Source organism: Tiliqua scincoides, chromosome 2 (assembly GCF_035046505.1).
Source record: "Tiliqua scincoides isolate rTilSci1 chromosome 2, rTilSci1.hap2, whole genome shotgun sequence".
Taxonomy (NCBI): Eukaryota; Metazoa; Chordata; class Lepidosauria; order Squamata; family Scincidae; genus Tiliqua; species Tiliqua scincoides.
Genome location: NC_089822.1, coordinates 248,654,798 through 248,767,728, shown reverse-complemented (window position 1 = coordinate 248,767,728; position 112,931 = coordinate 248,654,798). Strand labels below are relative to the sequence as shown.

At 48.0% G+C, this 112,931-nt stretch overlaps 2 protein-coding genes and 4 pseudogenes across 2 annotated transcripts; all 6 read right to left on the bottom strand.

Annotated features, from left to right (window-relative positions):
• Positions 1–4,342: 4,342 nt before the first annotated feature.
• LOC136643288 (5S ribosomal RNA) lies at positions 4,343–4,461 on the bottom strand (annotated as a pseudogene).
• A 20,331-nt stretch (positions 4,462–24,792) lies between these two features.
• Positions 24,793–68,038, bottom strand: LOC136641862 (gamma-aminobutyric acid type B receptor subunit 1-like). The gene is given in 19 exon segments (XM_066617947.1): positions 24,793–27,052; positions 28,701–28,844; positions 30,382–30,510; positions 32,404–32,531; positions 32,721–32,814; positions 36,449–36,556; positions 38,917–39,033; positions 40,337–40,469; positions 41,815–41,965; positions 42,737–42,814; positions 43,207–43,270; positions 44,756–44,998; positions 48,557–48,580; positions 48,582–48,749; positions 50,415–50,480; positions 57,025–57,126; positions 61,457–61,627; positions 62,122–62,256; positions 67,760–68,038. Coding segments are annotated over 19 exon segments (2,538 nt in total). The 5' UTR covers positions 67,997–68,038; the 3' UTR covers positions 24,793–26,806.
• Positions 68,020–101,942, bottom strand: LOC136638987 (gamma-aminobutyric acid type B receptor subunit 1-like). The gene is made up of 5 exons (XM_066613012.1): positions 101,864–101,942; positions 85,635–85,838; positions 83,533–83,721; positions 79,992–79,999; positions 68,020–68,241 (listed from the first exon to the last, which is right to left on the bottom strand). The coding sequence occupies exons 1-5, from the start codon at positions 101,940–101,942 to the stop codon at positions 68,020–68,022; spliced, it is 702 nt and encodes a 233-aa protein (XP_066469109.1).
• Positions 80,948–81,067, bottom strand: LOC136643362 (5S ribosomal RNA; annotated as a pseudogene).
• LOC136642408 (5S ribosomal RNA) lies at positions 82,549–82,668 on the bottom strand (annotated as a pseudogene).
• LOC136642869 (5S ribosomal RNA) lies at positions 85,990–86,106 on the bottom strand (annotated as a pseudogene).
• Positions 101,943–112,931: the final 10,989 nt, after the last annotated feature.

Below are 112,931 nucleotides of genomic sequence, written 5' to 3'. Positions count from 1 at the left end.
GGAAGCCCTCGTCCCACAGCTAACACAAGAGGTCAGACACTTGCCCCCATGCTGAGAGAAGTTGTCGGGCGAGCGCAGGCTCCAGCAAGTCTCTGGAGCAGGGGTCTCCAAACCCTGGCCCAGGTGCCAGATGCAGCCTGCAGCAAGCCTCTTTTTGGCCTGTGGCCAATCTTTTGTCCCCTGAAAGCCTCTGGCCTGCTGAACTGAACATGACCAGAACTGTGCTCTGATAGTGTCTGGGGGGTGTTCTGAGGGCCAGAGAGGTTGAATGAATGAGCCCATTCGTTCATTTATTCACTCATCTAAGTTCCATCTCAAATTTATTTATTTAAATTTTATATTTAGATTTTTCCCAGCCCTCCACACTACACCAGATATTTGATGCTGCCCCCTGACCAAAAAGTTTGGAGACCCCTGATCTAGAGGGCCAGAGGCTCATTGGAGACTAGGGGCTCCTTGCAGGCTGGATTGGAAGTCCCCGGGGTTTGGGCACCCCGCCATAGACCATGTGTGAAACCAGTTTCAGCCTTTTGTCTGGCCTGGAAGTCCCTAACTGCACATCTGCACACAGTTCAATCTTCCGGGTACTCTGGAATGACTGTAATGTTTTGGCTGAACAGTCCTTGAACCTCATTTCTAGGGAGAGTCTAGCAAATGTCTACGCACACAAACTATATGCAAGGTCTCTAGCAGTCTTAGGAGCACAGGACCCTTGTTAATAACAAAATATTTTTTTCTAGATCAGGAGTGTCAAACATAAGGTGCACAGGCCGAATGCAGTCCCCAGAAGCAATTTATCTGTTGCCCCCCTGTTTTATTGGGCTCTCATATCTTGCAAATACAAATAAGATTTGCACATTTTCTTGTCTGTAATTTGCAGCAGAACAGTTTCAATATGAGAACAAAGTGCTTATTTCTGACCATCAACTCCTAGACCCATTTCTGCCCAGTCCGCAGGTGTACACATTTGATCCTTGTTGCATATATGAAACGTTGGGCAGAAATAGCTTAATGATGTTACTTGCACCTTAATGATATCATTTCTGGTCCTCAGCAGGCACCATGAATGCTCCCTTCAGTCCTCTATGAAATGAATTTGATGTCCTATTTCAGATCTCCTTTTTGGTCTGGTAAAGCTATGTGGGTTGCGATAGATTGTCATTTTAAAAAGTGGGTCCCAATGCTAAGAAGTTTGGGAAGCACCGCTGTTCTCCTTGCACAACCCTGTCCATTTTTGAATGCACACTCCCCTCAACTGAATGCAGTATTGTTGCCATGACCTGGGAGAGTTGTAGTGGTGTCAAAGTGCTGTGGGAGGAAGGAAAATGTCTGGGAGGATTGGCCTGGTATGTGATGCAGGAAAGAGGAAGGAGGTGGGCTCCCAAGAGCAGGTGAGTCCATCAGAACATGTAGCAATTATTTTATCAAGCAGCTCTACAGAGTCAGCAGCTGTTTGTGTGAGAAGCTATTCATTGTTTAATCTGCTTTTTCTTATCTACAAAAGAGACTGGCTGTGCTTTTAAGTATTTATTGAACGTAGTAAATGCCTCTTGCAGCCATATTGAGACGGGTTTTCCTTGAACTAATTCCAAGCAATTGAAAGCAGCATCAGAGGAAACAGAAATGTGTTCTTCCCTCTCTCCTTTGGAATTTCTCTGTACTGCTCTTCAGTATGCTGCTGAGAAAGTAAAAGGGCTCCCCTTTTGAATGGAAGAGTTCACGCACTGCAGATTTTTGTCAAAGAATGCACATTTAACAATGATGGATGTTTTCCAACCACTTGTAAAGAACCAAAAGTAGGGTTCCTCCCCCCCCATGGGAAACCCCATGCCATTCATTTTCCTTCACCTGTGGCAGTAAGTGAATAGGAGTTATTGGGTTTGCCTAAGGGTAGAATTACATTGTCAACTAATACAATGGCTACTTAAAACCTAGTGTAGCAGCAGTTTGCCATTCAGCTACAATGACTAGATCTTCACATGGGCTCAGTTTGCCTATGGCCAGTGTTGTGTGGAAGTTGAGCTGTCAATTGGGAAGATTTTAAACCACTTGATAGTTTGATAATATTTGCCTAACACTTTCAGGAGTATGATCATGTTATCATAAACCAATTTTGTGAGCAGTAGTGTATTAGCTCTCAGTGAGTTTCTGTTCTGCTACTAGACCAGTGCTACAGTACTCTGTGGTTGTGTCATTTGGTGTCTGATTCAGACTCTGTTCCTCTTTCACTGCCTGTTCATAACCTTAAATACAAGGACCATAGTTGTCTTCTGCAATGCCATAGTGTAGTGGGCAATAAAAACATAAGCTGACTAAGGCTGTGATCTCAACACAGTCCGAAGGACTCTTTGCATCAAGGAGGACTGCTTCTGTTGTTGTTTGGGTCGAAGTGCTAATTCCTTCTTGCCTGCTGAACTTAAAAATGAAATGCAGTATAGTGGAGGGTTTGTTGGCAGCCTTCAGTCTTGGGAGACTATGGTATCACGCTCTGAATGGTGGTTCTGGAACAGCATCTAGTGTGACTGAAAAGGCCAATTTGGGAGTGACAATCCCTTCCACACTGAGAGCAAGTGTAGTCTGTCCCTGGTCTGTCTCCCTGGCTATGGGCCTTCCTTCTTTGCCCCAGTCTGTTAGCCAAGTGTCTCTTCAAACTGGAGAGGCCATGCTGCACAGCCTGCCTCCAAGCGGACCGCTCAGAGGCCAAGGTTTCCCATCTGTTGAGGTCCATTCCTAAGGCCTTCAGATCCCTCTTGCAGATATCCTTGTAACGCACCTGTAGTCTACCTGTAGGGCACTTTCCCTGCACTCATTCTCCATAGAGGAGATCCTTTGGGATCCGACCATTGCTTATCCTCATGACCGAGCCAGCGTAGGTGTCTCTGCATGGAGGGTTATACAAGTTCAATCAGGATAGAACAAGAGTCCTATCCTGATTGAGTCCTAATAGAAACATACCCACACAGTTCTTGTCTATACAGTCATGCGCTGCTTAACGACAAGGGTCAGGACCACGATCCCTGTCATCAAGCAGGTCTTGATGCAATCCAGTCCTTCTGCATGGAAGGGGATGCACTGCTCCTGCCCTCTGAAGAGTCATCTGAGCTTCCTAGAAGCAGCGGATCTTTGCTCACTGCCTCTGCAGAGCTCAGACTGATGGAAATTGCATCTCTTACAACTTCCTGTTTCACAGAGGAAACCGGAAATCGCGCAAGAGATGCGATTTCCCTCAATATGAGCCTTGCAGAGGCAGCACGTGGACGTGCGCTGCCTCTGTGAGGCTCAGACAACCCTCCGGAAGGGAGAGAAGCAGAGCTGGAGTGTGTTGCCCTGACGACTATGTAACCACACATGGTTGTTGGTTATGTGATCCCGCTATTAGCCAGTTGGTCGCAAAGTGGTGCACACCTATAATTACAAGATAGGGAAAACCACTAAATAGACACTTGGTTCCTGCTAACCAGGGATTTGATACCTGAGGATTCACTTGTCTGTGGGAAGCAAGATTGCAAACTGTGTCCACGGACTGTTCTCGGCTATCCATGGGATTCAAAAGGTCATCCTGGTACTTGCAGCCATTCTGAAGCTATTCGCAGGTGCCATTTGAAGGTTTTAGCTGCATTCTGAAGCTCTCTGCTGGCATTCTGAATACAACACAGACCTTCAAAATGATGCCCACGAGTAGCATGGGCCCTTTTAAAATAGCCATGGGGTGCTTCAAAATGCCAGCGGAGGGCAGCCTAATGTTCATGGTTGAAGCGAACAGTGGTTGTCTTCACCACAGTCCAGACAAATCCCGATTAGCTGCTTGCAAAAGAATGTTGAAGGATTGCTTCCCCAGAGCGGAATGGTCATTCTCCCCTTATCTGCAGAGGTAAATGGGTTATATTTCCTTATTTGTTAACCTTCAACTGGAACCAAGTTTGTGCATAAAAGTGCTAACTGGAATATCTTGTTCTTAGTCTGGATGACTTGCAAGATTTTTTCCCCCCTGTTCCAGTTTCTCTAGGCAGGGTGTTTTCACATCCACAATCAAGAGTTTCAGGCTTCAGTCATGTATGTGCCCCATAAAATTACGGACTTTCAGCTGCATCCAAACAAAAAGCTTATCTCTTTAAAACCTGTCCTGGCAAAAGAAAATGTGTGCTTTGTTTGGAGCACTTGTTTTGTAAAGATATACAAGATAAGGACAATCTTGTTCCTGGAAAAACTGGATTCCATGACCAGGTAAGATGGTAGGGGTGGTTGTGTCTGGTGTGTAAGATAGGTTTACAGCCCAGTCTCACTGAACACTTCTTAGTAAAATAACGGTTGGCAACCTTCAGTCTCGGAAGACTATGGTAAAAGCCTACAGCACCTGGTATTCCCAGGCAGTCTCCCATCCAAGTACTAACCAGGCCTGTCCCTGCTTAGCTTCCGCGATCAGATGAGATCGGGCATGTGCAGGGTAACAGTGCTGCCAAAATAAATAACACCATTTTCAAACACCTCTATTGGTGTACTTCCTGCAGTTGTTTTTGTTGCAATTGTAGGAGGAAGTGCTTAAAACCCACCCTGTAGTTACTAGAAATCCTTGGCCATCACCGACTGCTCTGTTCCTGAGATTTCTCCAGCCATTGCCCCCACACTTCCAAGCCTGTCTGCTCAGCCTCAGTTTCAGAAGCAAATGAGCTTTATGAGAATGTACAGTGTCACTGAAGTAGGCATGTACTCCCTGCCTGTGTTGATAGGATGAATTGGGCAGTGCTGCCTCTTGAAAACCTCATTTGGGCTTCAGTCCTGTTTGGAAATACAAAGGACAAAAAAGAGGAGCATTTTGGCTGCTGTCTAGGGGGGTGTCTTTACACACCAAGAGTGAATGCTTCCTACTTCCTTGCAGCAGAGAAGATGCTCCTACAGAACTCCCAGAGGGCTGCTTTCATAAGTCCTAGATGGAGTCAAGTAACTTCTTGCATTTGACCATAGGCCGCGACAATGCAACATGCACCTTTCACATAAGGAACAGGTGTGAATGATTAACTTCAACATATTCAGTTCAGCCTCCTGCTTCCCACATTAGTCACCCAGATGCTCCAGGATGCCAACAAGCAAGTCTTGAAGGGAATCCTCCTCTTCGGTTGTTTCCTGGCATCTAGTATCCAAAGGTATAGAAGATTCTACATGTACCGGATAGCTGCACCTGTTCTCTGTGAGTTAAACACTTTTAAAGCTGTTTCTCTATTGGTGCGTTAGCTAAAAGAAGCACCAAAAACCAAAGAATTTTTGAAGGGAAGCTTGCAGTAATATACCAGCTGTAATTCTTTTCCCAGCTGCCTTTTAAAATGTCATGTGACAAATCCCCAGATCCTGTTTATAACAGGAGAGCTCTAAGAAACACTGGGAGTCCTATGAAGCAGGTGTTGAGGGAGAATCTCAAACAGGCATTTCTAGTGATCATGACCTTTGTCCACCAAAGACTTTTGAAGATTATAAGTTTTCCGTATTCCGTTTGCTGTGTTTGAAGAAATGATCTGTTGCCAGCAAAGGTTGTCATGATGATGCAGTTTATCACAAACTCTTGATTGACTGAATTGGGGAGGTAAGGTTGTGTTGTTAGGTCAGATCAAGGTTTAGCTGGTCCACTCTGAAGGCCTTAGGAGTGGACCTCAACAAGTGGGAAACCCTGGCCTCAGAGCGGCCCGCTTGGAGGCAGGCTGTGCAGCATGACCTTTCCCAGTTTGAAGAGACACTTGGCCAACAGTCTGAGGCTAAGAGGCAAAGAAGGAAGGCCCTTAGCCAGGGAGACAGACAGGGACAGACTGCACTTGCTCCCAGTGTGGAAGGGATTGTCACTCCCGAATTGGCCTTTTCAGCCACACTAGACGCTGTTCCAGAACCACCATTCAGAACGCGATACCATAGTCTTTCGAGACTGAAGGTTGCCTACTATATGCAGTTTCTGAAAGGGGGCAACAAGCTGTACCTTGAGTGCCCAGAAGCAGGACTCTGAGGCCTGCAGTGCCATCCCAGTGTGTCCTCCACATCTATACATCTTCCTGAAGCTTAATTGACATGGATAATTCATGTACATCTATGGAGACAGCAAAGCTGCTTCAATGCTTTCCCTTCACATGGGATAAAAGTGAGCATCAATGTAAATGGCTTTTTGAAAGGAGTTAAATAAATTCATAGCTATACTTCAAGACTTGTAAAGAGTTTGCAGTTCATGAGAGATTCCTGGCACACCCCACTCCTTCAAGCAATGGCTTTGTGATGGAAAACACAGTGGCTTGACTTGTGGAGCAGGTCCCTCTTGCTCTCCTCCTCCAACTCTATTTGAAGCAAGTTAAGATCACAAGCCAGGCAGGAGGGATTTACCCCCAGGCCAGGGGCTTCCTATTGATAAGGAAAAAAAGCCCTTGTGCTGGGTTGGGAAGCCTTCAGTTGTCCTGCTCCAGATCAAGCAGAAGCCAAGGTAAGCTGACAACATGAAGGATGGGAGGAGGGCTGGATTGGGGTGTGTGTGTGTGTGTGTCAGTATCTTCATGCTGCTGAGATACCAGTGGCCTGGGAGCTGTTATTGTTTGTTGGCAACCTTCAGTCTCGAAAGACTATGGTATTGCGCTCTGAATGGTGGTTCTGGAACAGTGTCTAGTGTGGCTGAACAGGCCAATCCGGGAGTGACAATCCCTTCCACACTGGGAGCAAGTGCAGTCTGTCCCTGGTCTGTCTCCCTGGCTATGGGCCTTCCTTCTTTGCCTCTTTGCCTCAGTCTGTTGGGCAAGTGTCTCTTCAAACTGGGAAAGGCCATGCTGCACAGCCTGCCTCCAAGCGGGCCGCTCAGAGGCCAGGGTTTCCCACCTGTTGAGGTCCACTCCTAAGGCCTTCAGATCCCTCTTGCAGATGTCCTTGTATCGCAGCTGTGGTCTACCTGTAGGGCGCTTTCCTTGCACAAGTTCTCCATAGAGGAGATCCTTTGGGATCCGGCCATCACCCATTCTCACGACATGACCAAGCCAACGCAGGCGTCTCTGTTTCAGCAGTGCATACATGCTAGGGATTCCAGCTCGTTCCAGGACTGTATTGTCTGGAACTTTGTCCTGCCAGGTGATGCCTCACAACCAAACCCATGATTGCTTCCATTGAAGTGGAGGAAGAGGAGCCACTGCCACCAGCCCAGTCCACTCAGCTAGGTGCAATCTGTGCCACTGTCCAGAGGGAGAAGGCAGGTAGCAGATGTGGCTCCTACTTACCATTGCCGCTTGCTTAGCGGTTGGTTGTGTGTTGCTGTTTTACCACCGAGACCTTGAGATCTCCTCCTGAGGACAATCGCCTCTTTTGCACTCAGGAACGCTGAACGGTTGACACTGTAGTAGTACAGGGCCAGGACAGCCAGGAACTGGTTTAAAATCTCTTGTGAAAGTAACCCAAGGGTTGTTAAATAGGAAAGCTTGCACACTGCTGGCAAAAGTTGGCTATTGTTTTCTAGTGCACTGAAGCTATAATGCCAGCAGGTGGCAGCCTTGCTTAGTTATTCCTGCTGTCTGGGGTAATGCATGGGGGGTAATGATGATAGCTGGAAAGGTACCTCTGCAGAGAGAGGGGAGACCACTGTGTGTGAGAGAAAAAGGAGTCTGGACCCCAGAAAGGAATGATCTTTTCTGAGCAGTGGTTTAGAGGGATCTGAAGGCCTTAGGAGTGGACCTCAACAGGTGGGAAACCCTGGCCTCTGAGCGGCCTGCTTGGAGGCAGGCTGTGCAGCATGGCCTTTCCCAGTTTGAAGAGACACTTGGCCAACAGTCTGAGGCTAAGAGGCAAAGAAGGAAGGCCCATAGCCAGGGAGACAGACCAGGGACAGACTGTACTTGCTCCCAGTGTGGAAGGGATTGGCCTTTTCAGCCACACTAGACGCTGTTCCAGAACCACCTTTCAGAGCGCGATACCAGAGTCTTTCGAGACTGAAGGTTGCCAACAACTAACCGGTTTAGAGGGAGACAAGATGAAAAGATCAGGCCTCTGGTACTTTTTGGAGTTGCAGAAAAGGGGGGAGTTTTGAAAGTTTGTCACTTAGCAGGGAGAAAAGCTGCACCTTCTGACCTTGGCAGCTATTAAAAGTCAAGGAATCTAGTGGTGTGGATGCCCGAAAGGGGGCTTATCACTGCAAAGACCAAAGTGAGGAGGAGTCCTGGCGTTCCACCTCCTTGCCCCTTCACCTCTGTGTTTGCTCCAAAATCCGGCAACGGCAGTACAGATCCGGTTCTGTTGGCTCTGGGAGGCACAGGCTGGTTGGACAAGTCAGACTAGGATGGGGATCAGCTCAGGTGGCAGCAATCAGAGAGCCATCCTGGGCTAAGCTGCTGTCACAGATACTAGGCTTGGTCCCTCCCCTCTAAAGTGGCTACAGCTAGCAGGGGGTGTAGGGGATGGACACTGGCGTAGCTAATGATCATGTAGCCTGGGGCCAAGCTCAAAATGTTGCCCTGGAAGTGATGTCACAACCAGAAGTGATGTCATGCCTAGGCTTTTAAAAAAATGAAAATTGGGAGGAACCCACCTCCTCCCTCCCCCCCCCAGCAGTTTGCCACCCACTTGCCCTGCTGCCTTCCCCCAGTTAGTGGCATAGCTAAGGCATCGATCTGCTACCTGGGGGTCAAAGAAGATTTGTAGCCCCCCCCCAGACAAAATCAAATTTAATTAAGTAAATAATTAAAAAGTGTGCCCCTGATTGGTTCAAGACACTGTCATGATAACATGTCGTTGCAACATGTCAATAACATAATAACATGTCATTGGCTCTCAGAACAATCAGGCTCATAGGTCAGTTTTGAGTTAAGAAAATTCACTTTGGTCCATAAGGCAGTTGTTTTCATTTTCTGGTTAATTGGCCATAACTTTTGATAGAATGCAGATATTCCGGTGCAGTTTGTTGCCTAGCATTCTATATTAAATTACCTTTCCAGTGATATATAACATGATGGTATTATTCATACATGCCAAGATTTTCACAATTTTGGTCATTTGTGTCGAGCTCAGCTTGTTGCCCCCCTAAAGCTTGATGCCAGGTGCAACTGCTACCCCCTTAGCTACGCCACTGGGAGTCGATATGGGGAGCAGCTGTAATTCAATGATAAGAGTCCATGCTTGGCATGTCAAAGGGCCCAGGTTCAATCCCAGGCATCCCATAGGGGGCTGGGAAAATCCCTGAAACCCTGGAGAGCTGAGGCCAGCTAGCATAAACAAGTATCAAGCTTGACGGGCCAATTCACTGATACAATGTAGCTTCATATATTTTCAGCTTTCATTTTGAAACATGCAAGTCTCTAGGCCTTTTAGTCACCAAGGTACAAGGCAGTGTCCTACCCAATTGTTTAGTAAGTAAACTTGCCATTTTATGATAGTGGTCTGACCAGTGAGTACAAAGGTCCTGGGATGCTTGCCAGACTCTTGGTCTCTTGCAGCACCTGATCAATTTGGAGAACTATTTAATATTAGTAGTATAAATCAATAAAAATAGCTTTTGCTGTTAGATAATCTCGGTTTCCCACAGACTTGCTGTGACCCCTCCAATACACTCTCAGCCAAGACTGGCCCAAGACCTGACGCCATGCCAAATGCTGCCCGCCCCCCAACCCAAGGATGTGCCAGCCTCTGATCCTCCTGGTCTCCAATATTCTAGTTTAGCTTTCCTCTTCCTCTCTTCCCCCTCTTCCTTTTCAAAATTACCAGGTAAGGAGGGGGGCAGGATTTGGCATGCCACTTCAGGTGCCAGGAGACCTTGGTCTTACTCTTCACGTACATCTAGAAAACATGTCCCAGTATAAAGGCTCGCACATTCACACATACCCAATTGACTGCTAATTTGCCAACTTCCTTGATTTGAACTCACAGGGCAGTTTTGCTTGGAGATCCTGCTTTGAAATCTCTGGGGCTGGAGAAAATCCAGTGAGCTCTAGTTCCAGTCCTTTGCTGATCTCCCCATAGAGTTCATTCTCCCCATATACTTCCAACCCCCAATGCATTCCATTAATCTACTTGATCAAGGCTGTGATGTGCATCTCTCGAAAATTATAGTGTTTGGGAGGAAGACTTGTGTTGCACTGCAGCCCAGCTACAGGCATGTGGTGTTTGATTGTACTTCCACCTTGAATGAATGGCTTTCTTATGCAAGGCAGAACAAGTGCTCCTGTTTGTGCCTGAGGTAAATGTGCACAACCACAACTGCCCAAGGCCTTCCTCAGGCACAAACAGGAGCACTTGTTCTGCCTTGCATAAGAAATAAGTTAATTTCCCATTAACTGGGAAAGAGGAGGTTGCCTGAAAGAGCCTCTGTGGTCAGAGGGACAATATCCATACATTGCAATGGATGTTGGGGTGAAAAGGAGGCACGTTGAGAAAGGGTTAAGCTGCTGGTAGCCTCTGGCAGGGAATGTGGTGGCACCGGCTTGGTCACCCCTGCCTCGCCCCACAGCAGGTGGAGCCCTGAGGTGGGGTGTGACCCAGAAATACATTCTCTCCAGGGGGCAGATTCCAGTGGCAGGGCGTGGCTATGAGCAAAGGGAAACTGGAGACAGGTGATTACTGTGGAGGAGAGCCAGAAACAGGTCAGCGCGCTCTGGCATGACAAAAGTGAACCCGGTATGCAACCAGCATGACACAGAGCTGGATACACAGCTTCCTTCTAAGATCAGGTGAGACTTCAGAAGGGAGTGGGGGAGAGATCCTAGGGGCTGCATAGGCCCAGTGTGTCCAACGACAACTGCATGAGCTGGACAGGAGAAAGGGGCTGGCAAAGGTGGTGAAATCTAGGTGTCCTTAAAAGTGGTGCCTGCTGGCTTTCTTGGGTGGGAGCAGAAGATTGGCGGGAGCTAATGAAAGTGATCATTGCTTGGCCCACAGATGACTGAAAGTGAGTCCCCTGTTGGTTCAGAAGTCAGTGAAACGTGCTAACAGTGCACTTATAGGCATGCAGGTATGAGCGTGGGCGTGTAGGCAAATGGATGTGTGATGATGATTGGTGGCGTTCGAAAGCCTTCATAGTACTGAGTGAAGGTGGAATGTGGTTGACAAATGCCAAGAACTCTCATTGTGAAAAATGCGCGTGCTTCCTGGCCGCAGCAAACCTTTGAAGGTGATTCCTGCCTTAAAATGAGACAGGATCCCCATGGGGATTTCAGGGGATAGCTGTATTCCACTTTGAAGGTCTAACAGTTTCTTAAAATATCAAAATTAAGTTGTGACCAGTCTTGGGTGTGCTTGGAAATAGAGAGTCTGCTGCCTTGGTCAGCCGTGAAACATGTTGGGTGAGCTTGGGCTAATCATTCCCTGTCAGCCGAATCAACTTCACAGGGTTGTTGTGAAGAAAAGGCAATATATACATACAAAAAGAAAAAATCTAACACGGCACATTCTGACCCATGCCAGATGGTGGTGATTCAATGGTGACAAAAATGCACTCTTCATGTGCTCAGGGGCGCACTTCCATATATGCGCCTTGCTTCACATGTCCTGGGGTACTGTAACCGATTGACAAATATTGTCTGAAAAATAGGGCAAGCCTTGGTGAATTCTGGTCCGAGGGCAAATTTCTAGTTTCTGTCCCTCTGTTTCAGCAGTTTAATTGTGATCCAGGAAACAGTGCAGATTCCTGAATCACAGTGTCATTTTCTGGCTGTGACAAGTCAGTTGGTGCTGTTGCCTAAGGAATGCAAGGAGAAAGGAGTGGAACTTTGCCTAAGAAATGCACATGATACAAAGAAGACATGTTACATGTTGGCAACCTTCAGTCTCGAAAGACTATGGTATCGCGCTCTGAATGGTGGCACAGCGTCTAGTGTGGCTGAAAAGGCCAATTCGGGAGTGACAATCCCTTCCACACTGGGAGCAAGTGCAGTCTGTCCCTGGTCTGTCTCCCTGGCTATGGGCCTTCCTTCTTTGCCTCTTAGCCTCAGTCTGTTGGGCAAGTGTCTCTTCAAACTGGGAAAGGCCATGCTGCACAGCCTGCCTCTTAGCCAGACGCTCAGAGGCCAGGGTTTCCCACTTGTTGAGGTCCACTCCTAAGGCCTTCAGATCCCTTTTGCAGATGTCCTTGTATCATGGGGGCTATCCCTTTAAAAACCTGATGCTGCCTTGCTGGTCTAAGAACGTGTATATTGCTTTGTGGGCAGGAGATCATAGATTCAGCTTCTAGACAAAGCCATGCACCTGGGAAAGAGGGACCACCACTGCAACACTTTTTGTGGAGAGGAGCTGAGGCTCATGTTTGTTAGAATACTTACCCTCACACTGAAGGTCTCAGGTTCAATCCCTAAGATTCCCAGTTAGTGCTTTAAAAAGTCCCTTGCCTGAAAGAGTCAAACCAGAGCTGCTGCCAGTTAGTATAGATCAGTGGTTCCCAATGGTTTTTCCACTTGCGTACCCCTTGGCAGCCCTTTTCCATAAATTGTACCCCTCATATTAGCAGAATGTTTGTAATTAATATAGTTGCTGTTCTTTCAAATTTATGTTCTCAGCTACTGATCCTTATCTGGTAATACATGAATTGACCAGAAACTAGCAGTTCCTGGGGGTTTAGCAGCCAGTTAGCTGCCTTCCTTCCTATCTTGCTAGGCCTACAAGGCATTCTAATACAGACCTGCCTTTTTCCGCCATTATTCAATTCTTTTTCAACTACCCCTAAAAGTCCTGGCAAGTACCCCTGGGGATACACATACACCAGGTTGGGAACCACTGGTATAGACCAGGGGTGCCCAAACCCCGGCCCTGGGGCCACATGCGGCCCTTGAGGCCTCTCAATGCGGCCCTCAGGAAGCCCCCAGTCTCCAATGAGCCTCTGGCCCTCCAGAGATTTGTTGGAGCCCGAACTGGCCCAACGCAACTGCTCGCAGCGTGAGGGTGACTGTTTGACCTCTCACATGAGCTGTGGGATGTGGGCTCCCTCCACTTCTTGCTGTTTCACGTCTGTGATGCAGTAGCGGCAGCAAAGGAAAGGCTGGCCTTGCTTTGTGCAAGGCCTTTTATAGGCCCTGAGCTACTGCGAGACCTTCATTCATTCATATAAGTTCGTCTTTAATATATTCATTTATGTAAACTTATGTAAATTTATTCAAATTTTAAATGTAAATGAATTCTTTTTTTCCCCGGCCCCAGACACAGTGTCAGAGAGCTGATGTGGCCCTCCTGCCAAAAACCTTGGACACCCCTGGTATAGACTATACTGACCAAAATGGGCCAATGCCCTAATAAAACAGTTTCCTATGGAAAGAGGAAAGAGCTAAAGAGCCAGAGGTGTCCTGAAGAGGCAATCTACTTTTCAGCTTAAGTTGAACAGCAGCTTCCCTCTTCAGCAGCTATAGAGGAAACTAAATCACTCCTTGACTACGTGCCCAGTTCTCTCTCATGTGTAGCTTGGATCAAACTTTGTTTGATCCAAGCTACAGAAAAAAAATGCAGGAGCAGATTTAGAAGAAGCCTTTGAGCTCCCAAAGAAGGGGAAGAAAATGTGCTAGTCCACAAAGAACAAGACAACCAGAGTAGTGACCCTTAGTACAACAAAGTGTCAAAATCCCTGGGTTCCATTTGTATGTCCTTATGCTGTGCTTGCTCCACACAGAACCCCATTTGATGCTGTGGAGCAATAGAGGTGGACGCTCCCACTGTCCCAAGGACAGTCCCTGCTTTGCTTTTAAAATCAGTGTAGGAGAGGCAATTGCAAAGTATAGGTTGTGCTTAGTTATCCACTGAGGTTCCGTTCCAGAACCCCCAGTGGATTTTAAAAAATCAGTGGATACATCCTATGCCCCATAGTTTAGAAACAAATCCCATTTAGCAAAGTGGAATTTACTTCTGAGTAAACAGGGATCAGACCAGGCTACCTCTGGGGAGGGGCTGCAGTTTCTAGTTTTGTATGCAAAGAGTCCCAATTTCAAGTCCCAGCCTGAAGCTCTGGAGAACCTCTTCCAGTTGGACCAATGGTCTGTTTAGTATAAAGCACTTTCTTATATACATATATATTTTTAATTGAAAGGAACAGTTGTGGTTAGTTGCTGCCATGGGTCCCCTTGGCAGAAAGGTTGGGAATGAATGAATGAATGAGTGAATGAATGAATGGTTATTCCATACTCAATTGCAGCTTTGAAAGCCAGTGTCAGATGGGTGATAACAGAGAAAGAAAATTTACAGCAGGTAGAGAAGAGCATCCAGAAACATGTGGAAATGCGGGGGGAACCGGGGGATGGGATGGGACCGAAGTGATGATCCTTGATGTGAGAAGAGGTCTTCCCCCCCTTCTAAATCAAAACACAACCCCCACCAAAATATCTTAACACTTTGACTGCCAGTATGTTAGTGGATAGGGCTAGCCTTGGATGAAAGACACCTAAAGTAAGAAGCCCTGCCCTACCCCAGCTGTGAAGCTCACTGGGTGACCTCCTCCTCCTTCATAGTGCCACTTTTCAACAAAAAGGTTCACAAAGTGGTTCACATGGCAGCAGAAATGGAGAAGACAAACAAGTGTTCTTGGTCCCAAAGGGCATCACCGTCTATAAAGAACCACCACAGAAACACCAGCAGCAGTCTCTGGAAGGGATGCTGTCTTGGATCAAACAGTTCTCACCTTCAATGAGAGTGGTGGTTATTATCGACTCACCATCAAGGTGGTCGATAATAACTTTTTAAAAAGTTTGTTGATACTAATTTATTTACTAAATTTTTACCACACTTTTATCTTCCCGAAGAGCATTCAAAGTGGCCTGTACTATCCTGTGCAAAACAGGATGCCAATGACATGCAGGGCACAATCCCAACCTTGTGTTGGGCTGGCACGAGTCCTTTGCGCCGGCCCAGTGGTGTCGCAAAAAGTGCCATAAAGCACTTTCATGCCACCAGTCAAGGGGGAAGGCTAGTGCATGTCTCTGCACCTCCAGAGGCCAACTCGAGGGCCAAAATGCTGCTGGACTGGTAAGGCTGAGCTGGTCGAGTCAGGCCAGCACAGGGGTCTGGGGTAGTGGGCGGAGGGTGGGAAGGAGGCATTTTGGGGCTGGGGGAGGGTGGGCGGTGGGAGGGCCATGAATGAGTGGGGGGTGGGGCCAGGATCCAGCATGTGTGCCAATCCTAATCCAGCTCCTGGGCAGCCTAGAGAAGCTCCGGGCTGCTCGGATCTGCAACACCTCTTTTGGTGGCACAGATCCAAGTAGCCCCATTGGGGCTGCTGGGGCGTTACCCAGGGTAAGGGGAAGGAATTCCCCTTGCCCTGGGCTAAGCCACAGCCGGCCCCAACCCCACGTTGGATACAGGGCAGGCCAGCTGACCTCCCTGTGCCAGCGCGAGTTAGGATTGGGCTGACACTCAGGCTGTCGCTTTTTGTGAAGAATAGACCCTGTTTTCAGGTTCTGGAACCTGGTCAATCATTTTGGCCTTTGATTCATGACTGGTTAAAATGTTGGTCATGTGAGTTGTTTGCATTGACGTTCTTCAGGGTTTATCTCCTTCTGCGGTTAGAATTCAGAGTGGGTGAATGGGTGCATCTTGATACACTTGTCAAAAGAACCTCCTGTGATTGTGTGGGCTTGTCTGATGGGGTGAGTTGGGGTGGGATGTGTGGTTGGCAGAAACTGTGTGTGTGTGTGTATTTGAGAGTGAGAGAGAGAACAGGGCTGCCAACTTTCTTTTTATCAGTATCAGGCTGGACTGCTACTGTCTTGAACAGTAGCTTGCTTTGCTGACATTGACAGGTGATAATGCTTATCTCCTGGAGAAAAGCTGCTTGCTGATTTTCTGCTGATGTAAAAGGCAAAGGGTTTATTTTTTTTTTTTTAATTGTTTTGGTCCTACTCAGTTAGCGGGCTTGTCAAATGTCTGTTCACTTGTGAGAGAGTTCTAATTTTAAGTGGTAGAGCAAAACACGCCTGGGTAGAACAGGCTTCCTGCATCCCAAACATCCTTAAGCGATTGTTAATGCTGAAACAGCAGAGTGCGTGAGAGAGTTTCTGGTGAGTAGACAGGGTGTTTTAATTGAACTTTTGCTAAGCTGGACTGATCTGGGCTGTAGTTGTGGATGGGCAGGATTTAAGTATACTTGCTGGATATATATAGTTTCCAGAAGCATCAAAGGGGAGGGAAAAATCTTCCTGCTGGGGGGATGAAATATGGGGAGTGAGAAGCAAACAGATTTGAATCCCTTAATTGACAATGAATATAAAAATTGGTTAAATCCTTTGGGCTCAGAAACAATTTGTAAAAAAGACGAGGCATTTCCTTGCAGACATTTATTTCTACCCACGGGGCCTCTTACAAGGATCCTTTGAACCCAGAATGACCCTATAAAACAGAGCAGGGGTGCCCAAACCCTGGCCCAGGGGCCACTTGTTGCCCTCAGGGGCTCCCAATCAGGCCCTTGGGGAGCCTCCAGTCTCCAATGAGCCTCTGGCCCTCCAGAGACTTGCTGGAGCCCATGCTGGCCTGATGTAACTGCTTTCAGCATGAAGACAACTGTTCAACCTCTCACCTGAGTTGTGGGACGAGGGCTCCCTCCACTACTTGCTGTTTCATGTCTGTGATGCAGCAGCAGAAGAGAAGGAAAGGCTAGCCTTGCTTTGTGCAAGGCCTTTTATAGGCCTTGAGCTACTACGAGACCTTCATTCATTCATATAAGTTCCATCTCTAATAAATTCATCTATGTAAATTTATTCAAATTTTAAATGTAAATTAATTCTTCCCCCCCGGCCCCCGACACAGTGTCAGAGAGATGATGTGGCCCTCCTGCCAAAAAGTTTGGACACCCCTGCCTTAGAGTCTAGTTTTGTTTTGCTAGTTTCAAAATTGTTGTTCAGTTGTTAAGTCGTGTCCAGCTCTCTTTGTGACCCCATGGACCACAGCACGCCAGGCCCCCCGTCTACCGCGAACTTCCGGAGTGTGTCCAAATTCATGTTCTTTGCCTCTGTGACACTATCTAACCATCTCATCCTCTGCCGTCCCCTTCTCCTTTTGCCTTCCGTTTTTCCCAGCATCAGGGTTTTTTCTAAAATTTCAAAATTGTTATTTTGCAAAGGTTTATTGCAGGTTTGTTCCTTTTCCTTTTTAATTTTAATTTATCTCTCTGAGGGCACAATCCTGACCAACTTCCCAGCACTGGCATAGCTGTGCCAGTGGGGCATGTACTGCATCCTGTAGTTGGGGGACAGTCATAGAGGCATCCTCAAGGTATGGCAATGTTTGTTCCCTTACCCACATGCTGCATTGCCCTTATGTCGGTGCTGGAAAGTGGGTTAGGATTGCGCCCTGAGTTGTTTTTAACCACTGCATAAAGCCAGGCCATTTGTAATCCAGTTTATATAGTTCTAGTTTAAAAGTGGTTTTTCTTCCTTGTCTGACAGCACTCTTGACTCTGTGACTTTAAACAGCACAGCATTTGTGTGCAAAGCCTTTAGCAGTTATGCAGTTTTCGTGACGTCCATGCAAATCCTCCTTTGGACAACGAAGATATGCAACGTGGATCTATATTTAAGACTTGCACACTTCTCTTGTATAAGTTTTATCTTCAAACGTTAACAAAACAGAACACCCAGTAGTTCAGGACTGGGTGTTGTAATGTCAAATCTGTTCTCAATCATGAATCATGAGCTGGGTGATGAACACTTTCCCTGAACAGGAGTTCTGAGTGGGGAGAGAAAGTTTGCTTTCAGTAGTTTCAATATTCTAGTTAACTATAATCACCTGGCAGGACAAAGTTCCAAACAACACAGTCCTGGAACGTGCTGGAATCCCTAGCATGTATGCACTGCTGAAACAGAGACGCCTGTGTTGGCTCGGTCATGTTGTGAGAATGGATGATGGCCGAATCCCAAAGGATCTCCTCTATGGAGAACTCATGCAGGGAAAGCACCCTACAGGTAGACCACAGCTGCGGTACAAGGACTTCTGCAAGAGGGATCTGAAGGCCTTAGGAGTGGATCTCAACAGGTGGGAAACCCTGGCCTCTGAGCGGCCCGCTTGGAGGCAGGCTGTGCAGCATGGCCTTTCCCAGTTGGAAGAGACACTTGGCCAACAGCCTGAGGCTAAGAGGCAAAGAAGGAAGGCCCACAGCCAGGGAGACAGACCAGGGACAGGCTGCACTTGCTCCCAGTGTGGAAGGGATTGTCACTCCCGAATTGGCCTTTTCAGCCACACTAGACGCTGTTCCAGAACCACCATTCAGAGCGCGATACCAGAGTCTTTCGTGACTGAAGGTTGCCAACAGAGATGATCTTACTCTTTGTTTAGTACTTTGGTCACATTTGTAGTAAAGTTGGGAAATCAGGTACTCGATGAAAGAGATAATGATGTCTTTTCAGTTTTCCTGTGCAATTTTTCCCTACCAAACTGAGGGTGAGGCGTCAGGGGCTTTACAGTTGTGGCTCCACTCTGCTTGTGTTTGCCAACTCTAAATGAAATTATTCCTGGAGATTCCCTCCCCCCCAAACATGACATAGTGTTTTAAAGTCATGGAAGCTTTGTTTAAAATCTCTAGGTTTACTGTCAGTAACCACCTGGAGATTTCAGGATTTGCAACCCAGTGGAATTTACTCCCTGAAGAGGCCCTACAGTCCTGTCAGCTTCCAACACAACTCCTTTCTGAAAAGGAAGATCTTATGTATTAAAATGTGACTAATCATCAAGATAAAATGGTTACAGGTCCTAGTATCAGGCTGGCTAGAAAGGCTATGGCTTGAGATGAAGAAACATGGCCTTAACTCAGTTATTTTCAACCTTTTCGTCTCATGGCACACTGACAAGGTACTAAAACTGTCAAGGCACACCATCGGTTTTTGACAATTGACAGGGCACACTATGCTGTTGGTGGGGGGCTCACATCCGCCAATAGCCCTACTAGTAAATGACCCTCCCCTAAATTTGTGTGGCACACCTGCAGACCATTCATGCCATACCAGTGTGCCATGACACAGTGGTTGAAAATGGCTATCTTAACTGCAGGTGAAGTTTGGGTTAAAGCAGTGGTTCCCAAACTTATTAGCACCAGGACTCACTTTTTGAAATGACACTGACCCATCCAGGTTTACCAGCCTTAAAGGAAATCTAGAAAGTAATATTTATTTATTTATTTGTAGTATTAAACAGAAAAAGACCCTCAAACACTTATATCTCTGTATTTACACACCTCTTTGCAGGGCAGTTAGCTGCTTTGCAAACTGCAGGAGATGAGCTCGTTGCAGGGTAGTTAGCAGGTACAGGATCTGATTTCTGAACAAGGCTAGATTGAGGCAGTTACAGGTGGGACCTTAGTAACTGATTTGTATCCACTGATTTGACTCACCACTGCTAAGGAGGTCCACCTTTAAAATGCCTTGTAACAAGGAAAAAAACCAACAAAATCCCATTTCCTACCCTCGTGCTGTTAAATAATTATAATTTCATTCCATTAGATTCTGTTATTCAACCCTTCTAGTGGCTGAATGCAGCATAGCATCTTTACTAATGCATTCTGGGGCAACAATGGAGGAGCAGGAAACCTGGAAGTGGGTCTTTAAAGCTGTTTTCCCACTTATTTGATATCCGCTGATTTTTTAATCCACTGGGGGTTCCGTGGATAAGGAGGCATGACCTGTACCTAAACTTTCCGTCACCCTTTGGTGACCCACAAAAACCAGGTTGCAACCCACCAGTGGGTCCCGACCTACAGTTTGGGAACAACTGGTTTAAAGGATAGGATGGGGTGGATGCATTGGTAGTGAATGCCCAGTGCCATCCACAGGCCTGAGGATCAGACCAGCAACGGGACCAAGCTGGGATCACAAATGAAAGACATTGGTGGAGTTGGGTTGAGGAGACATGGGCAGCTCTGAATCCCCGTTCTGAGAACAAGTCTGAGTTGATGCGACACAGGAGAGGGAGACCTCCTCCATCGCCCATTCAGTGTAATTTTTGAGCTGATGTGCACACATACCATGCAACTGTAGAATCTGTGTTGGGGAGGGGGGTGGAGCCAGTGCCTGCTGCCTGTGTGTTCTGTCAACACGGATACGACTGATACCAGGGGCTACAGGATTTGGGAATGAAACACCTGGTGGTGAGTTCAGACTGCTTGGCTGGCATCATATCTGACAGAAGAGAGGCCGGTGGTTTTGATCCACTGACAACACCATGCTCAGCAGGTAATAGTGTGTGCGCATGAAAGTGCATTCTGCTGAATGCGACTGGAAGCTGATATGGTTTGTATCCCTCCCCTCCCACACTTCAGTTGGATACCTTATCTTGGTATCTCCAGATGGTGGGACACCTCCCTTCTTACTCCACTTGTGAAAAATGGTTCTCTGTACCATTTATGTTATTGTGCTGCCTGCCCCTTATCGTCCAGGGTAAATATTTAGTCTCTCTCTCTCTCTCCCTCCCAGAAATGTCAACACAGGCTGAGGGGTGATGCTACCTGCGGACACTGAACCTGTTGGCTTTTTGTTCCTTGGTCTCTGGGCCCAGCACTGATGTCAGTGAAGCGATGGCCCACTTTAACGTTGGCTTCCAGCCCGAGCCTGCAGGTGGCCAACAGTCAGAGGAGGCAGCCAGCGCTGAGCCCAGCTCCCTTGACTGTGACATCTGCTTCACCCCCTTTGACCGACTCTTCAAGCAGCCCAAGAAGCTGAGCTGCGGCCACGTCTTCTGCCTGGAGTGCCTGGCGCACATCAACGTCTCTTCCGAGGATGTCAACGCCATCGCCTGCCCGGTCTGCCGGGCCTTAACTAACCTGCCTCCTCGCAAGGGGCTGCCCGGCCTTCCTACCCCCAGTGACCTACTGGAGCAAGCCTCGCCAGTGCCCGTCCCTCCTGGCTCGGTTCGTTTTGACCGGCGTCGGGGTTTGCTGTACCTGCCTGGTGGGGGCAAGGGTGGCATCCGAATTGGGTCCAAGCCGGAAGCCAACACAGCTGGCCTGAGTGTTGATGTGGGGAGGCCGGCACCACGAGGACCAGGCCAAGTACTGAGGTTCTCTGGCTGGCCCTTCTATGTGGCTCTAGCAGTAGCCCTGCTGGTTACAGTTGCCTTAATTATCTGTGGCATTTATATCTTTCTGATGCCGTCCATGTACTTGTCATATGGGGGGCATTCCCATGGAAGCAACACCTCTGGCTCCCTGGGAAACTATTCCTCCACACAGCACTCCACAGTAGGCCCCAAGAGAGAAGGCAGTGGGGGTTCACCCACCCGTTAGTCTTCCATTGATTGTGACTGTACCAATTTTGTAGCCTCCGGCTGCCCAGGAACTGCTGGCCTCATTTCCCCACAGGACTGTGAGAGTGGAGGGCAAGTTGAACCCAGCAATCTGACTAAATCCACTTGGTGGACAGAGGCAACTGCACTAGCACTTTACTGCTGAGTTGCCGCGTGGGCTGTGTACGAAGTTCCCTCCGCAGACATATGGGTGCACCACGAAGCCTAAATACGATAACTTGGATTCATTAATCTATGTAGAAGTGCATCTGAGAAAACCACCCTTTCCATCTTTCCAGTGCAGTAGGAAAGTTCATCTTTCCTTTCCAGTAGGAAAGGGCTTCTTTCCTCCAGTCCAGTGCATCTTTCCTTTCCAGTGCATCTTTCCTTTCCGGTCCAGTGCGTCTTTCCTTTTCAGTAGGAAAGGACTTCTAGCTCACTCTAGGGCCTGGCTTGGTCTATACAAGAAGCAGAAAGAGGTGGAAGAGATCCTGAGCCAGGAGAAAGGGCTGTACTACGAGCCATGGGGGCCAGATTTTCCAAAGTTACCCTGAGTAAAGAGGAAAAGCAGTAAAAACAGCATAGCAGACAGCAGGCTACATTTCCCTGATGGGTGTGGAGCAGTGCCAGGTTCTGCCCCCTGTCCCATGGCTCCTGTGTGCACATACACACAACATTCTCCTCTCATTGGAAGGGTCTGAAGCAGCCAGTGACAGTTCCCCTTTACCTTTCCCAGGTAAAGAGGAAGGGAAGTAGTCACTGGCTGCTCTGTACTCTTCCAGTGGGTGGAGGAAGTTGTGTGAGCAAGCCACAAGAGCTATGGGGGGGTGGGGGAGAACCTGGCACTGCTCCACACTCATCAGGGAGATGTAGCCTGCTGTCTGCTGTGCTGTTTTTCCTGCTCTCTGAGTGATATCTGGACAAGGCAAAAGGAAGCAGCTACTGTCTACTTGGCGCTGAGCAAGGAAATATCTAGCAGCCAGCACAGTGCTGATGGAGCCAAGTCACCCTATTCTCCTCTCCTGCTTCCCTTGGAGGTGTCTATGTTATCATAGGGGAAACCCAGCTGCAGGTGGGAAGAGCATGGAAAGCACCACCTGCTTGGTTGAGCAAGTTGTGCTGTTGCGGTCTGCTTCAGTTGGGGGGGCCTTCAAGGGTCAGCTGGACAGGTCTTTGGTCAGCCCCCAGTGTGTCCACCCTTGACACTGACTCTGGGTGTCTTCTAGCTTTCAGGATGCTTGATACATGGGAGAGCACATGTGAGTGTAAACCGAAGGGGTGAAATTTCCCTGGCTTTGTTCGCATGTACAAGGATGGGCACTTAAGAACATAAGCTTGTGTGCCTTCAGATCAATGGAACAATGGCCAACACTTACTGATTCTTGTGCTTGTAGTTATTGACCAGGTTTATACTTTGTTTTCTTGACAGCCACTCAGTTGTGTGGCAGGCAGAAATTCAAATGGCAAAGCTTTTCTTAACATAGGGAAGCACTAATGGAGATATTATCTGTTGAATTTCTACCTGTCAGGTGGTTGTTAAAGGCAGATCTCTGCTAAGGGGGAAAATGTGATTACCCAACTGACGAGCCAGGACAATCTGGTTTGGTCTAGGAGTTTATGACTCCAAACTTGAGGTAGAAGTGTTCTTGCACTAGAGTTGCCAACTGGTGAGTAGTAACACAGGCCTGGCTTACTTCTGGGCCTTAAGCAGAAATCACCAGGGGAAGTGAAAGGCACAGAAATGAACATTATTGATTTGTGACTCATGTACATCAAGCCCCTGTAAAAAGGGTACAACTGCAGGGGCCAGTTTGAAAAAGTTGGCAGCCCTCCAGATCTCCTGCCTGTTCAATTATTTTCAATGTATGTTGTCTGGTAGGCAGTTCCCATCTTGGTTGTCCCTCTACATTTAAAGTGCACCTTCAGAAAGAGGCCTTCTTCTCTAATCATGCACGTGATCCAAAAATCTCCAAGGCCACATTCCCAGATGTTCCTTGAAAACCATCATCTCATTGCTGCTTGTCTGCATGGAGGTCAGCCCTGACTGCAAAAGGCATCTCTCCATGGCTGGCATTTTGGACGCTTGATTTGTGATGGAGGGGCTAGAACTGTGAAAGGCAAACGTCCTAGGGGTGTGCCCCCTAAAAACATCAACCATGCTTTCTGAGCCTGATTTTCCATGTTTTTGTCGTTAATCGCATAACCATTAAAAGAACAAAATGCGGGCCCAGCGCCCCAGAAACCCACTGAAGACTTGTGCTGGACTGGTGGTATATTTTTCTCTCCTTATGGTTTTCTGAGAGCAGATCAAACTGTTTCCCACTGATTTAGAACTCTTGGAATAAATTCCCAAATACGAGAAGCTTACTGCTGCCAATGAAGACACCCACCCCCAATTTCTTATTTTTTTCTTTTTATACCCCCCCCCCCCATCTTTCCCCCAAATGAATATTTTTCTAGTACATTACTACATTTAAAAAAAAAATTAAATTTCCCAAAATCTCAATTGAATTGTGGGGGGAAAAAACCCATCAAAACCTTCAGGAATGTTTTGGATTAAAAAGAAAGAGGGCACTTTGAGAGAGCTGGATTAGGAATAATCCAGTGCGAGATATCAATAGGTTCCTCAATGGGTGTATATGCATTGTTGAACAGTATACAAGAATATATGGGTAGAGGGAGAATGGGCAGAATGAGACACAGAGAGCTATTTATGTGAGGGGGAACAGAAACATTAAGAAAGGGGAGGGATGGGACAGGGATGGCCAAGGTCTCCAGGTTGTCACCCAAGCACAACTCTTGCTACATTGCAACTGCAAACTCTTTTGGGTCCATGTATTTTTTCAGTTCCACCTCAGTCCTTTGTTCTCTCTCAACTAGGGTGGTGCAGGGGATGCACCAGGTGACACCATTGGGGTGTTTGTGACCCCAAAATGACACAACCCGTTACATTCACTTCTATGGAGCTCAGCTGCCTTTGCTGCAAGAGGCTATGCCCCCCCCCCCTTGTGCCACACCTACATGTTCTGAGAAGATCAGTGCAGAGCTCACAGGGTAAGAGCACACAGTGCTGCCTGACCACAGTGCACGGAATCTTGTGAGGGAAGGCTTGGGTGCCCTGTTCCTTTTAGACACACCTCAGCTGAATTGAAGTGGCATGTGCAGCCTGCCCAGGGCATGTGTTGAGATGGAACTTGGCAGTTGCAGACAGCCGAGAGAGGAGAAAGAGGTAGCAACCTGAGCAGACACTGTGCACAGGCAGAGGTCCGTGGGGAGTGACACCATGAGTTACCACATTGGGTGATACCAACCCTAGAGATGCTACTGCTCCTTGACGCCTGTTCTGCTATCACTGAAGAACTGGGATTGGTACAATGGTTGGCAACCTTCAGTCTCGAAAGACTATGGTATAAGCCTACAGCACCCGGTATTCCCAGGCGGTCTCCCATCCAAGTACTAACCAGGCCTGACCCTGCTTAGCTTCCAAGATCAGACGAGATCGGGCATGTGCAGCGTATCAACAGCACTGCTAAGAGTGGCTCTTAGTAACTAACTTAGTAAGTGGTACAAGGAAAGGGCATGATGAAAAACATGTACTTCACAGAAGACGCCAGAGACCAGGTCTCATGTTGTATCATTTTACTGGAGAACATCTGTATGCTGGATGGGGAAGTCTAGCAGGCATCTGGGCTCTAACTCCCCCCCCCCTTCCACCAACCTGGGCAGTACCCATTACTCCCCAAATCGGATGGATAATAAAGTGCTCAAAAGGGGAAGGTGTGGAAAGGAACTGGCTCTGACCTGTGGATGCAACTGCATACACACAAACACACTAATGTGACAGCCCCAGGAATTAGGTGGAAGGTAGCTGCTGGGCCCTCTTCCCTAATGTTCCTTCTGTGCTTGTCATGCTGTGTCTGAACTGGGGCTCCAGGTCGCTACATTCCTCGAGGGACAAATGGCCCCAGTCCATCCCAGGAGAGGCAGACTTCTACGCAAGAACACCTGGGGCAATAATACTGAAGAAACAACCGTATATCTTACTGGATGTGTCTCTGCCCACCTCACAGTTGCAGGAATGATGCCTGTCTAAGCATTTTCTTGCAACGGAGCTGGCACGGGGATTCCTTCCCAGAAGCACCATATCTGAAAGTCAGCAGCTTGGTTGTGGCTTCCCTTGTTACTCCCATAGTACCCTGTATGCCTGTATGAAAGCTCCACATTTACTCACTGTACCCTGCAGGTGAGAACGTATTGCAGGCTCTGCTATTGCCCTGTAAACCATCAGAATGTAAGAAGAGCCCAGCTGGATGAGACCAAAGGTCACGTGTCCAGTGCCCACAAGTAGGACATGAAGATATGAGCCCTTCCCCGAGCACATGGCATTCAACTGCCTCTGAACATGAAGGCTCCACATAGTCAACAAGACACTCTTTCATGGATTTGTTTAACCCATTTTTGCCTGGCTCGCAGGTGGACACGTTTGGTCCCTGTTGCTTATATGCAACATTGGGCAGAAATGGCTCGATCCCCTGTTCAAGCCATTTGCTCTAACAGCCATTGCCACATCCCATCGGAAGTGAATTCCATTTTGTACTTAATTAAGCCAAACTGTGGTTCAGCCTCACCTCTATCATTTCTGTGCGTCACTGTTCAAACATTACATGCAAATTAACTAGCAATAGATGCATATTATACCCTGACTGTACAGAGGTTTTGGGAGGGCTCCACATGTGGCCTGGTTCCAATGACTACTGGCAAGAAAGAGGTGAGCAGCGAGTTGTACTTCCGGTTACACGCAAGCAACCACAATCAGCCCGGCTTTGGTTGCATAAGTACAACTCCATCCACTAGTCTTAACTGCAAATCACTGTTTGGGGAGGGGAGGATTTAACATGTCACAGTCTTGCTCCGTTATGCAAAAGTGCTCAGGGTCAGTTGGGCACCACAGCCTGACTGTACTGGCTGGGTCCAAGAGGAACTGGATCCCACGTGACTGGTGCTGGAAGACGGCACCTGAGCTGCGATGCCCAACTGTTTCTGACAACTGAGCTGCAGCCAGGAACTGCAGGTTGGTTGGACATGACAAGAAAAGATGGATTTGTGAATGTCAGCATGACAGGAAGTAGCTCTATATGACAGTCCAAGGGTACACCAAATTGCCATAGCTTTGCATGATACCTTGGACTGTAAGGGGCACAGTAGGAGAAACCCCAAGAGGCAATGTTCCTCTTTGTGATATATTTTCTCTCACACAGACTCTCTCTCTCACACACAACCTTAAGCTTTCTGCCGGGTGACACATTTTTATAACTGCTGCCCCTTCCAGACAGGAAGGCTTGAAATTAGTGAGGGGTGCATGTGTGTCGGGAATGGAGGGGAGAGGTTCCTGTCATCCACTACTTCTAAAATAAGTCTCCATAAAGTTGGCACCTGGATTCCAGGTACCAATGGCAGGCAGGTGGACGAACACAAAGATATTTTACAAAGACCAGAGATATGATTTCTTTTTCTAAAAAACCCTCCCCAGCCAGCTGTACAAGTCCCTGCCCACCAGCTTTGTAAGCCTCTGCCCACCCCACCCTGGCACCACCTACGGGCACCACGCCCTCCCCCGCAGCGGTGCTTGTGAAGCCTGTCACTTGTAGAGCAGGTGGACGCGGCTCCCGTCACAATTGTTGCGCCCCAGCTTGTCGGCCTGCTCAGCCACGAGGCAGCGAACGAGAGGCAGGCTCGGCTGGTAGAGGTTGGGCCCGGTGGCCGCCGAGGCCGAGGCCGAGTTGTTGAAGTGGTTGTCGGCTGCGCAGTTGGAGGAGCGCCGTCGGGAACGCAGCTGCTGTCGTTCCTTGAGCTGTTGCTGAAGCTCCGAGACACGCTCTTCCTTCTGCAGAGGTACAGAGATGGAAGGGCAGAGGTGTGAAGCGGATGTGGGAAATTCTCACCACAGCTTGAAGGGGGTGGAGAGGGAAGTGTAGATCCAAATGATGTGAAGGGGCATCCCTTCATTGGCACCGACCTACAATGCTTTCTGCAAGCCACTGATCAATTCATTATGGGGCCAACAACATGCTTCAGGGGTTGATAAGCCCTTCCCCCCCATATGTTTCCCTGGCAACTCTGGCAAAAGTAACACAAGATGTCATGTCATAATGTTCAGCTTTTCCCAACCCAGTTCATTGGCTGCTCCTTGGAAGGTAATGAAGAAATGTTACCAGGGAGATGTGTGCGTGGGGGGGAGTATTCATCAGTGACAGCCATGACACTTCCCCCCCCCCCCCCAATGGCTAGTTAAGCCCCAGGTGGTCACCTTTCTCTCCGCCTCAACCTACTATTCATAATAGGTGGCTAATGGTACTGGCAGTCCTCAGAGAGCTGTTATAAAGATTCCTGAGGTAATATATGCAAAGCACTGAACACTCCAGGAACAGCCCTACAAATACGAATTCCCTCATTTAAAAAAATTCCCTCAATTCCCTCATTTAAAAAACAAAACGAATAGAGCAAAATGCGCCCTTATTCAATCCTAGCCACTGTATATACAGTCAGTTCTCTTCACATGGGAACGATGGTGTTCGGTTCCAGGAGATCCTCTTTGCCACACACCATCCACGAGGGGTAGAAGTGCCACCCATCTCTTGTTATATGCAACTTTATTCTCATTATCCACTCATACTGTGCTGGTCCACTCAGGGTGAGGTGGGGCTTGGAGCACCTATGAGAAGGCAGACAGGGCCCAGAGAGGTTGTGGGAGGAGGACAGGGGCCTTATCACGAGCAGAGGCCAGCACTGGCACCACGCAGTGGGGAGAGGAAGAGACACTTATACAGGATACAGGTGATGGGGAGGGGCACTGCAGTAATCGCGTCCAGCCAATTATACTCTTTGTTCTTTAGAAAGTTCTTTGGACTGGGTCAATTTTCCGCATCAAAAAGGCAGTGGTCTTTGCCGTGGAGAAACGTCAGGCACATCTGTGTCCGCTTCCAGACTTGCCCCACCATCTTGGGGACTCCAGCGGAACCTTCACAATTCTGGTGATGATGAGAGGTCTCTGGAAGACTACCTGAGGGCTGCTCTGGGGCTGGGGCAAGCTCAGGGAAGGAGCTAAGAGGTGGAGGAGGAGGATGGGTGAAGCGACCCCCTCCCTGCTGCAGAACTCGGAGGTCTCGTCCTTGGTCCAGCAACCTTCAATGAGTTGAGGGATAGCCAGCATGTAGGAAGAAGCATCAGTGGTTGGAGATGTTGATGAGCCCTGGCTATCAAAAGCCCCACAGACTTCCAGTTAAGATTCAAGTTCATAAAGTTCGCAGGGCGTATGGCGAAGAGGGTCCCTGGAACATAACCTCATTTTTCCCAAAGACTCAATGATTCAGTATTGGCAAATTTGATATCCACAAGGTTTTCCAGGAATCTAACTCTAGCGGATAACGAGAACTGACTAAATGTACACATATTAGTTTGAGAGGAAAAAAGGACAACTCAAATTTATAGGAAATGGAATGGACTTCAGGGGCATCTGCATATTCCACTCTCACCTCAGCTATGATCTTCTCCAGTTCACGGTTCTCCTTTTCCAGCATCCGTGATTTTTCTTCCTCATTGTTGTTGGTCGATGAGCCAGTCTTCATCGTATCCTGTTGCTCCGACTGCCACTCGCCCCGTGTGATGAGACGCCGCATCTGAAACGACAGCCCGGTGCTGCGTTATACAGCTACAGGGAAAAGCCTGAGACTGACAGCCAGAAGGCAAAATTCACAACTCCTGCTGGGTGCGTTATGCAATGGAATGCTATCCTTTGGTGGTATCCCACAAGGATTGCCAAAAAGTGACATCAGTGCTCCAGTCCTCAGCCATGCCTTCACATTCAATTGATCAATTGTCAGAGAAACCAATTTACAGCCCAGCCTTCTGCAAGTTCACTTGGAAACGAGCCTCTAGTTCAACGGGACTTATTGCAAGCAGCAATTATTGAACTATGGGCAGAAAGGTAGGGGGAACTTTAATGACATCTACAAATCCCCCCCCTTTTAGCCAAATTGAGCTCTACCTGTAGCCTTCTAAAGGCATGAAGCTACAGGGCTTATCAAAATAGGTAGCAGGCAGAGCCCTTTGGGCACAGTATAATTTGAGTCCTGCAAGGACGTGTGCCCAGGACTGCAGCCTTTGGATGTCTTAAGGAACAAAGCAGAAACTGCCCTCTAATATTACTCTTGCACAAGCTTCACTTCTACAAGGATAGCAGGAGAATTCTTCCAATGCTATGAGGAGGGGAGAGCAGTTTTACAGCAGGAAGGTGAGGTCTGCACGATGGCAAAGTCTTCTCCAACCTTCTGAAATGTTTTCTGTGCTTGTGGGTGCATGCATCCTGACAAGGAAAAGAACTCATATGTGCAAAAGCCATTGCCCATATGCCAGCTCTCTAGTATGCCCTAGTCCTGTGTTTCTCAACCAGTGGTGTGGGTATCACCAGTGGTACTCGAGATGGTGTCTGGTGGTACTTGCTGGACCCCTGGACACCTGCCGCCCAGCAGCGAGACCAAGAATGCAACACAACAAACAGCGGAAGAGGCTCAGCTTGGTGAGCAGAGCTCCAAAGCATGTTCTTCCATGCTCAGAAAAGCCCTCTTGTCTGCCCTGATCCTCCTATCCATGTTCATTGCATTGCCTCTGGCCTCCCAACCCAGGAATGATTGGTGATGATGTCATTTCCAGTTACTTTCGGTGGTACTTCAAATAGATGAACCATGTGAAGTGGAGGACAAATGTTGAGAAACACTGCTCTAGTCTAGTGTGACCAAGTACAAGAACTCAGTGCCGATGAAGGGCCAGGTCTACTGTCTGTCAAGATGGCTTCTCTCACGAGCGTCCAGCTAGTCATACCCAGCAGCGCCTACATTTGCAGGGACAGAAAGCTGCTGTAATGTTTTAGGATAGCACTCTCTTCCCCCTCTCTGCCCCCCCCCCCTGTCCTGCTTCCTTTTCCAATCCAGGGAGTGAAAAGAGAGGGAGGGACAGTGGTGGTAAGAAGGCAGACAGATTCAGTTGGCCTCATGGAAGGGCCGGTCTTGCCTTAGGAGCTAAAGACTTAGCTTGTCCTTTTTTGTAAATGAAAGCAGAAATTCCTGGGACTCTGGTAAGATATGCTGGATACCATGGTGGATGCCAGCTGCTGGCAAGGCACGACATGATCACAGCCAGGGCACCCCCACTCGTTACCTTGGGCACGAAGAGCACGACCAGGGTGATGTAGGAGGAGAAGACGATGGCAAGCGAGGCAAAGGCAAAGGCTGCATCCTGCTGACTGTTAAGGATCATGGTGACGGGGGCAGTGATGAGACACAGCACCTGCAACAAGGAGAGATGCAGACGGATCAGGGGGCTCGCAGGAGCCCAGAAATTACCTTCCACAAAGATCCATCAGGGAGGAGGGTGGGTGATGCTATGCGCTGAAAATTCAGACAGTGCTTTATAGTCCCCCCAGGCCTGGTAAGCTCTGATCAGAAAACCACACTTATCTCCTACAAGCTTAACAAGTAAAGCTCACAAAAGCAGGCTGTGATCACTGCAGGGTAGCACACACTGTGAACCCAAGCTAAAAGAGTAGCCGGCCTAAGGCTACACGGAGGTCACAACTGATTTGAACCCAGGTAAGAAGAGAACGTGAGACCTGCTGGACCAGAGCAAAGACCTATCTAGTCCAGCATCCTGTTTCTCACAGTGGCCAAGCAGATGCTTCCTGGAAGCTCACATGCGGGGCAAAAGGGCAACAGCCCTCCTTTGCTGCCAGACCCCAGCAACTGGCATTCAGAAGCATATCTCCCTTGAGCAAAAAGTTTGGGGGTGGGTTTGGCAGCAGTGGCAGCTGCTGAATTCGTGCCTCGTTCTCAGACCCAAACCCACGGCCCCGCACCACTGATTTCACTAGCACGTGTCCGAGTAGATCCCTCTGTGCTGTGGAGGCTTACCCCCGGGTAAGGGAACAAATGTTCTCTTGCCCAGAGAAGACCTCCATCACTGCTACCCCCTCCCCCCACAAGGGGAAGCAGTAGCATCTTGGCATTGCTGCATCAGTGGAGGGGGGCAAAGGGAAACCATCGGATTGGGCTGTTGATGTAGCAGCCAGATACTAATTAGATTATAGCATATATACATTTTAATTATATGCTGTGTGAAGACGTACAGGTGTGCGCCACTGAACTACGGGTATACGTTCTCTGTTCCCCGTTGTTATGCGATTAGGTTATTAAGTGAACATTCAGTCAAATCTATTGCCTTTGTTGTGCAAACAGACACTCCCTGCGAGACACTACCTGGCCACACAGGCTACTCGAGACTGATTGCCTCTTCTGCACATTAAGAGCCTCTCTGTTGTGTAAACAGACACTCTGCTGCAGGCTATGGGAGTCCTGGCTGCCTCTTTACGAGCATTGTTGTAGTGCTTTGACCACTGTCATATATGCAATCTGTCATTAAGCAAATGGTTGTTAAGTGGTGCACACCTGTACTTCCTTCTTGTCCTGAATCTTCTGCCAATCCACTTCATTAGATGATCTCGAGTTCTGGTCTTATGGAAGATGGAGGAACACTCCATTGGTCACAGTGTGCCTCCTCTTATATTATTATTATTATTATTATTATTATTATTATTATTATTATTATTATTAACAGTATTTATATACCACTTTTCAACTAAAAGTTCACAAAGCGGTTTACAGAGAAAAATCAAATGACTAATGGCTCCTTGTCCCAAAAGGGCTCACAATCTAAAAAGATGCAAAAGAATACCAGCAGACAGCCACTCGAACAGACACTGCTGGGGTGAGATGGACCAAACAGGCCTCACTAAGACAGAATCAGTGTCACCATAATGCTGAGGCTGGACATTGGAGCACAAAGTGTACCTCTACAACCCAGGTTGCCAGCAGGACACAGCAGCAGTTGAACTTAAGAGCATATTCACACACGGGTTTTGGATGGAGACCAAATACATCAGGAAGTATCAACCAGAACACATGACACGTTCCCTGCACTGATCATTGCATTCCATTCCAACCACAGGAAGTGCCCTTTAGGGTCAATTATGGTTCCGTACATCTGGGCAAAACCTTGGGCAAAACTTTCTCCCTGGAGGTCCTGAGACCATCACCACAGTCCTTCTTTAATTGCATGCTGCCTAGCAGAATACGAGAGACTCTCAAGCCAATCATTTGGTCTGAACATTGGGGAGTACCCACTCACAGCAACATTGTAGATTGCCATGCCCACAGCTCGGTGGTCATTGATCTTCTCCGTGGAGACCCCCTTGGTCTCATAGGCGAGAAAGATGCCCAGAAGTAGAAGCAGCCCCTTGAAGCCATAGAAGATACCTGTGGGGAGGGAAAGAAGTGGGTGAAAGTGCTCAGATCTACTACTGCTTGGAGTAAGCACCACCAATGACATCTTTCCTCCTTTTTCCACTCCAGGTTATTTGGGATGGGAGAACAGGACTACTGGACGGGGGGACAGAGGAGTTGGACAAAGTCAGACTCCCCATTAGTTTTTCTAGAGAGGCTCACCCAGCCAAGTGTTTATCTTGTTAGAACTGCAATGCTCCAGCTGGGGTAGGATCAACACGTCAATGTCGCTCTTGGGTTCCTCTTTGGTGAATTCCTTCAGGGGAGACAGGATAAAGACACAGGAAAGCTCATGGACCAGACAGCATCATTGCCAAGGAGAATTTAATAAGTGACGCAGATAACAAAAATGAACCTCAGTTAACAATAAGTCACTGTACCGAGAACTTTTTTTTTTTTAATGGAACATTATAAAGGCCAAAGTACATGTGATAGCAATAGACTCATATCTTTTAACTTGGGTGTGCCCCAAGTAAATGTAAAGCACCGGGTAAGGATGTGATTCTGGGTCCAACCCTATCCAAGATTCCAGCACTGAGGCAGCCAAGCCAAGGGGCTGTGCACTGCATCCTGCAGTGGGGAGGGGGCAGTCACGGAGGCCTCCTCAAGGTTAGGGAACGTATTTTCCCTTACCTCAGGGCTGCACTGCAGTTGCATTGGTGCTGGAAAATTGGATAGGATTGAGCCCTGAATGTGCAAAAGGAGCATGTAGGCAAGTGCGTGTTTGAGTGTGCCTCTGCCTGCCATCATCTCCCCCCCCCCCCAGAGTTGTTTCACCCCCAGGAGGTATTAGAGATGCTTCACAAAGTCTGAAAAATGCTGGGCTCCTCTGAGTTTCACTCAATATATCTTGTGGCTTAAGGACTAAAACAGATGTGATGCAAGAACTACAGTCACCTGCCCAGGTGACTCTGCTGTTCCCTGTCTGATGCGGAGCAAACTGGGCAGGAAGTGAAGCCTCCCAAGCCAAGCCTCATACAGTCACTTTTGGGAGCTTGATAACCCAGAAGTTTGGCAATGACACGATGACGTCATCGCTGAACGTCTGACCTCTTTGCCTGAAAAGGTTGCCAACGCCTGCTTTAAGGAATGCTTAGAAATGTGATTCTGTGAGGGGGACCCTCAGAACTACAGTTCCCAAGCCTACAGTTCTGAGGCTCAGAACTACAGTTCCCAAGGACGTCTGGGATAGGGGAATGGGCCTCCAGACACTTGCACTACAGACATGCTCAAAACTCAAGTAGCAGAATCACACAGCTCTACTCAGTCTATTAATCCTGTACTGAAGATCACATTTCAAGCAGGAGGCCGAGAAGTTGGAAAGATTCTGGAGAAAAGATACTAGGAAGAGAAAAGGTCAAGATGACAAATTGATTGGTGGAGGGAGGCAGAGGGGGACTTGGAAAATGACAGCTCAATCTTTAAAATGGTAAGTATGAAACCCTGTCACATCATATTATAGAATTTGGTTATCAGGAAGCACCAGCAATTGACAGACGGGGGTTAATTATACAGGCCAACACACATTTTGCTTCCTTAAACATTACACCAATTCCTGGACATATTTGGGGTGCTGATTCCAAAAATGGCATCCGTTTTGCACCATCACGTCTAGTTTTGGAGACACGGCATAGCCTCTTCAGTGAATGGTTCAAGCAGCTTCCTCATGAGGAAGCCTACACTATGGGTTCCTCATGAGGAAGCTGCTTGAACCATTCACTAATGAGGCTATACTATATCTCCAAAACTAGACGTGATGGGGCAAAACGGATGCCATTTTTGGAATCGGCACCCCAAATTCATATCAAACCGCCATAAAGTTTGGGAGAAACTTTTCTGACTCTCAATTTTGTAGGCCTGTGTTATTGGTGAGAATGCTTCGAAGACTCTTGTGGGTTATTAGCCCTAAGCACAGCGGACAATGATTATGGTGAAGTATACACCCCGAAAGTCAACAACCATTTGTTAGCTACTAAGCTAACAGTGTGGCAACTTTCACCAACAGACCATGCATTTGGTCATCGACTCTTCCACACTTTAAACAGAGATGCCCCACAAAGTCTGAAAAACACCGGACTCCTGTGGGTTTCACTCAATATATCTTATTGCTTAAGGGGCATTTGGGGCATTTGGTGGGCCGCATGGGGCATTTGGTGGGCCGCTGTGAGATACAGGAAGCTGGACTAGATGGGCCTATGGCCTGATCCAGTGGGGCTGTTCTTATGTTCTTATGTAAGGACTGACACAGATGTGATGTGAGAAATTCACGATTAGATCTCCCAACTTTCCTCTCCATCTTAAAGCAGGGGGTGGGAGGGGGTGGCTGCTGTTTTGAAACAGTACTGGTGGTGCTTAACCCTTCCCTCAATGCTTTTACTGAGTTCTAAATCACCCCTCCTTGAAGTGGCTATTAGACCTGTACCTACATCTTATCTGTTATATTTCTGCTGCAGGCCTAAGTACCTTTGGAGATGGGGAGATTCAGATCAGGAAAATAGCATGGGCAGAAAGGCAGAAAGACACCTCCCTCCACCAGAACCACTGCTCTGATCCAATGTGCTCTAAAAAGGGAGTTTGTAAAGGAAAACACCATTACAGACTCCTGCATCACATCCGTTTAAGTTCCAAGACGCCAGCTTGGGTTTTGGTTTCTTGTATTAATTATTTTGCAAAAGAGACCATCTAAGTGCTACTTTGCAGTGTGACATAAGGCTGCTTGGCTGGAAGGGGTCCCTCTCGTAAGACTTAGAAAGGTAAAAAAAAAAAAAAAAAAAAACCATTGGCCATATCCCAGGTTTCTAGGATGCCTGGCACAAGAGCAGTTCTTCGGTTAATTGACCTGCAGATTGAGAATCTGAGGGCTCTTTAACCCATTCTAGTTCCATGTAAAGTGAAGCCTTGCCATAAATTAGGTGGGCGTGTCAGGCAGCATGCATGCATGTGCACAGAGAGAAAGAGAGAGAGAGAGAGAGGATTTTCTCTAGGAGGATTTCTTGTTATGGACAGGGGGTTAGACTAGATTACCTTTTAGGTCCCCCTAGTCTATGATTCTATGAGAGGGCATACAACAAAGGAGAGAGAAACAAAGACACTCATAGAGGATGGGGAAAAACTGTGAGGTAGGCAGGGTACCTTAACTTTATAGGAGCGTGGGGATGAGTGGCTAAAGGAAGAAAAAGTGGTGCTGGAGGTGAGGGTCATGTGGGAGGGAAAGGGGGAACGAAAGACAATTAAATCAGCACGCATGAGAGTGGAGCAGAGTTTTTTCTAATAGTTCATTGACTGGGCAGAAGTGCCATGTACTAGATCTTTATTGCCCAAATCTTGGCTACAGGCCCCTAATCTTTGTTGCCAGGCCTGCTTGTCCCTGGAACCATTTACATAGCAGGAGTATGAAATCTCCTTCTGTGGATGTGTTCAATGGAAAAAATGGACCAGCACTGTCAGGACTCTTTAAAGAAACCATGCTTGGTTCCTAAAAAGAAAGGTACTTTTCTCAAGCCTGGCCAGGAGCCTTGCCAACTGTGTTAGATGCTTTGTTCCATAACTTTAAGAATATGCAGTTGGACTGCTGTGGTTCAGTGGTGAGCAGAAAGGCACTCTGCATATGCTCAGTGGTGCTCTTCTTTATTACCACTTTGCATATTCTAGGACTGAGCATTGATTCTGCAATTTAGTGCAGTCTCACAAATGAAGCCCCTGGGTACAGCATGGCTAATCTTTAGTAAAGCAGCTCAGGGCACAATTCTAATCAGGTCTACTCAGAAATAAGTCCTATTTTGTTCAATGGGGCTTACTCTCAGGAAAGTGTGGTTAGGATTGCAGCCTCAGTGACATAAACTGCTGGACCTTTACGGCTGTCTGCACTAGCGCAGAAGAAAGCCTGTTACCTCGATGGTGCGTTCCAGCGGATGGACAATTTGCCAGATGGCCAAGATGACGACATCAATCCCGACAAGGAGCCCCACAGTGGCGTAGAGCTTCCAGGGCTCCAGAGTCTGCAAGAAAAAAAGGTGGAGAAAAGATGAGGGACTGAGGCCTGACTGGCACTGCACATGACCTATGGGGCACTCATAAGAAAAGTGAACATCTACATGAATGGAAGAGGAGTTAAAGCATCACCCATTTTTGTAAGCTGCATTTAGAGGAAAGAGAGTAGCTTTCCAGTGGTAGTGTGTCTGCTATGTAAGCAGAAGGTCCTGGGTTCAAGTCCTGGAATTTCCAGGTAGGGTGGCTCAGATCCACCTGAAATCTGGGCATGCTGCTGCAGTCCATGTAGATAAGTCCCAGCTGCATGAACCAGTTGCCTGACTAAGTACAGCAAAACCTTGCACTTTCGTCGATACTGGGATCAGAGCATGGATGAAAGTCGAAAATGCATGAATGTCAAAGCATGGCCTTATTTAGCTTGCAAATATATTTTGGCTGGTGGAAAACATAAACAACTATGGCTACAATCCTAGCCACACTTTCCTGGGAGTAAGCCCCATTGACTAGAATGGGGCTTACTTCTGAGTAGACATGGCTAGGCTTGGGCTCTATATCACACACGTGAATGCAGGCCAAACATAAATAAAAAGAAATATAAAAGAAAAATAAACATCAGAACATCAATGAATGTCGTGGAAGGTTGGCTGAAATTGGACGAAAGGGGAAAGCACATGGGAAAATCTGAAATGTGATTATAATTGAAAACGGCTGAAAGAGCAAAGTGATGAAAGTCAAGTGGATGAAGGTCAAGGTACTGCTGTATAAGTCAATTTCCTACATTTCTATTTAAAGAATGAAGATTTTCCTCAACCCCAAATAAGTACAGGCATGCACCACTTAATGACCATTCACTTAACAACAGACTGCATGTATGACTGGTCAAAGCACAACAAATAGACTCAAAATGAGGCAGCTGGGTCTCCCACAGCCTGCGGCAGAGTGTGTTTTAACACAACAAAGAGGCTCAATGCAAAGAAGAGGCAATCTATCTCCAGTAGCCTGTGCCTGTTTACACAACAAAGGCACTAGATGGGGCTGAATGTTCGCTTAATGATCAAATCACATAACAACGGGGGGGGATCGGAGAATGTATTCCCCCCCCCCCCGCTGTTAATGGTGCACACCTGTATTGCAAGCAGAATGAGGACTAACAATCTAAGAGGGTCCACTATCATCAAGAAGGTTCCTAACACAGGCTATTCAACAACCATCTGGTTCACACTCTAATGAAGCCTTCTGCTAATCACAGGGAAGAAGAGCAAAACGGCTTTAGAACAAGTCAGATTATGGGCTCCTCTCTGTTATAGACACTGACTGGCGGTGGCAGCTCTCCAGGGATATTTCTCCTGCTGCCTGGGACTGAACCTTCTGCATGCTTTTGCCCTCCCATCCAGCTTTCACCCTTCCCTCACATTTCACCATCTCCACCCTCATTACAGGCAACTGGATCCAAAGGTGAAGTGACATTCAAGGTATGCTATGTTGTACGTCCTGCCTCCTTTCCAAACCCTACTAGTTAAGGAGCACACCCACTAGATACAAAAGACAAAAGGCCTGCTGGGAGTTGGGCACTCTAATCTGTATCAGCAAATCTGAGAGTGAAACAGGGGAGTAGTCCTGATTTCAGCTTAATTTTTTTTTTTTTTTGGAACAAAAGGCTTTAATCTTGCAAACACCCACAAAGCACTTGTTCGCAATTAACATAAGAACATAAGAACATAAGAACAGCCCCACTGGATCAGGCCATAGGCCCATCTAGTCCAGCTTCCTGTATCTCACAGCGGCCCACCAAATGCCCCAGGGAGCACACCAGATAACAAGAGACCTCATCCTGGTGCCCTCCCTTGCATCTGGCAAAAGGATAGGACTGGCACTGACTCCATAAGAGAATGCTGTCATTTTTTCCCTTCGTATAGCCCAGGCCAACTTAAGATGCTTTATTAATCATGATATTTTTAAAAAAGAATCTGAATGCCACAGGATCTCTAAGTCGTCTTCCCAGTGGTGGACGTCCCCTGGAGGTGCCCTGAGGCAAAGCATCATGAACCCACTCCCCCACGTGAAGCCGCCCTCCCCCATTCACCTGGACTGCCATGAAGCCTCGCGTAACTCCTGGACTGAAGGGAGATGCCGTCTAAGGCTTCCCTGCGGTCTTGAACTGTGCTTCTGGAAATCTGGAAGCACAGTTTCCAACCATGTCAGGAGCCTCATTAAGCCTTCCCGCATGGTTCTGGAGGCACACAAGTTCTGCGCCCAGGGCATTTGCCCCGTTCATCTAATGGGAGGTCCACTGCTGCCTCTCCCTGCTGTATAATATCACCACGTATCCCATTTCAGATAGCATGCTCAAGTGGCAAAGAGATCTCACCTTGCGCCGCTCTTTCTTCTCTTCTTTCTTGGTGAAGACAGTGTGCACCCACCAGATCTTGGTGAACATGCTGCCGTAGCCCAAGCTGAAACCCAGGCCCAGGAGCCAAAGCCGGGCCTGCGGGTGGAGGCAAAGCCAGGGTAAGAGCACCCTCTACTGCCACATTTTGCCCAGCATACCTAGGAACTGCCAGGCCCTTCCACAAAACCGCAGCAGAAGGCCAAACTAGATGCCACAAACTAGACATCACATCTAGTCAAGCTGAACCCTCCTCACCTCAGTTTTTTTTTTCCGGTCCTGAAACAGTTTTGGTCCAGCTGTTTTCCCTCCCAACATGGTTCTAAGACTAGACACAACTGTGGTTAATGACTGAGGTGAACTGGTTTGGTGGGAGAGGGTTCAGTTTCTTCCCCTCCTGCCAAAGCTGTGCTTAAAATTTTTTCTTCCCCATATGAATCCAGCACAGTCCCCTGGAAAAAGTTTGCTTCATATTTCTACCCTCACCCCCACTTTCCCTTTTTAAGTTTTCTCTGAAGGATTGTCAGCTCTGACTGATGTTATTCCTGGATATTTTTTTTTTCAACGTAACATAATTTTGGAAAACCATGGAGGCCCTGGAAAAATCCCTAGGATTAAGAACATAACAAGAACCCTGCTGGATCAGGCCAAAGGCCCATCTAGTCCAGCTTCCTGAATCTCACGGTGGCCCACCAGATGCCTCAGGGAACACACAAGACAACAAGAGACCTGCATCCTGTTGCCAGTCCCTTGCGTTTGGTATTCCAAGGTAGCCTACTTTTAAAACCAGGAGATTGCACATACTCTTCATGGCTTGTAACATGTGATGGACTTTTCTTCCAGAAATCTGTCCAATCCCCTTTTAAAGGTTTCTACGCCAGACACCATCACCACATCCTGTGGCAAGGAGTTCCACAGATTAAGGGCCCGATCCTATTCAACTTTCCAGCGCTACTGCAGCTGCAATGCAGTCCTGAGGTAAGAGAACAAATGCTCCCTTACCTTGAGGAGGCCTCTGTGACTGCTCTGCCACCACAGAATGCAGTGCACAACCCATTGGCATGGCTGCCTTAGCACTGGAAAGCTGGATATGATTGGGCCCTAATTACTCTCAGTAGTCACCTGGAGGCTAATGTTGGTACCTGCAGACTCCAGGCCAAACATGGAGGGCTGGAAACTCTATTATTTTGTCAGTCTCCAGGCTCTTTCTCTAGCCTCTGAGTTTTGGTTCCACCTCCCCCTCCCCCTCCCCCTCCCCCTGAGGGATATTCTAGGGAGGGATTCCTTGTAACTATTTTGGGTAATCCTCCAAGTGCGGTGGCCACAATGAAGGCCAGAGTGGCTATCATCAGACTTCAGTACAGGAAACCCACCCTGCTCTCCGTAGAGCAGAGAAACTTACCTGGCAGACAAAGGGGAAGAGCCTTTTGCCAATGTGAAGGCCATCCAGACCTAGCGGAAAGACAGCCGCCTGTGCCAGTGCACAACCCACAGCTGTCATGTTGTTGAGGTACGGCTGGGAGTTCTGGATGTATCTATGAAGAGACAGAAACAGTCAGAGGCCCAAAGCGCACAGGCCATGCCAGAGAGGATGAGAGAGGCAAGCACCCCCTCCAGACTGATATTTCACCTTCTCACCTGCTTCCTCCCATTGCTGGACCCTTGCAGTTACTTAGAGACTCCGTCACTGATTGTGAAGAAACATTGTCATGTTGATGGCAAATGTAAATTATCGGAGAAGCAGTATGGCTGTTGAGGTTGTTGGCAACCTTCAGTCTCGAAAGACTACGGTATCGCGCTCTGAAAGGTGGTTCTGGAACAGCGTCTAGTGTGGCTGAAAAGGCCGATTCGGGAGTGACAATCCCTTCCACACTGGGAGCAAGTGCAGCCTGTCCCTGGTCTGTCTCCCTGGCTATGGGCCTTCCTTCTTTGCCTCTTTGCCTCAGACTGTTGGCCAAGTGTCTCTTCAAACTGGGAAAGGCCATGCTGCACAGCCTGCCTCCGAGCGGGCCGCTCAGAGGCCAGGGTTTCCCACCTGTTGAGGTCCACTCCTAAGGCCTTCAGATCCCTCTTGCAGATGTCCTTGTACTGCAGCTGTGGTCTATCTGTAGGGCGCTTTCCTTGCACGAGTTCTCCATAGAGGAGATCCTTTGGGATCCGGCTGACGAGGTAGCACTGTCATATTGACATAAGAACATGAGGACATAAGAAAAGCATGGCTGGATCAGGCCAAAAGCCCAACTAGTCCAGCCTCCTGTGTCTCGCAGCCACTTGAGATACAGGAGGCTGAACTAGATCGGCTTTTGGCCTGATCCAGCTGGGCTTTTCTTATGCTCTTAACGTCAATTGACAGTGCTGTGTCATCAGCCCTACTGCTCCTCAGATAATCTACATTTGCTATCAACATGAGAATGCCCAAGACTCTGAGACTGTTGCTCTTTGTTTCAAAATTAGAACATTAATTTTGTAAGAACCAGCAGATTCAGCTTCTATAGGTTTTGCCTCAGTTAATTTTCCTTCAAAGAAAATATTTTAGGGTGGGAATGTTAATGTGAAATGTACAATTTCTCTTTCAGAAATCTAATATGTAGCTCATCCTTTTTGTGTCTCTCCCCAAGTGTTTTTTATCTGGGCTCTGCTACTGCCTGGGCTGTGCATCTGAAAAGGTCCAGACCTGACTGCTGACAATGTCAGGAAGTCGAAACACTGCAACTTAGCATCAGTGGGGTAGAGAAGGTTGGTCTGGCTGTTGCACAAGGGACAGAGGCTGAGAGAAAGGAGATCTTCCAAGCAACTCAGAAAGAGGGATGAGACCAGCTAGCAACATCCAAGAGGTGCAGGGAAGCAATGAGTGGAATGTCTGGGCCAAGTGTCACCTACCTGACATGTCCATTGTAGATGTTGAAGGCCAAGCAGATGATGGCCAATAGGATGCCCAGGCTGGACAACACCGAAACAGAAATGAAGAGCTTCTGGGAGAGGTATCGGAAGGTTGGGATGACCTTTGTGTAGTCAGATGGTGCAACACCCCCTGCAGGGTAAGGGGGAGAACAAAGTCATTTGGGAGCCTGTTCACTCCATTCTCTTCTGTATCAATAACACTGAGGAAGACTATTTGTCACCTTTTCTCCACAAACATGGCTACCTTGTCCCCTCCCATGACCTTGGAAGTCCAATTCATGTGAACCACTCTGGCACAATGAGGCCACCATGAATTTAGACATTTCTGTGCGGCAATCCAACAGGAAGCCCAATCCTACCTAGGCTGTTGGTGCTGCTTTACTGGGGAGTCGAAATGGCTGCTGCTGTACCCCACAGGGCCATGGAGGCAGCCAGAGGGCTCCTCAGAGTAAGGGAACATCAGCTCCTTTATCCTGTGTTGGGCCCACGCAGCCTCTGTGGATCTACCTGGATCTGCACCAGCTAATAGCTGATATAGATTTGAGTAGCCTAGGGCTTTCAGGAGCAGGAGGCGGGGACTGGATGAAGTGGGAGCCTCTACAGCCATCCCAGCTACTGTCCCAGTCCTGAAGCAGGCTGCTCTCCCCCCATCCTGCCCCTCTCCGGCCACCCTCACCAGCCTAATCTGAAGAAAATCAATCGCAAAGGTCTGTACAAAAATTAGAAAGAATAATACATGCCTGAGGGTTTATTATCTAAATAATATGCTATCCCTAGAGCTTCAGGTCACCTAGAACAATTGAATTATTATTATTATTATTATGACCTCTAGGTCCTCTCATCTGTCAAGGAGATCTGATCCTCACCCACGTCCCAAACAGGAGCTCCTTCATTCTCTTACCAATCCATTCTTCCTTGCTGTACCAGGAGAGGTTATCCTTGGTGCTGTCATAATAGCCAATTTTCTTATAAACACCATCTGTTGGCAGAGGGAGGCATTTGAAATAGTAACAGGTCAAGCAGTGTGAGTCCCTCCCACCTTCAACAGGAGCTGGGCAGGAAGATGGAATGAACAACTAGAATACGGACTTTCCACCTACCTGCGCTCTGGAATAGATAACCGAGCAAATTCAGTAATAAATAGCTCCAGGTGGAGGCAACAGATAATTTTGGCCCCAGAAACAATATGGGTGTAGGTTTCAGAGAATCACCAAGCTGTCACCCACCCAACCAGACCCTTAAAGATCAACCTGCCCAATCCAATCTACAGTGCATCTCAGAGAACAGGTGAGCTGCAAAAAGATGCCTGTGGAGAAAGTGATACTAAAGAACTCAGACTGATACATTGGTGTTGTGAAGACTCTCGCTCACCCTGAAGCTGTTCAATGAGGGTCCAAGCCATCCGAGAGCCACTGGCATCAAAGACCACATGCCCCTGGTGAGGAAAGGGAAATGGAGATATATGAATTCAATGTCCTCAGGAGTCAGGCACACGGCTGGGTCCTGGCAGCTGGATCTTTCACTTTCCTTCCATTTAGAAGGGATGCTAGTTCCAACAGCACATGGAAGAAAGGCTGTTCTCTCTTGTATGAGGGGGTTTCTGGAGGGTTTGGTGTGAAACACGGCTTTGTGATGAAAGATCTGAAAAGCTGTGACCAGGTCCCTTAAATTTTCTGTGATTCCACTCATGCAATATTTTGACCCTGAATCTCAATTTTGGGGCCTGGTTCCAGATAATTTCAGTTTTCATTAAAAACAGAAAAGTAGTTCAAGGTTCAGGCCCTCATTGTTATGAAGACACATCTGAAAACAGTCTCAGCCAAAAGCTTCTCCAGTCATGAAGTTAAGTTTTTATGCCCTGATTCAGATGTACAATGCTACATCCTGATATCCCATCATCCTCTCCTGCCCAACCATCCCATATTGGGACTTGCTTACCGATCTCCTGCCTCATCAATACTCCTTGCCAGCCTATTCCCCCTTCCAAATCTGCAAAAATTCACTTATGGGAATGAAAATTCAGTAATCTTAGGCCAGAGGCTTTCAGACTGGGGCGTCACGACGCCCCAGCCTGAGGGCCCTGGCCTCTTTGCCCTTAAGGGGTGGGGGCAGCCAGGAGGCAGGGAGGAGGTAGTGGCACGATCCCCAGGTTCCCCAGGATCGTGCCCTTCAGGGGGCTGCAGGGACTTGGCTGCGCGCACCACAGCTTTCTGCAGCCTCCCGGGGGTGCAGGGAGCCCTGCGCGGCTGTCTGCAGGGCTCCCCAAGGGTTCCAAACTGAAAATGGGGCGATCGTGCCCCGCCTCCTAAACCGGAAACAGAGCGCGATTGCGCCACTTGCACTTCTGATGGAGCTCAGGGACTGGGGCGTACCCACCAGTCCCTGCAGCAGCTGTCCCTGGGTGCAGGAGCCCTGCATGAGCCTCTGCAGGGCTCCCCACGTCAGCAGCCGTGAAAGTGAGCGATCGCGCTCCACTTCCAGTTTTGCGGAGGCAGAGCGCCATCTCTCACTTTCACTGCTGCTGATCTGGGGAGCCCTGCAGACGCTCGCGCAGGGCTCCCCGCACCCCAGGACAGCTGGTGCAGGGACTGGGGAGTGCATCCCAGTCCCTGCAGCCCCCCTGAGCGGTGCGATCCTGGGGATCGCGTCCCTGCTTTCCCCCCTGCCCCTGCTGTCTCCCCCCCCACCCCACCCGCCCCTGCAAGGACTTACTGCAGGTTTCAAACTCTGGGAGAGTCTGAAAACTGCAGTCCTAGGCAAACAAGGTACATTTTGCATTAATAAATTGGTTGTAGAACTGGGATTTTGGATCTCTTTCAAAAGACCTGCGTGTAGCTATTATAGCTGATATACTTTTGGCATTCTGTGTCATAAGCCTCCAAGTTCTGCGTACAGGAGGCCAGGTAGAGGGCTCACTCACCGAGACACCCTCAAAGGCCGAAGAGTTGAGCGCCCGGTATATCTCGTCTGTAATGTTTCGGTTGTTGTAATTGAAGTCTTCAAGACGCAGGCCCTTCTTCACCAGCTCCGCTGAGGTCTTGTTTAGCGCAAGAGCCAGAGCCCAAATGGCATCATAGGCTAGCGGAGCCTCCTGGAAGCCTCCTGTCTCCTCAGGAGACTTTTCCACACGCTTCGTCAGCTTTTCAATGAACTCTTGGGATGTCTAGAGAGGGAAAAGGGAGACCATTTTCACTCCTGCAGAAAGCAGCACTCTATGCTGAAGGAGATCATAGGACTCTTCATCCGTGTTTCAAATTAGGACTTTTTTGCATTTACAAAGCAGTAAATAAATCCCAAGATTAAGACCTACTGAAAGATGCATTAGAATTTGCTATATATGGAATGCAAAGGAACCAACACTGGGATTAAAAATGGAGGAAAGATCTGAAATACCAAATATCCACAAAAAACATGACCTTTTTTAAAGGGCTATTCATTCATTCATTCATTCATACATACACAAATAACCCACTTTGGGTGCAATCCTAACCCCTTATGTTAGTGCTTTCCAACAGTGGCATAGCAGCGTCAATGGGACATGTGCTGCATCCTGCAGTTGGGTGTCACTCACGGAGGCCTCCTCAAAGCAGGGGAATGTTTGTTCCCTTCCCTCAGAGCTGCAATGCTCTTATGACAGTGCTGGAATGCTCTGACATAAGGGGTTAGGATTGCGCCCTTTATCTCCCTAATGGACATTCGTTACTAGCTTAAACATTACAGACAATCAGACGGCTTTAAAAGTGGGCTGGACAAAATCATGGAAGACAGGTCCATCAACGGCTTAGTCATAAAGGCTATGTACTACCTGCAAGTTCAGTTGCAGAATGCCTCTGAATGGGAGCTGCAGAGGAGCAATGGAGCGAGGGAAGCACGCCTTTCTTTATGCAAGAGGCAGCTAGTGAGCCACTCTGGGGAAAAGGATGCTGGATGGGCCCTTGGCCTGATCCTGCAGGGCTTTCCTTATGCTCTTCTGTCCTCAAATTGCTTCAAAAGGGCAAGGAAACGGCACCTTTCCCAGGCAAAAGAGCAATGATATTTAAACAGGCGGTTGCTTTTTATCAGAAGGACAAGGCTGACTTTTTTTTTTAAATATCAGGCTATCATGTCATACAGTTGACATTAAGATACTTAACATTTACCTAACATTTTCTGAAGATTATCTGGATGTCGTCCTCACAAGAACCCTGGAAGGTAACAGCCCAACCCCACCCCCTGCCAGCTTGCGCGATGCAGCACTACGGAGCACAATCTGCGTGCTATGGTTGGGGGTGGGTGGGGTGATGAGACAGCATGGGAGAGGTAAGTAAAAATCTTTCCTACTTACCTCCCCAGAGGCCTTCTGGCCTCCAATGGATCTCCTAAGACCTATGCCAACTATTTAGCCGATGTACGTCTGAGGAGCCTCAAAGAATGTGTCAGACCAGGAAAAGGTGAATAGGATCTTGGTGTGCGCCACTGAAATCCTTGCCCCCCCACCCAGATTCAGACCACTCCCCACCCTGATCCTCCCCTGGACCACCTCCAATGCCACCTTACCTGCTCTGGTGCAGGTCAAGTGAGCCACTGGCGCACATGCCATGAAATCCCCAGACCATTTCTGCTAGCAGCCCTGAACCACATAGCAGTGGTATGGCTTTTTGCAATGCCAGACCAGGACTTCTGGCAGCACATTGCTGCCAAAAGCCCCAGTATTGTTTTTCCTATATTGCAGCCAGATCACTTAGGACACAATCCTAAAGGGCCGTAGTGCTGGCACTGAGCTCCAGTGCCAGTGCAGCTGCTGTAAATGTGCCATATAGTAGGGATTGCTGGCATCAGGTCAGCGGCAGTCGGCTCTGGACCTAGCGCTGGGTGCAGGATGCCGAATGGCCATCTGGAGGTAAGTGGGATAGCCAGGTGGAAGGGCAGACCTTCGGGGCAGAAGCGAGGTGTTCCAGGACAGGAGAAGGGTGGAATGGGGAGGGCATGGTGGAAGGTAGTGGAACTGGTGGAGACCTCCTCTGCCGGATCCTATCCTCTGTGTTTGGCTACAAAGCCTGACCCGGAGCTTCTCAAGTATGCACCGGCAAAATGGCCCAGCACAGATGTGAGAAGCACCATTGCGGGGCCTGGGGCGAAAGTCCTCTCCCCTTGATGAGACCTCCAGCAGCCAACCGGCAAACGCAGGATACAGAGATCACCACTTTGGTGCTGCTGTTCCTCCAAGCACCAGGAAGGATCCGACTGGGCTGCTAGTGACCCTGTTAGAATATCTCACTCACCTAATGAGAGTTCAGGGCAAAAGGAAGATTCAAAACAGGGAAGTCTTGATTGACAGATCATCAGATTCCACTGACATCATTTCATGCAAAACTTTATTCCCTGACAAAACTGCAAGAACTAGGATTGAACCTTTCAGCAGCAGCAAAACTTGTTTTCACCAGTCGAAAGGAGATCAAGCCATTCAGAACAACAGGGAGAGCAGGGGAGTTATATACAGTTATACACACAAATAAGGTTATTTGTGTGTGTGTTGTGTGGGGGGGGGGGGGGGAGACAGCTTATCAAGGATCCAATGTAAAGTCCTTAATTCTAAATAAAGTTTGGCCTTCACTTAAAAATCTTTTTTATAAAAAATGAGCCAATTCTCTCTGTCATTTTGAAATGACATTAACACAAAATGTCATTTTATTTTTGTTGACAATTTTAAGGAAAGGCGTGTTTCTCGCACTCTGCTTTGGCTTATGTAGAACATGATGTTATGGTAAATGTTTCTGTGATTTCTGAATCTGCAGTCCTCCTTACTGAAATTCACTGCCTCCAGTCATTCACGTGATCCAATCCTTCCTATTTTAAAAAGTGTCTCAGGACATTTTTTTCTTCACTGTCTTCCCCAATTTGCTACAATTTTAACCTAACACCATTTCCCCCCTCCTTTGTGTTACCCCCCTCCTTCCTTTTCCTTAGGTGCCTTCCCATTCAGACGGCAAATTTGCAAGCAGGGACTTGGCACTGTTAATTTTATGTTTGCATGGCACCTTGTTTCTTAAGTGCTTAAGAAGGAATAAATACTGTTATTGGTAGTAGTGGTAGTAGCAGTAGTAGTAAATATCTGAATTAAAAACATATCTCAATTCAAAGAGGTCAGTTGGGCAGGAGGTCTGGTCTAGAGGGTAGAGCCTCCGTTTGCCTGAAGATAACATCCGCAGGTCACCAGTTCGAGGCCACTGGCACCGTGCGACCTTGAAGCAGCTGACAAGCTGAGCCGAGTTATTCCATCTGCTCTGAGCGTGGGAGGATGGAGGCCAGATCAGAAAGAAACATCTGAAATGTTGTGGTTCTTGAAAGATAGAACCTTCTTTCAACTGTAAAAATCCCTACGGGGATTTAAATAGCCTGCCTATGTAAACTGCCTTGAATAAAGTCTGAGGAGAAATCTGATGACCAAAAAAGGCGGTATATAAGTACCTGTATTATTATTATCAGGTCGTAGCCCTAGAATCTGTTCTCGAGAACAGATGTCAGCTCAGGGACATTAGACAGCACTGCTTTGAACAGGTGCAGAGCACACTTCCTTCAGCAGTGAGTAAGTATACCCAATCTCCCCCCATCTGGGAATAAGAGAGGAGGTTTCTGATCAGAGAGCCCAGCTTCCAGGGATGATCCTGGTAGGTCAGACAACCTCTCCTTTTAGATATAAATCACCAACCATTCCCCAAGTGCCTTGAAGCCCTGCCCTCACCATATTGGAGATGCTGCGGGTGTTCTCCCGGATTCAACATGACGATCTCCGTGGTGATGTGCCCTTCCACTGCCTCCTTCATCTCCTCCTCTGTGCAGTTAATATTTGCATCCTTGATGCGGAACCAATTGTCAGCATACCAGCCAATCAGGAACCAGACATACTTCTTCCCAAACAAGCGCTCCTTGTATACCTGTTTCCAGTACCATAAAAAGGAGAACAGAAGGTTGACTAACAAACAAGAGCCCAAGAATGAGGGCCAAGCACGCAGCTTCTCTGCTTGCATATCTGGACTTAGAGCACAACCCGAAAGCTGTGTTGAGCTGGAAAAGGGCCCCTGCGCTGGCTCCTGAGTGTTGCAAATGTGCTGTAAGGCTGGGCTGGTGTCAGCTGGGCTGGCATGGAGACCCGCACTGGCTTAGGAAGGCCAGATAGAGCCCCTGCACTGGCCCAACGGGGCACGTTTGCACCGGGTGGCACAGGGGGTGGGAAAGGGTAGTAAGAGGGCATCCAGGGGGTGGGGGTAGCGTGGAACGGGGGGAGGATCAGGCCCAGGAGGGAGGCAGGACCTGCAACGTCAGGCTGTGCTGAATTCTAACCCCCACTCTCAGCCCAAGCAGTCTTACTTGGGCTGCTCAGATTTGCACCAGCTAAATAAGGCAGGCTGGGGCTCAACATTGGGTAATGGGAAAAAATAGCTCTTAGCCTAAAGTGAGCTCCAGCCAGTACCTAACCTGCACTAGATACAGCGCAGGCCACTGTGGCCTGCCAGTACAGCCACAGGTTACGATTGGACTGGCCAACAATTCCTCTACTCAGCTAGAGATCCTCCTATTCCATATCCAGCATCTCATCCATCCATTCTCCCATCTCACATGCTCCTCAGGGTATCCCAATCTGTTCCTCTTTTGCTTCCCCCAATGCATGCATGTTCCTTTTGCTATAAAATCCATCCAATTTCCATTCATTTCAGTTACAGTTTTGGAACGAAATCACCCACCACCACCCACTACATCTCTGGTTCAGATTGCCCCCCTCCCAAAGCTGCTTCTCCTTGCTGTTTTTTTTTTCTTTCTTTCTTTTTCAAAACTCATCCCGCTCTGTTACCTGCATTTGCTGTTAAGTCTTAACCCCTTCCATGCCACATTGGTTGTACACTTGCTCTTTTTGTGAGTTCTTGGTGTTTCACCTCCACTTGAAAGAAACAACATGAGTTTTCTTTCTTTCTTTCTCTTTCTATTCCAAAAAAACGCCATCCTAGTACACTGTACACATCCTTCATTTATTCATTATTTTGCACAAATACACTCATCTGCTTTCTCTGACCTCATATCTACCATTCCTTGCCTCCTTTTGAGCTCCTGCTCTCCTTTTAAAAACACGTGTCCACTTGTTCTACAACACTGCTACATCTCCTGTTTTCACCCTGTCCACAATTTTCCCTCTCAGGCGTAAAGCCCCCTTCAAGATTACACAAAGTAGTGTGGAAACTATTTCACTGGTGTGACCCACACCCTTGTGCAATGTGTCTGTTAACCCAACCACTATGTGGGCAGGGTTCATCATGGGTCTTTCCTACCTAACTGGCTCTCTACAGGAAGGATGCTAATTGGGCGGGAAAGGATGTGCTACTGGTCCCACCTATGTGGTTGTTTAATTCAGATACACTTTAGATCACACCATGGGGAAAGGGCTCCCACACTGCAGTGTCTGTGTCTGTGCGCATGCATTGACGTAGCTAGGCACACAGCAAGCCTAAACAGGGAGCTGCCCAACAGGTAAGCTAGTGTAGTGGCAATACCATTCCTGCAATTATCTCTGTGGCTATTTGCAAACAGAACTAAAAAGGAACACCCACCTCACAGAAGACCTTCCGTGCCTCAGTCTCATAAAAGAGCCCAACGATGATGCGGGCATCCTGGCGCTGTAACGAGAAAAGTGGGATCAAATGCTCAGAAAGAGACAAGAGCAATCAAATATCAATCAGAGAGGTATGAGCAAGTATTTTGCCACCCACTCTGTTGATTGATTACTTGATTGATTGCTTGATTGATTGATAAATACTGTTGATTGATTGATTGATTGTACCCACTCCCCACAACAAACTATCATGAAATGCATACCTGTTTGTATATATGCCGACCACGGTCTGACATCACTCCCAGCATATGGAGGCAGAGGGCCAGAGATCTGTTCAATCAAGCCCTCTTCTGAACTGTGTCTAGAGTAGACATGCAAACGTCCTCCAGTCCCCAGAAAAGTGCATGGAGATGCACCCCATGCCTTTTCTCACTCACACGTTCCCCAATGAATTCATATGCAGGTTTGAATTACATGATAAGCCACTGAGCTACCACTCGCAAACCCAGACACACAATTCAATCACCATCCATTGATTCATACATTAGGATATTTCCTTAGGTACATTACAAGCACACGAATGAATGCACTTATGCACAGGCTCCCTCACACTCAAGCCATATTACAGTATACTTTCACATACTCAAAGTATTGGGGGGGGGGAGGAACTCTCACATCTACATTCTGGAAATCCCCAATGTGCCCCAAACTTTAAATTGATACAAACACATCTATAAGCAAAGCTTTCTCTTGGACTGATTGTGGAAGGAGACGTGTTCATATGTTACTGTAGTGTACGGGGAGAAGACGCTATGCTTGACATGACTCCTATAATTCTTTGCATTCATCCAATGCCTGCACCAGGTTCCTGGGAGCCCAAGGCCACTGGGGCCATCATGGCGCTACCCACCGATACTCTCCTGGTGCATTGGGTGTGACCTCTACCACCAGTACTGAGGGTTCAGGGGATGCTCTGACTGGGTGGATTTTCTGATGCCCAACCAGTGACCAACTTGGCTGTTTTGTTTCCACCCTTGCTTCTATTTTCCAGTGAGTTGATTCTTACACTGATGAACAGAAAAGCCTGCCAATATATTGATTCTTTGACACTTTAACAATATAATGATCTAGCCAATGGGGGAGGTTCATGACTAAAGACATTTCTCAGACTGTAGAAACAAAACAATAGAACTTAGGACTTGCCTTGCTGCATTAAGACCAGCATTCAGTCTCCAACAAAGACAAGCCAGATACCTCTAAAGTTCACAAGCAGGGCACAAAAACAGCCATTCTCTTTTCGTTGTCTAAGCACCCAGGACTCAGAGGTGTGCCACCTCTGACGACGGAGACTCTAATCACCACTGATCCTCTATGGATCGATCTAACCTAAAGGTTCCCAAAGTGTCTGCTCCGGTGCTCCAGGGTGCCATGGCACACTCACATGGCCTCTTCTTCCTGGTTCACTGGGCCAACATTGTGCGGGATCTCATGAGACTGTGTGAGATCTCATGAGATCCTGCACTATTCTTGCAAGATCTCATGCTAATAGCATGAGAATTCGCACAATGTTGGCCCAGCAAGCCAGGAAGAGGCTGCAGGACACCACGTAGCGCCCTTGTGAATGCAAAAGGTCCCGTGGATGTGGTAATAACCACTGGTCTAATCCTTTAAAGAAGCTATCTAATCTACTTGCATTACCATATACTATGACAGTGAATTCCCAAGTACTTTTCCTTGTTCCTCTGGAACCTACTGTTCATCAGACAGGTAGACTCTGCATTCAGAAGAATCCACTATGAATTCTGCCTGCTGGAAGGAGACAAGGTGCTTGATGAGAGACACTGTCACTTGTTCTTTCTCCTTGCAGAGCTAGTGCTGATGCTGCTTTATTAATGATGAATACTGAGCCTGAGTATCTGACCCCACCATTATTAGCCAGCAAAATACCCATCATTGTTGCCCATCCCCATGGCAGTGGGACTGCATAATGCTCATGTGCTACAGTCCCACAGGATCCCTGCAAGCAGGTGGCGAAACACCTGGAGTCGGAGGCAGGTTTTGCCCCACTTCAAATGGTATCCCCGGGTATGGCTCTTATTGTCTTCCAAAGGAACCAGCGCGGTCGCTTGCAAATAAGAAAGGCGACAAGCAGCTGTATTTCAAGTGCCTCAGGAGGACTCCTCTCGCAACCCTGGCCTTTTGAAAGAAAGAGAAGTGCCACTTGCAGAAGCTGGCTCATTTATTCTGGGGGCATCCACTCTCCCCTGTGCAGACGCTGTCAGGACAACAGGGAGTCTGCCCATCTGTCAGCTCCAAGGAGGGCAGCTGCCACCAGAATGCGCGAGGCGCTGCTTCAGTCCCTGCCTGGTTTCCAGCAGAAGGCAAGGGTTACAGGAGGTATGTGGATGGCAGGGACACCTGGGGATATGTCCTGGCTGGGAACGCAGGGCAGGTTGGAGCAGGTGGGCGCTGACAGCTGACTCCCCAGCTGCCACCACTGATATCAGTGGAAGGCAGGTATACAGCCTGACTCCTTTGGTAAATGAAGCCAGCTTACTGGTAGAGCCATGCGAGCGGCGGGTCTGTTGGGGGAGCACGGGGGCAAAAGCCCCAGGCACTGTGTCTGCAGGTCCTGTGGGGGTGGCACCCTTGTGCCCACTGTGGTGCTACCTCCACCCGTGTGCCACCACTGCCTGCCCTCTGGAGCTGTTTTGGGGGCAGACAAAGCCCAGTGAGGCTTCTGAAGCTTCTGGAGCACCCTTAAAGGTATTTCCAGTTTTCTGTCAGAAAAAGCCTCAGAAGGCTTTTGGGGCACCAAGGGGAAGGTTGCACAAGGCTCCATGCGACTAGGTAAGTATGGGAAGGGGGTGACGTGTTGCGGGGGGGGCAGTATGTTGCAAGCCTGGCCCTGGCTGCTACGGCGGCTAGGTTCATAACTGAGCCATGCAGAAAGTCCCAGGCTCAAACCTGGATGTGCTTCTGCCAGTCAATCTCAGCAATTCTGAGCTGGGTGGATCAGTGGTCCGATTCGGTACGAGGAAACGTCATATACTTTTATGAATGCCGGCAGTTGTGAGGTGACATGATGGATTGCAGATCTCCCCTTGTTCAGATGGTGACAGCATGTCAACTAGTCCACAGGGGTTAAATTTTTCACGGCTCACACAAGGTCTCTTAAAGCGATAAGCTACCCCATGCGATAAGACATACATGCAGAGTACCCAACTTTTGAACTGGCCCCTGCAGCTGTCCCTTGAGCAGCAGATTAATCCACAGCAGTGGGGCTGATGGAAGTGTTTAGCTCACATCAGGAAAGGCTTCACTTGCTGTTTTGGACAGATCAAACCTCTGTTAAAGGGACCGGGGTAGGCCTAGCCAGTTGGCAACTGCAGATACCATACATGTGTACATAGATGCATATTCCTGCACTTATGTGGACTGCTGTCTACTACATGTACATTTTCCCATTGCACATGAATTTATTTAGAACTGTCCCCCCCCCCACTCCAAATGCTCACAACAAGAACAACAACAGCACCCAGTAAAACTTCACTGCAATGTCCTTTCCCTCTGCATACAACCCCAAAGGTCAGCTGTTGCAATGAGTTAGGAACATGATGCATTATAGGATATCCTCTACAAGTCTGTATCTGAACCACCAAGGTTCATTTCTAAAGGGCAAGGCTCTGCTGAGCCATCTGTCCACCTTCCAGACCTTGGCTAGTCCTTGAAGCCACGAATTGCCTTTAGTTTCATCCCTGAGACCAGGTGCATGTTGGTTATGATAAGCAAGACATATCCTGCTTTATGTGCTATACAAAGGAACCCCCGAGGCTATTGTTGATTTTCCGAAATCAGGTCATGTCCTCCTGTCAATTTCGGAACTAGCATTCCTGTAAATATTTATTGCATTTTTTAAAAAAATCCCACACTACCTACACAGAATTCAAGGTGACACATCCTGTGAGGAAGGTTGGGCTGAGAGATGATGTTCCCTCAGTGAGCTTCATGGCTGAGCTGGGTCCAAGCCCCGTTCCTCTCAGTCCCAATTTGACACACTGACCACATCACTGGCCTTCAAAACACACAGTCATGTCTTTTCTAAGGGATCTTCTGTTTGGAGTTATCAGAAGCCACTATGACCTCTGAATTCCAGTCTGCATCTTCTGCCAAGAGGGAGGAAAGGGACATTGATATCTGACTCAACTACCTTTTCAGACTGCCATTTCCTTTACAGTCAAGAAAGAGATAGCCTTATTGCCTTTTCTTTTATAATCAAGGAAGAGATAACCTGTCTGCCCATTATATCAGCTGCACCAAGTATGCAGAGTTGGAATCATTGTGCCCTTTTTTCATTTCCTGGACTGCCATTCTATGTTCTCTTTCTTTCTCTAATAAACTGAACTTCTTGGTTACTTCGACCCGCGCATTCCAACCTGGAAGGGATCCTAATGGTTCTTACCTCATCTCACATTAATGCCTTTGTCTGTCTGGTCAAGTTGCTGAGAAAGGGGATACTACCCTGTAGATGAAACTGGGTGTTTTGAGATTGAAAGTTGGCCAGAGTGTCACGAGGCACCTCAGATCTCTCCTCATAATAAAACAGAACCCTGCTGCTCTTTAACAAGTAGGTGGTAGTCACTTTTGATTTTTGAGTGGTTTTTAGAGTACATGGATTCTCAGTATCAGAGCTGGAACAACCAGATGGTCCTCTCCTCAAATCCATTTTTATATGTTGCCCCATGTGGTAAAGCAGCTACCATGTTTTCCAGACTCACAAAGAGAGTCTGGTCCAACAAGAAGCTGACGGAACATACCAAGATCCAGGTCTACAGAGCTTGCGTCCTGAGTATACTTCTGTACTGCAGCGAGTCATGGACTCTTTGCTCACAACAGGAGAGGAAACTGAACGCTTTCCACATGTGCTGCCTCCAATGCATCCTCGGCATCACCTGGCAGGACAAAGTTCCAAACAACACAGTCCTGGAACGAGCTGGAATCCTTAGCATGTATGCACTGCTGAAACAGAGATGCCTGCGTTGGCTCGGTCATGTTGTGAGAATGGAGAACTCGTGCAAGGAAAGCGCCCTACAGGTAGACCACAGCTGCAATACAAGGACATCTGCAAGAGGGATCTGAAGGCCTTAAGAGTGGACCTCAACAGGTGGGAAACCCTGGCCTCTGAGCGGCCCGCTTGGAGGCAGGCTGTGCAGCATGGCCTTTCCCAGTTTGAAGAGACACTTGGCCAACAGTCTGAGGCAAAGAGGCAAAGAAGGAAGGCCCATAGCCAGGGAGACAGACCAGGGACAGACTGCACTTGCTCCCGGTGTGGAAGGGATTGTTACTCCCGAATCGGCCTTTTCAGCCACACTAGACGCTGTTCCAGAACCACCATTCAGAGCGCGATACCATAGTCTTTTGAGACTGAAGGTTGCCAACAATGGTGTGGTGATAGGGAAAGGAGGAGTATGAAGTCTCCAAAAGACCCCAGAGATGTTACACCAGCCCAAACTGGTTGGTCTTAGAACACTTTCAGAACGTGTTCAGCTTGGACTTGGGGTGAGTAAAGAGGGTTCAATAACTGGGGAAAGAGCCACCAAGAATACCCTTCATGTGCTCTTGCTCCTGAACCATGCATAGAGGGTATGATTTACAGCAGCGTTTCTCAATGTTTTCCCCTGCCACACCACTTTGCATGGTCCACCTATTGGAAGCATCACTGGAAGAAACTGGCAATAATGTAATTGCCAGTTTCTAGTTTGGAAAGCCAGGTGTGACACAACAAACAGTGGTAAGAGGCTAAGGGCAGATGGGAGGGCTTTCTCAAGCATGCAAAAAGCACATGCTGAGCCAAGCCCCCTACCACTGATTGTTGCACTGCACTGCACTGCACTGCTGGTCTTGTTGCCAGGTGAGGGTCTGCAGGTCCTGCGTGTACCATCAGAAACCACCTCAAGTACCACTGATGGTACAATTACAACTGGTTGAGAAACTCTTAGAGCACTGGTTATCCACCTTTAGGAGCCTGTGAAGCACTGAGACAAAAATTGGAATTGTTGTGGACCACAGGCAAACCCCCCACTCCCCTGCAGACACACACAAAATTAAATTTGGTAGTCCATGGGGGAGTACTTGGTGAGATGCTGCAAGTGCTAGCTGTGGCTGTGTTTGGTTCATCCTCCACACTCTCTGGTGGCCTGTGGGGAAGTGTCTTCCAAGTAAGCACTCTGCCGCGGACTACCAGGGAGAGCAGAGAATGGACTGCCCACAGCCAACACTTCAGTGCCACTTGCAGCTGCCGGCAGCCTATTCTCTGCCCTCTCTGGTGGTCTGTGGGAAAGCAATTGCTTGGCAAGACACTGGAAGTGATAGGGGGTGATCTCCCCCCACCCCCAAAGACCTCACAGACCACTTCTCAGGGTCTTGCAGACCACCTGTGGTCCACAGACCAAAGACTGAGAACCACGGATTTAGATGGAGTCCTTGATGGGTCTCAGAGAATGCAACAGGGCACATGGAAGGAGGTGGTCTCTAAGGAATGTCGAACTTAAACCTACAGGCAGCACACAGACTCCTCAAGCACTCGGCCAGGCAAACAAGGCTATCACCTTGAGATTCTTGACAGGCACAGCAGGGTCAGAGAAGAAGCTTTGGCGGAAGGTGATCTCAATGCCAGCCTCTTTGACTCGCTCCTCCAGGTCATCCAAAGTCTGTGGGAATACAGAAGAAGGTCTCACGGCAAGCAAAAATGTTTCTGGGGCAAGCACCCCAGAACAAAGCATACTTTTTCAGTAACAATAGCCCCAGGTTTTCATTTCAGTGAAAGGCAGCGCTAGGTTAGGAGATGAATGAGGGGTTAGTTAACATTCAGGCAGCTTTTAGGATTACATTATTAAATTACGGTCAGGTCACATTTAGGGTTAAAAGCGAGGAGAGTGTGTGGAATTCTGCAAAAAAGCTAACCAAATACTGCAACTGGAAACAGATCCATTCTGCAACTAGACTTAAAAATGGAAAATACTATAAATGTAAGGACACTAGCAAGGCACAAATACACTTGCCATTTATTTTTCTCAGAACGTGGATGGTGGTGTCAGGAGGTGAGACATTGGAAGGGAAATATAGACAGGTTGTGCAGGACATTGGTGGGCAAAACAGCTGAGGGACAAGAATTGGGATGGAATGGGAGTGTCTACTAGTGAAAGCCTGCACCTTGACCACATCAGGCTCCTCTTTTTCCTTCTACTTCGCTATGGAAAAAACACATTTTCCTGCCATAAGCAGGTTTAAAATAACAGACATACTATGCAGATTGCAAAACTTTTAACAAGAAGTTGGAGATCTCTTCATTGTCAAAGTCCACATGCAGAAACCATCTACCTTTTTCCTTGAAACCATGAAAGTAAAAGAACTTCACTGAAGCCCTCAGAGGCCAAAGCAGAGTCCTTGATGAAGGTGGAGGGAGAAAAGACTGAGCAGGGAAGGGAAGCACAGAGGGAACAGCAGTCCTACTATAGAGGTGGATCGGGCCTTGGCTCAGTGATAAAGCACAGGTTTTGCGTGCAGAAGGTTCCAGGTTCAATCCCTGGTATCTCCAGGAAGGGCTGGGACTCTTCTGAAACCCTGCCTTGTGTGGATAATGGAGTTAAATGGACCTCTGGCCCAACCTGCATAAGATGGTTTCATATGATGGTCAGTTTCCTTAAGCCTGAGGTAAGCCTCTGTATGAGTAATAACCTACTTTTGAATAAATGTGTACCCACAAGGGAGGCGGAAAATGGGTGGAGAGTCACCAACAGAAAGAGTTCTGGAGCTTTCCCTGCTCAGAGAAAGAGCCACCAGACTAAGAGGACAAGGAACTGGGTGCTAATAGCCCCCTTCCTTGGAGCTGAGGCCAAAAGGGTTCAAAGGTTACCCCAACTCCCTTTCTGCCACTGAAATGAATGGTCTACACACACTTAACTCCATGTGGCATAGTGCCCCGTGGTCTTAAAAAATGAAGACCACCAGGATTCTATATAAGCCATGACATTTTCTGTTCCCAGCCAAACACCGCATCCCCCAGTGCCAGTGTGGCTATGCAAACTTTCTCAATGGGTAAGGACTGAGACTAGACACAGGGCCGAGAATAGGATTCAGCACAGCCACTCCTCGGCCCCGAGGGAAGCAATGGAAATGTACCACGATGAGCTGGAGGGCTTCAGCCCATTTGCTGATCGCCGTTCACACCGAAATCGCCTCATTTGCTTAACATTTGCATTAACGTGATGGACACTGGAACACAGCTGGCGGAAGGGCTCCGCGTCTCCCTGGGTGCCATTTGTGTGATTTCTTTGTCTGGAGCTTGAAGTGGCAATTCGTCTTAGGACATCTTGGAGAGGAGCAGCAGGCCATTGAGCTCGGAGATGACATTTATTAAGATTCAGGAGAAAAAAAGGACACAGAAATGTACATTCTGCTGGAGAGAGTAGCCTGGAGGCACACGACAGGCATCCTTAACTCTTCTCCTATCCCTTCCTTCTGTTTCTTGCCATTGCTTCTCCTCCCAGTGGTGTAGCTAGCAGGGCTTGGGGGTCGCTTGCCCCGGGTACTTCTCCTTGAGGGGGTGTCAAGGCGGGTGCCTTTTGGAGGCCTTCTGAGACCCTGGGAGGCCATGTGCAAAAACCGGAAGTGCCTTTCTAAGGCCTTCAGGAGGCCTTCTGAGGTGTGTGTGTGTGGGGGGGGTTGTCTAGGGGAGTGTTAAAAATTTATAGACCCCCAAGTGCCAGATGCCCTAGTTACACCACTGCCTATTCCCTTCCTTCTCCCCACAGCTGTACTTCTACCCTTTATACGACTCTGGTCCAAATCCTAACCAACTTTCTAGCACTGACATAGTTGTATCAATGGGGCATGTGCTGTATCCTGCAGTTTGGGGGCAGTCACAGAGGCCTCCTCAAGGTAAGGGAATGTTTGTTCCCTTACCTTGGAGCTGCACTGCCCTCACTTTGGTGCTGGAAAGTTGGTTAGGATTGTGCCCGCTGTGTAGCACCATGCACACTGACAATGGGTATAATAAATAATATCGGTATTGATTGCCTGTTCTCATTAAGCAAAATGTTTTCAAGCTATCTTAAAGACTAGCCGTTTATTTTAAATGAAAGAGAAAATCCTCCGGATTCCTTACAAGGATCCCCAAGCCCCAACCATCAAAGATAACGTGTGGTTTTTAAAGTTGCCCATTTGCTTGTAGGATAAAAGGATGATTGTTAAGGTTAAGGCTGAAGGGAACATCATGGGGATTAGGACTACAAAAAAGAGCATTACAATTGAGTTGGATTTTGTTTTAGAGTCAGTCTGAACAAGGAGGGGAAATCTTAAGGCAGTGAATTTAGACTGAGGAGTAGCTTTGTGTTCTGTCAGCCAGTAACAGGGGTGATCTTTAGGTTTTGTGTTGTTGTTTTTTTAAAAAAAAAACAATGAATGTCAAGATTCTCGGATGCTGAAGACTGTCAGTCATGTGATAGTGAAGATTCTGTTATTTGCAGAAGATGCTTAAAGCATACGAATAGGCAGCTACTTGGATTAAATGATGGATTCGATCAAAAGGAATGGAAGTTACTCAGCTGTCTTTTAATGACGGATAAATGGAATTTGTATAGTGGAATGCACACAGTAATTCTATACCAGGGGTGTCCAAACTTTTTGGCAGGAGGGCCACATCATCTCTCTGACACTGTGTTAGGAGCCGGGGGAAAAAGAATTAATTTACATTTCAAATTTGAATAAATCTACATACATTAATATTTTAGAGATGGAACTTCTATGACTGAATGAAGGTCTTGCAATAGCTCAAGGTCTACAAAAGGCCTTGCACAAAGCAAGGTCGGGCTTTCCTTTGCTGCCACTGCTGCATCACAAATGTGAAACAGCAAGTAGTGGAGGGAGCCCTCATCCCACAGCTCATGTGAAAGGTTGAACAGTCACCCTCATGCTGAGAGCACTTGCGTCGGGCAAGCATGGGCTCCAGCAAGTCTCCAGAGGGCCAGAGTCTCATTGGAGACTGGGAGCTTCCCGCGGGCCACATTGGGAGTCCCTGAGGGCCGCAAGTGGCCCCCGGGCCGGGGTTTGGGCACCCCTGTTCTATACCACTGAACAGAACATTACTTTTATAAAATCAGACACTTGTAGGGCCCAATTCTATACAATTATCCAATGCTGGTGCAATCATGCCAGTGGAATGTGTGTGGCATCCTGTGGTGGAGGGGCAGTCAGTGGGGCAGTCAATCTTTGCCAGAGAACAGCAAAACGACCATTACTGTGTGACAGCTGGGTGTGTCCAAGAACCACTGGGTGTACATTGTGTTTCCCTGTGAAACATCAGCCCCTGGGGACAAGTGCAGTGTCCAGGACAGGTTTTTGCCTTCACCATAACAGTGTTTTCAAGAGCTTCCATTGCACTCCCATTATTCTCCTGGGGATAAAAAGCAACCCTTCTGTGTACATCGGAAAAAGCAAAGGAGTGCCTTTGAGGACAGAGCGGCTACTGGGATTCATCCAGCTCTTCGCCCCAGTGATCCAATGTTTGAAAGGTTTAGCCTTCTCTTTATGGAATGGAGCAGTAGCTCAGCGGCAGAACAGATCTGATATTGCCAGTTAAAAGGATTTGGGGTAGAAGACCTGAGAAGGACAATGAAGAAGCCACTCTAGTCAGAGTAGGCACCACAGGGCTAGACAGACCTGTGGTTTGATTCAGTATATGGCATATTTGTATGTTAACTGTGTTACAGGTTGTAGCCCATTCCCTTGAACTCATAAAACTGAACATAGCCTGCCTCTGAACAAGGTTAGAGTTGATGGAACCCTGGGCACTGCCTCCTATAGATATACACTACAAGGCTGATTCATACACCTTGTGGCTCTTTCCTGGGTTAAGACCGGTGTCATGGATTATGGGTTAGGGCTGGGTACGGGGTCCGTGCTCTATGAACCCATCAGATGCGATAGCAGAGCTAAAACGTAATGGTTGGGGTTGGAGGGTCAGGGCTGGGGGCTCCATACCGAGGTGAACACCTCTGTGGTCTGCTGGATGGTAGCAATCTTGGTCCAGCCCCACTTCTTGAAGAGCTGCACGCGGGTTGGGTTATGCAGCGTGGCTGAAGGGTGAGTGCGGAAGAAGGTGGGGAAACGCTGGCGGTTCGACAGTGCTGGAGAGCTGGAACCATAGGAGAGCTGGAAGAAAGCAGAAGATGGAGGCACAGCTAAGCAAGCAAGCAAACAGTTGGTCTTCTCCAGCGGTAGAGTCAAAATTTCCCACCTGCTTCTCCATCCCCATCCCCCGTTCACAGAATGACCCTCAAGACTTTCTGGTTTAACTCTTCAAATACAAATGCCTGATCCATCTATTTTGACCCCCTCCCACCTGTTCCCCAACGAAATTTCAAAACTGAGAGATGCCGGAGTTGATGGCTTGTGGTTTTTCAAGCAGATTTTATCTGAAATCTTTGTGTGGCATCCCCCCTCCTGTGCCAGATATGCGGGGGATGTGGCTGTGCTCAGGCAATGTTGGGAAAAAAAACACTCTGTACATGCTCAGAAGCTTTCGCTGCACAAATTTCAGGGCTGAAAACAGGTTCAGGGCTGAACCCTGGTTCAAATTAAAACCTGGCAGTCTCCTACCTCAACAGCCACCACACACACAAATATGCAGTATAAGAGGTGCTTACCACAATGAGGTTCCACATGCGCGCAGCCTCCGCCACCAAGGTGGAAACACTGCTGCAGCCCGGCATTAGGATAATCTTGATGGGGTCATTGTAGAGGAGCTCATAGAGAAATTTGGTGGCCACACCAGGTTCACACTGTGGACAGAGGTAGCAGTGTCACAAGGGTTTGTGCCAACCGGCCAGTGCTTCACCCCCATGATGGATCTCCTCCCATGCAGTGGGTTGGGCAATGCATCATCGCCCCTCCACATTGGTTTTTTGGCTATAACTTTCGATAGAGATATTTCAACATGGTTTATTTCATTGCATTCTTCATGAAATCACATGTTGAATGATATATAACATAAGGGTATTATTTGAAAGTGCCAAGATTTAAAAAATTTTGGCCAGTAGAAGTGTCAGCCCTCCCCCGTGCATGTCACCCAGTGCAGCCTGAGATGCCATTGGGCAGAGGACAAATCACAGAGGTAGTGGTGTACTCATAACTGCTCCCTGTACTTCCCATTCAGAACTCAGAGCCAACCTGGGAGCCACTACGAAAAGGCTTGAGGAAACGGCTCCTAATCACTTATTTTAGAGTCCAACGACACTGTATACGTGCTCAGGAGCTATGTGGTTTCTGTCCAGAGTAATTGCAAGTTAGGTGGGTAGGACGGGCATGGATGGCTGGAGCCTGGCAAGCAAGTGGAGGAGCTGGGCTGAGGAAGACAGGTAGCCATGGAAATTCAGCTTCAGAAGAGGCAGGCAGCATGGAGAGTCAACAGTGTGCCGGTTTCCCCTTTCAAATTGGCCACTATCCTCCATAATCCTGAATGCTATCAAAGCACGAACCCGAATGCTATCAAAGCACGAACCTGAGTGCATCTCAGGTCCCCAGCCCAGATCTGAAAAAAGGGGCCAATACTGATGAACCAGGGACCAGTGGGGGGGGGGGGGAGAAGGACCTCACAAAGCAGGTTGTCTGCAGTGAGCTAGCCTGTCCTGCTCCACCCTGAGCAAGGATCGCGGGGGGGGGGGGGGTTGGGGGAGGCAAACAGAACTTGCCGGTATGTAGAAAGAAACCGGGAACAGAGCGGTGCACAAGGCAGGGTCATTACATAACAAGGAAAGAATCGCCTTGCTGGAGTAGACCAGAGAATCTTCTTGCCCCAACAGTCATCCCATGCTGCCCCATCACCACCAGCCATTCTGAAAGCTCACGGGCAAGGCATGATGGGAGACGGCACCCCTTCTCCTCCCCCCTCCCCGCATCTTGTCTCTTCAGGAGGCAGACTCTGAGCCTGGAGGTCCCATTCTGAGTGATCCAGGCTCGCAGCCTTGTGCTGAGGTTGATACTGTGAGGGCAAAACAGAAGGCATCACCAAGGCAGGACGTCTGGTGGCTCTTCCACATTGGCTTGGGGTGCTGATGCCAATATTGCTGTCCATCGATCCTCTTCCACCACCTCCCGCCAGCGTGTCACAAATGCCTTTCTGTGTCCCCTTCCCACTTTCACACATCCCTTCAGACCCCTTCCCTGCTGTCTCTCTCTGGGCCACTGTGCCAGCCATCCCGTCCACTACTTCTCTCCCCCCCCCCATCCTGCTCTTGGCTCTGTGCCGCCACCACTGCCACCGCAAGGGGATGATGAATAATTCAGGGCATTGCCACCCGGGAAAGAGGATCAGTTTCCATGGCAACCCCATCAGCAGGCGCTGCCACGGCAACCTGTCAGCGCCAGGGAGTGGGGCTTCAATAGGGAGGGAACAAAGGGAACGCTGGGTGGGGGGTGACTGGGAAGCACAGGGTAGCAAAAGGGGGGGGGAGTGAGAGAAAAAAAGAACAAGCAGGGCAGGGAGGGGGGATGCATGTGTGGGAGGAGGGACAGACAGCCGGATGGAGACTGAGGCATACAGGGGTGGGTGGCTGACTGTGTTCAGGGACAGGCAAAAGGCTTCTTGGGGATGGGCAGAAACACAGAATGGAAAGGTGTTTGTGAAAATAATCGCTGAGAACAGAGGAATGGGGAAGGACAGATGGAGAGAGAACAGACACCTTGGCAGATAAACAGCAAGATGGAAATGGACGGGGACATCAGTTGGGGGAGACGCAAATTGCATTGGACAACTGGGAACAAGGAAAGAAGACGTAGATGTTGGCACAAGTGCGGGGACAGCCAGACAGAGAGTGGGGAGGGCATGAGGGTTTGCGGGGGCGGAGATGTTAGAAGAGTGGGCATGGGATCCAGCTGAGTTTGCCAAAGTGCGTACAAGGAACTATGGGGCTGTGCAGCAAAACGCGCATGGCAAGCTCCAGTGCACTGGAATACGGGAATTCTTGGAAGTCATGCACACACATACACACCCACTGGGACCGTTTTTACTCATGTACATGCCCAGGGCAATGCAATCAATCTACAGGCACAAATTCCACTGAGATGGGAAATTATAAGCAACACAGCAAATGCCATCGCAGAGTCAGGTTGGGTGTCTCAATCTATTGATGAGGTTCTCAAACCTGGGAGGGAAACATGGCCTAATTACTGAAACATATGAGATTTTTACTTCAATCACTTTCCCACAAGTCAGGAGACTTGTTCAGGCTAGGGAACCGAGAGCTCCCTGGCTATGAGAACATCTGAGGAAGTTTAAGCTATAAGGGGAGCACCTTTCCATCCCTCCATCAGGTTTCTGTTCTCACTCTTGGTTCCTGGAACATTTTGATGCCCAGAGTCAGTGTCTGCTCCAAAGTGTCCCAGTGAACATAAAAACAGAGGCATGAAAGCTAAGTGGGAGCTCAATAGGGTTGGACGGGTTGTCAACAGGTATGATCAGAAACGCATGTATTGGAAATCAAACGGCAGTGGTGTCATAGGGTTTTCGTCACCCAATGCAGGAGGCCAATGCGCTAACCTTATGATGGACTTCCTCCCATGCAGTCGGCAGGGCAACACACTGGCCCGTGGGCATGGTGATGTGCCACTGCCGCACCCCAATGGCTTTTTGTAAATAACGTTTGATCAAATAGAAATATTTCAACACTATTTGTTTCGTTGCATTCTACAGGAAATTACGCATTGATTGATATATAACATGATGGTATTATTTGAAAATACCAAGATTTAAAATTTTTTGGCCAGTAGTGGTGTCACCTCCCCCCCCCCCCCGGGCATGTCAGCCGGTGCAGCCCACACTCCCAGCACATCCCTAGTGACACCACTGTCAAACAGAATTTGCATGTGGAGAGAGGCACAAGTGCGCAGGAGATGCAGCAATGGCAGGTACAAATGCAGGCAGAATGCATGAATAACGAGGCACTGGTGAGTAAGGGGAAAAGCAAAGGACAGAACCACCTGTGATAAAGTTTGGCTGCACAAACGCCATGCTGTCCTTCAGTTTCACAGAACTCTGGTCACCTTCTGAGGGCTGGCACGGAAGAATACTTGTCAAGGCCCAGATCTGGCTTGATGGCTTATTGCCCTAAAGCCAATTTTGCAGTTGCATTGAAAAGGGGAGCATGGGTTAGTGGCCGAGCACATGTGTGGTGTGTAAACAGGTCAAGGCTCGTTCTCTGGCACTTCCAAGGGGGTCTGGGAAAGACCTTTGTCTGAAGAGCCCCAGCATTGGAGAGCTGCTGCCTGTCAGGGTTGCAAATACTGAGGCAGGTGGACCAGTGGGTTGACTCAGCAGGAGCCAGCTTCAGGGGGACTCAGGAACACGGTCTCATATCAGGCTAGAGACCCTATACTGAGTGAGTATTTGCAGATGCTGGACTGCCTTCTTATTTTGCACTCACACCCTAACTTGACCCCACACTGGCCATACTTCAGTCCCCATCCCCCCACTTGAGAGGCTTTCTTATCCAAGGGCTCACAAAGCCAGCCCTGGGAGAGGGGAATTTTGCTCTCTGACCCTCTTTCAAATGGTGAAACCCCCCACCCCCAGAAGCGATGGGGCTGCTGCACTCATGGGATCAGACTCTGTCATTGCCCTCTTCTCACTAGTCCTGAGTGGAATTTCAGCATTTCAGTCCATCCAGGCTTAGAACCCAAGGCACAACTTTCAACCAAGCCCATGGCACTAATAGAGGCTTCTCACTCAGGTCAGGAACACAAGTGATGTGCATTCCATCTCACCTGTGGTCACGTGATCCATCAGGCTACCATGTTCAACCTCCTACCCCCATCACAACGTGTCCTTTCTAGACCCGCAACCCAAGAGACAATCACCTACAAAAACCCTAAACCTGTCACAATAAGCCCCACTCCTCAGCCCCCAGACTGGTCCATGTGGCCAGCAATTGCTGCTAGACAATCCAGAGGGCCCACAGTCTGAACATCAATCCCGTTAACATCAGTAGCGCCTGCAATGCTCCCTCCAATCTTATTTCCAAACCTAGAAAAGTACCACCATGGCCACTAGCCCTGCATGCACAAGTCTCCCCTTCTCTTGACAGAAGCTAAATCCTTAATTCTACGCGGTCCCAGTTCCTCATAAGTCCATTTAAAATATGACCCACCAGCATCTCTTTGCTTGTGTTTCCCTGGCCACCCATGTGTGCACCACTCTCTTGTGTCTGTAAGTCTCAACCAAACCTTCCTCCCTGTAGGCCCCTTCCAGCCAGTGCTAGCTCTGGGCATACTCTCCAGACTCTTTTTTTTGCCATAAGCACCATTGCTGCCACTTCTAAGTTCACACACACACATACACATGGGAGTGCGCACTCAGGTCCCCTTCCCTCTCCATTTCATCTTGGGACACAGCATCCCTTGCACGTACTTTCCCAAACACCCTGTAAGGCTGTGTGGCACTACCGCCCCCACCCCACCGCAAGCTCCCCACCTCAAGCCATTGGGCTTTGGCTTCTATGGCATGACCATGGCTCAGCCATTTCTTCCACCCCTCACCTTTAGCCCTGCTGGACACTGCAGCGTTTGACAAGTGACAGGGCTGCAAAGGAATCTGCCTAGGGATGCTCTGAGACCTAAGGTGACAACAAGGTGACAGGAAGGGACAAAGAACAAGCTCTGACCCTACAGCCAAGCTCTCCTGCCCCTTGCTGCAGCTTGGAGCCCTTGGGCACGAATCCACCTCTGTCATCATCGAATCCACCTCTGCCATCATCGCCACCCCTGTTTCATCTTCCAGCCTTACAGACCTTGCCGGGTGAACCTTCTCTGGGATCCCACCCCAACTTCCCTGGTTCCCTTACCTGTCCTTCCAGGCACCCATCCATCCTCCCATGTGGGAAGTGGGCACTTGGGCATCTTCATGGAATGGAATGCACCCCCTCCCCTGCCACAACTCTCAGACAGCCCAATCCTATGCGTGTCTACTCAGAAGTGAGTCCTATCGAGTTCAGTGGGGTGACTCCTGGGAAAGCATGCATCGGATTGCAGCCCAAAGTTACAATCCTGTCCGCACTTTCCTGGGAGTAAGCCCCACTGACTATGATGGGACTTTCTTCTGAGTAGACACGCGCAGGCTTGGGCTCCAAGTCCCTTTGCGGCTGCACCCATGTGCGTGCCTGTCTCTGTGCGCGCACACCGCAGCCAGCCCCTGCTGGCCTGAGCGGCCCTGGGCTGGGACCACCCGGGGGTCGGGCACCCCGGGCTTGGCTGCGCCCGCAGATGACCCCCACCCTCCCTGCCCCCGCTCACCTCGCTGTCGCGGTGGTCGAGGCGCAGCTCGTAGTCGGGCAGGATGTCCCTGCGGTTGTTGACGTCCTCCAGGGCCATCTGGGCGGAGGGCAGGCAGGCCTGGCCCCCGGGCCAGCCGCCGGTCATGGGGAAGAGCGCGCCGATGTGCAGCCTCTTCTTGCCTGCGCCCAGCGGGGGAGAGAGCAGGAGCCAGCCGGTGAGCAGCAGCAGGGCCGCCTGCGGGCCGGGCAGGGCCATGGTGGCCGCCTGCGGGCCGGGGGTCAGGGGCGGCGGCGGCGCGGGCCGGGGCGCGCGGCTGCACTGCGCGGCGCGGGGGGCGGCGAGGGCGCCGGAGCGGGCTCCTCCATGGCGCTGCTGCTGCTGCTGCTGCTGCTGCCCGGCGTCGGTGCTGCAGTGAGCGGGCGCGCGGGCGGGCGGCAGCCGCGAGGGGAGGGAGCGGAGGAGGGGCGCGGGCTGATGTCAGCGCCGACTGGCGGCGGGCGCTGGGGGAATGGCCATGAGACCCGGGGGGAGTGGGACAGCCCGGGGGTGGAGGGGCAGGAGGGGTGCTGGAGAGCCAGGGGGCGGAGGGGGGGCCATGGGCGGTGGGGCTGGAGAGAGCTGGGTGGAGCAGACCCCGGCACAGAAGGGCATGGAGGGGTGCAGAATGGGGGGGGGGTGGATGAGAAAAGGGAAGCAGGGGGTGGGTGCGGGGTGGGAGGCAGCCTGGGGTGGTGGAGAAAGAGATGGAGAAGCAGTAGTGGTGAAGAGCGGGGGAGAGGATGGTGAATGTATGTATTCATACACACACACACACACACACACACACACACACATATAAGACAGAAAATCCTTTTTCATTTACTTTGCTATGTAAATTACTTTGTGAACTTTTTTGGTTGAAAAATGGTGTGTGTGTGTATACACACACACACACTATTTTTCTACCAAAAAAGTTGGTTGAATACCGGGCTGTATACACACACACACACACACATACATGTATGTTGTTGGCAACTGTTGGCAACCTTCAGTCTCGAAAGACTCTGGTATCGCGCTCTGAAAGGTGGTTCTGGAACAGCTTCTAGTGTGGCTGAAAAGGCCAATCCGGGAGTGACAATCCCTTCCACACCGGGAGCAAGTGCAGTCTGTCCCTGGTCTGTCTCCCTGGCTATGGGCCTTCCTTCTTTGCCTCTTTGCCTCAGACTGTTGGCCAAGTGTCTCTTCAAACTGGGAAAGGCCATGCTGCACAGCCTGCCTCCAAGCGGGCCGCTCAGAGGCCAGGGTTTCCCACCTGTCCACTCCTAAGGAGGTCCACTCCTAAGGCCTTCAGATCCTTCTTGCAGATGTCCTTGTACCGCAGCTGTGGTTTTACCTGTAGGGCGCTTTCCTTGCACAAGTTCTCCATAGAGGAGATCCTTTGGGATCCACCATCACCCATTCTCACAACATGACCAAGCCAACGCAGGCGTCTCTGTTTCAGCAGTGCATACATGCTAGGGATTCCAGCTCGTTCCAGGACTGTGTTGTTTGGAACTTTGTCCTGCCAGGTGATGCCGAGGATGTGTCGGAGGCAGCGCATGTGGAAAGCATTCAGTTTCCTCTCCTGTTGTGAGCGAAGAGTCCATGACCCGCTGCAGTACAGAAGTGTACTCAGGACGCAAGCTCTGTAGACCTGGATCTTGGTGTGTTCCGTCAGCTTCTTGTTGGACCAGACTCTCTTTGTGAGTCTGGAAAACGTGGTAGCTGCTTTACCGATGCACTTGTTTAGCTCGGTATCGAGAGAATGAGTGTTGGAGATCGTTGAGCCAAGGTACACAAAGTCATGGACAACCTCCAGTTCATGTGCAGAGATTGTAATGCAGGGAGGTGAGTCCACATCCTGAACCATGACCTGTGTTTTCTTCAGGCTGATTGTCAGTCCAAAATCTTGGCAGGCCTTGCTAAAACAATCCATGAGCTGCTGGAGATCTTTGGCAGAGTGGGTAGTGACAGCTGCATTGTCGGCACGCAGACATTTCAGCTGGACTTTGGACTTTGCTGGACTTTGGACTCAGCTGGACTTTGGACTTTGGACATGTATGTATGTGTGTGTATATGTATATATATGTAAATACATATACACACATACACGCATATATACATGTACATACATATACATACATACCCATACGTACATGCACATATACATACATACATACATACATACATACATACATACATACATACATACATACATATGCACACACCATTTTTTAACAAAAAAAGTTCACGAAGTATTTTACATAGCAAAGTAAATTTAAAAAGGATTTTCTGTCTTCAAGAGGCTCACAATCTTAAAACCACACACACACACACACACACACACACAGGAGAGCCAGTGGATCTCATGGGGTGCTGAGATGAATATGGAAGAGCAGAGATCGAAACACCAGAGAAGTGGCTGGTGGGGACAGATGATAGGATGGAGAATGAGACAGGGGCATGATGGGAGTAGGGGAAGGCCAGAGGATGTGGGGAGATGGAAGAAAATGGGCAATGAATTGAAATATGGTGGAAGAGGGAAAGAAGTATTAAAAAGAGGAAAATATGTTTTAGAAGCTGGCATGGAGAGTCAGGAGGAAGGAAAATAGATGGGGGCATATAGAGGATGTGGCAGAAGCCTAAAGATTGGGGGGGGGGCAGATGGACAGAAAAGGAAGAACAGGGAAAAGGGGGGAGAACTGAAGATGGATGGAAGGGTAGAGAAGGGGCTGATGGTGAAGACTGGGGGACAGAGGTGGTGAAGGCAGGGAGCCTGGGAAAGATGGAGAAATACAGGCAGGGCAGGAGAAGAGATGAAGGACAGGACGATCAAATAGGGCTAATGTGGAAATGCAGAAGGAGGAAAGAAGTGATAGCAATTGGGTGAGAAGGAAGACGGGCGAAAAAGTGATGAAGAGAGATGAAAAAGGACCAGGACTGGGGAGATGAGGAAAGACAGTGGTGGGGAAAGAAACAGGCAGAGGGGCACACACAGTACGGGAGGGGGGAGCAGAAAGAGGAAGGCTGGAGAGCAGGTGGAGAGAAAGGGCAATAAATCCCAACCCACGTGCAGAGGGAACTAAATCTGGAACGTGCACTGAACATCATCAAACTCCAAGCTGACCAAAGAAAACTTTTCTCTTGTATGATTTCAGAAGCAGATAAAGCGCATGAAAATGAGATGAATCCAGTTGTTTTGAAGTACATTAATTCAATTCCCTGTTCTGGGGAGAGGGGATTTCTGACCTAGTGGCGATGCACTGGGAGTGAAAGATTCCTGGATTTGCTAGAGCCTAGCTGTTGAGAATGATGATGTGTGTGTTTTTTGGGGGATGCAGTGAGACAAGTCCTCGGCTCTTTTCCCAGCTCTGAGAAATGGGGGGAGGAGGTGGTGTGTATTGCCAGCTCCCCTCCCTGCTGGTTGCTGACATTTTCCTGGCACTGAAACATGCGGAGGTGGCTGGGAAAGGAACGGAAACAGAAAAAGGAATAAAGAGCTTCCCTGCAGATCGATGCACTTTCACCAGCCAACCGCCAGCACTCACCCCCTGCAGGGAAACTGAGGCTTAGTGAGAGGAAAGGGCATGCAAATCCCTACCCATATGCATGGAAGTAGAAATTAGTAACCTGGGAATGTTGGTTTCCCGTACCTGCCTGCTATAGGCCCCTGGACCAGGGGTCGGCAATGTATGGGCTGCAGGCCAGATTCAGCCAATCACTCACGGTCATCTGGTGTAGCACAGGGACTCCATGAACCTGGGCAGGTGGCTCTACAGTTTGATGTCCATTGTGCAGCAAAGTGGGTGGGAGGCACACCTCCCAAGCTGAGCTCCATGTAGCTGCTTCTGGGAGCTTAGCAACCCAGAAGTTTGGCAATGGTGTGATGATGTTATCGCCAAACTTCTGGCACCTTTGCCTGAAAAGGTTGCCGATCCCTGCCCTAGACCCTAATCTTTCAGAGAGTTAGATGGAAACTGGAGCGCTGGACTTCTAGGCCCTTGACTTGAAAGGATGAGATCCCATTAGAACTGAAGAACTGTAACCTGTATTACCCACCCTATTAGGCACTACTGTCCTGTCAAAGCTCTCAGAAAGACAAGGTCTCACATACACTCAGGAGAAGAACACAGTGGGCATTCTATTCTAACTAGATGGATTTGAGGAGGACTGGCGATGGGCACTTGGGAGCTAGTCAAACTTGTCCCTCCAGAGAACTTACTTAAAGCATATCCACAGACCTGAATCTACAGTCTACTCCTCCCTCCTTTCAAAAGGTCGCACCTGAACTTTCAGTCATAGGCCATTCTGAGGACCGCTTTTTGGACCACAGAAAGGAGACGGACAGAACGTGATGCTCCTTAAGCAATTATCTAATGTTCTACTGTGTCTCCAGATCAGGACCTGGAAACAATAGCAAGAGTCCTAATGAATCTTATTTGGCCTTGCCTCCCACCCACCCCCCCATCCACAACAACCCATGATTCATTTCAGATATGACCACCATGATAGTGGTGGTCATATCTGAAATCGAGAGAAAGAGTGTCGGAGATCGTTGAGCCAAGGTACACAAAGTCATGGACAACCTCCAGTTCATGCGCAGAGATTGTAATGCAGGGAGGTGAGTCCACATCCTGAACCATGACCTGTGTTTTCTTCAGGCTGATTATCAGTCCAAAATCTTGGCAGGCCTTGCTAAAATGATCCATGAGCTGCTGGAGATCTTTGGCAGAGTGGGAAGCCCTGGCCTCTGAGCGGCCCGCTTGGAGGCAGGCTGTGCAGCATGGCCTCTCCCAGTTTGAAGAGACACTTGGCCAACAGTCTGAGGCAAAGAGGCAAAGAAGGAAGGCCCATAGCCAGGGGGACAGACCAGGGACAGACTGCACTTGCTCCCGGTGTGGAAGGGATTGTCACTCCCGAATTGGCCTTTTCAGCCACACTAGACGCTGTTCCAGAACCACCATTCAGAGCGCGATACCATAGTCTTTCCAGACTGAAGGTTGCCAACATGCATGTATCTGAAATGAAGGATTGTTTCTGGGACCCACCCTCACCTATTCCCAGGAAAGTGCTCCCAGTTCTTTTCTAGCATTAGGGTAGCCACACAGGTAGGTTGCCACCCAGAAGCCGAGGACTTCCCCATACCTGTTCCCTCTCTGGTCTTGTGCCTACATGTTCACTTATACATATAAGGCTGCATTTTACTGAGTCAGATCATTGGTTGGTCCATCTTGGTGGGAACCATTGGTACAAACTAGCTCCAGTTCAATTCCAATCAGCTCCAAACTAGCTCCAGTTCTGCTAGCTAGTAGAACTAACTCCAGTTCGAAACTAGCTCCAGTTATAATCCAGTTCCAAACTAGCTCCAGTTGCCTTCCAGTCAGGCAAGATTTCTGACAGGGGTCTTTCTCAGCCCTATCTGATGATTTCAGGGACTGAATCCAGGATCTCCTGTATGCCACAAAGTTGCTTTGCCACTGAGTTACAGCTCCTCCATGGACGTGATTAACCTGAAGTCTTGTTCACTGCAGCAGGTGAATCAGTCAAGGCAGGGGCTGTCACTCAGTGGCAGAGCACACCAAAAGAACCAGGGGAGAAACAGAGCTGCCTTCTTTCCTGCAGAAGTGGGTGATTTCATTTTGTGCTAGAGTTGCAAGACGCCAACTCTGCTCATCACGTAGAGTCTTCAAATGGTGTCATAAGGCCGGCCCCCAAAGACATATACAAATGCATATTGAGGGGAGTGGATGGGCAGGATGGGACTGTCCAATTCCCAAGTGCAAAAAAAACCAGACAGTGCTTACTCATTCCTGCCTGAGGATGATGACAACTCAAAGGCAAAGTCATTTGACCCATGGTGTGCTTTCAAGTCCCAAGGGAAGGACTCCGGAGAAGCAAATAGCCCATTAGAAAAGGGTGACTTCATCAGATTGGTTTTCCACATCTTTCCTCCTAAAGAACAGGAGGTTGGCCTGTTGCTTGCTGGCCTAGTCAAGGCATGGCTTGAAAACTGCATAAGGAAAGAACAAGAAGGAAGCGAGAGCCTTTCCTTGCAATGGCCTTGGGGATGCTCATCTCACACTAAGAAGTTTGGCTATAAGGCAATGGATGCTGCTCCACCTAACTAGAGGCGTTTGCTTGTTTTGATAGAGGCGATACTTATAATAATCCCAGAGAGTTCAATGCCTGGTGAAATGTTTGCTCACAAGGCAACAAGGCCTATTTGTTCAGGCTCTGGAGCTCAACAGTCTGAGTACACATTTATATTGCCAGGGGAGCACTGCCACCACTGTGACCAAAAACAGCTTCCCCATGGTCAGTCATCTCTGTACCACCATCGGTTTGCAAGTCTTCATACTCCCACCAGTGGCTGCTTAGAACATGAAGTGGGGACAGGGAGATCCACAATGAGTCTGGGCTTTGGCCCAGACTGGGAATGCTTGCCACTGTACAGCAAGTACTGAGGCTCAACTAGGGTCGAGCCTGAGGGTACCTGCCTTGGGCACTGTGCCAAGGTGGGCACATGACTGCCCCTCAGACTCTGCCCTAGTTACAGAGGGGATGCTAGCAGCTTCATGCCCTGTTCTTTCTCCTTCAAAGGGGAGCCTCCACAGGAGAAGGAAAAGGGGGTGCGAAACCACCTCAGCAAGCACCACCTCCTCTGGGGAGAACTTGGTGGTGATGTCACAATGTCATGTGAGGTTGTGATATCACTGCCCCAGCCACTGAGGCAGTGCATTATGCCTAAGTTGTAGCCTGTACATTTGGGCTATGTGTGGTATGTGTGGGTTTCTAATTATAAATTTATAAATATAAATATATATTGTTATAATTATAACAGTAACCAAGTTATAATTGGTCTTGATGGTCCTATAATTCCAATCACGCTAAAGTGATTGAAAGAGAGAAAAAATATTCCATAGTCAAGAGAGTGCTACAGAGGAACATTGTCTGCCTGCCTGTCCTAACAAGAATCGATCAATCTGTTGTATGTGCAGAAGAATCAGATGATCTGGTATAACCAAAAGGTCAGAACCTACAAAGTACAGGTGCAGATCCTGGTCTTTAGTAGCCTCTGGTTAAAAAAAAAAAGAGAGAGAGAGAATATTACTGGCTGCAGGGAAGGGACTTTTACTTTTCCAGCTTTTTAATTGTGGCTGCAGATATCAGATTTACTATGTCAAAAAAGGGAACAGCATCAGAGGATGGAAAGCACAAAAGAAGAACCTCAGACTCATACTGAATACGAAGAGAGTTGTCTTGGGACTCTTACAGTTCTAAGGGCACAATCCTAACCAGGTCTACCCAGAAGTAAGTCCTATTTTGTTCAATGGGGCTTAACGGGAAAATGTGGTTAGGACTGCAGCCTAAGGCAGTGATTTTCCACTGGTGTGCCGTAAAATGACCAGTGCAGGCATTTGGAGTAGGAGCAGTTGAAAATTGCTGAAAAAACAGTTCTGGGTTCTGTGTCTCTGTTTCAAGGGTAAGGAGGAAGAGGGACAGACAATTCGTCTGTCAGTTGCCCTAGGATCAGTGCCGCAGAACCTGGAAGAGTCTCCGAGAAGCCGGGCATCACAAGAGGTGAAGGCCGTAGAGTAGACCATAGAGGTCTGTGTGCCTTGAGAAGAAAAACATTGGAAATCACTGCTCTAAGGTGTCGCCATTGCTATCCCGCCTGCTCCTTCTCCAGCTGGGATCAGGTCACTCCCCCCTCACAGGCGAACCACCAACTGTGCTGTGAGCAGGAAGAGGAGAAAAAAAGAATCCATCAAGGTGGAAAGAAACCCACCCGGAACACTTTTAATGTTTTAACGATTTGCTATTTTTGTGGATTTTATGTCAGGCTCTCTCTGGGTCCTGGGAGCCTTGTTGGCTGAAGAGCTGGGTACAAATGCTTCAAATAAAATTAGAAATCCTAAAGAAAGATTCCAAAAAGAACGTTTGACTCCATTACTCCTGGGGTAAGGTTGCCACTTTACAACATGACAAATGAAAGGCATTCCAGCCCTTCACCAACTGCATCAGGAAAGCAAGGATGTCAGGCAGCTGCTTTCTCCCCAAGTAAGTCAGCTCCAGGGTATAAGAGGCAGATTCATATGGGGGGGGGGGAGGCAGATTTATATGAACCTAAAACATTATCTCATGAGAAGGCAGGACTCTTTAGAAAAGACCCTGATGCTTTGAAAAATTGAAGGCAAAAGGAGAAGGTGACAGCAGAGGATGAGATGGTTAGATAGTGTCACCAAGACAATGAACATGAATTTGGACAATCTCCGGAAGTTAGTGATAGGCAGGGAGGCCTGGCATGCTGTGGTCCATGGGGTCATGAAGAGTTGGACACGACTTAATGACTGGACAACAAAAACATTTTTTTTGCCTTCCAGACATTGCCTGAGCACTTTCAAGCATATATTTACAGTCACAGGGACTAGAAACTTGTTCTAAAAACTGAGATTTGCCGAAAGCTGAATTGTGAACATGCCAAATATCAGAGATCCTCAAGATTTTCCGAATTAATGGCAGGAAGGATTGAAGAGGAGCCGGATCACAAGCCACTCCAATCCAACTGAGCTTGATTAGGCTCATCTAAAACGATCAATGAAGAATACCTCAGATTCATTGCTCTGATATGATGCTTGGGGTCCATAATGAGGATAGTAGGGCATGAGGATGTGCCACCTGGGAACTCCTGCTCCTGGATGTTACAAACAAGATTTCTGTCAAGGTGCTGATGGACAAAGATCCAGCCAGTCTTCCCAAGGCTACTCAGATGATGACTCACAGCCAGCAGGCATAGGATTTGTAATTTCCCCAGCCAGTTTGTGGCAGAGGAGAGGAGGGAACAAACAGCACTTCAGAGAGACCAAGGCCAGAAAGCTTCCAGCCTGCGAGCTGAGCAAGGAGCCTGTCTCATCTTGACAGCATATCAATGTTTACCCTTAGGGGAAAGAACAGAGGCAGTCACATCCCCGCCACAAGCCTCAGACTTGGAAGTGACAGGGAGACCAGGTGTGCATGCAAATCGGACTTCATGACAATGCTGACCACATAAGTGATGCTGCACCAAAAAGCGCCAGTGATCAAGAATTCCAGGCAGGTGTGCCCCACATTCAGAAGAAAATGGACACTGCCCTTGGAAGCAACAGGTGAGACATGTGGAGAGGGGGGGAGGGTGCAGCTCCCCCTGGATATGTCAGAACCCAAAGCAGTCTGGCTGACAGAGTAACTTGACTTGCATACGTAGCAGAAAGAAAGGTGCAAAATCATCAGGATCATCTCAGCTTCCGGCATTATAAAATGATGGATTTTTCAAAAAAAATATTTCAAAACAAGGGCAGTCAGAACAGTATGAAAAGCTAAGCGTGGGTTTAAAGAGGCGTCAGGGCTCTGATTTGCATGGCTGGGAGACAATGTGGTGTAGTGTCAGCCTTTGATTGGGGAGATGGGGTTCAGATCTCGGCCTTCAGCCAGTCACTCACCCTGACCTACCTATTCGGCTTGTGGTGAGGATCAAATGGGGGAGGGGGAATTGGGGACGGGACAGAGCCATATATGCTGCCCTGAGCTTTCTGGAGGAGAAATATAAATAAATGTTTCATTTTCTAACTCTGCACACATTATCTTGGACATTAATCTAGATGTCTGAGAGCTGGCTGTGATTACTCAGCTTTTTTTTGGGGGGGGGGGGCTCTCTGTATGTGCCCAGAGATGCTCTTTGGTATGTTTCATATTCCAGGCATGAGCCCTGGCATTCAAAAGCAGACGGAGTGACTTAACTCTTGTTGAAAGCTGTTCAGAAGTGTGCGCCAACCTTAGTTCCCCTGGAACAGACGACTCGCAGGTCTCAGAATTTCCTAGACCTGCTGTCTTAAAATTTTCTTCTGAAGGGAAGTGATGAAGATGAAAGTGTACCTGATGTGTATGGGGTGCACTAGAACTAGAAAAGCCAGGGAGCAAACACTTAGAAGACGAGAGATGGATGCCTTCAAAATAACCAGTGGCAACTTCTCCTGCAGTCATGGGGGGTGGGGTGTCTAGGCTGCCAGCACCACCCTCCTTGGCTCTTTCAGTCTCTCAAGTGTTTGCTTGTCTAACAGTGCAATCCCAGACAGATCTATTTGGAAGTCCCGTTACTTTCAAGGGGGCTTTCAGAAAAGTATATAGACTAGAGGATTGCCACCTAATTCTTGATTTGTCCATGAAAGCAACCTTTTGTTAAATTCCCAGACAAGGCTATTCCCCAGGAAAGATGGACAATACTTAACAAAGTGTTGGCTCAGTTCCGGGGTTTGCAGCCCAATTCTATGTATGTCTCCTCAGTAGCAAGGTCCATTGAGTTCAATGGGATCTACTCTCAGGTAAGTGCATGTGTGTTTGCAGCCTTAGTTCCCAGACAAGCCAATGCCTCTGGGGGAGGAGGGGCCTTTTGTTACACCTTTTGTGAGGGATCTGAAGGCCTTAGGAGTGGACCTCAACAAGTGGGAAACCCTGGCCTCTGAGCGGCCCGCTTGGAGGCAGGCTGTGCAGCATGGCCTTTCCCAGTTTGAAGAGACACTTGGCCAACAGTCTGAGGGTAAGAGGCAAAGAAGGAAGGCCCATAGCCAGGGAGACAGGCCAGGGACAGACTGCACTTGCTCCCGGTGTGGAAGGGATTGTCACTCCCGAATTGGCCTTTTCAGCCACACTAGACGCTGTGCCAGAACCACCTTTCAGAGCGCGATACCATAGTCTTTCGAGACTGAAGGTTGCCAACTAACTGTAGCCCAGTAGTGAAACATATACATGGCACACCTAAGATCCCGTTTTCTGGAACTCCACTGAAAATGATTTCAGGTGGCAGGACTAGGAAAGACCCCTCTCTGCCAGAGACTCAGGAGAGTTGCTTCAGACAGTGCAGGGCTACCTGGACCAATGGTCTAACTCAGTATCAGGCAGTCTGCACAAGTCCCTTGCTGGCATGCATCTAGAGATTCACAGGGAGGCCTTGGAAAAGAAATATGGTTTAAAAATGTCCAGTGGCCTTATAATAGAAGAAAAATTTCACAAGGACTTTGTTCAGAGGTGAAACTACACAGCACCCCATAACGTATGGGTCATAATGTGGGGGTTTGATCCTTCACATGGGAGGCAGCCTCTACACCTTTCCTGTGGTATTGGAGAGAATTCCAGCAAGTTCAGCTGTTCTGTTCCTGCAAGGACAAACAGAATGTGCCAATTTTCCTTCTGTGCAGCCAGAAGGTGCGGGTCAGCCTCGTGTTGCAGGGTTATGCTCGTGCTATGGCCTTTCCATCTGAATGGTGGCTTTGGTTTGTACCTTAGAAGGAAGGGCCAATTGAAACAACCCACAATAGAAAAAATAGAGTTTTTCCTAGAGTCTTCACACAGCCTCCCCGCATTCAGAAATCAAGCATGCCAAGGACCAGGGTTCAGTCTAGCATTTTCCCTGATATATTGTTTTGGAATGTGCAAGAAGTTTTGTGTTGTTGTTGTTTTTTTGCCTTGAGGAGATATTCAAATATGCAGCCCGCCTACCCCCAATATCACCTGAAGTGGAACTCGGCAGGAACAGTTTCATCACTGGTTCCTGCTGATGGAAAGAGTTATCTTCCATTTCCTTCAATACCTCACAAACTGGTTTTCAGGAGATACTGAATGCAATCAAAAATGGCAGACTATTAATCACTAAAAAAAAAATCCTTTCATGGCTCTGTTTTCTTCTGTGAGTTTTGACTGGAACAAGAGAACCCATGACAAACCTGGATCCCTAAGAAAGGGAAGCACATTTAGTACATATGGCCGTGCCCCAACCTCCTTAGACACCTGCCAGCTCCAATCCTTGCCTGTGATCTCTGCCACTATCCTAACTTGCCACTCTTGCTTGGGCTCTGAGCTGCATGTCGTTCCAGCCTGAGGATGTAGGTCAGTCTGGGATTAGAGAGGAATACTTCTGTATGTTTTTTCCATGTGATGCTAACGCACCTCCCAGCAGAGCCCTGGGTCATAGAATGAGTATCTATCAACCGGGGTCAGGATCTGAGACAGATCAACAGCCTGACATCTATGTAGAACTTTAGCAGTGGCCTAAGCTGGCTACCAGGATGGGGGGATGCCCTCATTCATTATACCCTAGTTGGAGGGGGGACTCCAAGATTCAGCGGGATGGAGAGATGAAGATGAGACAGATTGTAGGTGTGACAGAGCAGGGATGAAGGCAAATAGAAAAGCAACTCACCTGGTACCCTAGGAGTGGATGAGCGCCACACTGTGAAAAGGGACAGGAAGAGAAAGTTATTAGCCCCAGGAAAGAGGAAAGAAGATATGTGTCCCCCCCCCAATGGAACACTTTGGGCACAATCCTAACCCATTATGTCAATACTTTCCAGCACTGGCATAGCGGTGCCAGTGGGACATGTGCTGCATCCTGCAGTTGGGTGTCACTCACGGAGGCCTCCTCAAAGTAAGGGAATGTTTGTTCCCTTACCTCAGAGCTTCATTGCCCTTATGTCAGTGCTGGAAAACATTGACATAAGGGGTTAGGATTGTGCCCTTTGTAACTGCACATTGGCCTGCTTTGGACAAAAGGTACAACCACGTTTGAATAAACCATAATCTGTTTCTTATAAACCACAACTGGAACCACAGACACCATTGGTCTGGCTTCCCTTCCTCCTTCCTTGGAGGAACTCAGTCACTAATGTTGATTTAAAAACCTCCAGAACTTCAAGCCTTAATTGGTTTAATCAGATGATTAATCAACTCAAACATTTAGTGGATCAATCAATAAAGGCCAATTTTAATTGGTAAGGGCAAACCACATTGGTGAGGCTGAGAATTAAGTTCACGCTTCCTTCTGTTTGGAAGCTATATTGGTCCTAGGGTGCTGCTGTGATGGGAAGTGAAAAATAAAATATTTAAAGATGACCTTTCCTCCTGATAATGCATGGTAGCATTTGACTAGATTAAACCGGAACTTCTGTCACCCTTCCTTCAGTGTCTCATAGAGACACCTCTGTTGATAATATGCAACTTTTTATTTATTTAAAATGTTTATTTCCCCGGCCTCTGCAAAGCTCAAGGGGACTTCCAACAAAATGCAACAATAAAAATAGCACTAAGCAAATTAAAAACAGGAATCAATACAGATAATGAAATGGTTGGCAACCTTCAGTCTCGAAAGACTATGGTGTAAGCCTACAGCACCCGGTATTCCCAGGCGGTCTCCCATCCAAGTACTAACCCCGCCTGACCCTGCTTAGCTTCCGAGATCAGACGAGATCGGGCATGTGCAGGGTAACAGTTGCTATAATGGTACCAGCATCACAGGACCACAACAGCTATCCAGCAGCCACTGACTTTTTGGAAGTTGCTTTATATCCCTCTATGAAAGTGCAAGATCAGAGCAGCTGAAAAGCCTATTAGATAATAATAATAATAATAATAATAATAATAATAATAATAATAATAATAATAATACAGGTATTTATATACCGCCTTTCTTGGTCGTCAGATTTCTCCTCAGACTTTAATTCAAGGTGGTTTATATAGGCAGGCTATACTAAATCCCAATAGGGATTTTTACAGTTGAAGATTCTGTCTTTCAAGAACCACAACATTTCAGATGGATCTTTTATGATCTGGTATCACATTCTGGCCTCCATTTTCCTCCCACACAGGCTCCCACACAGCTGCCAAAGAGCAGGTGGAATAACTCGCCATAACTTGGCTAGGCTTGTCAGCTGCTTCAAGGTCTTGCTGTTCACGGTGCCGGTGGCCTTCGGATGTTATCTTCAGGCAAACGGAGGCTCTACCCTCTAGACCAGACCTCTTGCCCTGATCTGACCTCCTCCAGATGTGTCCAGTGCAGTTTGCTAGAAGGCCTGGGGTAAATCCATGCACTGTGTCCTCATGATTCCCTGCCCATCCCATGATCGTGCGTTGAGTACTACCACTAGTACTGAGGATTCTGGGAATAGCCTGATCAGAGGGGTCCACTGATGGATGTGGGCCCTTGACCAGTGCCTGACCTGGCCCACCCCTGACATTATTTGGGTGGATCACTTCATAGACTGGGAGCAATTGAGATAAAGACCCTGCTCTAATTAAAACCCAGGCTGCAGTGCTATTCATGCTCACCTGGCATGAGCTGCACTGAACACATTGAGGTGAGCTTCTCAGTAAACATGCATAAAATTGTGCTGTCAATCAATAGGCTAAAATGATAGATTATTAATCAACTAAAAAGTCTTAACCGACTCTAGAAACACCACTTCTCCATTAGTGCATATACTCAAGAGCTCTTGAATGGATTAGGGCTGAAAGGGATGTGACATGGGAGATCCCAGTGGAGCTGGGGAGGTTAACCTCAAAACCGCCCCCCCCCCATTTCTTGCATCTTGTAGCAGGAGTAATACATGCACGATACAAGTAGCTGCATCTTTTCTGCTGCATGGCTTAAAAAGTATCTGGGATGAAGGGATAAAATGAGGTGTGTGACCCAGAAAAGAGCAAAGAGAAACTAACAACCCAATCCTACCTACATCCCCATGTGGCTTCCACTGCATCCCACAGGGGACTTTTGGCTGCTGGAAATCTCCTTGGGGTAAGGGAACATATATCCCCCTGTTCCAAGGTAAGCCCCAGCAGCTGTTATGGTGCAACACACGGACCTGTACCAGCGAATCCACCAGCTGGCGCAAATCCACGTTGTCCCGTACAGGCAGATCAGCCTGGGAAGGGGTTTTTGATTCAGCATGGTTGGCAACCTTCAGTCTTGCCAAGACTATGGTATAAGCCTACAGCACCCGGTATTCCCAGGCGGTCTCCCATCCAAGTACTAACCAGGCCTGACCCTGCTTAGCTTCCAAGATCAGACGAGATTGGGCATGTGCAGGGTAACCATGCATCTCTGCCTATCTTCTCCGATTTCTATGCCCTTCCTGCCCTCCACCTGCCCGGTTCCACCCCCTACATCAGCTTTACCTGCTTTGGCAGGCCTCCCAACGTCTGCTGGTGTATGTGGGGAAGCTCTGGCCTTCCCGCTGGTACACCTGCTCTCATGCTGCCGCAGAGCACTTTATGGCTGTTTTGCAGCAACCTGCACCGACAGAACATGTGCTCCGCTAGCACATCCTAGACAGGATTGGATTAGCCCTCTCCCCAGCACTGTTAACCTAATAAACATCGTCTCTCCCCCACCCTACCCCTGGCTACTATAAAGTTCAAAATGATATTGGGAGAGCCAATCCCAGATCTTTTACAACAACCCTGTGTTACTCCTTGTGGTTTCAACCTCACACATTGCCCACTGCTTCTTTAGTGCAATCAAGGTGACTACCGAATGGCAAAAGGGTGAGACTTTCTTTCCCCTATTATTTCCATAGATGCCGAAAGGTTCATTCTTACAACCCTCTGTTTACTCATGTCATTCACTCCAGAATTACCTATCTGGAATGTCTTTAATGTTCTCTGAAAGAAATATCACTTCACCGTACAAATTTTCACCGGCACACAGGTTGGAGAGCCAGAGTACATGATGCACAACCGAGCATCAATATGGCTGACACAGTGTCAGCCCTGAATCTCACACTGACAGTAGTGCCATACTCTATGTTCCTTTTCTGGAAACCCCTGCTGAAGTCACATATCCATGCATCCGCTTCTGAAAAAGCTCCCATTGCCCACGAGAAGAATCTTCTGTTCCCAACACAGCCCTCCAGCTACCTGGGTGCCAGGTTTTGTTTCCCCCACCACCACTATTCTGCCTTGTGACTTACATTCACAGACAGGCTTGGAGGAGCTCCAGCGGCCCGCTTTGGTGCAGTTGCTGCGGGCACTCCCCACCAGGTGAAAGCCAGGATTGCAGCGATATTCCACCCAGGTACCCTCAACAGGCACCCGCTCTATGGCCCGGACATGCGCTTGCCCATTCTCCAGGCTCAGGTGCATCTTGGGACACGTGCGTACTGTGAGGGAAAGGAACAGAGCATTCGTGTAGGAAACATAACTACATATTCTTGTCTGCAGTTTGGCTTGCTTACTTGAGCCACCTGGAGGCATTTGTTCTGAAGTGACTTTCTGCAGTCTACCTGCACTCTGCTTGCAGCCCATTGTGATCTGGTTTGCAGAGGGTGACCTGCAGCAGGCAAAGGTGGATAGATACACCTGTCCTTGAGCAAATGAGGGCCAAACTAGACATGGCATTGATACTCTGTGATTGCCGCTCCCAGCATCTTTTTCTTTTATAAAGATTGTCCACAGCAGTGATTTTCAACCTTTTTCATCACACGGCACATTGACCAGGCATTAAAATTGTCAAGGCACACCACCAGGTTTTTGACAATTGATAAGGCACGCCATGCTGCCAGTGGGGGCTCACATCCCCCATTGGCCCGACTAATAAATGACCTTCTGTCAAATTCCTGTGGCACACCTGTGGACCACTCATGGCACAGTGGTTGAAAATGGCTGGTCTACAGGATCAGTTGATTTGGGTCAGGGTCACAATGTGGGAGAGGGGAGTCTAATCCTTCCTCATCTGCTGTGGCCCCAATTCCAACCACACACACCCAAGCTGCTGTTAACTGTGGAGAGAAACACTTGGAGTTGCAATGGGTCAAAGAGATAAGCCCCGCCCCGCGTGCCCCATTCTGTGAATGACTCTGATTGAAATTAAACACACACGGCTGCTGTTTGAGAAAGGAAAAGATGTCAGGTGTTCCAATGACCCAACACTTGGGTTACATCTAGTTCAACACTCTTTTGCCCAAGTATTGTAGTATCTACCCACCTCTGCCTACCACAGATCAACCTATGCTACTTTGGTCCAGAGTTGGACTTTTGATCCTTTCTGATGGGCAGATCTTTAGCAGCCTGGATGCATGGTTGATATACCTTTGGGTCAAGAAATTTAACCAACCTGCCCAATTCACACTGCTTATCAGTTTTGATCCTTGACTAGTATAGGTCTTAGACGGAAAGGCCTCAGGAACACTGAGTTAGGGAGATTCTAGACCAGTGATTTTCAACTGGGGTGCCACTGCACATTGGTTTGCCGTGGATTCGCAGGTGTGCTGCAGGGGTGTGGAGCAAAGCAGGTGAAAATCGCTGTGAAACTCTTCCGGGTTCTGTGGGGAAAAGTCGGCGGAGGAAGAGGAACAGAGAATTCATTGCTACAGACAGCTGCCCTAGAAACAAAGCTGCAGAACCTGGAAGAGTCTCCCGGAAGCTGGAAGTGACATCACAAGAGGCAAAAACCATAGAGATCAGTGTGCCATGAGAAGAAAAACATTGAAAATCGATATTTTAGACGTTCTGGACAATTCCCTGCTATAAATAGGTAACTTTCCCCCCTTGACAGGGCTGATATGTATTTAACAGCTGCAAGATAGGCGGCAACTGAACAAGTGAAGCATCTCTAAGTTGGGATGCGAAGCTGTACCTATTGAAGCTCTGCCTATCACATGGAGTTGCTTGTTTATAGGATTGCCACTCCTCACCTTTCAGTGCAAATGTCCTCAAGGCAGCTGACAACAGAGCTGATACAAGATCCAATGTAAACAACCCCAAAACAATAAAACCACAAGGATAAAAGCAGCAGCAAAAAAATCAGTTTAAAAGATGATGTTAAAGGAGGCAAGGAAAAAAACACTGCCCTGATGACTAAAAGCATAAGGAGCCTAGCCAAGATGTTAAATCTAGCTCATGTAGCAACCCTGGATGTGAAAGCTTTTTAAATCTTTGGCTAAACTGTCCCATTCCCCCCCAGATCCCTCTCTGGCAACCTTCCCGTCCAGACAAAGTTCCTTTGATCTGCCATCTGCCCTAATGGCGGATCAATAATCCCTCCCCATGACCCCTCACAGCCCATCCGACTCACAGCAGCGGCTCTCAACATCGCTGTCGGTCCAGGTGCCGTTGGGAAGGCACTTGCGCACCTTGGGCCCCACAATCTCGCGCTCGGGACGGCACACATATTCAATCTCATAGTCGAAGGGCAGGAAACGTGCGGTCTTCACCTGTTCGCGGGTCAAGCCTCGGTAGCGGATCCCACCGTCCCAAGGGGGGAAGATGAGCTTGCAGCCTGGATGGATAGAGAGGGAGGGAGGCAAGGTAAAGAACCACTTCTGTGTGATTTAAAAGCACCAGAGCTATGCCTGGTGGCACAGTCAGCATTCTAGAGGTCTGGCTTACTTATTGGTTGGCAACCTTCAGTCTCGAATGACTATGGTATAAGCCTACAGCACCTGGTATTCCCAAGCGGTCTCCCATCCAAGTACTAACCAGGCCTGACCCTGCTTAGCTTCCAGGATCAGACGAGATCGGGCATGTGCAGGGTAACAGTTGCTTACTTTTAATGTATAATATTTATAATGTATAATTATAATGTATAATATAAACACATTATAACCTTCCTTCCTTCAGGGCAGCATATGTGGTTCTGTCAGTAACAGGACCATTGCATCCTGCACAACTGTGCGTCCTTTGTGTTTTATTTGTGTCCTTTGGCAGCAACCGTTACCCTGCACGTGCCTGATCTCGTCTGATCTCGGAAGCTAAGCAAGGTCAGGCCTGGTTAGTGCTTGGATGCAAGGCTTATACCATAGTCTTTCGAGACTGAAGGTTGCCAACCATTTGCATCTTTTGTATTTTATTTTTAAGGTAGAATTAGAATTAGAAAGATAGAATTAGTGTTAGGATTGGGATAAAAGGCTTAGAATATATAACATGGGGTTAGTTGCCCAGTTATAGTGGGATGCAAATAACCAGAACACCAAACACACACACACACACACACACACACACACACACACACACACACACACAAGAGAGAGAGAGAGAGAGAGAGAGATGTGAATGTCCAGAAATTCCAATGACAGGAACGCATCGAACCAGGACACATTGTCCAAGATGCAAACATCCTCATACTGGTTCTGTTTCCCCCAAACATTGGGCTGGTTAGTCTGAGGAATGGTGACTGGTCCAGAATCATCCAATAAGCTTCATGGCTGAGGAGGATTTGAACCTGGGACTTCCCATAGGCCAACACTCTAAGCCAGTGTTTCTCAAACTGTGGATCGGGACCCACTAGGAGGGTTGCAAGCCAATTTTCAGGTGGATTCCCATTCATTTCAATATTTAATTTTTAATATGTTAGACTTGATGCTACCATGGCATGTGACTGCATTGGGGAAATGTTATGGACCTGTACTTTTACTAGGCAACTCTGTATATGCTTTTAACAATGATAATAAATGGGACTTACTCCTGGGAAAGTGTGGGTAGGATTTCAGTCTAGGATTGTTAAAAATTCTCCTGCTTGATGATGTCACTTCTGGTCATGACATCACTTCCAGTGGGACCCTGACAGATTCTCATTCTAAAAAGTGGGTCCTGGTGCTAAAAGTGTGAAAACCACTGCTCTAATCCTACCTTCTGAATGGGGTTAAAGCCTCCTGGGTGATCGTGGGTTGGGCCTGCCACCCCTTCTCTCTCATTCCCATCTCACAGGATGGTTGTGAGGTTAATGAGTGCAGGTATCCATCTATGTTACTATGAACTTTTTACAAGTGGGAAAATAATCCATCATCATTGATTTTCACACAGTCAGACAGATGTTATTAACTGGTTTGTTTTAGCCAGACGTTGAGTCCTTCCTAAGGACCTGGGATGCCTGAAATCGGAACTACTTTTTGTTGACAACTGCTTTTCATGTATCTAAAACGTCAATTTAAGACATCTCTGATGCATTTCGGTTATCTACTCCCCATAACCCTGTTCCAAAAAGCAATCAAAACAACTATAAACCAGTTTTAACAATTATGTTAATAGAGCACTTCAGAAATAATTAAGGATAAATGTAAAGGGTTGTGTGTGAGAAAGGGCTTCCAAAGCCAGCTCTTCTGAGTACACCCTTCCTTCACGCCCCCTGCCCTTGGAAACCTAGTAGGATTTCAGGATCAAGAGTGGCGTCTGATCCAGCACAAGGAGCTGCAGCTTGAAACAAAACCACAAGCAAACTTGGGTGAAGTGTATAGAAGTGCTTGTCGATGACTAAGGAGCTCCGTAGAACTTGGCTTATGCATGTCATAAGCCGTCCAGCTGGGAACATGAAACCACATGAGATACTGCTGATCACTGGCCCACCTGGAAAGGAGGATTTTCTCACACTCCTGCAACCAATTAGAAATTCAGGGAAGTGGGGAGAGGCCCAGCTCCTCCTCCCCAGCACATGAGCAGCTACACCAGACAGATGGTGGCTCCCTGTATAGATAGATGCCCACCAATTATGACTTGGTAAATTGCCATCTGTATCTACGCCCATAAATATACCAAGTTATTCTATTGCAGGGGTGCTGAATACGTCGATCCCGAGCTACCAGTCGATAGCAAGGCAAAATGAGTCGATCACAGGCTTCTCTCCCGTCCACACATCCCTAGGAGTGAGCCCCTGGAAGGCTTGTGAGCCCAGGGAGTGAGCCTAGGGGGGGAGCCCAGGGAGCCCAGGGAGTGAACACCTGGCAGGCTCCTCCCCGGGAGAGGAGCCGCTGGCAGGCTTCTCTCCCATCCACGCATCCCTGGGAGTGAACCCCATTGACTCTACTGGGGCTGACTTACCTTTCCCCTTTGTTTGCACTGGTATGTATGGAGATCTGCCCCTCCCCCCCAACTTCCATCTGTTGGTTCTGTGTGCAAGGGGTTTTGCACTGGTCTTGCTGTGATGTCTATACAGAGATCTTCCCTTCCCCACACCTTTCCCCTGCTTTTGCACTGGTCTGTATAGAGATCTGCTCCCCCCCCCCACTTGTATTGGAATCGAGGAAGATCTGGTGAGGAGGTAGATGTGGTGTCAGCAGTGGCCCCTTTAAGGGTAAGGCCTGGGCATCCAGCAGAGTGTGCTGCACAGCTGCAGCCACATGAAGGCAATAAGGGCACTCAGGGATATAAGAGCACCTGAGGCAGGAAGGGCTCCACTTATTTATGTGAGTCAGCCTTTTCCTACATGAAGATCATTAAGTCCAAGTACTGTTCCACCATGACTGATGAACATTTGGAAGTGTGCTTGAGGCTGGCTGTCAGCAGCTACTGTCCAACTATGCATCCTTGGCTGATTCACTTCAGTGCAAGTCATCAAAGTAAACTCAAGTAATTACAAAAAATGTTTATAGTTAATTATGTTGTGTTGTGCAATATTGGCTCAATCGGTTATGCAAGGTACACCAACATACATTGTACACATAAATGTTATATGTTATGATGGCGCGAACATTGTAAAAAAACTCTGGTAGATCTCCGGGCCTTGCTGGGTTTCAAAGTAGCTCTCGAGCCAAAAAAGTGTGAGCACCCCTGTTCTATTGCCTTATGGAAAGAGAAAGAGTCGTCAAGAGAGGATGTGGGGCAAGGGGGTGAAATAAGAGAGGAGCGAGGGTGGGGTGCAGTGTAGTGGATGGGACAGAATGTCGTTTCAAACTGGAGAGGACTGAGTTCAAGTCACCCCTCTCCCAAGATGCACTCATAAGGTGATCCTAGGCCAAATTTTCTCTCTCTCACTCTCAGCCCAGGTCAGAAACCCCACAGCAGTGTATCAGAGCATTCTCACCTGCTGTCAGATATCTACTAGTGCACTTGTGAGACATTGTATGAATAATGTCTCCTATGAGGCAAACATCCCTCTCCAGGGTGGGTTACCTATTCAGTGAGTGAGTAATTCTGATGCAAATGACCTGCCCTTCAAGAAAGCAGGCTGTGAAACCCTTTCCTGGAAGGGTTGTTGCTCTGAGCTCACTCTCTTCACCTCAGCATGTTGAACATGAGAACAGGGGCCTTGATTTTGGTCCCTAAATGGCACTAACATTTTAGAATAAGAGAGCACAAGAAGAGGTCTACTGAATCCAACCCAAAGGTCCATCTAGTCAGCATCCAGAGTTCCACACTAGTGGCATTTGCCAGTGTGAGTGCGCCCGGGACGGGAATCACCCCCTGCATCACGTGACACCCCCCTTACTCACCCTAAAGGATGTGTAGCACCTGGAAGTGGTTCAGCAGTGACAAGATGAAATTGTCGCATCATCGGCCACCGCTGAAGTGCTACCAGGGGGCGCCATTTTGAAGATCTTTGAAGCCTAGGGGGCAGGAGGGCCTGTCACCCCCTCAGGGAATGTCACCCAGGGCAGACTGCCCCCACCCCACTTGCTACTGTCTCACACTGGCCTAACCACCCCAGCCCGGCCCTGGCCCGAAGCAAGAACTTGCTGTTCTGTCCTAGCAGCTAGTATGGAGTAAAAAGACAGCAGGCAGGTCGTTCTTCTTCCTTTGCATTCAAAGTTATATTTCTGTGGGTGTAAAGGGTGCCTTCCGTTTTGAGTCAGAAAAGAAGTATGCTCAGTTACGGAAACTTTGGGAAACTGTTGCCTATCCTACCTCACAGGGTTGTAGTGAAGCACAACTCAATATATTGTTAGTTACACTTCTGTCTCCTTATACTCCCACAACAACCTCTGAGGCACATTAGGTTGAGAAACAGGAACTGACTAAAAGTCACCTAGAAAAATTCTTGAAGTTCTTGAAGGAGTGGGGATTTGAACTCAGGACCCCCTACTCCTAGCCCAGCATTCAAATCACTATATCACACTGGCTGTCACACCTCCTCAGTTTGGCTAAGACTCCTCACAGTAGGTCTCTGCACAGAAGGGTTTGGCTAACTGCAGGAGAGAAGGGAGATCGAGGGTTGGCAATGAACTGAAGGGATGGGAGAGAAAGGGCTGGCAAGAAGGCAGGCTAGTTCATCGAAGATTTGGTCAGGGAAGCGAATGTTGTGATCTGGTGGGAATGAAGCAGAGCTGTAATTAATCACTGGACACCGTGACACAGTTAAATTATTACAGCTAATGTATTCAGAGAGGCAGAAACTAATTTAAAATAGAAGAAGCGAAGTCACGGAGAGAGCTTACAAAGATTCAAGTCGAGGGAATTGGACAGTTGTCCAGAAATCTTCCTGGACAGCTAGGCATAGAGACCCTCTGGACATGGTAATGGGCTCTCATGATGCCTTCAAAAGCCAATATGAAATATAAAGTTCTATTTATGCCACTCCATTAGGGAGGAGAGGGCACTACCCTCTTTCAATAACAATAATTTGCCAGCAATCATATCAGGAAGAGAACGTTCATAATTGTTCTCTTAAAATGAGTAGGTTCTGGTTAGGATGATCTAAGTACACAGTGGGCATATTATGATGGCCAGTTCCTATGAAGTTATGAAGACCTTGGTCCTTCTCTCATGCCACAGAGCTCTTGTCCATTACTGTTGGTGCCAGATAAGGAGGTGGGACTTCAGGTGTGTTCTAATATCTCTCCAAGGCTTGGTCTACAGAGGCAGCAGAATGAAGTGACTGAATTCTGAGGAAGGAGAATGGATTCTAAGTCCCGGTCAACCCATGTGGTGGAATCAGCTGACTGAATGGAACTATGCTAATTCAGATGGCAGTATTCTCTGAAGCAAAAGCCTCATTGCAAGTAAACAGCATACTAGAGAGAATGGTTCCAGCACAGTCCATTCCCTGCTGGGCTACTTTTCTACTTGCAAGTTTTCTTTTTGTTAATGGGGAGTATTCCTAAGTGTGATTCCATGCTTGCAGTCTGAAATGAAACAGCCCATTCTACCACCTGAGGTCTCGTCCCTCTTCATGCCTGCATAGATCAAACCTAACTCTTAGATTGCAAGTGAGGGATCATATATTTTGAACATTCTTCTACCTGGAAAAACTCCCTACACATAGAAAACTAGCTTCGCTGGGTTTGAGCAGGGCAAGAACCTCTCTACAATTTTTAATTAAATGGAGCTGTTTTTAAAGCAGGGTAGAATTCAAAGTGGAGTTCCTGCCCATAGTCTGAAATGGCACAGTCCTGTCTACCACCTCATTCTGTTGGACGCTGGGACCAAACTAGATGCTCGTGCCTATTGTGAGACTGGGGCTCAAGTGTTTGATTGGTCAGCAGCCATGCGGGGCCCTGATATTGATCAGGACTGTGGTGCTGGGAAAGGCGGATTCAGGAAAGGGGTCTCCCTATGCACCTGATCCCAATCCCCTCCCATGTTTTCCTATTTGGAGAAGAGTTTGCATTGGTGTCAAAGGGGGCTCCGCCTCCTGCCATAGATCAAGCCTAAGACAGAAAGGGCAAGAAAGAGAAATGGATGAAGCTCTTTTCAGAAAATGGCCTCAGCTCAGTTGAGGTCTTTGTCAGCCAGTCTGTGATGGGCAATAGTTGTGGGAAATAATTTGCAAGAGGTGGATTAATAAACAGAATAAACAGTGGCATAGCTAAGGCGGGACCAGGGGGTACAAAGTACCAGGTACCACACCTTGAAGGGGTGTCAAAAGGCCTGCTGGAGTCCTTATGAGGGCCAAAGGGTTGTATGGGAGATATGGGGGTGTTAAGAAATTGTAGCCCCTGGTTGCCAGATGCTCTGGCTACACCACTGAACATGATAAAGAATGTTCCTGGCAAAAGAGGCAGCAGAACAGAGTGGATGGAGGAAAGAGTGGGTGTTGGAAGTGTGTAGAACTGAACGATGAGAGGTAACTTTCTGGATGAAAGCCCTGTGTCAAACTGTTTCTTTTCCTTGACAATCAGGAAACTGACCGCTGCCAAGGCCTGCTATTGGCCTAGTACCATAGGGGGGACTGTTGCTATGGAAGGTACAAATTCTTTCCCCAACCCTAATTTTCATGTCTGCTTTGAGTGAGCCAAGCCAACCCTTAGCAGAGGGTAAACAGGTGTATTTGATCATCATGCAGCACAAGGAAACCTGAACCACACACGCAAATCAAGCCATGATTGCCGCTCTGTAATTGAGAAAACATCCATTGAGGACTGATTCTTTCACAGACATATGATATGAGCTACAAGGAATGATTTTGGGAGAACAATGAGCTGCTGATTACCTTCAACACCGCCCAGGCAGTTTTATTCTTATGCTCATAATGAGGCTGGTTTTATGTAGGGAGGTTTTCTTAATAAGACTGCTGACTTTTCAACCAAATATGGTTGCTGTGGATGGAACAGCAGCTCCCGTGATGTGCTGACTCAGAGGAAGGTGCCTCTACACTGTAATGTCCAGGAGCTCTTCCGGGTGGGACGCCCCAGTGGGCAGGCAAAAGACGGAGATGCAGTTGATAGCATTTCTGGGTAGCCACTTGTGAGCTACTCAGGATGCAAGCTCCAGAGCTTGCGTCCTGAGTACACTTCTGTACTGCAGCGAGTCATGGACTCTTCGCTCACAACAGGAGAGGAAACTGAACGCTTTCCACATGCGCTGCCTCCGACGCATCCTCGGCACCACCTGGCAGGACAAAGTTCCAAACAACACAGTCCTGGAACGAGCTGGAATCCCTAGCATGTATGCACTGCTGAAACAGAGATGCCTGCGTTGGCTCGGTCATGTGGTGAGAATGGATGATGGCCGGATCCCAAAGGATCTCCTCTATGGAGAACTCGTGCAAGGAAAGCGCCCTACAGGTAGACCACAGCTGCGATACAAGGACATCTGCAAGAGGGATCTGAAGGCCTTAGGAGTGGACCTCAACAGGTGGGAAACCCTGGCCTCTGAGCGGCCTGTTTGGAGGCAGGCTGTGCAGCATGGCCTTTCCCAGTTTGAAGAGACACTTGGCCAACAGTCTGAGGTAAAGAGGCAAAGAAGGAAGGCCCATTGCCAGGGAGACAGACCAGGGACAGACTGCACTTGCTCCCGGTGTGGAAAGGATTGTCACTCCCGAATCGGCCTTTTCAGCCACACTAGACGCTGTGCCAGAACCACCATTCAGAGCGCGATACCAGAGTCTTTCGCGACTGAAGGTTGCCAACAAGGACTTACGAGCTATCACCAGAGGTTGGCAGGCCCCGTGACACCTTGGGAGGAAATACTAATGATCATGAGGGGTGCCAGGGTTGCTCTAGGCCAGCAAGTTTCAACCAGGGTTTGAGCACTCCTGGTCTAGGCTATGTGTATGTAGCCCCAACTGGTGAACTGGGATACAGACTCAAGAACAGAACATCTATTTGCATGTGTCGTTTCTCATCCAGCATAGGATACGCGTACAGAAATTGGTTGGTTTGTACAGCCACTAGTTGGATCAGGTTGATTAGTGTTTTTATTCCCCCATTTGGAGAGCTTTGATCTTATGAAAAGCCTTAGGGTTGGGATGACCTAGAAATTTAGCAAATTGAAAATCCACGAACTCATGTGAAATTACTCCGTAAACCATAACGCCAAGAACAGAAGAGCCGTCATGCTAGATCGGATTCCACAGGCCCATCTACTCCAGTGCTGGGTCTCCCAACAGTAACCAAACAAATGCCCCAAGAAAGCGCATAAAGGTGCCATGGTGGAGTTGGCCACCCCCTGTTTATCCCCAGCGTCAGATGATAGCCATAATGAAGGCAAACCGCACAGCATAACAAATTCGCTGTGTAATTAACAAGCATTCAAGTGGGTTTCATTTCTAGACAAAGCAGCAGCAAACCACCAACCACATTTTGGTATTCATTTAAAGACATTTATCCACAAACCGGGTAGGAGAGGAAGCACAGATTTCTCCTATTGTTGCCTGCCTCATTGAGTTCTGAAAAGCTTTTGACTCCCATCTGGCCTCCTGGACCAAACCTGAAATTGCGACCATGTGGAATCCGAGGCGAACATATGACCGAATCAAATCCAATCTCGCAGTATGATTAAAGAACAAACAAACTGGTGCTTTGGATTGAGAGAAAAGAATAAATTAGGGCTGTAACGGCAGCTTAGTTGCAGTCTGCTTTTGACCTGCACATCAACAAACTGCAAGCTTTTTAATTTGGCTGGAGTTTTTTTTTTTGCCCCCAGCTGGGCTGAATCAACAGATAAAGGAACTAGATCTAGAAATCTGTTTAACAACTATAAGGGGAGGGGTCAATTTGTAGAGAAAGGAATGTGGCAGGTAAGGAGCTTAACCATCCATGCGACTAGGAAAGCCACTCTTTTTTTCTGGCATAGCTCCTTTGCCTTTAGCAGCTACAAAGGGTTGCCAACTTTTGAATGAGCTCCTGCATTTTTCCCTTTAACACCTGTCTGTCCTGCAACACTAAGGAGGTGACCATGTTTAGTTCCATGCCCCAAAGTTGTCCCCTCTGTCGCTAATAGAGGGGGGGGGGCAGGACACATTTTGGATCAGGACCATAGCATATAGTGGGAAAGACTAAGACATTGTTCACCTGCACTGTGACTGATTCAAATGCCCCCACCCAACAGGTCCTTTTTTAAAAAGATATCAAGATGCATTCCATCCATGTCACACTTATTTTGGCCTGCAACAGTCTCTCCCCCTCTCCTGTGCATCCCACTATCCTGCCTTTGCCTCTTCGGTTGGCAACTTCTCAGACCATATTCCAGTTCTTACGTGGGTCAACACTGCTATCAGTGGTCTTCCTTTTCCTCAGATTGGGACTTCAGATGAGAGAGACAGAGCAGCCATTGAAATCTGAGCTGAATTGGAAAGGCGCACGGTGGCTGACCCTTTTGGTCCCAGATATACATGCCACAGCAAGGATCTCAAAGAAGGCAGAAGCATTTGTTCTGACTGAAGTCAGTAGGACTAATTCAGATGCTTATTAATCATATTATTAGTGAAATGCCTGTCATTATGTCATTATCCTTCTCCCTTGTCGGTAAAGCTGGGCCACCACTGTCCTGAGTAACTGCAATTTTGTCCCCACTTCCAGTGTCCTGTTTTGTCCTTGATGGGGAGGCCACAATGCCCTTACATATATCAGCAAAGCTATATGCTTCACAAGGCTAAGTTCATCATTAATATTCATTCCCTCCATTTATGACCATTTTACTTCCATGGAACTTACGGACAGTTACGGACACGGAACCACGGACAGTTTCCCATCCAGGCAATGATCAGACCCAGACCTATGTGCTTCCAGTAAGGTTGTTCTATCATGCACTTTCAGATTTCCTTTAGCATAATCTACAGAAAAACAACTTTATTCCACAGAACACAAGGAAGACTGAGCCAGCCCCAATCTGCATAACTCCACCTCTTCATCTACATATCGCTGCTCTGGGTTTGATTTCTCAAGGTGACACTAGAAGATACAGAACCCCTAGGTTTTTGCAGGAAACAGTTTTTGCAGATGATCAATCATTTATAGCAAAACAATGTCCTAGGGCAGTGTTTCTCAAACTGTGGGTCAGGACCCACTAGGTGGGTCGCAAGTCAATTTCAGGTGGGTCCCCATTCATTTCAATATTTTATTTTTAATATATTATACTTGATGCTACTATGGTATGTGACTGCGTTTGCGGAAATGTTACAGACCTATACTTTGAACAAGTTACTATGTATATTCTTTTAACAATGGTAGTAAATGGGACTTATTCCTGTGTAAGTATGGGTAGGATTGCAGCCGAGGATTGTTAAAAATTTTCCTGCTTGATGATGTGACTTCTGGTCATGACATCACTTCTGGTGGGTCCTGACAGATCCTCATTCTAAAAAGTGGGTCTCAGTGCTAAATGTGTGAGAACCATTGTCCTAGGGCAGGGGTGCTCACACTTTTTTGGCTCGAGAGCTACTTTGAAACCCAGCAAGGTCCGGAGATCTACCAGAGTTTTTTTTACAATGTTCGCGCCATCATAACATATAACATTTATGTGTACAATGTATGTTGGTGTACCTTGAGCCCCACTGAGTATAACAGGACTTACTCCTGAGTAGACATGCCTAGGATTAGGCTGTGAGGCTGCAATCCTAGCCACACTTACCTGGGAGTAAGCCCCATTGAGTACAATGGGCCTTACTCCCGGCGTTTCCTCCCAGAGGCACCTGAAGGGGGGGGTCGGCACTCCGCGATCTACTCATTTTGCCTCGCGATCTACAGGTAGATCGTGATCCACCTATTGAGCACCCCTGTCCTAGGGGCTTAATGCCAAGTACTTCCTGTTCGACTGGTTTGTGGATCATGAGGCTGTGTTTTTCTGAGGGTCAGGAATTTAAAAATGATTTTTTGATGATTAAAACTGAAAATAAGCTCTAAATCTAATACATTTTCAAGCCTGGAAATGCAAAGATGAAAAGAACTTTTTTTTCTTCCCCAGACTTGATTTTCTTTTGGGAGTACTGGCATATCTAGCAAAATTAAGAACATAAGAACATAAGAACAGCCCGACTGGATCAGGCCATAGGCCCATCTAGTCCAGCTTCCTGTATCTCACAGCGGCCCACCAAATGCCCCAGGGAGCACACCAGATAACAAGATACCTCATCCTGGTGCCCTCCCTTGCATCTGGCATTCTGACATAGCCCATTTCTAAAATCAGGAGGTTGCACATACACATCATGGCTTGTAACCCATAATGGATTTTTCCTCCAGAAACGTGTCCAATTCATTTTCTTCTTTTTTTCACATTTTTATACCACCCTTCCTCCAAGGAGCCCAGGGTGGTGTACATAGTTCCTTCCCTCCTCTTATCCTCACAACAACCCTGTAAGGTAGGCGAGGCTGAGAGATAGTGACTGGCCCAAGGAAACTCCAGAAGCTTCGTGGCTGAGCAGGGATTTGAAACTGAATCTCCTGGATCTAACTCCCAACTTCCCCATGCTGGCTCTTACTAAAAATTTGACTTTTTTTCTTTCCCCCACAGCAGTGGCATCGCTAGAGGGTTGCGGGGGGGTGTGGGCCGTACCGGGTGATGTGCCGGGGGGGTGATGCACCCTGGGGGGAGGACGTGCTAAAATTGTGGCTTTAGGAGCTACCCCATCATGCCATAGGCTGTTGGATGCAGAATTTCCAGTGGAGTGCAATGCAAAAAACCAGAGTGAAATTGCTCCTTTCCTTCAAAAGTTATGGCCAAAAAACTGGAAAGGAAAAATGCATGGAGCCTTATGGAAAGTGAAAGTGAGCCATAGCACGTGTTTACACACAAATAGGTGCACTTGCCATAGTCTGTCGGGAAGGGCAGGCTGAGAGGAATCCAATGACACCAGAATGGTTCTGATCCAATTAATGTAGCCCCCAAAATCACCCAAGAAGTAGGTCCCTCCCTCCCAGTCTATTGAGCCCTATGGAAAGCGAAGCAGCCTCATGCTTGCATTTACTCGCAAGTAGGCAGACGTGCCTTGGCTGGTAGTCAGGCCAGGCAAAGGGGAATGTGAGAATACCAGAATGGTCCCGATCCGATGGAACTGGAATGCAACAAATGCTCCAGAAAGCAGCCTCCCCCCCCCCTCCACAATAAAAAGGACAAAAAAGGAGGCTTCAACTGGTAAGGGTAAAGTTTTCTATTTTGCACTTGCAAAGTCAGGAGGTCTTTATCTTCATATGCTTGAAACAGAAGAACTGTAAACTGGGCACTGGGGAGGGCTGGAAATCTCACTGATTCTTTTTAGGGGGTTGTTATTGCAGGCAGACTATAGAGTAAGCTCCATTGACCATTATGGGACTTACTTCTGAGTAGACATGCATAGGCTTGCACTCACAGGCTGCAATTCTACCCACACTTTCCTGAAAGTAAGCCCCATTGACCACTATGGGACTTACTTCAGCATAGACATGCATAGGATTGGGCTCACAGGCTGTAATCCTATCCACACTATCCTGGGAGTAAGCCCCATTGACCACAATAGGACTTACTTCAGAGTAGATTCAATTTGTGGAACAGGACTGGCTCCCCCTTATTTAATTATTTATTTTATTTTAATTTAATTATTTGTAATTATTTAGGAACATAGGAACATAATTTGTTTGATGATGTCAATTCTGGCCATGACATCACTTCCAATGGGTCCTGGACAGATTGTCATTCTAAAAAGTGGGTCCTGGTGCTAGAAGATTGGGAACTGCTGCAATAAGGTGTTAGTAAGTTGTCATGGGTGTGTGTGTGACTCTACAAGTTTTCAAAATCACTAAAATCAGAATTTGGAGGAATAATCCCCTCATGTTATATATCAATCAATGTGTAATTTCATGCAGAATGCAATGAAACAAACCACATTGAAATATTTGCGTTCTAACAAAAGGTACAGCCAAAAAACCAGTGGGGGCGGGGCAATGGTACATCACCACGCCCACCACCTGGGGCGTTGCCCCGCCCACTACATGGGGTGACGCACAGGCCTCCCGCACCGGGTGACGCAAATCCTAGTGACACCACTGCCCCACAGCATTTGAAATTCAAGATTTTTTAAACATCCATCCCACCTCCCACCTCCTCCCAGCCCACCCCAGTTTTAAAATCCATTTATGTTAACTTGGGCATCATGCTGTCAGTTAGGTGGCCCGGAATGCAGAGGACAAATCTCTGGAAATGATCACAGTAACAGGATTCCAGAGCAGGTGAGAAAAAAAAGATCCTAATCTTTGGCAGCCAGCCTCAAACAGCTCAGCCAGAGACAGAAAGATCTGGCACATCCTGAAATATACACACAGTGACACCATTTCAGGCTAATTAGCAAATTTGTCCTAGGAGGCTTCCTAGCTTATAAAAGAAGCTACTCATCTGAAGGAGCTTACATGAAAAGAATTGTTAAAATTATTTAGCAGCTGAATCTATAGTGTTTTCACTAAGGGAATGAAAGATGGGACATAGCTGATCATGCCTGTTTGAATAAGCATTCCAGAAAATCCTTTTTGTAGTTTGGCAAACAGATTCTTCAGGGTATTAGGAGCTCCAGTCGCATTATAATCATTACATCTGTATCACACTCTTCCTCCAAGGTGGCCAGACATCCCATTTTATCCTTACAGCTACCCCAAGAGGAAGGATAGCTGACTGGCCTAAGAATGGGCTGGTGAAATTCATAGCTAGGGGCTATTGCCCTAGGACAGGAATGTCAAACAGAGGGCTGAAGTTAACATTCAGGAGTGGCATTCAGGAGTTAGCATTCAGGGCCAGGAGTGACATCATGAAGCAGAAAGTGATAGCATTGAGCTGATGATGGCCAGAAATAAGCACTTAGTTCTCACATAGAAACTCATTCAATACAAATGACAGAAGAGAAAAGGCAAGAAGTCTTTGGACAAGACACTCTGCAGGGCTGCGGAGAGACAGTTGCTCTCTCCCTGAGAAATATAAAAGAACCACCATTTGAAAAGATACCCAGTTAGCAACAGGGACGTCACTGCACAGCTTAGCCAATGGCTGCAAACTCAATCAACTGAAGCCAACTTCTCACAAGCAGTAGCGCCCTTCGGGGAAAAAGGCGGAATACAAATCTAACAAACAAATAAATAAATAAATAAATAGTGGTGGAGGTTTCAGAGACACAGGCTGTTGTAACCTCAATTTTGCTTTCAGCTGAATTTATCTAATGGAGTAATTGAGAAAGTTCTTATTTTTCTGTGACTGGATTTCAGTGCTATGATTTGATATTTCATTTGCATCTCTACAACCAGAGTAAGCATCCTGGGAAATAACTTTAATGGCTTCCTGGTTGGCAACCTTCAGTCTCAAAAGACTATGGTATGAGCCTACAGCACCCGGTATTCCCAGGCGGTCTCCCATCCAAGTACTAACCGGGCCTGACCCTGCTTAGCTTCCGAGATCAGACAAGATCAGGCGAGCTGACTTTAACTTTGCAGATAGATAAGACCTTTCCACTGCTTCTGGCCAGGCCAGCTCCCTGGCTGTTCTGAGGGCCACCCTCCTCTCCTCTCCTCTCCTTTCTTTAAAATAGAGGAGAGGAGGGTGGCCCTCAGACACAATCGAGAACTCCTGCAGTCACTCTAGGCATGGTTCCCCACTGATCTGATGGCCCCTTTCTTTAAAGGGGAGGAGAGGAGGGTGGCCCTCAGATCAGCGCGAAACTGCACTGACAATGGCTGTTCTCCTGCAGCCACTGTCTGCATGGTTCCCAACCACTAAAAAAACTGGCGGGGGGGAGTGGGTCACAGTGCCGCCCCCAAAGCACCCAACTGCCTGGAGCCCGGGACATTTTCACCCCTTGCCCCACTGCGTACGCCACTGGCCTCCAACACCGAGTGTTAGTTGGTGATGTAATGGCACAGGATGTTCTTAAACATTCCAACTGCTCAGGTAAGAAAACTGCCAGGATGTATTCTCCGCAGGAAGGGAAAGCTGTCAATTTGGCTGAGATAAAGCTTCACACAGATCCTAGAGAGACGGTTAGGCTGGAAAGAGGGGAAGGCTGACTAAGGACAGGGAAGAGATTCCAGAAGATAATAAAACTAGGGTGCAGGATATCCAGAGGCAAGCTAACAGATAGGCAATGGATTGAGAAACAGATACTGGAAGAAGGCTGGGCAACAGTGAAGAAGTTTTAAGGAAAACATGCAGAGGCAGAAAACAAAGAACTGAGGCAGTCTCACATATTGATTTAGCCTGCAATTCCTTGCCCACTTACCTGGAAGTAAGCTCTTGTGACTATAATGGGACTTCTAGAAGTGTCACAACTCAGCAGTGATAGGCACAGGCTTGGGAAGTTAGACTAGCCAACCATTCTTTAGCTCAGGGGTCTCCAAACTTTTTAGTCAGAGGGCCACATCAAATATCTGGTGTGGTGTGGAGGGCCGGAAAAAAAATTTAAATATAAAATTTAAATAAATAAATTAGAGATGGAACTTAGATGAGTGAATAAATGACTGAATGGGTTCATTCATTCCACCTCTCTGGCCCTCAGAACACCCTCCAGACACAATCAGAACACAGTTCTGGTCATGTTCAGTTGAGTAGGCCAGAGGCTTTCAGGGGACAAGAAGTTGGCTGCGGGCCGGAGAGAGGTTTGCTGCGGGCCGCATCTGGCCCCCGGGCCAGGGTTTGGAGACCCCTGCTTTAGCTGTAGGGTTCTAAATGGTAGAACTTTAAGTGCTTTATAAATAAGAACAAATGATTACAGAGACAGCAGACATACAATAAAATCGCTTGTTTGAGTCATTTAATGAGCGATGTGGGTGGAAAATGCCTTCAGCAAGGAAACACAATCTCTCAGCTTTTCATTCATATGCACAACATGATGTATTTTGTGCTCATGGTACAAGGGATTGAATGTACCCGAGTTGGAACTCGGAAGGCAGATGTATGGAGGCAGTGAAGGAAAAGGGGGATTCTTACCTTCGGTGATGTTCAGGTGAAACGCCCCATCCCCAAGTTGTGATATTGCCAGTAAGCTCAGTGTCAGTAGGAGCGCCATCTGAGGACAAGACAGAAAGAGGTTGCCTGTACACATATGTTTGGAAATTTATTTCAAAATTGTTATTTACCTTACTCAGAAGCAAGTGCATTGTGCTCAGTAAGACTGAAGCTGTACAGGTCGAGTCTACTTATCCGAGGATTTTGTATCCGCAGATGTGGCTCAACATGGTCTCCTGGACCTGTGATGAACCAGACTTGGCCCAACCTTAAACCTCTGGGTCCTGTGGGAGCTCTGTGGGCCTTGGAAAGCCTTCTAAGGTCTCTGGGAGACCTTAGAACAGCCATTTTCAACCACTGTGCCATGGCACACTAGTGTGCCCCGAGGGGTCCAGAGGTGTGCCACAAGAATTTGGGGGAAGATCATTTATTAGTAGGGCCAATGGGGATGTGAGCCCCCCACTGGCAGCATGGTGTGCCTTGTTAATTGTCAAAAACCTGATGGTGTGCCTTGACAATTTTGATGCCTTGTCGGTGTGCCACGAGCTGAAAAAGGTTGAAAATCGCTGCCTTAGAAGGTCAGTTCTGGTTTTGTGACATTTTGGAGGGTCTGGGGGGGGCTTCTCCAGCCCTCCAAAGGCCTTATAAGGCCTTTAAACATCACTTCTGGTTTTGACGCAAAAATCGGAAGTGACCTTCTAAGGCACTGGTTCCCAGCCTGCGGTGCTTGGATCACCGGTGGTCCGCGAGAGCCTGAGCAGTGGTCCACGAGGTCTCAGAAAAATAGCCTTCGATCACTTCCAGCATCTCACAGAGTAAGCGCTCCCCTGCAGACCACCAGAGAGGGTCGAGGATGGACTGCTCGCAGCTGCACCTAGCACTGAAACGTCTGTTCTCTGCCCTCTCCAATAGTCCATGGGGGAGTGCTCACTCAGGAAATGCTTCCCCATGGACCACCAGAGAGGGCAAAGAATGGACTGCCTATAGCCGGCAACAAAAGCAGCAACTCACACATCTTCTCTATAATGAAGAAATCTAATAAATCTCTAATAAATCTTCTCTATTTATTACAAACATGTCTTTTTAGTGTGCTGGGTGGGAAGGTTGCGTGTGGTCTATGACCATTCCAATTTTTACTTCAGTGATCCACAGGGTCCTAAAGGTTGGGAACTACTGTTCTAAGGCCTCCTGAAGGCCTTAGATGGCTTTCTGTGGCCCACAGAGGCTTCCAAGGGCCTCAGAGGAGCCTCTGTAGGCTTTAAGGGTGTCTAACTACATATTTTTTCCTGCGGTTTTTTGCTATCCACAGAGGGTCCAGGAACAGATCCCTATGGATCCCAAGGCACCACCTTTAATCCTATTTTACTCACTGGAAACAAACATCATAATTTCAGCAGCTCATTGTCTATACCTCTGAGGGAACACTTGTTCCCTTACCAGGGGGGTAAGCCTTTCCAGTGCGGGGGTGGTGATGGTCTACTTGAACCTGTGCTAGCTAAATAGCTGAGGGTTCAATCCTATCCTGTGCTCTATCCTGCACAGAAAGAGGCCTCCGTGACTGCGTCCCCACCAAAGGATGCCACACACACCTCACTGGCATGGTTGCATAGGTACTGGAAAATTGGATAGGATTGGGCCCTAAATCCCCAACAAGATGGAGAAGGAGGCAATTTCTCCCCTATGGATAAGTATTGTGGGGCCAGGCAAATGACACCAGAAATTGGAAGTCACAGTTTGAGAAACCTTGATGAAGAAATGCCAAGCAAAGATTAGAAACTTGGATGAGATAAAGTGGTCGTCAAGAAGCTGATTTCTCTTTTTCTTTTTGGTATTCAGGAATTAGTTCCAGTTTCAGAAAATTAAATAATTTCTAAATCTGAGCACTGTTTTCAAGACATCTTCCTGCAGAGGACCTTGCAGAGACCTGCTAAACTAAACAGTGAAAAATCACACCTCGAGCAGTTCCACTGAAAAACACAAACAGTGCAAATAAGAGTCTACTTCCTTCAGGAATTCAGGGTGATATATGTAGGTCTTCCCTTTTGCTAATCTTATCACAACTTTATGAAATATTTCAGTTGAGAAGTAGCGACTGGCCCCCAAATGAGTTTCATACCCAGGTCATGATCTGAACTCAAGGCAGCTGGAGTAGCATCATGGCTAAGAGATGGAGGGCCCAACCCTATCCTATTTGTATTTGTACAAATCGATGGTAAGGCCACACCTGGAGTATTGTGTCCAGTTCTGGTCGCCGCATCTCAAAAAAGACATAGTGGAAATGGAGAAGGTGCAAAAGAGAGCGACTAAGCTGATTACGGGGCTGGGGCACCTTCCTTATGAGGAAAGGCTACGGCGTTTGGGCCTCTTCAGCCTAGAAAAGAGACGCTTGAGGGGGGACATGATTGAGACATACAAAATTATGCAGGGGATGGACAGAGTGGATAGGGAGATGCTCTTTACACTCTCACATAATACCAGAACCAGGGGACATCCACTAAAATTGAGTGTTGGGCGGGTTAGGACAGACAAAAGAAAATATTTCTTTACTCAGCGCGTGGTCAGTCTGTGGAACTCCTTGCCACAGGATGTGGTGCTGGCGTCTAGCCTAGACGCCTTTAAAAGTGGATTGGACGAGTTTCTGGAGGAAAAATCCATTATGGGGTACAAGCCATGATGTGTATGCGCAACCTCCTGATTTTAGGAATGGGTTAAGTCAGAATGCCAGATGTAGGGGAGAGCACCAGGACGAGGTCTCTTGTTATCTGGTGTGCTCCCTGGGGCATTTGGTGGGCCGCTGTGAGATACAGGAAGCTGGACTAGATGGGCCTATGGCCTGATCCAGTGGGGCTGTTCTTATGTTCTTATGTTCTTATGTATCCAACTTTCTAGCACCAATGCAGTCACGAGATATGGGAACAAATGTTCTCAACCTTGAGGAGGCATTTGAGACTACCCCCCACCACAGAATGCAACATGTGCCCCATTGGCGCAGCTGCCCCAGAGCTGGTAAGTTGGACAGGATTGGGCCCTGAGCTGCAAATGAACACTTTCTCTCTTTTGACTTTCACCTCTGTCATGAACGCACCTTAGGCAGGCCCGGCACACTGCAAAACGTGCAGGCTTTGCCTCCCAGGCCAAGTTCTGTGCGGGCTGGATGACTTTGGGCCAGATTCAGCCCACAGGTCATAGGTTGCTGACCCCTGGCTTAAATGTTAACACTTGCAAGAGAGTATTCCATTTGCGGGAGTTCCGTTCCCAGAACCCCTGTGGATGCAGAGACCTGTGGATACCGAATCCAAATCTGTGGGTCCTCCAGCCATGGGTTTGGAACCTGCGATGGGTCAAATCCATGGATTCTGGATTTTGCCACTGAGGCATATTCCTCTATCCATTCCTTAGTAGCCAGACTTTTTATTGCTTCCAACATCTGGCACACACAATCTTGGCAGCTGTTACCATAAAGAGACCAGTTCTTTGTCCTGAGAATAAAGCCTTCCTTTTGTGGATGTTAATAAATAGAGGAGCTAATTGGAAGCGGTATAAAAGACTCCTTGCCATTGCAATTTCACTTTCCTCCAGTACTTTTTTTGTCTGTGGATGTCACGTGGCCACCACAAATAAAAGAAAGCTCCCTTCTTTTTTTTACTTTCCCAGCACTTGAAATTGTACTTCTGATTTATCTTACTTCAAACGTGCAGGGTAATGTACCATTTGAGCACCATTGCAGAAGAATTCTCTTTTGCTTTCATGTTCAACAAGAAATGGGGTCCAGTTTCCCCCAAGGTCTTGCCATACATGCGTAGGGATGGTAGGTAGGATCCAGAAAGCACATCGGTCACAGAGAGGGCACATCTACTTGGACAAGGGAAGGGCTGCTTCTGATTTCTACCCATTCCGTCCCCCTTTCCAGCTATACCTCCTTCTGCTATATATCCCATGCCTGATCCTGATTTCCCCTGTGGGCTGGGGATAAGAATAGGCCCTCAGTTTGGCTGTACTTGTCGTAAGAGGCGACTAAACAGCCACCGGGTAGATGGGACTCGTTAGCCTGGGAAAGCAGCTCATCTGAGAGAAGGAAAACTCTGATCCCAAACCTCCACTGCCTTGTGGCTACATCCACTTATGGAAAAGGCTTCAGGAGTCAACCTCGAGGCAAAATCCGGAGCCGGAGTCCCTGAGGCAGTTCATGGCTGACACAGTCACGTTCTGGCAACTCCTGCGACGCCGCTGGAACCAACCGTATTGGCTTCTGCCTTTCCATTGGACCAATTTAGCGACGTGGAGAGGGGGGATTTGCTGCATGGGTAACAGTCTATCCTCCATATCTACTTTACCCAGGCTTCACGCACTGGAGAGGACACTCTGTTCTAGAGCATTATTCAGAGCGCGATACCATAGTCTTCCAAGACTGAAGGATGCCAACAAGAAGATCCTGAGAAGCAGCCTTTTGGGGGGTGCAATGGGCTGCAGGGAGGAGGAAGAGGAAGAACTCTGCTTGCAGTTCTCTGGATCTAAGTGATCGCACATAGGATCAGGCTGCAGCCTCTGCCTGATTGTGGCAATTCAGGCCCAGGGGAAGGAGAAGAGATAAGTTGTGCTTGGTTTCTCGGATGAGCTGAGCTTCATTTGGGGATGACAGTTTGCAAGAAAGGCACAGCCTCTGCCGTGGAAGCAATGCCTCCAAGCCCAAAGGTGAATCATAGAATCACAGAATCATAGAGTTGGAAGGGATAGACAAGGTCATCTAGTCCAACCCCCTCCTGTAGCAGGAAATCCTTCCAGAGCATCTCAAGCAAGTGCCTGTTGAACCTCTGCTTGAAGATCTCCAGTGAGGGCAAAGCCACCACCTCCCTCTGCAAACTTTTCCACTGTTGGAACAACCCTCACCGTCAGCCCTACAGGTAGCAGACCGTGTACTTCAGAGGCCAGTCAGAGGCACACAGTGGACCTTCACATGTGCTTCTTTACCCACTTGTGAAATGTGCCCATCATTACAACAGGGTGGCAGTCATGGAGGAGGAGGGCAAATACTCCTCGAAAGGGGACCACCCATCTCCGTATGCAGGCGCACTGAATCCTGCTGGAGGATCCCAGGCACTGTCAATGGCATCACCCAGGGCCCAATCCTGTCCAACTTTCCCACACCACTGCAGCCACAACTCAGCCCTGAGGTAAGAGCTCTCACCCACCGCAGGAGGCAGCCCACGTCCCTTCGGCATGGCTGCTCCCCTGTTGAGAGTGCCTGCGAGTGAGTGAAGCACAAGGCATCTGCATTCAATGGTTTAGGGCTGTTCTTTTGTTGTTAATGGAGGAGGCAATTTGGCTAAGTATACCTTTCCTGCAGTCTAAAGTGTGCTTTCTGTGGGAGATTTTTTTCCTTTTTGTTTTTGCTGCGCTGTCAGTTTGCAGCATGACTGCCTGATGATGTTGAGGCGGTTTAGACACCTGGGCCCTGCCAGCAAAACAAGAGCCCTTGAGGTATCTGTGCATCCATTATCATTCCTCTCCTGTCCATCTTCACCTGGACAGTCGGGGCCGGGCTGGAGTGGAGAGCAGGAACTGCAACATGGTCATTCCCCATTAAAGACTGAGTAGGTGGGAGTTTGTAAAGCCCTTATTACCGAGTCCTCATAAGCCCCCATCTATCAGCCTCAGCCCCCACATGAACCATGGAGAGCAAACTACAGAGTGTTGGAAGCCTCGTTCTTGACCTTCGGTCTGTAGATCTGAACAGTGGGTTCCATCTGGCTGCTGTTCCATTGGGCTATTATCAGTGGCATAGCTAGGGCAGGAGGTCTGGTCTAGAGGGTCGAGCTTCCGTCTGCCTGAAGATAACATCCACAAGGTCGCCAGTTCGAGGCCACCGGCACCGTGCGACCTTGGAGCAGCTGACAAGCTGAAGCCGAGCAATTCCATCTGCTCGGAGCGTGGGAGGATGGAGGCCAGAACGTGAAGCCAGATCGGAATGAAACACCTTGAATGTAGTCGTTCTTGAAAGAAAGAACCTTCTTTGAAATTGTAAAAATCCCTATTTAATAGGGATTTAATAAAGCCTGCCTATGTAAACCGCCTTGAATAAAGACCAAGAAAGGCGGTATATAAATACCTATTATTATTATTATTATTATTATTATTATTATTATTATTATTAGAGGGGGTGCAAAGCACTAAGTTTTGCAGGGAGCCTCACCACAGTGTGCAGATGCCCCCTCTCCCTCCCCTTCAGAGCCATTCTGGGTGTGGGGAAGCAGAGAAGAACCCACGGTCCGGTCCCCCACATCTGCAACATGAGGGATGTCACTAATGGAGTCCAAATTACTTTGTAAGTAGCTCACAGCACAATTCTACTTACTCTCAGGAAAAGTGTACATTGGATTGCCTCCTCAGTCACATTTTCCCCAAGCCCAGTATGGGAACAATAATGTCAGCCATTTTCAACCACCGTGCCGTGGCACACTGGTGTGCCGCGAATGGTTTGCAGGTGTGCCGCAGGAGCTTGGGGGACGGTCATTTTTGGGTAGGGCCATTGGGGGACGTGAGCCCCCCACCAACAGCACGTTGTGCCTTGTCAATTGTCGCAAAACTGATGGTGTGCCTTGAAAATTTTAGTACCTTGTCACTGTGCCATGAGATGAAAAAGGTTGAAAATCACTGTGTTAAGAGTAGACTGCAGTCTTGTTGTAAGCCATTCTTAGGTTTCCCATTGCAACGGGCATCAGGTCCCTCAGTCTCACCCCCTCCCCCTGCCGCCTATCTGCATCAAAGGGACAACAATATTAGGAAGGGTCTGTCTGTTTTTCTTTCCCTCCTAGCACAGGAAACATTAGCAGGGCATTACAAAAATTAAACATTAAATTTGAATCAGCCCGTTTTCCCCACACAAGAACATCTGCTTTGAAAGAGCATTAACATCTGCTTCTATGTGGGGGGGGGGGGGAGAGGGAAAATAATGCACTGACTTGGCCTCAGTGTCTCAAAGTCCTGGATGTCTTGTCATTGTAGCCACTTTAAGGAGAGAGCCAAGAACATAAGAACAGCCCCACTGGATCAGGCCATAGGCCCATCTAGTCCAGCTTCCTGTATCTCACAGCAGCCCACCAAATGCCCCAGGGAGCACACCAGATAACAAGAGACCTCATTCTGGTGCCCTCCCTTGCATCTGGCGTTCTGACATAGCCCAAGGTTTCAAACACAATCCGAAAATCCCACCAGCCTAGTATTTTCCTATGTCTAAGGTAGGGCATGGAGGGGAGGTTTCACTCTCTCCAAGAAGAGCATTTTATTTTTTCCTCCCATAGGAGTGAATGGCAGCCATTCACGTCTACCTTCAGCACTCAAAAACACTATTAGGGGAGGATTTTCATTTATTTATAGATCTTAATCTTCCCCGCTTTCTTTCAAGGGTGACATGATTGGTTCTCTCCCTCCCCTGGCTTTGATCTTCACAAAAACCTTGTAAGGTCGGTTATGCTGAAAGAGAGCACCTACCTAACCCAAAGTCACTCAGGCTGCAATCCTGTACACTTGTTCCTGGGGGAAAGCCCTATTGGACACAATGGGATTTGCAACTGAGTAGACAGGATTGGGCTCTCAGTGAGTTTCCAGATTGAGTGGGGATTTGCACTTGAGTCTCCATGTCTGATCATTGCTCCTGTCTCACCCAGTGTCTGGTTTGGCTTCCTCTCAGCTAAATATTCCAGACTGCAGGCTATTTACAGGAGCTCAACAGGAGATCTGAAAAACCAGGAATAGTCTTCATCCCTGCCCTGGATTTTGTTTTGGACATGCCAGCTAGAGGGAAGCAGAGTGGCAGGAGGTGACCTTTATAGTTGGACAACTGAGCCTTGCAACAAAATGTTGCTTCTCCCCAAGTTGTAAGGCCCACACCAATGCTACAAGACACTGTCAGTGGTTCAGACGGGTTTATTTGCTCTCCTTCTCCTCCCCTGATGTTCCGCTGTTGTTTTCCCCCAGTTAACAGCTCAACATGGTGGGCAGAGCCAGGTCCATCCATGAGGCCAATTGAGGCAGTCGCCTCAGGCAGCAGATTGATGGGGGGGGGTGCCTATCTCCATTTGCTGCCACTGTTTCTCCGCCTCCCACTTCCTGGTTTGGAAAAGGAAGGAGTAGAATGGAAGAGGCAATGTGAAGGAGAAGAGAGTGGTGGGCTAGAAAGAATGGGAGACTTCCTCTTCTGCTCCACCCCCTTCTTCCTGTTCCTGTACAGAGAGAGGGAGGAGCAGAAGTTGTTGAATCATCACTGGGGAGGCACTGCCTCTGGTGCCAGGGATCCTCAGCCTAACCCTGCTCCTGGGGACCACTAAACATGCTCGGTCAGTGCCAAGCTGTTATATTTTTTTCTTTCCTTTTTATTTAGGGAGTCCTCCAAGCACATCGATATCACTGCCTGACTTTGGGGATGGCCCCATTTTGCTTTCCAACCACACTGAATCCGTTTGCTCTCAGTCAAGTTAGAGGGATCGAGGGTGGAGCTCTGGCCTGCCTGGATGCGGGTGGAGGGGATCTGTCTGGCAAGAGGCCGGAGAACATGGCCCTCACCCCTTGCATCCCCAATTCCCATTCCCAGGTATGTTACTAGGAAACGGTTTGCTGCACTCTCTCCAAATGCTGGTGCAGATGGTTTCACAAGCTGCTCACATGAGCTCTCCTGCCAACAGCACAGCCAGGAACTTGATGTGGCAGTCAGTCGACAGCACAAGAGGAGAAGCTATGGAGCAGAGATAGCCAAGACCACAAGAAATTGATGTGTTCAGCCAACTCAGGAACAAAGCTTGATTCTTCCTTAACCAGGAACAGGACCTCTTAATCCCTCATCATGTCACTGTTTTTCAGGGGGGATAAAAATCAATGATTTTTAATTTTTTTAAAAATCAGATCTTTAAAATTTAATCTGGATTTTCTAAACGCTTAAAAATGTTTTTTTTTTCCCTTAAATTATAACTTGGTTGCTTTTAAAGGGAATATAAGCATGATAGCCCTGCCATAAATCTCTAAATGTCAAACAGTGTCCTCTGCCAGGCAAGTAGAAAGGAAGGTTTCTTATGAAAAAAAAAGCAGCACAGAAATAACATTTTCTTCACTTGAGATGGCTTTTTCAAAGTGAAGAAATTGACTGGGAGTTGGAAAAGCAGGAATATTTGTATGTCTGTTGCAGTCTCTAAATAAATACAGTGGGAGTGGAGTGGGTAAGGCTAATTTTAAGGACAGCTTTGACTGGTATGCCTGTTACAAGGTAATAACAGTTTAAGATGATCAGCCTGGGGAACTGTTGTAAATGTGAAAAGTCTGTAACATTTCAGGTTGTTCGGTGTGATAAAATATATTATGTATTCAACAATTCAGCATATTCAACATATCCAGACTATGGTTATGTTAAAAGATTAACCATGTGGTTAAAGAAGTCCAACATTTTGTCCTGTAACTTTTTCAGAACTTACATAAGAACATAAGAGCCCCGCTGGAGGCCAAAGGCCCATCTAGTCCAGCTTCCTGTATCTCACAGTGGCCCGCCAAATGCTTCAGGGAACACACTAGACAACAGACACAACCTGGCACTCATAGGCAGCCTACCTCTACTTTGCACATACCTACCATGACTTGTAACCTGTGATGAACTTTTCCTCCAGAAATTTGTCCAAACCCCTCTTAAAGGCATCTAGGCAAGGTGCCATCACTACTTCCTGTGGCAAGGAGTTCCACAGACTAATTACATGCTGGGTAAAGAAATATTTTCTTTTGTCCGTCCTAACTCTTTCAGCACTCTAGTGGATGTCCCCTGGTTCTGGTGTGATGTGAGAGGGAAAAGAGCATCTTCACCAGCGAAACTTTTTCAGAACTTCCATCAGGGCAACAAGCCTGGATAGGACAACATGTTCTATCCAGGCTCTTTTCCCTGATGAAGTTCTGAAAAAGCTACAGAATGAAATGTTGGACTTTTTTAACAACATGAATTTTAATCTTTTAACACAACCATGATCTTCCCACCTGGATTTGCTGAATTGTTGGATTGTTGCTGGCCTTGAAAAGCTACGGACATTTGTATTATGTGTTGTTTTTATGTAATTGTGTACTTTACTGTGAACATTTTTTGTGCATGATTAATATTCCCAAGGAACAATTTGCTTGACACAGCTGGCCATGAAACCGTGTTTTGTCACATATTCTAACATTAGTAAACGTAAAGTTCTCTTAAAAAAAATTATACAAAATATCCCCTCCTATATAGTGAATAGGAGACTCTGTTGAGCAGTAAATTAACATGATTTAGTGGTCAGGTTTGCACCACTGTTTAGGAAATTTGTGGAGTATCAATGGGAATCTTTAAATCAATTGTTTAAAACAGCCTTTCCTTCTTGCCTATTTAATTGGCCTTGATTTAAATCCAGGCCTTGATTTAAATCAATCCATTCCACTGTTTCAAAAGGCATTATATTCAATGAAACAACAGGACAAGCAAGGCAAGAAATAAACATGACGCAGGGACATTATTGGTTAGTGAACAGAGTCTGTAAATTAAAAAGGATAGAATGGAAACTGGAGAGAGGTGGGAGAAGAGCAGTACCGCCCTCTAGTGGACAGTCCCGCTAATTGCTTTTTTTTTCTTATTTCTTGGTTGTTGGGTAGGGTTCACATAATTCGTTGGCAACCTTCAGTCTCGAAAGACTATGGTATCGCGCTCTGAGTGGTGGTTCTGGAACAGCGTCTAGTGTGGCTGAAAAGGCCAATTCGGGAGTGACAATCCCTTCCACACCGGGAGCAAGTGCAGTCTGTCCCTGGTCTGTCTCCCTGGCTATGGGCCTTCCTTCTTTGCCTCTTAGCCTCAGACTGTTGGCCAAGTGTCTCTTCAAACTGGGAAAGGCCATGCTGCACAGCCTGCCTCCAAGCGGGCCGCTCAGAGGCCAGGGTTTCCCACTTGTTGAGGTCCACTCCTAAGGCCTTCAGATCCCTCTTGCAGATGTCCTTGTGGATTTTAACAAGCATGTTTATGCAGGAGCTGGATAGGGCGGATAGAGAGATGTTCTTTTCCCTT

What these genes read in the sequence shown, in the direction of transcription:
- LOC136638987 (XM_066613012.1), bottom strand. Translation starts at nt 101,942, where the DNA reads ATGGCGCTCCTACTGACACTGAGCTTACTGGCAATATCACAACTTGGG. An exon ending in TCACCTGAACATCACCGAAG is followed by an intron (nt 85,839 to 101,863) that starts GTAAGAATCCCC and finishes CTATCCATCCAG; the next exon opens with GCTGCAAGCTCATCTTCCCC. An exon ending in CGATGTTGAGAGCCGCTGCT is followed by an intron (nt 83,722 to 85,634) that starts GTGAGTCGGATG and finishes TTTCCCTCACAG; the next exon opens with TACGCACGTGTCCCAAGATG.